The following is a 132,613-nucleotide window of genomic DNA, read 5'->3' as shown; positions in this document are numbered from 1 at the left end:
ATCGGGTCTCGAACCTGAAACCCTACGGCTCACAAGCCGAGACGTTACCACCAGGCCACCACGGCCCTAATCTATTACAGGAAGTCCGTCTGTCTGACTTTTCGAGTAAAAGTTAACATGATAATTACAAAAAAAAGAGAGCTAGATAAATAAAATACATTACACAGATTTAACATCTATAGTGTAGATACCAATCAAATTTGAGCTAAATGCAACAAGGAATTGACTGTCTGTTAGTGTGTACTTTCAGAAGCATGTAAACGCGATTGTTCAAAAAGGCAATGACTTGAATGTATCAAATTTGGTATTGGATTTTGTGACTTCAAGTGAAGTTTTGTCTCAAATTTTTGTTTGAATCGATTGAGAAAAACGTGTCTAAAACACAAAATCAATTTTTGAGTACCTACTATTAACGTATGCCAGAGATTGATAGCTAAATAACTCGTCAAGGATGACGAGAGATTCAGAAAATGTGCTTAATTGAAGCCAAAAGTTTATATATTTTTTTAAATATTGTACACGGATGTCATGTAAGGCGTTCTCTGGCACGAAAAATTTATTAGAGAGTATGCAAGAAAGTTTTGTGGAAACCCTTCCACCTGGTGATTATAGCGATGGAATGTACGGTACTGAGTACTAGATATTTTTAAGGAAATTTTTAGTTTGAATGATTGGCGGTATCCTAAAAGAATGTTGTATTCTACTAAATATAAATGCTTTCACTTTATTCTAAAGAAAACTTAAACATGATTTTTGTGGATAAAAGAAGAAGAGGCAGCCGGAATTGTCTCTCTAAAACTTTCTCGCGTGATTTTCTTTCATTGCTGAAGGTTAAAGAAAAAGAATTCTTTTTAATAGCTTTGCAGTTTACATAAGAAATAGGAGGGAAATATGTGATAGGATTAAGGGTTGTGACGTGTGTGTAGCTAAGTCGTTCTCTTGGCCCTAGATGGCGCTACTATAGAAACAAGAGGCGCTCCCCCTCAGGCTTAAACCGGCTGTCTTCGAATAGCGGACTTGTCAATGGCAAGTGCCATTAGAAACAACAACAACAACAGAAACAGGAAAATGATAGCTCAATACCGCGAAATTTAGAAGACAAACGAATTGCGCATTTACCTTTTTAATAGTGCCATGATATCATGGGATCCATCTTCGTTAGAAAGGTTCATATACGCTAGGTTCATATATGTAAGAAAAATGTAATAATATGGCTTTAAGGCCAGAGGATTTGGTGAAATCATGGACAAAATATTATGTCAAAACAAGCTATTTGAAATCAAATATAATCAATGCTCCTGGCAAACTAGCTAATTGCGGAGACGGTTATTATTAAATAAATTGAACTTGAAGTAAACAAAACATGCAGAAGAGAGGCGTTAAAATTTCTTTTACGTCATTAAAGTTGAAAAATCTGTTTTTAATTTGAAAATACTTTTTAAAAATTCTTCGTACTTAAAAATTGATTTGAAACTTGACTATTTTCTTATTCCAAAGTTTAAAAACACATTTAAGCCTTTAATGACAATGTTAAATGTATTATGTTTGATTCTTTAGAAACTATTAATGACTAACTACCTACGGCGATCAGCTAAATCATGGGAATATTAATTATGTTTGTATAATTCCGATAAAATCTATTGTAATAACAATTCCTTCAATAAAGTATTTATAAGCACAAAATAGTAAGATTGCAGAGACGTGCTGTTTTAATAGTTTTACACTTGTTCTCTTTATTGTGTGCATGAACCTTCCTAATGAAATCAAGTCCCATGACTTCATAGCGCAATTAAAAACTTAGGTATTTTGGTAATATATTTGAACTATCGTGTCGCCATTTGGGGTAGTGCAATTTCAATTTCTGATTCCTTATGAAAACTGACAGTTAATTAGCAAGGTTTCAGCAATGGTAGAACATTTTATAAAACAATAAAAAAATGTTTGATTTTTTTTGTCATAATGAAAAAATTGCAAAAAATTATAGTAAAAATATTTTTTTTCTTCTTAAAAATTCAGGAAATATTTGTTTGTTTAGCGAAACTGGTATTACAAAAAAGATTTTTTAAAAAAATTCAAAGTGATGTAAAAATAAATTTTGTACAAAAACTTTTCTGGAGATATCACGAAAAAATCATACAAAAATTCTATTTGAAATTTTCAAAAACAAAAAAGTGTATTTGTGTCCAATTTTTCCTGTTGCTGTATTTATTCTAACTCTTAGAACCTTATTAGCTGTAATCACAGACTGTTTGCATTCCATTGGATAGTAGGAATGCCTTTTGGTATTTTCCTTGTCATCTCAGAATTTATAGAAAAAATTATTCCTGTACAAATTTAATCTAATTTTCAGTTTTGATTATGTTGTATATTAAAAATATATTTTATCTTATAATTTTAAAAGGAGAAATTCTTGTACATATATAAAAGTTTATTTCGTGCATCTCGGAAATGGCTCTAACGATTTGGATAAAATTTTATATTTAGATTAAGTTTTGCTTTTTAAGTGGATTTATATAGGTATCTTGCCTGAAAAAAAGCGATTTTAGAACAATAACAACAGCAACAACATTTTTTTATAATTAACTATTGGAGCACTTTTTTATCTGCTCTGATGCTGACAATGTCATATAATGCCATCTTGGACTCAATTTCACCATGGTAAAATTGAATGTAAGTTTTAAAATATAAATAATGACCGAAAAACTGTAAAATGTAATATATATATAACTGTAATACTAAATATAATGTAATATATATAACTGTAATACTAAATATAATGTAATATATAAACTGTAATACTATAATGTAACAAATTGTTTTGAATAACATGTTAAGTTAAGTGCGTTTGTGTTTTTTATATTTAAATGACCAGTTCATATATAGGTTACGATTGAAAAATATTCATATGTAATCAGTATGTGATTCATATTTAAATATTTTCTCCGAAAAAACACAATTTTTATAATAAATAAATGAAATAAAAATAAATAAATAATCTTAAAAAATAAAAAATGAAATCTACGATCGCAAATTTCAAGTTATTATGTGAGAACATTATTATTTTTTAAGAAATTATTTGTCTTAATTAATTAAGTCATTAACCAGTTTAAACCGGTTTGAAACAATCACTAAAATTATCTATCGGTCTCTATCTCTCTCCCTCTCCCTCTCTCTCTCTCTATATATATATATATATATAGTAAAGTATATAATATATATATATATATATATATATATATATATATATATATATATATATATATATATATATATATATATATATATAATCCTGAAGTAAACTATATATATACTAAGTATATATATCTATAATATTTTTTGAACTTTCATTTTCAATTTTTCTTGTTGGAAAAGAAAGTTTTGGAGCTCGACCAATTTGGAGATGAAAAAAAAAAAAAAAAAAAAAAAAAAAACATTATTTTTCTAAATATTGACGCATGCGTAATCTGATAGTCTCGTGATTGTTTCAAACCGGTTTAAACTGGTGAATGACTTAAATTAGTTAAGACAATTCGTAAGAATTCAGAGATTGAATAATTTGGAAATCAAGTTGTAGCTTTTGTTGGCGATAAATCGCCAAATGCGACAATCTTCTGCATTATTTTCTAATAACCCTACAAGCGAAAAGTTGATGCCTTAAAAACGATAAATAGCCAATTTGTTGCCTACGCATTTTGAGGCTTCAAAAACTTCCAACCAAAACAACATCATGTTCTCACATGATAAAAAAAAAAAAAAAACAGCCGAGCGAAGCTTGGTTTTTCAGATATTCATATTTTATCTTTCCTTAAATATCAGCATATCCGAAAGGATATAAATTGCTCTTCTAATACCAATTACCTTTTTTACTTGTTTGAAAATGTTTTAATTAGAATTTGCAAAATATTATTAATAACTGTTAATTATAATAACTATTAATAACTGTTATTATTAATAACAAATAACTGTTTTATATGTATATCGAAAGCTATTGTAGTTAAAAAAAGCGTTTGTTTTGTCTCTCAGAATAACCCTATACCTAATCCGGAAGTGAGGTCTTATTACATGACGATTCATGAATCGAGCGACAAAAGAGAATTCCTGGGAATATCGGGGGATCTGGCTCTCAAAGTCTCATCCGGTCTTGTGGACGTAAGGGGTGCAGGAGAGTATTTGAGGGATACGTCGAATGCAGAAAAAAGTGTCGAAATTCTCATAAAGCTGACGTTCACCACAGTAAGTATTGGATTCTAGCAAAGTACTATCAGGGTTTTAGTGTAGCTAATATAATGTGCTCTAACGAGTTCGCAGCATATATATATGTGTTAATTTTCAGTTAAATATTTAGTAATTTTCTTGATAATGATTTTCAATGCAGCTTATTCTTTCATCATATTTTTTCAATGTCTGTACTGTTTTTTCAAGTACTAATAATGTTTGTAAAACCCTTTTTTAAAATTTTAATTACAATCTACTTTTCAGTCTTCAATTAGTTACGTTTCAAATCATGAATTTTACGGAATTTTCTCTTTTTTTATGATGTTTATTGTGGTTTAATTTTCTTATAATATTATTAATTATAGTAATATTTTTTGATTATTAATTGTTTTTTTATTCTTTAATATATTTCATGACAATTATTATGAAATCGGAAACCATTTTTCTCAAACTTGCTCACAGATGGCGCCTTTCGACTGAAATCAAAATTTAATTGAAATAAATCGATAAACTTATATTTTAATCAAACATTGAAAATAGAATATGTTGCTATTGAAAACTCAGAATTGTACATAACTTCAAAACTCTATTGCTGCAATGAGTGAAAAACCGGTTGTGCAATTTTATCTTCCGACTGATAACAGAAAAGTAAATTTTTTTAGCTATGTTATTGCTTTGGATTTAAGGAACACTGATTAAATTTGTCGTTTCATTTTTAAATCAACGAGCGTTCATTTTTCAAAATGGAAACAGGATACATTTTATCACTTTATTGCTACCGACTAATAATATGTTAGAAGAGAAGGAAAGAAATTAGTCTCTTCGTTGAAAATTTCATCTAAGGACCGGATTATTATGGCGATTTAAAAAGTCTAATTTATTTTATTATCTGGGTTGTCGTAATACTATTTCGCTCTCTCTGTTGCTCATAAAGTTTATAATTTCATAAAATTATATTAAAATAATATTTAACTCTAGATACTGTTCGTTTCAGTATCCCGAGACGACCACTTTTCGACGATTCTATCTCACTAAAGGGTGAGAAGAGGAAGGATGTGTGCATTTCTGGAATTTACTTTATGATTAAATGTAAACATCACTTCCTTTCATATTTCCTCTGACTCCTGTTTTATTGAATTAAACCCATCCTAATGAATGCGCAAAGGAGTGGTGGGATTTAGAATCCGTTGGCAAACAATATACGTTATCGTTTGTCAAATTAAAAAAAATATGAAAGCATGTCTTGAAAATTAAAAAGCATTATTTATTTAAGAAATCAATTTTATTATTTTTTAAAATTATATATTATATTTCAAACGGCAACTGGTCAGTTAAATAGAATATTGAGCATTTCAACAGCGAATAAAAGGGTAAAAATCTATCGGCACAATCGTGGTTTAATGAATTTTGAAATAAATCATTAGATTTGAAGAAAAAATGTGAAAAAATATTAGCATCATTAAAGAACTAATTTTTAAATTTTTGTTAAATAATGCAAATACGATTTTTGAGCAGTAATATAATATTAACTATTGAAGAGAGGCTTTAAGATTTTAATTAATTAATAATTAAAAATACAATTAATTTTTCAAAAATATTTCCTTTATATCTGTTGCTCAACTGAGTAGTAACTACAATCCAAATTTGATACTTCTATCTTCAATGACCAACTTTAGAAAGCTTTATGATTGATTTTTTTTCATCGATTTTTGTGGCAGATGCAACAAGAAAGGTAGTATTCTTTTCTTGAACATTCTCTTATTACAAGATCGCCAAACTATCAAGTTGCCATATCGACTCACTTAGAATCGTATAGATTTCAGATGATAGACAAAATTATTTAGCAACATTTCTCTCAATCGCCCATCATCTCTTTACTACTAAACATCGTTCTCTTTATCAGTACATTTTAGAACTAAGTCCTTATACAAAACATCTACCTTATTGGGAAGGCATCCTGACTCAGCAGGAATTTATGCACAAAGTTATTAAAAATTAAGAGAATTTTCAGATTTAGTCGATTATTTCTAGAACTATTGAACTATTTTTAATGAAATTTGGTTAGGACGTAGGTACACAAATTAAATAGCTATACTATACACGGAGGATCCTCTTTAAGACATCGAATTCTATAGGTATGAAACGACGGTTACAGATTCGAACAAAAAAAGGGTTGATAGGAAATATGATATCCTCTTTCAGATATATAGTCCTTACATTGAGATTTCATACTGAAAATTGGAAATTCCTGCAGCAATTGGTTCCACTCGCTCAGCAATGCTGTTTTCAGGCTCTGGATGTGTTTGAAAGGAGCTTGCAAGTTGCTATTTGTCTTTCCAGAACCTCCCTGACATGATTGTGATCTGGAGATTTGGCTGATAAATCCAACAGGGGAGTATCTCCACTTTCTAGAAAATGGTCAACCAGATGAACTTAATGCGGCCTCGTATTGTTGAAAGTTAGAATGAAATCAAGACCAACTCCACTTCTGAAGTGATGAATATAGGACCCTAATACTTCATCTCTGTACTTCATACCAGGCACACTGCCTCATTCAAAGACATCGATGGTTGTATGGCCATACAACATGATGCTTAACCAGAATGCCAAACTCCACTGTCCTCATTGTCAATTTCTCGGGTACTGGAGGACAAGAATGAAGGTAAAACACCGAAAAGATATCTGAGAGAACAAAGTGATGATTTTGTAACAGGCGCTTAAAAAGCCTATTCCTCTACTAGCTCCATCCCCACGCACGTACATGCATTGTATACGTATTTAACACAAAAGATTAGGTTGAATTGGAACTCATCAATGAAGAGAACGGCTGCCCATTAGTCTGTGCTGAAATTCTCCATGGTCACTGCTCTATGCTAAACGGGATTTCTTGTTTACAGAAGTGAATTAGGACTGAAACAGCAGGTCTTTTTGTAAATAGCTCTTTTTCATGAAGCCTTCTAGGAACAATAATTCTTGAAACTCGGTTTACTGTGACCACATAAAAGTTACGAGAGAGATAGAAGGCTGTACTACTGCTGTGAAGTAGTCGTGTTGTTATGGCTTTTGCAGGACTTCGCCCAGGTCCTTTTCCGATGAATCCAGTATCCTGAAACTGTTTCCATACAATGAATACAACATTGAGTGTTATGTTGAAGTCTCTTCAGATCTGGATTTGAAACCCACTTGCTTCTATCCCGTTCAAGATTCGTCACCTTATTCTAACATCTAACAGTACTCATTTTTACTATTTCAATTTAAATTCTGGCAATTTCTGTAAAATTAAAGAAAAATCGGCAAGTGTGCGAGCGAATGAAATGTGGATTTTGCCAGGCACGTTTGTAAAATCTGTTCATCTACTAGCTCAGCCCACACACACGTATACGCTTATATATTCGACACACAAGATTTTAATATTTTTTCTAAGCTGTACTTTTACATTTCGCTCTGATTTTTTAAAGAAATTCGATAAAATACGCAAAACTTTTAATTTCGGTTACTATTATAGTAACAGATATCAAGTATAGACGAGATATATTAAAGTTTGACAAGTATCGCTTTACCAGAAAAGCGGACTCGCTCAAAATTGTATAGATTTCATAGGAGAGACACACTTGTTCCATAACAAAATAATCTCCTACTATCTTTTTATTACTAAGCATAGTTCTTTCCTTCAGCAAATTCGAGAACTAAGTCCTGATGCAAAACCTCTGTCGTATTGGGAAACAAGACATCCTGACTTAGTGGGAACTCACGTAGTATCCGAAATCACGTACGGAGGAGAAGTATATGCATCTGTGAATTTTGTTGCTGCCAAGCAGTCATACCTACAAGAAATCAAAGCACAAGTAGACGCCAGTATTTCTAAATCTGGAGCCTTTGATATAGATGCCCAAGGTGAGTTTTGCGATTTTCAGTGTGACAGTGATTTTCAGAAATGTGTTGTTTTTTCTTATTAAATTGCAATGCGGGATCCAAAAAGTTTTGCAAATACATTTTTGACAAGAGAGAGTGATTACTCCGAAATTTTCTTGCATACTTTCCATTTAATTATTATCCCCCTATCCCCGAATAAAAGTATGGAACTTGGGTTAGTCTGAAAATGCCTTGTAATACAATTGCGAACGGTGCTATGAAATATTGATTCTTTGGCGCGAGTTTAAAATTTTTACTGAATATATTGTTAAAAACCTGTAATTTTGCTTCCCAGTACGACTAGTGTCATCGTAAGAAAGACAGGATGTACGATCTGTTCTGTGCGTGCTGAGCGTCAATGAACTCAGAGCTTGGCGACTAACTTGGCGGCCGTTTGACGACTTGGCGATGAATTTGGCGACTTTGGTGACAAAATGGATCATACTGGAAAGTACGAGAAGTTTCACGATCCATCCAGTAGGAACCAAGATACACCCAGAGACGCCCTGATTGGTCTGAAGATTCTAGCCCCGCCTCCCGGAACTATAAAAGACGGGCACTCTGAAGCTGCGAGGAGGAAATGCTTGCGCCATAAAGGAAAAAATTGAAACGCCAACTTGCATCAATTGTGGCAAACAAGGGCACATAGCATCTTACCGCGGCTGCGAGGCCTTCCCAAAAATTCAGTCTGCGAGAAAAAATAGGGACAACTATTTTCACAAAAACCAAGCTTTGATCAGGCCAAATGTCAGATTTGCAGGTCTTTTTAAAAACACAAGCCATCATGAGATGGCGCCTCCATTACACTCTTACCACACAAGCCCACCAGAGCTGGCGCCACAAACCTATGGTCACAAACAAGCCAACAACACCGTTTTAGAAGGCAATGATTTCGCTGACATTATAGAAGCAATGAAAGAACTGAAAAAGCTAACGACCGAGTACCCTTTACTCTTCTCACAAAAAACTAAAAACCGCAAACACTGTTATGGAAAAACTGGATATACTCATGAAGGCATTCGATAACCCAAGTCAACCTGTCATTAACTAGTTTTCTCCTGCAATAGCCTTCGCATGGTCTATTGGAACGCAAATGGCATTAACAATAAAATAATTGACCTTCGTAATTTTGTAAATAAGTATAACCCCGATGTAATCCTACTGCAAGAAACCCACCTTAGACCACAAAGAAAAATTTTCCTGGCAAACTATTTCTCATATTACAGTTACAGAGCTAACCAGGCTGGCGGCGGTACTGCAATTTTAATTAAAAATGGTTTACTTCACAGTGAGGTCCCCCCACCTTTACTACAACATGTAGAAGCTAGCGTGGTAAAATTACATTTTAAAAATCAAGATCCAATAACCTTAATCTCTATTTATATCCCCCCTAGTGCAGATTATTCCAATTTTTTTTCCAAAACCTGATGCAAACAGGACCTAATCAAATAATTTGCGGAGACTTTAACGCTCACCACGTTAGCTGGGATTGTAAGCGTAACTGCCCAAAAGGTAATTCCCTAAAATCATTCGCCCTTCAGGCCGGATAAGACATTATAGCACCGTCTACCCCCACTAGATTTGGGCCTCAGTCAGCCAATACAATAGACCTCACCTTAATTAAAGACTTCCTGTACCCATATGAAATTCACTCCTTACCTGAACTTAGCTCTGACCATAATCCCATCTTATTAAATTTTTTCTTTAAATATTCCCTGCCCAATAATCTTAATAAATATAAAACAAACTGGAATAATTTTAAATTAACCCTCAGTCAATCAGAAACCCCAAACATTGATGAATTTACAAACCCAGATAAACTTGACCATTTTGTAAACATCTTCGAATCGCAAATTATTAATGCAAAAAATCTAGCCTCCACCCCCATTATAAATATTCAAAATTTTGTTGACCCTAAAATTTGAGACCAAATCAGGGACCGGAACTTTGCCAGGAAAAGTTTTCAAAAAACCAGAGACCCAGTCTTCAAGAGACTAATGAACCAAATTAATAAGGAAATTGAAAAACTTAACAATAAAATCCAAAACAATGAATTTATACACAAATTAATTAGTGTTAACACAGAAGACAGATCAATCTGGAAACTTGTCAAAACTTTTAAAAGTAAAAAACAAAAAAACCTTAAAGGCCCTGCTAGTATTGCAATAACTGATAAAGAAAAAGCAAACTGTCTGGCGGCTAGCCTTGAGAAACAATTTCAACTTAATGAATTGAGCAATTTCACCACAGAACATAATGTAAATAATACAGTCAAAAGCTTTCTCGACTCATTGCCACAAAAATTTATTGATATTCCCCCTCCCTCAACTGATGAATTAAAGGATCATATTAAAAAACTTAATATCAAAAAAGCCCCGGGCCTTGACAGTATTAACAACAAAATGTTAAAAACACTTCCGGACAATTACCTAAAATTTTTAATTAATATAATTCACAGCATTCTCAAATTAAGATATTTTCCCATGTCATGGAAAACAGCTGCAGTTATCCCCATATTAAAACCAGGAAAAGACCCAACTGATCCCTGCAGTTATAGACCCATATCCCTACTCTCCTCTGTCAGCAAAATTGCTGAACAGATAATTCTCAATAGATTAAATAATTGCCTAGTAGGAAGGTTTTGAAAATAAACAAAAAACTGCAGCGGTTTTCCTTGACATTCAGAAAGCGTTTGATAGAGTTTGGCAAGATGGTCTTATATACAAGCTAATTAATTACAACATACCCCCACACCTTATCAAAACTATAATTTCTTACCTCAATTACAGATCCTTTAAAATCAAGATAAACAATGAATTTTCTGAAGTAAAACCTATTCTTGCAGGTGTACCTCAAGGATCTAAACTAGGTCCAATTTTATTTTCCTTGTTTATTAATGATATCCCCAAGCAATTTAACACTATGTTGTGCATGTACGCTGATGACACTGCAATACTAGTTAGAAACAAAAATCAAAATTTCATTACCGTAGCTTTAAACCGACATATTAAATCTCTTGAGGACTGGTTCGTCGAATGGAAAATTGAAATAAATGCTAGTAAAACTGAAGCTATAGTTTTTAATAAAAATAACTGTAAAAAGAATTTCTCCCCAGTTAAAATTAAAAATCAAACTGTCCCGTGGTCTAAGGAATGCAAATATTTAGGAGTTATTCTAGATAGTAAATTAACTTGGAAACCCCACTTTATTTACACAGCTAAAAAGTTTCGAGACCTTACTCGTAAATTTTATCCCTTAATTTCTCGAAACTCCAAAATGAGTAGACAAAATAAAATGCTTATTTACTCTGCCTACTTGCGTCCAGTACTAACTTATGCCTGCCCTGTGTGGGGATATGCTGCCAAGACTAATCTTAGACTTATTGAACGCCAGCAAAATAACTTAATTAGAAATTTCTGCAATATGAAATACTACATGCCCAATACAAATATGTACTTATGCCTAGACTATCCCCCTCTTAAAAAATTCATTAAAAATCTAGCCACTAACTTCTTTAAAAACATGGATAAGAATGAAAATGAAGCAATAGCTAAAATCCCTAAATATAAACCATCTACAAACTCTAGAAGACCCCGTAATATACTGCTTTAATTTATCTCAGCCCTTTAGTTTTTCTTCCTAACTTTTATTTTTTCAAACTCAAATTAAACAGTATCTCAATAGCCAATTCTAGCTCACAAGCAGTAAAAACTTACTAAGCCCAACGGCAGCGTACCCCCCCCCCCCCCTACCCTAATATCAGACAATCACAATGAGTCCTGACACTCGTCATCTCCAAATTTCGTCGAAGACGGCCACGGCAAAGTGTAGACAGCAAAGCACTGTGAAGTCTCTCCTTACCGGGGATAAGCCCCTGCCGGGGCTAGGCGCCCCGTCAACCCAACCATCAAGCTGCGAGGAGGAAAGTGGTGTAAGTGAAGTCGTGTGAGAAGTAGCGAGTCGGCAGCTAAAGCGAGAAGTGTCAGCCGTTGGAGAGACGGTAGATTTACACTGTTTTTGTGTAAATAAACGTCGCTGTTTTTTCTACTGAAAGCCTGCTGATTGAGCGTTCTCCTCACCAAATCACTTCCACTATCCAAACGAACCCGGAAATTTCGTAACAATATCATGCTAATATGTATTTCGAACACTATATGTCTAACTAATATGTCTATCGAATAAAACAAAATTTTGACACGAGATTGCCTACATGTGACTACAGTCATAGTCGCATGATGACATACTGGATTTCATTGATTTACACCATTCCATTTATTCGTTTATTACATGCATGAGAAAGTATAGATCTGCATACGATCTGCAAAGATGCAGTTTTCAAAGCATCTAGTAATAAAGCTGTTTGTCCACGTGCCATGAAATCCATCAGCAAAACGTCGTGTCGATCTCAAAACAATTCACATGCGCCATTGAAGTGATATACTCACTTACAGACCAGAAAATCAATCATTGTATTGGGTACGTAAGCTTCTCAAATTTACCTGTACATTTTACAAGGTTTGGTGTTTTCCGCATTGAGAAATCGAATGACCAATCGTATCTCGAGTACGGCAGGATGGTCGACTGTACATGATGGGTGGTGCACGCATAAATCTGTTGTAGCCACCAAGTCCTCCATGTCGAGAGTAATACCATTGGTGGTACTCGATCAGAGGTGATCGTTCTCTGATTCATGTCTGAATTACGATCTGTGGATGTGTGAATAAAATGCATGAATGAAGTCCGCCCAGTGAAAAGGGGTGTGACACATGAGTAGTTAAGGCGTACTCTTGGCCCTAGATGGCGCTACTGAATCAAGAGGCGCTTAAACGCGACTTAATCCTTGATTTCGTCAACGGGCTTGTCTGTGACAAGTGCCATAAACAACAACAGAACCAAATTACAAGCATTAAATACTTGAATATAGGTAGTTCAGAGGATAAACCACCATCTCTGAAAGAGTTAAATGAATAGATTGCTTATTCTATAGTTCAAAAACTATAAAAAAATATTGATAAATTTCTATATCATATTTCAATAAAAAATATGCAACATATTTTCATTTAAGAGTTTTTTTATTAAATATAATATACTAAGATTTTGAATTTAAGAAAATAGCTCTAAAACTTAAATTACGGAAACATAAAAGGATTGGAACTTCCTAAAGAATGAACGTAAAAATAATTTTCAAATGATTTTTTAAAGAAAACTATTTAGAAATTAATAATAATAAATAAAAAAAAATCTACTCCTTAACGTTGCTATTTATTCTAAATGAAGTTTTCCGTGTTTTGACCAGGAAAACTGGAGATGTTGGCACAGAACCTCAGCAGCAAGGCCAAGATGGAAATCGACTACTACGGAACAGTGCCACTTGAAGACGTACCAACCACCATTGAGGGCGTGCGAAATCTGGTCGAAAAATTTAGAGATCAAGTTCAGAAAGTGAACAATGGTGTCGGTGTGGCCGTTTGTGCTGGTTTGAGGCCACTGTCGGATTTCAACGACAAATTCGCCTTTGAAAAGAATAAGTAAGCGTTTGTCTTTTCTTACTTATTCTTTTGAAAAGAATAAGTAAGCATTTCGTATTTGGAAATGACTAAATATCATGATATATCTTTTAAGAAAATATGCATTAAATAATTACAAACATTGATTAACTGTTTATATTGGGTTCAGATCACTGTTAGATTTAGACTTTTGCAAAGAATAATTAAGTCTTTGTCTTTGGAAACAGCTAATTATCATGACAGCTCATTTATAATATACGCAAAAACTATTACAAAAATAAATTGCCCATTTGGGTAATCGTTATCGGATTTTAACGGCAAATTTGCCTTTGAAAAGAATTAGTAAGTATCTGCCTTTCGAATGGACAAATTATCAAGGAAGTTCTTTTTAAGAAAATTTTGATTAACTACTTACAAAAATTGATTGGCCATTTTTACAGAGTTAAAACTATTGTTGGATTTAGATGCCAAATACACATCTGAAAGGAATAAGTAAACTTCTGTCTTTCGAACAAGCATGGGAGTTCTTTTTAAACAATGTGTATTAACTGAAAATTAAAAGTCTGACAAATGCAAAGAGTTAATCAACAATATGTTTAAACAGAAATTCCAAAACAAGCTTCTAATAATTTGCTAAAAAATTTGAAAAAATACTTTAAAATTCTTTCTGCCCGATCTTTGGAGGTTTAAAATTTTAAATAACATCTAAAAAGGGGTTCTTTCTACGATAACTTATGTAAAAAAAGAATTTATTTACCCAAAATGGAAGGATCTTCGGGACGTATATGCCCATTAGTGCCTAAGGATCAGTGGAAAAGTCTGGAGGTCAAAACAAAATCATAAAAGATGATGAGATGCTGGTAGAAAGAATTTGAATATATTAAAATTTTAATCCCTTTAATTTAATGCCTTAATCTTTTATAAATGATAGGATATTTTTTATATGATGGTAATAATATATTTTATTTTATACAGGGTGGTTATATTTAAACTTCCCTTATAAACAGCATCCTCCAACGCAAACGGGTGAATGGATTGCAGCGAAATTTGATATATAGACTATACACGAGATGCGGTCACGGAATTCCGAAAATTTTTTTTTAGTTCCAAGTGTCTGCCAGATGGCGCCTTTTCGGGAAAAACATTAAATTTAACACAATAAACGAACAAAAAGTAATACAGAAACAAGATTAACATTTATTATCTAGTTTCTGATCACCTTGTCATCCAACCACGTTAAACAAAGGTAACGAAAAAAAATAAGAGTACGCTGTTTGAGGGAAAATAAAAACAGTCCAGTTTGCAGAAACAAGAACAGATTAGGACGGAATGGCACAAGAGAAGCAGTTGTTAATCGTGTCCAGGACGATGTAGGGAAAGATGCTTCATGTGATCACCCTCATTCAAATGCAAAATTTCAAGTCGGTGGACAGTGTGTCCAACAGGAGATTGTAACCGATCAGTTGTGATGCGTTGCACATAAAGCGTCATGGAGTTTCCAGCTTTTCCCGCGGTTTTTCATTTTATTACTCATAATTCTTGTTCTGGATTGTTAATCTTGTTTCTGTATTACATTTTCGTTGTTTATTATGTTAAATTTAATGTTTTTCCGGAAAAGGCGCCATCTAGTGGACACTTTGGAACTAAAACTTTTTTTTCCCCAAATTCCGTGAGCGCATCTCCTACATAGTCTATATACCGAATTTCGTTGCAATCCGTTCACCCGTTTGCGTTATAGGATGCTGTTTGTATGGGAAGTTTAATTATAACCACCCTGTATATGCTTGCTACGCTTTTATCATTTATGATTTTGTTTTGACTCTAGAATTTCGTTAAGCGAATATCTGCTCTTTAAGGTGTACGTACACACTTGAAGACTTTTTTTTTAAATTTTAACTTTAAAAATCCAGTTTTTTTCACAGTAGGTTATTAATATTTGTTTAAACTCATTTCAGTGAGAAAAAGCCATATTACACTAATTATTAATTAATTAAACAATATTTAATGAGCTAATGAGCCTATTTTTTGAAACATGATATCTTAAATTCTAATTTGTACAGACGCACAATTCTAGTTGGAAATGATACCTAATATGAGTCTTCATGTTGTCTACCTCAATCAAGTTATAAAAATATATAGTTTTTTTTTACAATTTTTTCATTAACGATGAATAGAAAAAGCGAGATCTTTTCTGTGATTTTTACTTTTAAGCAGCTATTAAAAATTTATTTCTATAAAAATATCTTTGATTGAGGCACCAAACATCCGCTATTTCCTACAGATTATTTTGATATATAAATAACTGTATTTGGTTCATTTCTTGTTGAGTTATGATTGTTTGAAGGAAGCAACATAGTGGAAAAATATCATTCTTCATAAAATGAGTTTTAAAAACACCGTAACTAGAGTTTTCAATGAAAGCACCTCAAGAAAAATAATTATAACTGGAGAAATATTTGGAATATTGGCAACATCTTGGTATCGTTTGAAAGCTAAAGAATCAGAAAACATTATTAAGCAATAAAAAAATATTCGATATTTTGAACGATTTTCGATGTTTCAAGTGTGTACATACACCTTAATACATAAAGGAAATCATGCTTATAAAATGTGTTATGGTGCTAGTTATTGAATTTTCGGTCTTTAATATCTAACTTGATTTTTCGTTAAATTTATTACTACTCGTTTTTTAGATAAATTGTACGTCATCGTATTAATACCATTAATTTAATAATGGCAATCCACTTTGCTGCACTACATTTTATTCAACAACAACAACAACAACAACAAAAAAAAGAAAAAAAAGAGAAAGAATTATTTTAAATCAATCGATGGACATAGAGCATTATTATTGGGGTGCCATGTAAACAAAGTGGAAAAATTACTCTAATTCTTAAGACCGGAGTCTTCTGTTATTTAAATAAAAATTTCTTGAGTACTATTTTGCGAATATTATTGATAACGGGGCGAGAGATAGTTATTATTTATCTAGGGAATGCAAGCTTCAATAAAAATGAGTGAAACTTCAGAAATGATTGTTTCTCTATTGTGAATTTTTTTTCCTATAGAGAATGTATCCTGCTGCACTTTTTCTGAAACTTCTCTTGAAAAACAAAGTTGAAGGAAGAAAAGCGATCCTTAATGAGGTTACAAACTTTCAAATGAAATAAAAATTGACGAAATAGGACCGGCGTTTAGGGTTGGATTCTGAACTCTATTCAAATGATGAGGATTTCGCTTGACATAGCAACTTCTTCATACTATTCTAGAACAAATTTAAAATTCTGAAACCATACTAACGAAATGAAGTATTTGAAAAAAAAATTTCATATATTTTTAGCCCCGATGAATTTGCGAGAATTCTTAAATTTCATGAAGCCAATCATCAAATGCTTACCAATCTTCAAAGTAGACTTGAGATTTTGTTCAAAACTCTCTCCAGCGAAATTCTGCTTAGTGAAGACATTGTATGTTCAAGTGATACGAGTTCAGTTTTGGGATCTATCGTGAATTATTGTTGGATAAATAAATGTAAAATGATAATAATCGTAAAAAAAAAAAACCAGGATGGCTCGTATCAGTGTAAGATTAAGCGCAATTAGGTGTAGATAGTTATTTTTCATATGTGTTATGCAATTATACAAATTATATCCATTGACTGAAAATATATACAGTAGACTCCCGATTATCCACGCCTGCCGCACTAAGTTTTTTTTTTTTTTTTTGCTTCCAAACAAAGAGAAAATGTTTCCAAAGCAAGAAGCAAACACAAATGACTGATTTCTTCAAAAAGGTGTAGTTTTACAGTTATGCTTTTGTAATTACATAATACATTACAGTATTAAAACAGTATATATGAATTAATTTTTCTGTGTATCCTTGACGCCTCTCGTAAGTACAAAGCACTTTTCTGTTTTCATTAACAAAATGCATTTTAGGTTAGTTTTGAGTGATATACTAAAATATTAAGCGTTAGTTAAATATTTCCTGCTGTTTATTTTACGTTTTATTATACATAAAACGATTTTTCAAAGTTGGAATGACTATTTTCTCTTTTGTTATACCCGGTTTTAGCTTTTTTCGGATTATCCGCGATTTTTGTTATCCGCGGCGGCCGCGCCACCCAATTCCGCGGATAATCGGGAGTGTACTGTATTAGCTATTGGACTGGATACTATTTATAAATGCTCAGAGATTTTTCAAATTAATTTTTTTGTGACATTAATATTTGCCTCGAATTTGCGGTCCTTCATAATACAGTATAAGCGAAAATATACAGTACTGAAACTCGCTCATCTCGAACACGTGGTTTCGTTTGTCGACGAGACGTAGCTACACGCGATCGCAGTAGTGAAAAGGAAGCTATGTTGTGCAGTTGTTGGAAATGGGTCGCTCGACGGAGGTAAAAGTTATTAAAGCATTGTTTCCGCTCACACGGAAGCGGCCGTGAAGATAAACCGTTTGAAAAAAATGGCAGAACAATTCCAAGAGAAATTTAATAAGACGACACCAAGTAACACAGTTATGCTGTGTATTGTTAAGAGATTTCGCCGTTCAGGTGTGTACTTGGTCAACGGAAGGGAAAGTCTGACCGACCAGTAACTGTTAAAGAAGAGTGTGTTTAATTGGGAGGATCCACCAAGAATTGTGCCTGCATTACGTGAGACAATCATCTCTTTTTGCAAGAGTCTGCAGCGACCTTTATTTCAGGATACGTTGGAGAATCTGCGTAACGATAATGACTATTGTCTACAGCAAGACGGTGCATACTTTTAACGCTTACATTACGCATATCGTGGTAAATCAACACGCTCATAGTGTGTATGTATGTATGTTAAAGAAAAATAATCTCACAGATGACAATAATGTAATTTTGTTCATCTTTTCATTTCTGTACTTTATACTTTGGCGCATACTGTAAATTCTAAATTTAGAGACTTTATTAGACCTGTTCTTACAAATCACTTACAGCAATTTTTTTTTCGTATTTTCAGAGAACTGATGGATGCCCTGGAAGATTTCAATTACAAGTTTGATAATCTGAGAGTAGCAAAATCGGTTCTGCGGTCGTTTATAAATGAGCTGCCCGAAGAGGTGCAGGATGATTATTTGAAAAAGGTAATCGATTTTTTTTGTTTTACTAGGAAAAAAAATCCCCTTTAAAAGTTTTTTAAACGGGACGTTTTCTTAAATTGTCTTTTTACTGTTTTGTATACGAATTAAAAGCTACAAGAAAAGTCTTAAGCTTTCTATCATATCCTTTAATCAAGCTGTTATCTCTTGTTCCCTCTTAACATTATGGATCTTGGATAATACCTCGATAACTGCAAGTACTCAGATATTTCTTTTCAGTGTCCGGTTCACAAGGATTTTATGACTCGCAATAAAGAAAGTCTAAAGGCATTTGGATGCTTTTTTTAAAGGATTAAAATGGAAATTCAACACAAAATTGGAAATTTAGTAACACGATTACATACTGAAATTTACTTTATTGAAGCTTTGGCATTTATGATAGCATTTACAGGTTTGCGAACGGATAGACTGACAGAAAATCAACGCTTTAAAAGATTTGATTCCAAATTTGATTAAGGTTTACATTTTCGATGCTTAATTTTAATTATCCAAGTGATTGTGTTTTTGGATTAATATGTTTGCCTGCATACTTTTACATGTAGATTTTGAGCATTGAAATCACCATTAATATTTGTTAAAATTTCTTCTTATGAAATGACGAGTAGCATTGGCTGCATCTAATTATGAAGAAACTCTAATATCACGCAGTGGTCTAAAAGTTAATCTAATCGCATACTAATACTACTTACGATGCAAAGGATTCAAAAGTTCATTGATTGGAGATCAACATCCTTTTAAAAACATCAATGGGATTTATTCATTAAGGTTCAACAGAAAATATAAAATCAAGAAGTTACTTTAACAAAATTTTAAAAGCACAGAAAGTATTATATTGTCTATTCTCAGACATTTCTGAAACTCGTAGCAAACAAACGTCGCTAGAGCGAAAAGCAAGCCAGAGAGCGGGAGAATGGATTCGGATATATCCCCTTACAAAAGCTGGCATCCGCTTTTATATGATCTCATGGCGATCAAGTGATTGATTTACATGTACATACAGATTTACATTTGCATATTGCACAGTAGTTACGACTCGAATCAGAAATACCGAAATCTTATGCTAATTAGTCAGATGATTGCATCTAAATAGTTTAATCTTAGACAATATTAAATTAGCACGAGATTATGATAATTTATTATTTACGAGATGAATATGTTTAAAGATTAAAAGAAACAATTTCTCAAGAAAGAACAGAAGCAAACTATGCTTTTGTTTATGTAGGCATTTTCGCGTACATTTCGAACTTTGGCTAGGAAAACTAACCGAAAAAGGTAATAATAATTACGATTAAATTATCTTTTTCTTAACAATATTTAATTAAATATTTATTTAAAATTTTAAAATCTCTTTCTGTGTAAGTATCCACTACTTAAGAAATAATTGCGTGCGAAATTTGACAACTCTTGGTCCAACGGTCTAACAGTGGAGAATTTCGGGCAATGTTTATACGATTCATGTCGTATCACATATTTTCTAAGAAAATGACAGCTTACAAACATTGCTATGTTCAAAGGGTTAAAATTATGTATAACTTTCTGTTAGGAAATATGCGTTATATAATAAACAACATAGCTTCGTGGAAAATTGTATTATCATTTTTTCTGCTTCTGAGTGTTGTGATGTTTTTAAATCAAATTATTCAACAACTTCTGAACAGTTGACAGCTATGATATAAGATAGGTATTATAAAATATAGACCATTTTTATCCAATTGAAAATTTATTTATTTTTTTATTCGTGAAATGTAAGGTAAAAAAAGAATGATCATAAAACACTCGATAATATAAATAATTTCTCTTCTTATATTTCTCTATTTTATTTTTTCACTAAGTGGAAATCATTTTTAAAAAAATTTCTGTGGGGCAAATTTTTGATTAATTATATGCAAAATCAATTTTTAAAAAAAGAATACCAGAGATATAAAAAATTTCAAAAAATATAATAAATGAACCATCACAGAAAGAGAAACGAGAATATAATTTCAAATATATTGGAAAAAATAAGTTTGTTATCATTATTCTAATGGGTTTCTAAACATTTCTTTCTTGTTTCACTAGTGAGTCGTGAAACCCGTGGACTAATCATAGGATTCATAGAATGTTAATGTCAAAGAAACACTTCAGTTGTAACTTTCGAAAATAACTGAAATATCAACTACTGCTAAGAAAAAAAATTATAGGCAAATAAAGATTTAACTACAAAATAGTTTTATGAAAAAGTAATCATAGAAATTCGTAATGTAATCGAACTTTTTTTCCACATAGATAATGGATTTTTCTGAGAGATTGAGCAAAACTCTCAGTGTGTTTTACGGAGTCATTGCCAACTTAAACTTGGAAGAAGGATCGGGACAACTCAGCCCAGCAGATACAGCGTTTGATGAAAATTCGAAGGTTTTTGGTGTTAACAGATATACGAAAGAAATCAAAAAGATCATTTCAGAATATGTAAGTAATATGTTTAAAACTCCCTTGAGAAAGCAGAAAAAATATTATTTTCAAAACAGAATATATATATATATATATATATATATATATATATATATATATATATATATATATATATATATATATATATATATATATAGTATTAACATTCATATTATAATTTTTTTAATATCTTTTTCAGCCAGGATCAGGTGAATACTTAAAATAGTTTTTGAAATTTCTTTCACATAAAAGGTAATATCTTATATATGTCTTAAGGAATAATATTTTTTATATAAAAGTAAGATTTTTCCAATATTATTGTTATATATAAATTACTTTCTTTTACCTAAATTAAAAGTTGCGATTTTGAATCTGAGAGCTTTATTCATGCAGTTTCTTTAACGAAAATATCAGCCATCATCCTTTAATTTTATTACGATCTATCATAGAAAAAATAGTTAAAATATCACCTTATCAATAATCATTGAAAACAAGCGAACGATCACTAATTTTGAGTTTAACACATATTTTTAATTTTTAATTATCAAAAAATATTTATGAAATCATGAAACAATAAAAAATGAAATAATAAAATTTGCCACGTAAAATTTCAAAAAAAAAAAAAAAAAAAAAACCCATACCAAACGATCTTTAAAAGACCGGAAAAATCTTGTTATTAAATACAGAATGAATAAAAATTGTTCATTTATGCTTAAAGGAAAATAAAATAATTAATTAAATTGAATTTCAATTTAAAATCTCATAAGAATAATGCTTTTTTTATTATTTAAAGTTATCTTATTTTAAAAATATATACTTTAAGTTATTGTTTGGTAAATATTTTTATTTTCAATATTATTTTAAGATTCGTACAGCAGGTATGCAACTCAATTGCCGAAAACGTGAGCAATGACGTCAGCAATCGAATCGAAGAGTTGTCAGAACAATTCTGCTTAATTGTTAAAATGCAAATATTCACGATTAACTTATAGAGGCAACTAAATTTTGAAAGAGCTGCTTAACAAAACACTAAAACATCATTGTGAAATAAAAGGGAATATGTTGATTCTTTTTTAATTTAAACTTAAGGGTGAATTTTAAATATAGAATACAGAAACAAAACAAGAAATGTCAAGAACGTCGAAGATTTTATTCCACTTTAGTTATAATTTGAATAAAAATCGGAAATACAACTGATTTTTCCCTTTAAATAGATAATTCTTTTTAATCCCTTTAAATAACTTTTTTTTAAATCTTTCCTGCAGAAAATATTATCAAGCCTCGTGCAGTTTATGTTCATTGGGGAAAGAGGACATGTGACAATCCAGCTTCCAACATAGTTTATATCGGATATACGGCTTCAGGCGTTGAATTTGGTATAGGAGCAGGTAGCAACTATCAATGCCTACCAGAAAATCCGGACCTGAAAATGGATTTCGACACTAAAGGACTTAATGCAAAGACTAGCAAACTTGCAGCAGTACGGTAAGATGTGTAATGTGATCTTATTGAATATGCTTATCTATACTTATATAAAGCTCAATGTGTGTGTTGGCGCTCTACAGGCCAGACCGTTTGACCTACAGCTACCAAATTTGGTACATGCATACCTTAGAGGTCGGGAATGTGCACATGGGGTCCCTTCTTTTGAATTTTTAATTAGAATTTTAATTATTAATTAAAAACTAACTTTCCCGCCAAAAAAATCTTCCATTTTCCCCACCGCCAAATGAGTAAGGCTTCAGTTTTTTCCCACACTAAAGAGGCTAGGCTTAACATTTTTTGGCCGATTATTTCAAACGATTCTATTTATTTCCTTAATGTTTGATGCATTTAAAATTAAACATTGTTGATGAATCGATCTTTCAGATTCATTCTGAAGTACTTTTGAATTAAAATAACACAGACTAAAGTAAATTAAAAATGTCTAATCTGCACAGCGGTACATTAACTGGCGTTGAAAATTCACGCATGCGTTGATAATATTGTCTGATTATTGACAATATTATCAACGGATGATTCTTGGTTTAAATTATTTTTAGGTTAGTTAGCTTTTGTAATTAAATTGTATTTATGTTAGTTATATATTTTTTGTATATGCTTATAGTTTTAAGTACATCGTTTTTTAAGTAGTTTTTTTTAAACCTGTTTTCGACCGATTATTTTAAACGATTCATTTTATTTTCTTAGTGTTTGATGCATTTAAAATGAAACATTGTTAATGAATCGATCTGTTCATGATGAATCTGAGAAAATTTTGTTGACAAATTCTTGAGATACAGTAGACTCCCGATTATCCGCGGGCGGATTATCCGCGGAGCGGATTATCCGCGCCTGTCGCACTAAGTATTTTTTGTTTGTTTGTTTGCTTCCAAGCAAAGAGAAAATGCTTCCAAAGCAAGAAGCAAACACAAATGACTGATTTCTTCAAAAAGGTGCAGTTTTACAGTTATGCTTTTGTAATTACATAATACATTATAGTATTAAAACAGTACATATGTATTAATTTTTCTGTGTATCCTTGACGTCTCTCGTAAGTACAAAGCACTTTTCTGTTTTCATCAACAAAATGAATTTTAGGTTAGTTTTGAGTGATATACTAAAATATTAAGCGTTAGTTAAACATTTCCTGCTGTTTATTTTACGTTTTAATGTACATAAAACGATTTTTCAAAGTTGGAATGACTGTTTTCTCTTTTGCTATACCCGTTTTTAGCTTTTTTCGGATTATCCGCGATTTTTGTTATCCGCGGCGACCGCGCCACCCAATTCCGCGGATAATCGGGAGTGTACTGTATTACATAAATTAAGAAAGATATTCTCTAGTGCCCATAAAGTTTAAACGCTCAGTGACTCTGTTATCAGTAATCATATTATAAAAAAATGCTTTGTTTCAGTATAAAATATTATTATATTAATTGCAGATTAATTCTTTCCACTTTAATTTAAAGCATAAATTCTTCGAGAGCTAACAGAAAATGAGAGAGATACATATTACGTTATGACTGAAGGCCTTCTCTTTTATAATAAAGCTGATATAGAAGAAATTAGGATCTGATACGTGTTTCTAAGTGTGCTCTTATTTTATATTTGAGAAGAAAATATTATGAACTGTTATTATATAGGTTTATTAGGTTTATAAATGTTGTCTGTCAATAAAAATGAAATGCACAGATCTACAAGACTCTCACTGGATCCATTTTAACAAATGTGTTCGGAACTTAAGGCAATAACTTCACAGGGAGAAATTTCTATATTTGAAAAGAAAATATTATGAACTTTTTTTTAATAAAATGCGTTTAAAATAACTGCGTTTTTTTATAAAATTCAGCGCCGCATAACGCACATTTGAATTCCATGTTTATTGCTTATCCTTGCAATACGGAACAATGCTTACCGCTTCGCAGATAAAAATGGGTTACTGTAAAATTGGCGGGAAACGAATTTGGCGGTTTTCAATTCACTGATCTGACAAACCAATCAGGTTTGACTTGTGCTCGGGTGGCTCCTGAGATTGAGGTGCCTGTCTGAATTTGGCATAGGAGCAGGTACAAATTTTCAGTTCCTACCAGAAAATCCAAATAGCCAAATAACTCGCCAAGGATTACAAGATAGATTCAGTAAAAATGCTAAATTCACGCCAAAGGTAAATATGACTATTGTATACCAACGCCATGCAAGATATTTTCTGGGAGAACAATTTTATTAGAATGCGAGAAAGTTTTGCGGAGACCGCTTCCGCTGGTTTAATTTGAATTGCTATTCCCCCGCCACAAACAGCTTCTAATTATGATTAATTCTTACAGGTACAGTGACATGTCAATGTTCAAGGGGAGCAAGCAGTTGCAGGACAAAGTCGTTCCATGCGTCGTTTGCGAAACGCCTATGAGACCTACAGTAAAGATGTTCCCTGGTATGTTTTGTCCTGGTGACTGGATCCTCGAGTACAGTGGATATCTTGCCAGCAATGCACACCGCAAGATGCGAGCCGAGCACGTGTGCGTCAACCGTGATCCAGACACATACAACACCGTCGATAAAATCCAAGGAGACCCCATCCTCACGCCTGTCAAGATAGGAGAAACACAAGACGATAATTTAAGAAAAGATGCTTCGATTCCGTGCTCTGTTTGTTCAAAATGAAGAAAAACTCTGAATTTAATGATGATTATTTTGTCTGTTGGTGTTATTTAATATTTATTTCAGTTGTATTTTAATTTTAATGACACTTATTGAAGTGTCAAGTGAGCATTACTTTTTTATAGTATATATATATATATATATATATATATACAAAAGTATTAGAATCAAGTTAATAGGAAAAAAAAAAAAAAACCAAATAAAAATTAAACCAAAAAAATTATTAAAAAATATTAAAAAAGAATCCGGCCTGAAGACTTTTTCAAGGGTCACCCTCAGGCAGGGATTCAAATAAAGGGATTTTTTCTGTGAGGACATACAGACATTAAGTCTAATAATGATTCCTCGTGACCCGAAAATCCCCCGAAATTATGCTCAAGAGATATACCATTTTAACAGAAAGGAAATACAAAATAACAAATTAGAAAAAAACCACAAAGTAAAAATACAATAAAAACAATAACAATAAAAACAAAAACAGCATTAAAATTAAAATTAAAATTAAAAACGAAAAGGCCAAGACATACCATCCAACAGTGAACGAAACTTTAAACAATCGATTGTGATTTCCTGTTTTTGAAAGTTAACGGTAAATTATGTAAACAGAGGTAGGCACCCAGCGCCATCTATTGAGTGATCCAATATGCAAGTAAATTTCTATTTTTATTTAAGCCAAAAGATTAATCCCAAACCATACCTTGTTTAATTAAAAAATTGACATTACAGTAATTTCTAGGAAAATCATTTTTAATTAAATTTTTAAGGAGGATATTTGATGCTTCAATATAAGAATTTTTATTATTGCAAACCCTTTTGATCCTGTTAACTTGTGAGAAAATAAGATTTTTGAAAATTTTAGAGTTTAGATTGGAATGGTAGTTACATAGTTTTGTTATTTTAAAGTTGAAATCATCCCTTTTATCGTATATACCAACTATTGTTTTATCATTAGCAATTTCGATTTTTAAATCTAGAAAGGTAGCCTCAAGTTGATTTATATTTGTATCTTTTAGAATTAAATCTTTTGGATAGCAATTAGTAATAATATTAGTATTGTCGAAGTTAATCAAAAGTAGGTCATCAATATATCTCCACCCGTTTATTAAATTATATTTAATTATTTTTTTCTCATAGTAATGCAGGAAAATATTAGCTAAAGCACTTGAGAAAGCTGTCCCCATTGGAATGCCCTTGACTTGTTTATAAAAATTAATACCATTAAATTAATGGTATTAATTTTTTAATGGTATTAATTTTTTAATGGTATTAATTTTTATAAACAAGTCAAGGGCATTCCAATGGGGACAGCTTTCTCAAGTGCTTTAGCTAATATTTTCCTGCATTACTATGAGAAAAAAATAATTAAATATAATTTAATAAACGGGTGGAGATATATTGATGACCTACTTTTGATTAACTTCGACAATACTAATATTATTACTAATTGCTATCCAAAAGATTTAATTCTAAAAGATACAAATATAAATCAACTTGAGGCTACCTTTCTAGATTTAAAAATCGAAATTGCTAATGATAAAACAATAGTTGGTATATACGATAAAAGGGATGATTTCAACTTTAAAATAACAAAACTATGTAACTACCATTCCAATCTAAACTCTAAAATTTTCAAAAATCTTATTTTCTCACAAGTTAACAGGATCAAAAGGGTTTGCAATAATAAAAATTCTTATATTGAAGCATCAAATATCCTCCTTAAAAATTTAATTAAAAATGATTTTCCTAGAAATTACTGTAATGTCAATTTTTTAATTAAACAAGGTATGGTTTGGGATTAATCTTTTGGCTTAAATAAAAATAGAAATTTACTTGCATATTGGATCACTCAATAGATGGCGCTGGGTGCCTACCTCTGTTTACATAATTTACCGTTAACTTTCAAAAACAGGAAATCACAATCGATTGTTTAAAGTTTCGTTCACTGTTGGATGGTATGTCTTGGCCTTTTCGTTTTTAATTTTAATTTTAATTTTAATGCTGTTTTTGTTTTTATTGTTATTGTTTTTATTGTATTTTTACTTTGTGGTTTTTTTCTAATTTGTTATTTTGTATTTCCTTTCTGTTAAAATGGTATATCTCTTGAGCATAATTTCGGGGGATTTTCGGGTCACGAGGAATCATTATTAGACTTAATGTCTGTATGTCCTCACAGAAAAAATCCCTTTATTTGAATCCCTGCCTGAGGGTGACCCTTGAAAAAGTCTTCAGGCCGGATTCTTTTTTAATATTTTTTAATAATTTTTTTGGTTTAATTTTTATTTGGTTTTTTTTTCCTATTAACTTGATTCTAATACTTTTGTATCAATTCATCTGTGTTTTAGAAGTAGCTGCAATTGCGCTCTCTAAATACTATGAAGTTCCGTTTTGGTTTTAGTTTAAATAGGTAATAAATTTTAGTTGCGATTTCGAAACTGTTTTGTTTCGTTTTCATTTTAGTTTCGTTTTCAAACTTTTTCTTACTTTAGATTGGTTACTTATATATATATATATATATATATATATATATATATATATATATATATATATATATATATATATATATATATATATATATATATATATATATATATATATATATATATATATATATATATATATATATATATATATATATATATATATATATATATATATATATATATATATATATATATATATATATATATATATATATATATATATATATATATTGTGGATGTAGCAATAAAAATGTTTATAAAAATTGCCGAAAAAGCCATTCATTTTATTTGCATAATGGCGAACAGAACCCCTCCCCCCTCTCCAGAAGTGAAACAAGCATTTATTTTACTAAAAGTATACTTAGTTAAAACGAATTATTACTCTAGTATACTTAACTAAAAATGTACTAAATGTATACTTTTAGTTAAAAGTTTCATTAAATAAATGACCATTGATAAAAAAAACATTTTGGCTTTTGTGAAGGTTGATAATAAAAGATTAATAACGAGGCCAGGATAGCGTGGTTGGTAGGGCATTGAATTCGCTTCCCTTGGGTTGCGAGTTCGAAACGCGCTAGCAGAAGGTCCTCCGTGTGTGTGATGATGACTGGCGCACGCATAATTCTATCGTGGGTACAAAGTCCTCTATGTCACGAGTAATACCACTGGGGGTACTGGATGTGGGGTGATCGTTTTCTGATTCAGGTCTAAATTACGATCTGTGAATGAAGTCCACCCCGTATAAAGGGTTGTGACGCGTATGTATCTAAGTCGTAATCTTGGTTCCAGCTGGCGCTACTGAAAAAAAAGGGACGCACCCTTGGCTTAAAATCGCTGACTTCTAAAGGCAGCGGGCTTGTCTATGACTAGTGCCATTAATTAGAAACAACAACAGGTTAATGAAAATTCATTTATCATTTGACCCCAAAGCATGAAAAAATCAATTAGTATAAATTTTTCTTACTTTCATTTATACATTTATACACATGCAAAGTTTCACTCTCTTATTTACAAAATTTACAGAAATATTAATAGGTAAATTTATTGACTTAGATTACACTCTCATAATTCAGACTAGTGTTGAACAAGTCCATTGCTGTATAATGCACATTAGCAGTTATTTATTAAAAGAGTAGAGTTATAAAATATTAATGCAATTATTAACCCTTATTAAATTTTAAAAAAGGGGTAAATAGTACATTAATTGATGTCTTGGTAGAACTTGTTCAAGGTAAACATCGCCGATACCAACACAAAATTGCCCTTTTCTAACAATACGTAAATATACATGCAGCGTAAATAATCAGCATTTCAGAGCATTCCGCGTTATTAAAAATCATCAATTTTTAGAAATGCTTAACATTAAGCACACAACTGCGAGCAAAGAATTTTATTTTTTTGCTCGATATTGCGCTATTTCTTTAAGATAACATAAATTTTCAACTCCTCATGTCCCTCTTCTTTTCGTTATTATATCGAAGTTGCAACTGTCAATCAGTCCAAGTGAACAACAATATGCGGGATTTGCAAATTTCTTTCAAGTCATGATCATTAAAGGATGTAAACTACAAAAAAAAAAAAAAAAAAAAAAAAAAAAAAAATTTGACAGTTTTTTGTATTGAATAAATTTATAAAATAAGTGTTACTCTTGAAAGTTATAACTTCTCTAATTTTAGAAATAAGCATATCTCTGCAAATTTTATTGTTAGTGTGGTGAAAGCTTATAAGCCAGATAACAGCCACTGGGCACGAGTAATTACTTTTGTCTTGTGGTCTTATTACTCGGCTGCGAACCATAAGGTTCCAGGTTCTATCCTCACTCATAAAAATCCGCTACATTGGTGACCTCGGCCGATGAGCAAAAACACAACCTTCGTAGAGCTGTTGTTGCTCCATCTACCCGCAACCAAAGTTGTCAGATTCACTTGTCGCAGCAACCCAAAGTCGTCAGACTCACTTGACGCAACAGCAAACACTCACCCACATACGCTAGCCATAACGCTTGGCGCTACTGAAATGTGGTGCAGGAGCATTAGACTCAACAGCCTTATCGTTCGTCTCATCTCCGACTCACTGGAGTGAGAGTTCTGTGGTGAAAGCTTATAAGCCTACGATACGGGGCACGAGTAATTACTTTTGTCTTGTGGTCTTGTTACTCGGCTGTGAACCATAAGGTTCCAGGTTCTATCCTCGCTCATAACAATCCGCTACAGTAGAAACGAAACTTTGAGTATGCGCAAATGAATGTAAGATAAGCATCCCACAGATTTAATCTATTACATTAGGGTCGTATAAAAACTTCATTTTTTAACTATCAATCTCTACAAAAGACAACGGGCTTTCATACAGTTACCTTAATTATTAAAAGAACTTTGATACAATATATATCTAAGCAGAATATTTAAATAAATAAACGCTTGATGGACTTTCTTGCGATACCATGTATATTTTACATATAATAATTACATTAGCATACTATCTCTGGAAAAAATGAGCTTCGTTTCTATTTTCTTGTATATTTCCCTAAAGAAATTCAGTTATAATATGAGATATGAAATTACTGTGCCTTTACATTATTAATCCAAATATATTTAACTTGAATATACTTAACTTAAATATACCACTGTTTTCTTGAAACAATCTTTTAGATAAACAAAAATTTCTCGCAATGAATATGCTATTACGAGAACGTTTTGCCTAACATTGACTTACAATAATTACGAAATATTAACCTTTGACTTGAATTTAATAAACGTTAGGCGATTTATTTGGCAATTAATATCTGACATGCGGTTGGTAGTATCTAAAAATCGAACTTGTGTTTTAGATTCGTTTTTCCCGCCTGATTGAAACAAAAACTGGATCCAAAACTACACTTGTAGTTACAAAATCCCAAACCAAATTGACATATTTCTAAAAGTACAAACCGACAGACAATCAACCCCTTGATGAATTTGGCACAAAAGTCGATAAATGTCTAGACTATAGATGTTAATTCATAGTATGGAATTTAATCATCTAGATTCTTTGTGTTATAATAAACGAATCATATTCGAAGAGCCGAATATGATTCGATCTTTCCACCGAAAGGATTTTCCACAAAATTTGTTTGAAATCTGCAAATTCGATATGAAGATCATATACTAAATTTCATCCGTTTAGTTAAAAGCAGTTTTGAATTATCTCTGTCACAGACAGACAGACATTTTCCAAAAATATATTTTTCGAATTTTGGGAGGTCTCAAACGTGGAAATTCGTCAAAATCTAGAGTTCAAATTTTTCATGATTACTATATTTTCTCTGCACTACATATGCGAGAAAATAGATAATTTTCCGTTTATACTTCATGCAATCAAATGAGTCAAACATAATTCAACAGAGCACTAGACAAAGCACCTCTGAGTTGATATTTCTATTATTTAGTTTGCTCTAGCCACTTGTGGACTTAGTTAAAAAAGAAAACAGAATTATTCTACATAATATACAGACGACGGGAAAAATTTATTCATTATATGAAAACAATGATAATGAATTACAAAAGCATTTTAAAGAAAATAAATAAGTTATGTTTGGAGCAAAGGATTACATGGATACTTTAGCAGTCATATATTTTAATTGATTTTCCAACTTTATCATTGTGGCATTCAATTGATTTTTTTAATTTCACTGAATTACCTTTACTCTTTGAAGAGTGCTAAATTTTCTTATATGAAATTTACAATTTATCTGTTCTGTCTTCAGTTTGAAAAAAAATTGTATAACTTCTTTATTTACTATCAGCGTTCAGAATTAACTCAAAGTTTTTATTCAATTAAAATTATCATATCAATATCTTTAACAATTTCTATTCAAACTTTATAACAGAGTTTTCTATTAGTTTTCATCTATAAAATATTTTTATCTACAGTGGCTCAAAAAATTGAGAGTACACCTTACTTTTACTTCATAAATCCGACTTTCAATATAAATAACACATTACCGGGAAGTGCAAACATGATTTTATTTTTACACATAATAAAGGGTTTAATTTAGAGTAAAAATAAAGAAAAATCAACGAAAAATTTCTAAATTGAAAATTTTCAGAAGCCTTTTAAATAAACCTACGCAGAATTTTGCCTCAAACAATTGAGAATACACCAATGAAATTTTACAATATCATGCATAGAAATAAAGTGTCACTATTAAATTGCATGTCTTTTGGCTCTTATAATGGCCTCTAAACGTTATGGTACCGATTTCAAAATTTTTTAGTGGTATTTGAAGATATTTTACCCCATTCTTCTTGCACCACTTGTTTTAAATAGGTTTTGTTTCTAATTTTGTGTTTTTGAACCCCTTTTTCGGGTATGACCCATGAATATTCAATGGCATTGATGTCGGGGTACTGTGGTGGTGTGTGTAACTGCTATTTACAATGAAAAAGACACCATATTTTGAAGTTACGTGTATTCTGTTTGGGTTCGTTGTCTTACTGGAAAATGAAATTTCCATCTAAACCCAAATTTTTAGCACTTTCCTTTAGATTGCTGCGAAGTATATCCAAGTAAACCGTATCATTTATAATGCCATCTATAAAAATTAAATTTCCTACCCGGATGAAGCCATGTAACCTCAAATCATCACGGAGTCACCATCATGTTTAACTGTAGAACGTAAATGTTTTGGATACAAAGCAGTTCTAGGCTTTCTCCATACAGTAAGATGGTTGTCACTGCCAAAAATGTTGAGGTTTCTTTCATTACTAAATATAGATTTCTTCCAAAAGTTATTGGTCTTCAATTGATGAGTTTTTGCAAACTTCAAATGCTTTTTCTGAATTTGCAAGCTGATGAACGGTTTCTCTCTAACAATGCGACTTTTATATCCAGCTTGTTTAATGGCATTTACCACAGTTTCAGCACTTACACTTCTGCCTATGATTTGAAAAGTTTCTGAAACAAGTTGGATGAACCATATGGTAGCAGCAATCTAAAGAAAAGTGCTAAAAATTAGGGTTTAGATGGAAATTTCATTCAACAGAATACACGAAACTTCAAAATATGGTTTCTTTTTCATTGTAAATAGCAGTTACACACACCACCACAGTACCCCAACATCAATGCTATTGAACATTTGGGGGCCATACTCGAAAAAGTGGTTCAAAAATACGAAATTAGAAACAAAATCCATTTAAAACAAGTGGTGCAAGAAGAATGGGGTAAAATATCTTCAGATACCACCAAAAATGGGTCGAATCGGTACCATGACGTTTAGAGGCCATTATAAGAGCCAAAAGACATGCAACTTAATAGTGACACTTTGTTTCTATGCGTGATATTGCAAGAATTTCATTGGTGTATTCTCAATTTTTTGAGGCAAAATTCTGCGTATGTTTATTTAAAATGCTTCTGAAACTTTTCAATTTAGAAATTTTTCGTTGATTTTGCTTTATTTTTACTCTGAATTAAACCATTTATTATGTGTAAAAATAAAAACAAGTTTGCGCTTGCCGTTAATGTGTTATTTATATTGAAAATCGCATTTATCAAGTAAACGTAAGGTGTACTCTCAATTTTTTGAGCCACTGTATATGCGTGTGCAGTGTGATCAAATCAGCCCAAAAATTTATCGCTCTATCAATACTCAATAATACAAGGAAAAAAAAAAGGAGATACGAGTATGTTATTGGAAACATCATAGTATGATCATATCGGGAAAATAATTAGTTTATTTTTATATTTCTTTGAGAAATTTAATTACAGAAACGATTGCGCACAAAAACTACTTTCAGTAAGCTGAAAGACAAAAGTATATTCTTTAACATCTAAGATTCCTTTCAAATATCTTTCAATTCCTTAGAAAAAATAATGAAATATTATTTTTGAAGCAACCACAAATAATGACCTAATTGATATCAGTAATTCATTATTTAATGCAAAATAAATATCATTTAGATAATGAATGTTATAAAAACATAATACAAAATATTTATTTCAATGTTTAAAATATATTATTGAAACGATTTAAAGTTCTTTTTTTTAATAAATGCTAAAAGATTGTAATTGCCAACAAGAATTTTAAAAAAATTATCGTCAGAACTTTAAATACATTTGAAGAAAATAGTTATCGTTTGCCATTCTTCTTCTTTCAATTAAATACAAAGGATTATGTTTTAAAATACAAATTATCGTTTGATTTTTTAAAAATTATAGTGGAGAATATATTGTATGTTTTGTACTGCATCTTAATTAATATTGGAGTAAATAATAACAATATATTGAAAGTTTTATAGAATTAAAACACAATATAAATATCATTGAATAATATATCGTCTTAATTAATATTGTTACTGTCTGAATTTGTAATAACCTCTCTAAATTTAGAAAATTATTTATATTATTATTAATATATTAATCTCATGTGTCTGAATTAATATTAGAATTAAAATTTTATCTATTACATTTTTAAATTATAACTATTATTCAAACAAAAGGAGTGTATCATCAAGATAGTCTTTTTAAAATTATAAAATACTTGCAGTAATGCGGCAGACAACAGAATAAGAACAGCTAAATTAGGAGAAGTTTCAGATCAACGAGGTTTATTTTAAAATGCAATAAAATAACGTTCCTAACCTCTAAGCAATTGCAGCTATCGAAAGATTTTCACACAGAAATTCTTCTTAATGAGACGCTAATTCGTCTAATATGATTTATTTTTCTCTTTTCAATCGCAAAGAAGTTATGGAAAAATTAAAATTTCCATTCTCACCATTTCTACCTCGTTTCATAGCCCATCTATGTAATAATCCAAGAGGCCTCACTTCAAAGGGCTTTAGAATTAATCCAAATGAGATAAAATTTACTTAACATTTATTGAATAAAAAAATTTTTAGCACAAATTCTGACGACAGATGGCGGTACAATACGCATAAAAATCTTTTGTATGCTTTATAAATGTCAAATAATATAAAAAAGAAACAATATAATTTCATAAAATCTTCCCCTTCATTTTCAGCAATGTGCTCTAATCTCAGAATTATATTTTCCACAAATGACCGGATTAAGACTGCCTGGATTTCGGTTACTTGTACTTGTATCCTTGTAAGTTTATATCACTTATCTATCATCTAAAAGCACATTGCCATCATCGTAGTCCTATCTGTTATTGCTATATAATATCGAAAATTTCCTCTATTTCAGTGAGAATTGATTCGTTCAGATCAGATTTATTTTAATAGTTTCGGTCTTTTTATGACAACTGAAATAGAACGAGCCATTTTTTTTGTTATGGTTATTTTCTATTTCATATTTTTGAATTTGTATTAAATTCCAAAACAGAAGATATTCGAAGAGCGTGGAAAAATTTTGAACTGTGTAAATTTCAGTTTGAGATAGTTAAGGTATGGCGCTTAGATCAATTCTTCCAAACTTCTTTAAAAATGTAATCACTTTAACATTCCTGAAATAAATACTTTATTATCTTAAAATCATATACATAAGCACGTGTCATTAATTATTATGCAAATAAATATGTTTTTTTTTATCGTAATAGATTAGATATACAGGGTGTCTCAAAAAACCTTGACCGTGGCTTTTATCCCTGAAATATTGATCGTAGACATATACTGTAAATTAAAAGTTGCGTTAAAAAAGGTGCAAATTTGCTATAAAATCAATTAAAGTTTTCAGAGGATAAAACTTAAAAAAATCAAACAAAATATAAGTTTTTATACAGGACCCCGAACAAAAATTTCCCAATGAGTAAAATGTGCCGCATCCTCCTAAAAGGTCATGTACGAAATTTCAGCAATTCATCACAAAATGTCTCAGACATATGAAACTACATAAATGCTGACTGAAACCACTTTTCGATGCCTGGATATGAGTTCGCAAAGAGGAAAAATCATGTTGGATCTTTGTGTTTTAGGGGTCGTACACAAATTAACAAAGAAAGTAATGATTGAATAAATAAATAAATATTAATTTTGCTATTTTTTGGTTCAAAAGTATTAAAAAGGTGTAGAAATAATAACTTAAAGGAAAAATTACATAAAGGAAAGATTACTTTAATGAAAAATTACATAAGATTTTTTACAAGTTCACTGACTGTGCTATTTTTATTTTAAGTTATATTCTGTAATTCACGATATAAAATTTTAAAGTATTTTTCAGGAAGCATAGATTTTTCAATTTGTATTTAAAACTAAAGATATGAAGCATATTTAATTTTCTTATGATGCATTTCTGCGTCGCATCATCTGCACTGAATCTGTAAACATTTGCATTTTAATTTGTGATTGACCCTTCACCCAACTTTGGTTTAACATATCTTTGAGAGTTTTCATGATAATATTCTGAAATTTTGTACATGACCTTATCAGAGGATGGGGCACATTTTACTCATTGGGAATTTTCTTATACGTGGTCCGTATAAAAATTTAAATTTGGTATTTTTTAAAGTTTTATCCCCTGAAAATTTTAATCGATTTCATAGCAGTTGCACTTTTTTTTCACATAACTTTGTAATTTACAGTATATGTCTATGATCAATATTTAAGGAATAAAAGCCGTAGTCAAGCTTTTTGAGACACCCTGTATATCTGTACTTTCAGAAAGATGAATCGTGACAATTCAAAAGCACAATGACTTAAAAACATTGAATTTGGCATAGGATTTTGTGACTACAAGTGCAGTTTTGTGTCAACTTTTGGTTTCAATCGGTTAAGAAAAACGTGTGTAAAACACAAATTCAATTTTTGGATATTATTAACGCATACCTGGGATTAATTGCCAAATAACTCGTCAAGGACGACGCGTTAGATCCAGAAAAAATGCACCAAAAGTTAATATTTCGTAACTATTGCAAGTCAATGCCATGTAAGGCATTGGCATAACAAACTTGGCAAGTTTATTAGAGAGTTTGAGAGAAAGTTTTGGGAAGAACAATTCTTATAGTTTTTGGAGCTTTAAGTGGATGTTTGGTCAAACATCTTATAAAGATGTGTTGTTACCTTAAGAACAAGGAATCTTGGCGACCCTTTAATGTAATATGAAAATTGCTAATTAAACCTGGGAATGTAAATATCTTGGCATTTTATGTTTAATGAAGTTTGGCGAAATCGTAAGGGAATCTTATCATCTTGTATACGACGAATTTAGAAATTTTGGCACAATCTGAAAACTGCCAAATGAACAAGAGAATGTAACTATCTTGGCATTTTATAGATAATGGAGCTTCGTCAAATCTTGGCATTTTATGTATAACTAGCCACCTTTGGCGACCAGGTGGTTCGCAGAGATAATAATTACTAAAAATTAAGCATTTTGTAAAACTATATCCTAATGATTTCCCCATAAAAATACTTTTACATTACTAATTACTGAAATTTGCAAATGCCAGTTTGAAGTCCATTTCTAAGTAACCGTGGTTTCTGCTATTTATTACTTTTAATTAATTATTTCTTAAAAAATTTAACTAAATAATCAAAATATACATCAAATTTCAGTGCTTTTGCTAGAATTTATCTTTACTTCATCCAGTTACTTCGAAAATAATTATTGTCAAAAGTATTCTGTATGCCACCTTAAAGTGCAAATACTTATTTCAGTGCTTTTGCTAGAATTTATCTTTACTTCATCCAGTTACTTCTAAAATAATTATTGTCAAAAGTATTCTGTATGCCACCTTAAAGTGCAAATACTTATTTCAGTGCTTTTGCTAGAATTTATCTTTACTTCATCCAGTTACTTCTAAAATAATTATTGTCAAAAGTATTCTGTATGGCACCTTAAAGTGCAAATACTTATTTTTTCGAAGACTTTGGTTTAAATATTATATGCCACATCATTTAATTTTCCTAGAGTTTTCATTCTTCTTATTAGTGTAAGGTTATGTGACATTACTGAGTCATTTACGTGCTAATGAGGGAGATGTAGTCACCTTCGGCGACTGATTGTTGTGTTAGAAATATTGATTATATTTAATTTTATTTAATTCGTATAAATGTAACTTCATGTTCAGGGTTCTGGCAAAATATCCGACATTAAATCCGTGTTATTTTAATTGTCTTACATATGCTCTGCTCAATGCGTAAATGAACCTTTCTAATGGAGATCGTCCCATGACATCATAGCAGCATTAAAAGTGTAAATGTACGGCCATCTAAGTTCTAAATTTCACGGTATTGTGCTTACAATTTTTTTAATTGTGCTTACAATAAAATCTGAATTCCAATATTAATTAAGAAAAGCAGACGATTTTTTCCTGATAAATGAAAAATCCAAAAGTAAATTCGTACTTTCTACTATAAAACGCTATTGTTTATATTTGATTGAAAGAACGATATTTGCAAATGATAGTTAATTCTTTAAAATAATTGTTTTGAATATATTTAAAATTCAGTTCTTGCCGACTAAAACAAACTTTTGGTATTTGTTAAAACTTCAGAGCTTTTCAATTATATAAATTTTGTAACAAACCTAAATTTGTGCATTATTTTTTAAAAATAATTTTTGTACTTTGATATTATTTATTTTTTAATAAACACTAAATTATTCTATATTAATATAAACATTTTTTATGTTTGCTTCAATATGTAACATTTCCTATGTATACTAAGTATAGAAAAGGTATTGTTATCGTCAAAAAATTCAAACTCGGGAATCGTTTCGGAAATTCATACTGTAACATATTTTTAGCATTAAGGCTGTCTGTGTATCAGTCAGTAAGTCTATCTGTCTGCAACAAAGATAACTCGAAAACAGTTTGAGGCAGACAAATGAAATTTAATGTATGGTCTTTTCACCAAATTTGTAGGTTTCTATAAAATGTTGAGCATAATTTGTTCTGAGGACGTCTGTCTGTGCGATTGTTTGAATACAAGTGGACTCAATAATAACAAAACCCAAACAGCTACTTCCGAATTTGATGAGCCGTATTTTCTCAAGCTTGTAAATGCGATAATACATAAACGCAATGACTGAAATCAATCAAATTCATTATGTTGTCTTGTGATTACAATTGTGTGAGATTTTTTCCGTAAAAATGTACATGAAAGTCTAGAAAACATACAATATATTGTAAATACAACTTTTTTGACTTTGATGGTGTTGAGATCAAATTCCATATATTAAGGCAAGAAAATTGGTATAAATAGTGTAACAGAAAAATACTTTTCAAAATAATTCAGGGGTTCTTTTCGATTCGACTATAAAAACAAATAATTCAATTTACTCAACACTATGCAATAAAAGTTTGTCGAGGAATAATTATATAACCATGCAGAAAAAAAAAATGAAAATTTAAACAATCTTTAATTGATTATTTTGCTCAAAGAAGCTTTTTAGTTTAGCAGCTAAGGAGTGCATATTGCAGCGTTATTATCTAATTAATGATGTAAAGAAGTGTAACCTATTCTCAAGTACATAGAAATATCGATTAATCTACTGATATTTTAAAAAAGAAATTCTCAAATAACGGATTTAGATGCAGAGACACCAGTTATTGCTTGTTACAATATAACACAAAAATAATGTATAAAATGAAAATAAAATTATATAAATAATCTGTAGTCTCAGCACACACACACATATTTACCTTTATTAGTATACATGGGATCATTACGAAGATTACAACGAATTAGAAAAATTACGCAAGCCCCTTGAATTAGTAGTATTTTTACCGAAATGCGATCGTTATTAAAAGCCGCAGCCGACTAGATGATTCGTCTGGGCCTCATCAGTCAGTAGTAATTTTAACGGAATGCGATCGTTATTAAAAGCCGCAGCCGACTAGATGATTCGTCTGGGCCTCATCAGTCAGTAGTAATTTTAACGGAATGCGATCGTTATTAAAAGCCGCAGCCGACTAGATGATTCGTCTGGGCCTCATCAGTCAGTAGTAATTTTAACGGAATGCGATCGTTATTAAAAGCCGCAGCCGACTAGATGATTCGTCTGGGCCTCATCAGTCAGTAGTAATTTTAACGGAATGCGATCGTTATTAAAAGCCGCAGCCGACTAGATGATTCGTCTGGGCCTCATCAGTCAGTAGTAATTTTAACGGAATGCGATCGTTATTAAAAGCCGCAGCCGACTAGATGATTCGTCTGGGCCTCATCAGTCAGTAGTAATTTTAACGGAATGCGATCGTTATTAAAAGCCGCAGCCGACTAGATGATTCGTCTGGGCCTCATCAGTCAGTAGTAATTTTAACGGAATGCGATCGTTATTAAAAGCCGCAGCCGACTAGATGATTCGTCTGGGCCTCATCAGTCAGTAGTAATTTTAACGGAATGCGATCGTTATTAAAAGCCGCAGCCGACTAGATGATTCGTCTGGGCCTCATCAGTCAGTAGTAATTTTAACGGAATGCGATCGTTATTAAAAGCCGCAGCCGACTAGATGATTCGTCTGGGCCTCATCAGTCAGTAGTAATTTTAACGGAATGCGATCGTTATTAAAAGCCGCAGCCGACTAGATGATTCGTCTGGGCCTCATCAGTCAGTAGTAATTTTAACGGAATGCGATCGTTATTAAAAGCCGCAGCCGACTAGATGATTCGTCTGGGCCTCATCAGTCAGTAGTAATTTTAACGGAATGCGATCGTTATTAAAAGCCGCAGCCGACTAGATGATTCGTCTGGGCCTCATCAGTCAGTAGTAATTTTAACGGAATGCGATCGTTATTAAAAGCCGCAGCCGACTAGATGATTCGTCTGGGCCTCATCAGTCAGTAGTAATTTTAACGGAATGCGATCGTTATTAAAAGCCGCAGCCGACTAGATGATTCGTCTGGGCCTCATCAGTCAGTAGTAATTTTAACGAAATGCGTTCATTATTAAAAGCCGCAGCCGACTAGATGATTAATTTAAGTCACATCATCTAGTTGTTATTTATTCGAAATTTTATCTTTGATAAATATCGCAGGCGATTAGATAAATGATGTAATCGAAATAAATTTATCTTTGTGCAGTAATATTTTAGGAAGTTATAGCGAAAAGAGACTAAAATAATTCGCATTTTGTAATAAAAAAATGACTAACAGAAAATTCGAAGGAATATAGAGTCTGAATAATAACTAAAGATGGAAAAAAATTTTGGAACTAAATTTTGTCAGTGCTTCGGTAAATAATTCAAGATTGAAGAATTCCTATTATCAAAACAATATTTTAATGTTATTACTATAAATGTTATTAAGATGATTTGTTCCTAATTTCAGCGGGAATGTTCTTTTCCCAAAAGATTTATATTGCATTCTCCAATATATGGATTGTTACGGATTTGTAATATTTTTCTCTTCATAATTAGTGTACTTGTAAGGAAGACATACTTATAGCAAATCTTAATGGATGTTGAAGGGATATCAGGTCAAATGATCTCCAACTGTGATGTTAAAAAAAATTAACGTTCCGGAAAGTACAAGAATCATGGTGATATATTTATTAGGAAGCGGGTTGTCGAGATCATTTTACAAATTCTGTATCTACTCAAGAAGATTACATAAGCGAAAATTCAAGTATATGTATTTTCTCTTTGGAGTTTCTAGTTATGCACTTTATGTGTTATTGTTGTTTTTTATTAAGTGATTCTTTGTATCTAGCATTGTGAATTTCTATAAAGATATTCTGTGTGTACACGTCAGCTATAGTTTCTCTATTGTGCTTTCTGTTTGCTTGTGGATTAAATTGCTGTTTTCTATTGTCTAACGTGTTTGGATCCTTATCCGGTATCACTCACTGGACGATTTCTTTAGCAATATGTACTCACATCTAAAATGACATTCCTTTATTTATAGTAAAGATAATTGAATATGCATCTTAGACGTTTTCCTGGCAATCAATTGAATCTAAAATTAAATATGGATTTTAACGTAAACAGCAGAAACTAAATATATCATATAAAACTATCTTTTTGTGAGTTATTAATTTTTGAAATATACAGGCAGACAAAATAGATGCTAAAAACAATTTTTAGTGTTTAGAAAGTTCTAAAAAAGTAGAGTATAATCAGAATACCGAAAGCTAATTATTAAAAATTTATAATATATATATATATATATATATATATATATATATATATATATATATTAATTCACATATAAAAGACTGTTTCTAAAAAGGAAGAAATATTTTCTTTGCGATTAGTGAGCAATAAATATTTTTTTTTAAAGAAATCATAGAATAGATATGATGACAAAAATTTCAGCAGACGATAGTCAGCATAAATAAAATTCTTACTCTTATTTCCAGACGGAAAGCATCAGGTGCGATGTTTCACCTGAACACGCTGAGCGCTGAGTTTGAAAAAAAAAGTAAACATCGTTTTTGCTTTCAAAGACAGATAAATTTCTCCTTGTCTATGTTATTTTGAAGAAATCATGGTATAAAAACATAAGAAAATTATTGTTCATTGTAATTTATAAAAATAACTTTTATATTTTCATGTGAAAAGTATTTTTTGAAAAATATTGATTAAAAAGTCATCATGGTTGGTAAGTCTTTTTAAAATATAGTTGTAGAGAATATATATATAATTATATGTATATTTTAAAATTAAATTATAGTATTTAAAGAATTTAGAATAAATTTATCATCATAGATTTTTTACATGATAGAGTTTAGAATTTTGTTTATATGTTAGCACTTTCAGATCTTTTGAGTCAATAAATCCATTAATGCGATAAAATTATTGCATACAACGTGGTTGCATATAAAAGAATGCATCGTAGAAGTTCAAGAAAAACTGATATGCGTCATGTTTATAATAATAAATTACAAATTATAGGCTTTAAAACAGAAAAGAATCAAAATAAAAATTATATTTTTCAGTACGCTGATAATGTGCTTTTTAAAAATATATTTAGTTAAATTTATTTAGGCCAGAATTTTCGAAAGTAGTTGATGTTAAAACATTAATACACTCCTAGAAAAAATATTTGTTCATTTCTTTGCAATTCTTTACTTTAAAAATTGTGAACGAAAAAAAAAATATTTATTTAATATAGATTTTTTTCATTTTTAAAACTAATAACATTTTTATGATTTTTAAATTATTTTGTGTACGAGCTATACATATTATGTTCATTATAAAACTCTATTTTGAGATTTTAATGGATTTTAACATATAAAATATTTTCTAAATTTTAAAAGAACACAAAAAAAATTAATTTTTTTGTATAATGGTCATATGCTTTCTTCTGTATTATATAAACTCGTAACTAATTATATGATGGAATTTCGCATGTAGTTTTAATATTATACTTATGAATAAATAAGAATAAGATTTTTCATCGAATTCGTCAAGAAAGAAATAGAAATTTCTTAAAAACATTTGTCTTCGTATATCAATTAAATTCCGCTCCAATTTTACTGAATATGAATTTTTTAAAAACTTAAATTTATTTAATAATGCTTTATTTCTTAAGATAAAAATAATTTTTATTTAAATAATATTTATTTTAATTTCAACTACGAACGTGCAGATTTCATCCGATTACTAGATCATATACCTGGCGCGGTCCTGGATTAAAACCGCTTCGTGTAATTTTTTTTCGTAAAAACTGCTTCACTGCTTTTGTTTAAATTTTCATACTCTTTTTATCATCTACAGTCCTTTCTTTTAGCAATAATATATCTGCCTATTCGCAGTACTAACATAATAAAATTGTTTATTGTCTGAAATGCCTTTTTGTTAATATGTCAATAGAAACAGACGATTTTAAAAACCTCGGATAGCTAATTTTCTCCATAAATTCGAAATATTTTTTTTTTCAGTCTATCATAAAATTAGGTCATATATTGACTTTGTTATAAAATATTTATCAATTATATTGTTTTGGAATGAATTTTTTAAACGAAAAGTTTTCCGTTATTTGCTTAATTCTTCTATATTGAATTCGATTAAATTAAATTTCCTAATTTTCATATTAAATTCAAAAATTCGGAATTTATATGTTGAAACTGGAGAAACATTTTCATATGATGACAATTTTCTATTACGTTTTTATAAACTAACTAATTTTATACTAAAACGTTTCCTAAAAAGGTAGAAAATTATTATAATAATATAATATATTACGTTATATGAATGTATGTTCTAAATATATTAACAATTTCTGCTACATTAATATTAATATATTCTCAGCATGAAGTTATCAGATGAAAAGTTGAATCACAGTTTTTCACATGGTGTAACATCCGTGTGCAGTTATTGTCACGTCAATAGGATATACAGTTACCAAATTTGGCACACGTATACCTTGGGGGTCGGGAACGCATACCTCGGGGCGATTTTTTAAATTTTTCATTAGAATTTTAATTAATTAAAAATGAAATGAAATTTTAGCTTTTCTTCGCGATAACTTCCGAAAATATAACAGCACAAAATTTATTTTTACATCATATTGAAAATAAATTTTTTTTTTTTTTTAATAATATGAATGTTTTTACGTACAAATTAAGTTTTTATTTTTGATGAACTTTTAAATGAATATTTTAACCATATTTTTCAACAATTTATTTTGCGCAAAATAAAAGTTAAATTTGACCTACTCGAACACGTTAGGGGTGCAGGAGGAAAAAATTATATTTTAAAATTTGTCGATGTGTGTTGCCATCACATCGACAAAAGCTCAAATTAAAAAAAAATAAATTAAATATTACTGCAAAAATAGAAAAGTGTAATATTCAGCACATGTTGGTATGAAATAAATGAATAATATAAATAAGTTCAATGTGGCAAACGATTTTTTAATTAGATAAATTTAGAATGATATAAAAATGAAATGCTTGAAATCTTTTAAATACTAAATCTTTGAAAAATAATATTTAAATGAAGTTAACAGATTCATTTTCGTAAATGAAGATATATCTTTCAGTGTGGCAACTGAAGGATTGATAAATTGTGAATTATTTATTTCTAAAACTAGAAAAAAAAACTTTAACACATCTCAGTTATGAAATAAAAGTACTAGTTAGTGAATTTAGTCTGATATTTAAATTCGAACATGAACGAATCGTCCTATATAAGCATCTTTTATTGATTTCCTATTTTGCTTGTGAAAAGACAGAACTGTGGTATTCAAATGTTAAAACAATTCAACTTAATTTTCATTTTAAATAATTCATCCTGTTGTTGCGTTCGTGCGTCAACAAAAATAAAATGAAGACAAACTTACTATAAAACTAAATCTTATTACATTATAGATAATATTATCAAATTTACATCAACTTATTTTCATTCAACATTCTAGCATCGTTTTTAAACAAGTTCCAAAAGCCTGTTGCCAATCTGAATTTTACAGCTATTTACAAAATAAAATTTATAATTATTAAAATAATCTTTAGCTACTTTTAAATAAAATATTTACGATTTATGTCGCAACACTGTTATTATTACATATTCCAGCACTATTATGATGATAACTGTGTGATAGTATAAACAGTTTATTATTTTATACTGTAAATAAATTCACTAAAAATTATAATTGTTTCAATATAAATAAAATTAATATTTTTATAATCAAGTTAAATATATACAACACCAACTTCATATGCTAGATCTTTGCTTATATTAGTGATACACTTTGAGTAGCAAGCAATTTGGTTAAATTTTCTCAAAAGGTGCTAGTGCTATTTAATATTGGAAACTTTAGATGATTTATGCAGTTTCGTTCACAACGTTGTGATTTTTTTTGTGACAACAATCATTGTGACTTTTAAAGTATGTGACTATGTTCAGGATGAATGTTTTGAAAAAGTTCGAAACTAATTACATTTTTGAATATTTGCATAAAAAAGATTGAAAAAATGGCAAATATTTTTCAAAATTTGGAAAAAAAAGTTTTTTTTTTTGGCTCAAAATAGATATAATGCCGGGTTTACACTCGGCCAGTTATTAGTAGTTACATTAGGCAGAGCATGCGCAGAAAGACTGAAAAATGCTGTTCGGTGAATGGCAAATAATTATCCCGATGAACAGCAACACGCCACTGTATTGTATTTTTTTCTTACTGCGCATGCGTATGTAGAATTTTGGCTGGTGTTTTTTTTTTTTTTTTTTTTTGGTGTGAAAATGTTGATCGTTTATCATATATTAATTCAGACATTTTTTGCTCTTTGTTCTTTCTGATGCGAGATTGAGTGTGTTTTCATTTTATTTGCAATTTCTTTTCTATAGTTTTCTAAATTTAGGTACGTTGGCCTTTTTTTTATTTTGCCATGTTTTTTTGAGTAAATATCTATCATTTTAATACGATACGAAAGGGAAAAAGAAAAATTCGGGGACGCCAAAACAGCAGTTTATAGCCAAACATGGAATGCCTGAATCTATCTTATGAAATTATGACAAACATAAACGCGTCTCTTTCTGCGCATGCGCTGCCTACTGTTCGTCTTATAACTGACCGAGTGTAAACCCATCATGAAGCAAAAATCTGGTTTAGAGGTTTATCACATGATTTGCCTAAAATCTTGTAGATAGCTTAAGAAATATATTGTCAAGTTCCTGAACTAAAAAAATAACCCTTTGTCTTCATAAATCTATCCATTCTTCAAATGTTGGGTTTCGACTGATAAATAACACAAAATTTTCATTTATTTCACGTTGAGAAGTATTAAAACAACTATAAAATATTTCTAAATGAATAGATTTTTTTTACTCTCTCGTTAAGGAACTGCAGAACATATTGAGAAATTATTATATCGAGTTTGAACAAAAAATATGAGTTAGAATATAATTTATGAGATTTGATGTCCAAAAAATCTATCAAAGATTAGAATTTGGGAAAATTGGATCTAAAGATGCAAAACGTATGCAAAGGCAAATATAAAAATCAATGTAACTTCACGAAAAATAGACTTAGAAACAAAATTCTAACAGCTGTATAAAAAGCCTGTCCAAACATTAAGAATATTAAGTAAAATGTTTTTTTAATAATTTCGAAAAAAATCGTCTGTTTATTTATTTGTTGCTGTTAATCGACTTACCATGAATATCCTTTAAAATAACGGTCACATTTCAGACAAGTTCTAATCATTAATAGTCTTTTATTTATTTTCCTTTTCAGCAACATGTGGTGTGGGTGCTATGTTATATATTGTCCCAATGTTGCTAGGGCGAACTTACGACTTCCGCCAAGACACTGTAGGAATCGACATTTTCAGCAAAAAAGACGTAGAAGATGCAATGGTGAGAAAAAAGGGAATTTTTAAAAAATTCTTTATTTTTTGTGTATGAGAAATAATTAATGATGAAAATAACGTAATTTCTCAGGCTACGCACATGTTAGAGAAAAACGAAAATTTTCATCATTTTCTTGTGAATACGATTACTTAAAAACCCAAAGAATAAATAAAAATAGGGTTACGTTTTTTTTAAACCAAAATTGTGTATCAATAGGAATTCGGCTTTTAATATGTTCGTTAATGTGCATGTACACATGATTGTTCAAAATTACAACTAGCAAAGAATGTTGTTTACCTCTAGTATTGCAGACGTTAGATTTTTGACAAAATCCCTCTACAGATTGATTGTATGTTTCATATAATCTGTCTCTTCATATATGCGGGATTCTTCTAAACGTGATAATTCAAAAGCAAGCCAAGCTGGATAAATGAAATTTGTTACTGAATTTTTACATAAAAATTGTATTCCAATAGCAAATTTTGGATCTAATTCCTCTTTTAATCATACCCTAAAATTAGGCATAAAGTGTATTACATTGTGTTTATGAAAAAGAGTTTTAAGAAGAGAGTACTCGTTCATTTTTGTGTTTGTAAGTTATCAAGTAGCTTTTTAAAAAAACTTTATATACTTACGTATTCTAGATGACAATACACTATTTTAATATTTACTGAACTATGAGTTAATGTGTGTAATTTGATAATATTTTAGTTTCCTATGAGAGACATCTCTTGACAAGGAATTTGGGAAGAATATCATTATTATTATTATTTAATATTAATATTTATAAATCAGAGAGATTAATATGTGGAAAAACAGTTAAAAATTCTACTTTCTTGCATACTTATAAATGTTTATTTTTTAAATTATTTTTATTATATATATATTTCAATTTCAATCCAATTTCATGCAAAAAATAATTGCTACTCATATATAATTTGCAAGATTTAAATTTGTATTAAATTTCAGAACCTCTTTATAGAGTTATCTAATGATACCTGCCTCACTGTTTTAATGTTTAATCAACTTCTTCTTTATGCTATGATAAATAATAATTTGTTTTCATTTTATTATTTTCCATTTTATACTGCAGAGTTTATCGATATCCAAAAGTCTTTATGAGCTCTCATATGGATTGCGCTGAGTGTTCGCGCACATTATGCGATCTCAAGTGGATTTACATTTTTTTTATGCTGGATTGTAGCAAAGATTAATAAGCGGAGATCTTCTGATACATATTATTTTAACTTCAGTTAAATGTTTTTACCTGTATTCTTTCAGCATTATTATTATTTGGTATTTGACACTGCATTTACTCGGAAAAGGGGATCTCTATTCTTTAGGAATCAAATTTTATTATTATTTTTTAAATAGATTAATTTTTATTTATGTAATGATTCTACAATATTTTTAATATCTCAAGTACTTATTGTACAAGTACTCAAATATTTATTGGGTCAAGTATCAAGTACTTTATTTATTTTACTGTTCATTTAATCATACTTATTTTTCTTCTCAGTTTTTATATTTGCCAAAATTCATCTTTTTAAAGAAAATTATCATTTTTTGTGTTCCAAGTCTGTGTAATGTCAAATTTTTTTTCTGTTAGTGGATAACTGTATGTTCGAAATCGATTTTAATTATGAGTTTTGATTTGAGTGTTCCTGTACATAATGAATAGAAAAGATTTCATTATAAGAAAAGCTTTTAGGGTTATTGATTTGCTGCATCCAAAGTGTACAACTAATAATTTATATATTTTTACCGTCTGAAGCACTCATCCAATGAGCTTAAATTTTCTACTATAATTTTCTTTTATTAATTTCTGACAATCATATCAAGGATATTGTTAACAGGACAACAGCTAGCCTAGACGGGCACTTATAATAACAAATAAATATTTAACTAATGGCATTTCACCTTAATACTGTTTATATTCCGAAAAAATGCTCCTCCCCCTCGATAATCTACTATATCATCATTCCTTTTTTTTTTCTTTTTTTCAGAAAAATCCAATTAATAATCCGGAAGTAAACTCCCAATACATGACAATCGAACGCAAGAGCGAGAAACGGGAATTTCTAGGAATATCAGGCGAACTTGCAATCAAAATTTCATCCGGTATGGTGGACATCAAAGGTGCCGGTGAATATTTAAAGGAAGTTTTAAACACAGAGGACAGCATTGAAATTTTGATCAAGTTAACTTTCACTACGGTAAGTGCAATGTATTCCAACTTCATTCCATTGTTCATAAGGAATATTCTTTTACCTAATTAGTAAATTCAAAAGGTGATTATAAAGAGGAAATTTCAATTGTAGAAGTAAGAAAAAGTCGCATGGTGCCATATCAGGTGAATACGGAGTTTGGGGAATTCTATTTAATGATTTTTTTGTCAAAAATTCATGAATAATAATGGCATTGGGAAAATATGGATTATCGTTCTCAAAGTTTAAGAGTTATTCATCCACAGTTTTTGTCATCGGTTTTCATATAGAAGCTTATTCAATGTTGACTCAATTATTCAACAACGATTACAGTGTTCTCTGAACTTATCAAAATGTTGATGATGAGACGAACTGGAAGGCCTTCCAGGTCATGATTCATCTCTAATAGACTTTTTAAAACTTCCTTTATACATTTTATTCCCCCAAAAAGTCTTGATTTTGATAAGCAGTATCTTTTAAAGGCATTTCACAAAATTTAAAATATTTTGTAGAAAGAATTGCTTTGCGCAAACGAATTTTTGTATGTATTCTTTACCCATTTACCTTTGCCATTTTCGGAAATCGATGTCATTAAAATTAATTTATTTTCAGACGATGTAATTAAATAAATTCTTGACTGTTGCCAGATGTTTATCGAAGTCGTAAAATATTTGATAAAAGTTTGAAGACCATATCTTCTGTATATATTTTAAACTTATCTTGTGCTCATCCAACTGGTTAGATAACTTAGTGTTATAGGTACCGGGGGCACAGGATGGCGTTATATATTTTAAATGAAGCATTTAGGGTTCTTTATTATCACGGTATTTATACTTCCAATAAGAGAAATGCTTTAAATATTGGAAAAATTCATATTTTTACTATTTTAAATCAAAATAAGGTTTTTTTCTAATGAATAATGAATACATTTGTGTGCAGGCCTTTGCGCCTATTGATCATTTTTAATTAAATGTTCTTGAAACGCTTACATTTTAAACGAAAAAGTGTTATTCTTCTGCTACTAAAATTGATTGGGTTATGAAGATTTGATTTACCTTAGGCTAGTAAATGCATGCCTCGAAGAAAGGCTTTCCATTGATTGGTGGATCGTTGGAGAGACGACTAGAAAATGGAGTAAAATCACCAAAAATATTAATATTTAAAGCTTCATAACTCGGTCAATTTTTGTCGCAGAAAGAGTGATTTAAAACATGTTAATGTTTTAATTGTAATTATATTGATTCGAGCAGTACAAAAATTTTACATAAAGTATTTTTCAAATAAAGATTTTTTCCTTTTTATTACGACATTGAAATTATTAACTGGATCTTTATTAGAATGGATACCGTATATAATTTATTAGTTCTTTATTTTTGGGGAATATACAAAATCCTGGATATATTATAATATCGCAAATGTAGAGAGTTTGGACATGTATTGCAACTATATATTCACAAAAGAATAAAAATTACTTTTATGAAGGATGATATATTGAAATATTGGAACAATATTTAAAGGAGAAAGAGTTTGAATTAAAAATTTCAACATAGATTAAGAAAAATTTGATTAGATTAGACATAGATTAAGAAAATGGAAAAATTTCAACCTATATTTACAAGATGAAAAGATTTCAAAAATTTCCTTTGCGTAATGTAAATTATCTTCTTTTTTTTTCTTTTTAAATTTCAGGAACTTTGGCAATTGAGTCCAGATGCAAGACCTTTACAATTTTGGGAGTTTCTTGATCCCAAAACTGTAGGAACTCACGTTGTGACACAGCTGTCATTTGGCGGGGAAATTTACGCCTCTGTCAAATTCATTTCCCTCAAGTCAGAATATACTGAAGACATAAAGGCTCAAGTGAAGGTTTCCCTCGCCAAATCTGGCGCTTTTGACGTTGATGCCCAAGGTGAGTGGTATATTTTTGGTAAATTTAGAGCAGTTGTGGTGGGAGGCATCAAATGAAATCTAAAAGGATAATTTTTAAGATTTCCATTATTTACAGTACTGTGCAAATTAATTGGGACAAACAGATTTTTTAAGAAAATTGTTCCTTTCTCGGGGATTTACTGCCTCAAACCGTTTTCAACTGCATCTTCTTAGAACACGTGACTGCCCTTGACTAGTCTAAACCGGTTTGACCACATGATCATGCCATGTCGAAAATTTTTCCCTTCAGTTGCTGTAAAAAGTGGTCGCTTGTGTGAATTCCCTCCTTCTGACGTGTATTAAAAAAATGGATATCACTCCCAGGAAAAGGACTAGAATTGTTACCCTTAGTCAGCATACTTCTATGACTGTGAGGGATATTACTGCAGTAATTTTAGTTGTAAAATCCAGTGTTTCTAGGATTATTAATCAGCAAAAGAATTTTGGGACATTGTCTCCAAAATGAAAGAGTAAATGTGGACGCAAACGCAAGACCACACTTCGAACAGGCAAATTTCTTGTTCGAAATAGTACAATGCATCCTTACAAAACAAGTAGAGATCTTCAGAGAGAATTATTAGCTACTGGTTTGAGCATGAACTCATCAACAGTTCGAGGATGGCTTAGTGAAGCTGGGAGATTTGCAAGAAAACCAATAGAAAAACAGTTATTGACACCTGCAATGAAAACAACAACAACAAACATTTGGATTGGGATAGAAAATATCAATTCTGGACTGCACAAGATTGGAAGAAGGTAATATTCAGCGACAGAACGCATTTTCTTGTGCAATGGTTTCGATCAAGATTTGTAAGGCGAAGTAGTGGAGAACCCACCAGGGAACAACATCTTATTCAAACAGTTAAGCACCCTCAGAAACAGATGTTTTGCGGTTATTTTACTTCTGAAGGACCTTGCAGCTTAGTACCAGTTGAAGGGATGATGAACTCTAAATAATACATTTCTATAATAGAAAGTAAAATTGTGCCTACGATGCAAACTTTCGCTTGTAGTGTTGGTGTCTTTCGACAAGATCTTGCCCCATGCCATACTTCTAAGCTAACAAGGAATTTTTTTTCAAAAACAGAAAATAACGGTTTTGGATTGGCCTGGTAATTCTCCTGATGTAAATCCCATTGAAAATTTGTAGAGCATTGTAAAGACACGTCTGAGTAAAATGGGCTGCTCAACAAAGAAAACAATGATTGAGAATGCTATAAAAGTTTGGTTTCGTGATGACGAGATCAAAAATTTAGGTTCTAATTTAGTGGAATCCATGCCAAACCGTGTACAGGATCTCATTGAAGCTAGAGGAGGACATATTTTGTATTAGATTGCTATACCGTGCATGTAAGTTAACCTATACTAATTAAACAACATTTGTGAAAAATTTTGTGTTTGTCTCAATTAATTTGCACAGTACTGTATATGCTATGCATATTTATTACGTCATTAAATTTCAGAATAACTGAAAATTCATGCACCTTCTAAAGGGTGTTCCAAAATTAACGCAATATTTTTAGTTGCCACCATTCGTGCAGTAGAGTGTTGGCAACATTATTTAAAAAAAAAACATTTGACAGATGTTAGTTTAGTGTTAGTATAAAGGGAGTTTACAGGATAGAATAACGTGTTTACGCAAGATTTGAATTAAACAATAAAAAAAGGTTCTTTTTTAAATTGTTATATTTTGTTGAATCGCAAAGTGCACTGAATAGGGTTGTGTATGGAATAACACATAGGGAAAAGGGCCTCCACAGCGCTTCTGGCACATATGCACTCTTTTGTCGACATTTTCCTTGACCATTTTGCATAAATGGGGCTGAATTTCGTTAATACAGCTTTGAATTTCCTACTTTAATGCAAGCATGCTTGTGAGCTTGTTGGTATAAACCTTTGACTTTAAATAACCCCCTTAAAAAGAAATCCCATGGTGTTAAATCACACGATCGAGGGAGCCAATTCTCAAATTTTCGAATTGTGACCGTCAGAATTTAATTATTTTTGAAATATTGTTCGACAATGAAAAACGTTGTTCTATCGTGTAACGATTCATTTTTACTAATCCTAAACTATCAACTGTCAAATGGTTTTTTTTTAATAGAGTTGTCTACGCTTTATTGCACTAATGGGGGCAAATTCAAATCTTGCGTTGATTTTGGGACAATCATTATAAAAACGCTTTAGAAATGCAATAAAAAATAACTTTTCTTTTCTTGTTTTTGTATTATGTATAAAAATACAGTTTCGGTTCATTGTTTTCTGATTCTTGACAAAATATACCGCTTTTGTTCGTTCTTCTAACTTTTCACACTTTTTTTTTAAATTGAAGAATTCAAAATAGTTTATCTAAAAAAAGCTAACGCAGTTTGTTAAAGAAATTCCATTGAAAATATCATAAACACAGCTAACAAAAAGAAAATAACTAAATGGACATTGATAATGATTATCGCTTTAAAAAATGAAACGCCATTAATGTAATTATTTAAAATTGAATAACGAAACTGATATGGATAAAAGCTAGCAACTCTAATAGAAAACATAGAAATAATTTCTTTAAGGGTTATTACGTAATACGAAATTTGGTGACCATTTTATCCGCACTTGCTTAATATTAGAAATTACTTACTATTCAAAAGGGACGTAATATTACTACTCTAAACAATATTGAGGATTTTTTAACTGGTGGTAATTATATGCGTCATATCTTCTCCAATATTGTGAAATTGTTCGTTATTTATTTAATGAATTAAATTTACTCGGTATTATGAAAATAGAGAATTTATTCTCTTTAGAACGTTGCCATTAATCAATGATGTGTTTATTTGTAACCTTCAATGTAAATATATTCTTAAGATCATGCAAGTTATTACATTTTGTATTTACTTTGCATAAGTTATGTGATTTCGGATTCATTACTTTACTCTCATCTTGTACTCCATGTTTTAAAACATAAATATTTTATTGAAATTTAAGTATAAAAAACAGAAAAAATTTATCCTCTGAATGCTGCAAATTAGATTTACACATGATTTTAGTGCAGTTTGTCTCATGTCAGGTAACTCCTTTAATTAAAATAATAATATGACTAAAATTTATTTTGATTACGTACAGTGGCTCAAAAAATTGAGAGTAGACTTTACGTTTACTTGATAAATGCGACTTTCAATATAAATAACACATTACCGGGAAGTGCAAACATGTTTTTATTTTTACCCATAACAAATGGTTTCATTTAGAGTAAAAATAAAGAAAAAATAAACAAAAAACTTCTAAATTGAAATGTTTCAGAAGCATTTTAAATAAACATACGCAGAAATTTGCCTCAAAAAATTGAGAATACACCAATGAAATTTTTGCAATATCTCGCATAGAAAAAAGTCTCACTATTAAGTTGCATGCCTTTTGGCTCTTATAATGGCCTCTAAACCCCATGGTACCGATTCGTCCCATTTTTGGTGGTATTTGAAGATATTTTCCCCTTCTTCTTGCAACATTTGTTTTAAATGGGTTTTGTTTCTATTTTTCTGTGTTTGAACCACTTTTTCAAGTATGGTGCACGAATATTCAATGGCATTGATGTCGGGTACTGTGGTGGTGTGTGTAACTGCTCTTTATAATGAAAAAGACACCATATTTTGACGTTATGTGCATTCTGTTCTGTTATTCCAAATTAAACCATTTGTAATGTGTAAAAATAAAAACATGTTTGCACTTCCCGGTAATAAGTTATTTACATTGAAAGTCGGATTTATCAAGTAAAATTAAGGTGTAATCTCAATTTTTTGAGCCACTGTATATATTTTGAAGGAACAGAATGTGCATATCTGATTTTTTTGAAATTTAAATTAGAATTTTAAGCACATTTTTGGAGCTTTTCCGCAATAACTTCCAAAAATATTACAGAACAAAACGTTTATATATATATATATATATATATATATATATAATCTTAAAATTCAAAGAATTATCCAACCAAGAATACCAGTTTTTTTACCGCATAAAATTTTCTTTCTGCATTTATTCATTTTTGAAAAAAGTCTTTTAAGCAGGTTTTCTAACAAGAAGGTATAGACAGGTTAGAATTCTGAACCAATACTAACCGCATGAAGAAAACAATAATGCAAAAACACATAAGAATTCTAGAAGAACACCATTCATAAAAATCACTATTAAAATTGCAAATATCTTTCTCGTTTTGGTTTTATAATCCGAACTGCTACCCATATTAATACAAAAAAATAATAAAAAGCACAAAACTGAGTAAGTCAATTTTTATCCTCAACACAAAACATTACTGACAAAGCAGATTTCAAGAAAGCAAACGATATATTTATTTAATTCTGAAACGAATTTGTAAAAGATTAAAATTTATATTTAAAATATGCTTGAAGTTGAAGAAAAGTGCAAAATTTTACATTGATTTATTTAGGTTAGTAATTAGGTCATATGGTTAAAAGTCTAGAATCAATAGAATATATTAACTTTTTTAAAATTTTAGGGAATCTAAATTAAAATTAAAGAAATCTATATCTATACTTATAATAAAGCTCAATGTGTGTGTGTGTGTGTGTGTGTGTGTTGGCGCTCTACAGGCCAGACCGTTTGACATACAGCTACCAAATTTGGTACATGTATACCTTGGAGGTTGGGAATGTGCACCTGGGGTTTCTTTTTTCGAATTTTTAATTAGAATTTTAATTATTAATTAAAAACTAACTTTCCCGCCAAAAAAATCTTCCATTTTCCCCACCGCCAACTTTTTCGCCAAAAAAATCTTCCATTATCTCCAGCACCAAGCGAGAAAGGCTTCCGTTTTTTTTTTTCTCCCAACAGTAATAAGGCTAGGGTTAAAATTTTTCGGCGGATTATTTCAATCGGTTCGGTTTATTTTCTTAATGTTTGATGCATTTAAAATTAAACATTGTTAATAAATCAATCTTTCAGATTCATTCTGAAGTACTTTTGAATTAAAATAAAACAGAATAAAGGAAATTAAAAATTTCTAATCCGCATAGCGTTACCCCAACTGGCGTAGAAAAAATCACGTATTTGCGTTACGTAACCGGCGAAGAAAATTCACGCATGCGCATTCTGTTCTGATTGTTGCCATGACAACATTATCAATGGATGATTTAAATTATTTTTGGGTTAGTTGCATGCTTTTGTAAGTAAATTTTATTTATGTTAGTTATATATTTTTTGTATATGCTTATAGTTTTAAGTACAACGTTTTTTAAGTAGTTTTTTTAAAACCTGTTTTCAACCGTTTATTTTAAACGATTCGTTTTATTTTCTTAGTGTTTGATGCATTTAAATTTAAACATTGTTAATAAATCGATATCTCATAATGAATCTAAGAAAATTTTGTTGACCAACTCTTGAGATATTACATAAATTAAAAAAGATATTCTTTAGTGCCCATAAAGTTTAAACGCTGAGTGACTCTATTTTCAGTAATCAGATTATAAAAAAATGCTTTGTTTCAGTAAAAAATATTATTATATTAATTGAAGATAAATTCTTTCCACTTTAATTTAAAGCATAAATTCTACGGGTGCTAACAGAAAATGAGGGAGATACATATTACGTTATGACTGAAGGCCTTTATAATATTATGAATGAATTATATGATAATCAAAATTTGAAGTTTTAAAATATTTTGATGAAGAAGCTATTAAAGTAGAAATTGCATAAAATATTTAATTATTAAAATTTTAACGAACATTAAGATTGGCGAACCGGCTGGTCGCCAAAGGCGGCTAGTATATAATAAAATGAATATAAGGCCATAAATCTTAAATAGCATGAATTATATGCCTATCAAAATTTAAAGCTTAAATATAGTTTGTTGAAGAAATTTATTAGACGAAATCCTATGAATTATTTTATTGAAAATTTTAGCGATTATTAATTTCAAACAAAAAGTCAGTCATTAATGATGTCTGATAATAAAAATCAAGAACTTTTAAAGAAAACTTATTATTAAGATTTCTAAAAATCGTTTAGTTCAATTGATATTCTCATTTGAATTCTTTTAGATGATAAAAGAAATTTATATATTGTATGATATTTTATACAATTTTTTTAATATCAGAAATATTAAACGTGAAAGTATTTTTATCCCTAGCAATGAAAGTCATGTCAACTAGTTTGGAGTCGAGAACAGGTATCATATTATCTCTTAAAGTGGAAAAGAAAACTTTATTACAATTGTTTCCTTAAATATCTAACCGCTAATTTTTGTTCATTATTTAAAGCCAAAGAAGAAATATCCTGTTTATTGTTCGCACCCCTTTACACGGAGAGTAATAAAAAATAATTACAATAACCCCAGAGCCAACGGACAATTAAATGAATAGAAAACCTAGATATTTAAGTTTTTAATGTTAATATCATGTCGTATGACAAAAAGAGGAAGGTTCATGGGAAATAGTTAGAACAGTTATAAGCCCACTTGTGCTATTTCACCCTGAAGGTATATTGTTAAACTGAATGATCAGGACGCTGCGACAACATCAGGAGTAGGGTTTAGTACTGAGGACCATAAACGATCACGGTACCATCTCTCACGCAGGAGGCACATCCTATCGCTCCATCCCACATCATTGTTATCTATACCCACCATAATGACGAGAACCAACCACCATATCGGGAACTTCTCATAACCATTTTTGAGGCGTTTCTCCCCTTTGGGACGCATAACAGATATAACCACAAGCTGACTACTCCGACTCGCCAGAAGCCACACAGAGAAATCTAAATAACTGAACACTGGCTGGAATGTGGTTGGGTCTTAAGGGTCATCACCGATCACGGTACAACCCATCCCTTGGGAAGTATTTCCCGTCATCGATTGAAGGAGTCATATTCCCACCTTTCTCTGTATTCATAAGGGTAGCGAGAACCAATCACCATGCCGGAAGCTTCTTATTCTCAATTACGAGATACCTCTTCGTGGGGCACAGAACAGGTATATGAAGCTTTGGCTAATGGATTTCAATCCATTTTATATGGTGACATACGACATTTTACGTTTTAAATGATTGCATCATTTATTTTTGTTAACAGGGAAGCTGGAAAAATTGGCTAAGAACATGACGAACAGGGCAAAGACGGAGATCGATTATTACGGGACAGTTCCCCTTGACGGCGTCCCCACGACCATCGAAGGACTGCGAGAGCTTGTCAGCAAATTCAAAGAACAGGTGGGAAAAGTCAACAATGGCATCGGGGTGGCGCTCTGTGCTGAATTTAGAGCCCTGGAGGAGTTTAATGATAAATTCAGGTTCCTGAAAAATAAGTGAGTAGAATCAAAGATTTGATACTATTGATTATCTTTGATACTATTTGTTTCTATACTATCTTTTGATACTATTTTTTTAAACAGAGACTTGAAGCGGGAGTGAAAAAGCATATTTCATTACGGGAGATGTAACGAAGATATGTTTTTAAAGCCTATATATAAACCTTCCAAATTTTACGATTTTTTTTTTTTGCCGAGAATTTTCTCGGATTTTTTTTCTACATTTCGCAGTTAATTCCCAAATGATTCTATTTTTCTTCTAAATGGAACAACCCTATGATTGTCAGGATCCAGGAACTGCCCTAGAACTGTGTAGTAACAACAAGTACTTTGTTCTTAATTATTGTAGATTAACTTTTTGTTGTTTATGTTTTTATTAAGGGATTATTTAATAGTCGTGTAGTGATCGTAGCGCCATCTTTAATCATGTCATTCTAAAGCGCTACCTATCTACTTTCCCTAATACAATCTATGTATATACTTCTCCCGGGGAATCCCCGTTCTGTGTATACGTGCGCTAAGCAGCGATGTTCCGATAGTTGTTAGTGTAATAAAGAGTTTATTTTTCTAATAGCGATGAAATGCTTTACACTACACTCTACATGAACATCACCACAAATGGTGACCCGGATAAGAAATCACGCATCTCTTTTGATTCAATTTGATTAATATTATCTTACTAAGTTTCGTTTTGAAACGAAAGCGCACTTCATGATGGAGGAAATCTCAGCTGTGAGGATGCCTAACTTCATTCCGTCCGACCCTTCACTATGGTTTACGATGGTGGAGTCAACATTTGAATTGGCTATTCCAAAGCCAATTACAGCTTCTCGCACTAAATTCAACTACTGCGTGAGCACTTTGCCACCTGAAATCGCGATAACTGTGCGCGATATCATTCTTTCGCCAGATGCAACTGACCCTTACAGCCAACTTAAATCTGAGATAATTTCCCGATGCGGAGAATCAAAATCTCAGGAAATTCGTAAGTTATTGGCTGGAGAGCAGTTGCATGATAGAAAGCCGTCCGAGCTGTTAAGAATTATGCAAAGACGTGCCGAAAGTCACAATATTGCCGATTCTCTCTTACTGGAATTATTTCTTCAGCAACTACCATCTAATGTGCAATCGATTCTTGCCTCAATACAACCTTTGACACCTCAAAAAGCCTCTGAAATAGCCGACAAAATACTGGATATAACACCAAACCAGGTAAGTGCTGTTTCAAATGCAACTGCTACAGCTGATTCTGAACTGTTATCAGAAATTAAAATGTTGCGTAAAGAAATTGCACAGATGCGTCGCCATTCCAGAAGTCATTCACGGAATCGCCAACCTCGTTTTCGACGGAAAAGCCCTGCCAGTAATGATGATATCTGTTGGTATCATCGGAAGTACGACTCCAAAGCACAAAAATGCATTCCGCCTTGCAATTATCAGCCAAATCACAACGGCAAGGAGTAGCGGCGACATACGCCTCGCCCAGTAGTTCTCGTCGCCTTTTTGTTCGCGATAGAAAATCAAATGTAAATTTTCTTGTTGACACTGGCAGTGATTGTAGTTTGATTCCTGCGACTAGAAATGATAAACTGTGTACTCCGATTCAAAAATTCTTTGCAGCAAATGGTTCCATCATAAATGTTTATAAACAAAAGTTATTATCTTTAGATTTAGGTTTAAGAAAACAATTTGTTTATCCTTTTTATGTTTGTGATATTAAAACTGCAATTATTGGTGCAGATTTTTTACATCATTTTAATTTGCAACCTAATTTAAGAAATCGTTGTTTAAATGATATGTATACACATATAAATGCTCATGCTATTCTTAATAATACTGATGTTCATTCTGTAAAATCTGTATTTTGTAATGATGATTTTTCAAAGTTATTGAATGATTTTCCTAATATTGTTAAAGCTCCATGTGCAAACCAAACTGTAAAACATTCTGTTATGCATCATATTGAAACTTTTGGTTCTCCTGTTTATGCAAAACCTCGTAGGCTAGCACCCGATCGCTTAAAAATCGCTAAAATGGAATTTCAGCATATGTTGGATTTAGGCCATATGCGGCCATCCAACAGCAATTATGCCTCTCCTCTACATATGGTTCCGAAAAAGGGAAGTGACGATTGGCGTCCTGTTGGTGATTTTAGAGCTCTTAATGCTCAGACCAAAAAGGACAAATATCCGATTCCCAGTGTTTTGGATTTTACTAGCGAACTACATGGAACCACAATTTTTTCTCATATTGATTTAGTAAAAGCTTTTCATCAAATTCCGATTGCTCCCGAGGACGTTCATAAAACAGCTATTTGTACTCCGTTCGGACTCTTCGAGAGCACTCGGATGCAATTTGGTTTGTGCAATGCATCAAGTACCTTTCAGAGATTTATTGATGAAGTTACTAGAGATTTAGATGGTGTGTATGCTTTTATTGACGATTTATTAATTGCTTCAAAATCAATCGAAGAGCATAGACAACATCTCAGAGCTCTCTTTTCAAAATTAGACCATTATGGACTTACAATTAAATCTTCTAAGTGTACATTTGGTGTTCCTACCCTAGATTTTTTAGGATTTAAAGTTTCCAAAGAAGGTATTTCTCCAATTCCTGATCGAGTTAGTGCAATTCAAGAATTCCCACGACCCACTACCCTTACTCAACTTCGTAGATTTTTGGGTATGTTTAATTTTTACCGCAGATTTCTTCCCAAGGCAGCTCACATATTATCACCTTTGATTAAGTTTCTTGAAGGCCATACTAACAAAAAGAAATCACCACGGCCAGCAAAAAAATCTGAAACTACTCTGCAATGGTCTGAGGAAGCTGATAAGGCATTTTCTAATGCTAAGAAAGCTCTTGCCGAAGCTACCCTACTCAAACATCCGATTCCTGGAGCTCCTTTAAGTCTGTGGACTGATGCATCCTTATTTGCTATCGGAAGCTCTTTAAATCAACTTTCAAATGGAATTTGGGAACCTATTGCATTCTTCTCAATGAAACTTTCTAAAAGTCAAACTAATTGGTCAACATACGACAGAGAACTTCTTGCTATTTATGCTTCCATAAAAAAATTTCGACACATGCTTGAAGGTAGGGAATTTTCAATCTATACTGATCAAAGACCCCTTACTGAAGCCTTTAAGCAAAAGCCGGATAAATGCTCACCTCGTCAACTGAGACATTTAGACTTCATATCCCAGTTTTCTACCGACATTCGTTATGTCAAGGGTACAGAAAACATTGTTGCAGATGCATTGTCTCGCATTGAAATCAATTCAATTTCAAAGAAAAATTTAAATTTTAATGACATTTCACTTGCACAGTTAAATGATTCTGAACTTAAAGAATATCTGAAGTCTTCAAATTGTAAAATAGAAAAGCAATATTTTCCCTTAGAGGATGTAACCTTGTATTGTGACTTATCTACTAATTCACCTCGTCCGTACATTCCAAATTCTTTTCGTTCAATAGTTTTTGAAAATATTCACAATCTTTCTCATCCTGGCATTCGAGTAACAAGAAAGCTGATTACTAAACGTTATTTTTGGCCAAACATGAATTCATTTATTAAAAATTCTGTTCAATCTTGTCATAATTGCCAACGTTCTAAAATTCAAAAACATACAAAATCTCCTATAGGCACTTTCGCTTTGCCAGATGCTCGATTTGCCCATATAAACATTGATTTCATAGGACCACTCCCACTATCTGATGGTTATAAATATTGTATGACAATAGTTGACCGATTTACCAGATGGCCGGAAGCTATTCCTACTTCAGATATAACTGCTGAAACAACATGTAAAGCCCTAATTCATAATTGGATATCTCGTTTCGGTTGTCCAGTAACTATAACTACAGATCAAGGTAAAAATTTTGATTCACATCTATTTAGACATTTGAATAATATTTTGGGCACAAATCGAATCCGCACAACGTCCTACCATCCCCAATCCAATGGACTTGTAGAACGTTTCCACAGGGATCTTAAGAGTTCTATTATAGCCCATTGTCAACCAAACTGGACTGAAACTATTCCCATAGTTTTACTCGGAATTCGATCTGCAATTAAACCGGACATTAATGCCACATGTGCTGAATTAGTCTTTGGTACAACCCTCAGATTGCCTTCTGACATTTTAACCTCAAAAGTAGATCTATCAGTACCAACAGATACTTATGTATCAAAATTCAAAGCACTAATGCAATCTATAAATCCTATCTCTACGTCTAGACACTCGGTTAAACCTATTTATATTCATCCATCCTTAAGTACTTGCTCTCATGTATTTTTGAGAGTGGACAGTGTTAAACCTCCTCTTTCACCTCCTTACACTGGTCCACACCTTGTAATCAGCAGGAAAGATAAAACTTTTGTATTAAAAGTTAATAATAAAAATGTCACAGTTTCCATAGACCGTGTCAAACCTGCATATGTGTTGACAGGATCTAATGACTCGTTACCTTCTATACCTGCAACTATTCATAAAACTCAAGGTGAACTTTCTTCTAAAAATGAACAATTACCGACAAAACCAACTACCACTCGTAGTGGACGTCATGTCCATTTTCCAACGAGATTAATTACTGAGATATAAATTGTTATGTATATATATATATATATATTGTAACTGTAATTTTATGTATTTCATATATTATTGCATCTATTTACTTCAATTTCTATTTACCATTGAAACCATTATCCTATATTATACTTATTGTATTATGTGATGTTTTATTTTTATGCGCGTATAATTATCTTGTATTATTACATTTGTCGTTCTCCTTGTTCACTAGGGGGATACTCATGTAGTGATCGTAGCGCCATCTTTAATCATGTCATTCTAAAGCGCTACCTATCTACTTTCCCTAATACAATCTATGTATATACTTCTCCCGGGGAATCCCCGTTCTGTGTATACGTGCGCTAAGCAGCGATGTTCCGATAGTTGTTAGTGTAATAAAGAGTTTATTTTTCTAATAGCGATGAAATGCTTTACACTACACTCTACATAAACATCACCACAGTCGTTATTACACATCCTCACCTCGTTCATGTTTTTTTTTTATGAAAGGAGTTATTTAATAGAACTGTTCGTTATTACTCATCCTTGCCTCGTTGATGTTTTTATTAAAGGAGTTATTAAATAGAACTGTTCGTTATTACACATCCTTGCCTTGTTGATGTTTTTATTAAAGAAGTTATTTAATAGAACTGTTCGTTATTACACATCTTTTCCTCGTTGATGTTTTTATTAAAGGAGTTATTTAATAGAACTGTTCGTTATTACACATCTTTTCCTCGTTGATGTTTTTATTAAAGAAGTTATTTAATAGAACTGTTCGTTATTACACATCCTTGCCTTGTTGATGTTTTTATTAAAGAAGTTATTTAATAGAACTGTACGTTATTACACATCTTTTCCTCGTTGATGTTTTTATTAAAGAAGTTATTTAATAGAACTGTTCGTTATTACACATCCTTGCCTTGTTGATGTTTTTATTAAAGGAGTTATTTAATAGAACTGTTCGTTATTACACATCTTTTCCTCGTTGATGTTTTTATTAAAGAAGTTATTTAATAGAACTTTTCGTTATTACACATCCTTGCCTTGTTGATGTTTTTATTAAAGGAGTTATTTAATAGAACTGTTCGTTATTACACATCTTTTCCTCGTTGATGTTTTTATTAAAGAAGTTATTTAATAGAACTGTTCGTTATTACACATCCTTACCTTGTTGATGTTTTTATTAAAGGAGTTATTTAATAGAACTGTTCGTTATTACACATCTTTTCCTCGTTGATGTTTTTATTAAAGAAGTTATTTAATAGAACTTTTCGTTATTACACATCCTTGCCTTGTTGATGTTTTTATTAAAGGAGTTATTTAATAGAACTGTTCGTTATTACACATCTTTTTCTCGTTGGTGTTTTTATTAAAGAAGTTATTTAATAGAACTGTTCGTTATTACACATCCTTACCTTGTTGATGTTTTTATTAAAGGAGTTATTTAATAGAACTGTTCGTTATTACACATCTTTTCCTCGTTGATGTTTTTATTAAAGAAGTTATTTAATAGAACTGTTCGTTATTACACATCCTTACCTTGTTGATGTTTTTATTAAAGGAGTTATTTAATAGAACTGTTCGTTATTACACATCTTTTCCTCGTTGATGTTTTTATTAAAGGAGTTATTTAATAGAACTGTTCGTTATTACACATCTTTTCCTCGTTGATGTTTTTATTAAAGAAGTTATTTAATAGAACTTTTCGTTATTACACATCCTTGCCTTGTTGATGTTTTTATTAAAGAAGTTATTTAATAGAACTGTTCGTTATTACACATCCTTACCTTGTTGATGTTTTTATTAAAGGAGTTATTTAATAGAACTGTTCGTTATTACACATCTTTTTCTCGTTGGTGTTTTTATTAAAAAAGTTATTTAATAGAACTGTTCGTTATTACACATCTTTGCCTCGTTGATGTTTTTATTAAAGGAGTTATTAAATAGAACTGTTCGTTATTATACATGTGTTCATTATTACACATCATAGCCTAGTAATTCGTAACGGAGGAACATGTTATTAAGTGGGTATTGGGTTCTGGTGTCAGATATAAACGTTAAATAAAGCGAAATCCTGATAATTGGTGACTCGGACTTGATTTGAATGTGAAACCTTCTGATCTGGAGTTTCAAAAATGTTATCAATGGTGCATATAGTCTTTTGTGACGCCATGCAGTGACCCGACTGAGAGAAAAGAGTGTAGTTCAACTCATCCCTTAATGATTGAACTAACTGCAACATAAAGAATGAGGGAACCTTATGGCGGAATCGTTATTTCGAAACCTATTAAAGCAAGAAATTATCCATAAGAATATTTTCCCCTCGACTTCCTGATATACCAAAACATACATTCTGTTCTGGGCTTCATACTATAGTGAAGAAGGCGGAATATGGATTTTGGTGATCTTGACTTCCACCAATAGCTCCAAAATTTGATGAAGACCAACAATGTTAATGACAAAATCGCATGTTAGATTTAATTTGTCTAAATAGTTGTGTTTTTGTGTTATCATATTCTCATGGACATGGAATCACAAACAGCTCTTTACTACATAAACGGATGTGTTTCAAATTTTTTTAGAAAACTGAAATTTGACGAAAAAGAGAGACAAAATTTAACCCAATTCAATACATTTTTGAACTTGGTTATAGGCAGATGGATAGACACAACTGATTTAGTTTTAGTTTAGTTTAGTTATATGAACGTCCCGTTGTAAAGCAATACTAGGGCTATTCTGGGACGGACCTCGTAATTTTGTACCGCGGTCAGATGACGAGGACGACACCTGAGCTGGGATCCCTCTCTCCACACTACACCACACCAGCAGGAGGACGTTTGGTCCTGGCGGATTTAACGTGCAACAGATCCCCTTACACGACGGTTCTTCGGTGGAATCGGGTCTCGAACTGAAACCCTACGGTTCACGAGCCGAGACCTTATTACCAGGCCACCGCGGTTCAGACACAACTGGATACCAACGGGAGAGATTTCATCAAAAACGCCTTGCGTTGTCCCTAATAAAGGTGCAATTCTCTAACATTAATTTTTTACCATGATCAAAGTCTTGAATATCGCCAGTTCTCAGATATTTATTTACAGAGTCCCTCACATAAGCGTTCTGTGCTCTTCTTCGCAGTATAGCAAAGAAAACCGGGAATGCATTTTGAAAGCCTTTTTTTCCCAACCGAATGAGACTAGAATTTTATATGTAACTATAACTTTTGTAAAAAGATCACAAATTAAATTTCATTTATCTAAATCATCATGCTTTTGTGTTAAGGCGTTTACATGAATAATGTTGGACAAATGGTGAACCTTTTCAAAATTTAATAAGATCAACACTTTAGATACTAAAAAAAATTTCAATCATCCTTGTTGCTTTTTTTTGTTATAGCCTTTATTTGTAATGTGCACTAAACAAACATAAAAAGAATCAATGTAACTTTCAAAAGAATGAACTTAGAAGCGAAATTTAAATAGTTTTATGACGAAAACTAAACAGAAATTAAGAATATTAAATTTAAAAAAAAAATTAATATTTTCTTAAAAACAACTTGATTGTTTAACTCAGTCATCTACCTGAAATGGAAGTCTGTCTATCTTTGTGCATGCAAAAATAATATGTTATAAACGCCATGGGTAAGATGGAAGAAAATTACCATATATTTTTATTATCAGTATAAAAATTTTACATAAATAAATTCTTCAAATGGTAGATTTTCTACTATTTTGTCTATTGTTGTGGATGAGCAAACAACACGAAAAAATATTAACTGAATTTAAGATGAATATTCTTGGAATGTGATCTGATTGAAATTGACTTTGTCTTGTTGCTTTGATACAACATTGTACACTTATGCTAAATTATTAGTAACATATGATACTGTGGAAAGTATGAGAAATTTGGAAAGAGAACAGTACCGAAAATTTATATTATTATAGTTATTCACTAATAAGCATTTATTTCCAGAGCTCTGATCGACTCAATGGAAAACTTCAACTCCCTGTTCGATAATTTAAGAGAAGCAAAAGGACTGTTAAAAGGCCTTGTGAAATCATTACCAGAAACGGTGTCAAAGGAATATTTAGAAAAGGTATGAAACACTTAATCAAGCATTTATATTTATTTAACTAGAAGTCCTCGGTGACCATCTGCTCACTCATTATATCAATAGCATTAACTTAATCATATCAATCAAATTTTATAAACTACTTCTTAAAATTCCAAGTGAAAACACTATTTTAAATTACACTAACCGCCTTTGGCGAATAGTTTGTTAGTCCAGAGTTTTGATTTTTTAGTGTGTTAAATTTTATGTATTTAAGTAAAGCATTTTACTATTGTTTGATGAAAAACATAAATTGAATTGAATACGTTTGCTGCAAATTAAATAGGATGCATATTACAAAATAAAAACGGAAAGGAAAAACCTAATACTGAGTTAATGAATTGTGAAAACACATGTTTGAATGTTTTGATGGATGAGTTTGAATTCCAACATACAAGGGGTGTTCAAATGAAAAGGTTCGAAACGGCACTATGGGTATAAATGAAGACTTTATTCAAAGTATACACTATAGGCCTGAGCACAACGATCCCATTGATAAACGAGCCGAGGGATTCCTTGTTCCGAGAATTCCTGTGGCCATGACTAAACACAGCCTTTTGCAGCATTCATGAGTTCGCTGTCCTAGTTGAAACGCTTCCCTTTCAGATGTTTTTTCAGGGGACCAAACACATGAAATTCACAGGGTGACATGTGCGGGCTGTACGGTGGATGTTCAAGCTCCTCCCACCTCAATTTGGTCAGTTCCCCGTGTGTGACCCGGGAGGTGTGTCATGGAGCAGAATCACACCCTTCGTGAGTAGCCCAGGTTCTTTTGTTCTTGATGGACCTGCATAATCTTCGGAGTGCCTCACAGTACACATCGGAGTTAACGGTGTTTCTGTGTTCGAGGAATTTATCAAGTAGTGAACCTTAGACTGCGAACTCAAGGACGCTGGGAAGGACTGGGTCTCGTCACGGCTACAGGAATTCTGGGAACAAGGAATCCCTCGGCTCGTGAATCAATAGGATCGTTGTGCTCAGGCCTATGATGTATACTTTGAATAAAGTCTTCATTTATACCCACAGTGTCGTTTCGTACCTTTTTCATTTGAACATCCATTGTAGCATTTATAAACACTGTTACAGATAGTGTTTCAAACTGAAAGAAAAATGTTATTAAAATTAAAAGAATAGATTATACGGTAAATATCATTTTAAAGGAATTTATTAAGTCTTGATACAAATACTATCTTTATAAGATAATTTATTTGGAAGATATGGACATCCATTTCCGTAGGTAAGACATAAAGATTACATCTCTCCTGAAGTTTATTCTATTTTTGCACTCGATTAACTTTCTATTTGAAACCTCCTTACCTTCGATGAGATCTCCATTTCCAGAACAATTCCAATAATATTTTGTAGCCGCAATGAAGTTGTAAAAACGTTCAATGGATAAGTCTGAAATTAGTATGATTATTTGCTTATATTTGACTGTTGCCATTCACTAATAAGTAAGAAGCGTGATTTCTGTGCCACATGCATTAGTGCATGTGATACATGCAGATTTGTACAAAAATTAAAATCCCTCTGGCTACAGAGGTTGGGGACTTTGCCAAGATTTCATTTTGAGATATCGAGTTGTTTCGTCAATTATTTAAGAAATATATTTTGTTAAAAAGAAATTGAATGAAAGAAAATATCATTAGAGATGGTATTTTTTAAAAAGCAAATGCATAAACCTATACAAAAAATTTAGCGATGTTCCCCATTAATAGCATTATAAACACGAATTCTTTATTGGGTTAATACATAACATAGAAAAAGAACATAAGGAGAGGGAATTGGGTTATTAACAATTTCTTTTAGAAGTGGTTTCAACTAGAACATTCAAAAATTGATAGACAGATGAATGTTTAGCAATAATTTGATTGCTGTGATCATTATGGCAGTTGAAAGTTTTCCTATAGACTTATTTCTGAGTTTATGACTTTAAATTATATTGGTCGGTGGGGGTTTCCAAGAAGGTTTTCTTCCAAATTAAAGACAATAGTTCACTAGGTTTTCCATTAGAATTACCTAGGAAGCCAAAATGTTGGTTTAAAAAATACATCTGGTTGAAATCAGTACCTCTTGACATAATCAGTGCCTCTTCCTGCCGCCAATGTCAAAAAGCAAGATATGTATTAAGGTAAACAACGGAATAAAGTGCATTGAATTAATATGCATTGGCGATTGTCGAGTGAGTTCTCTATAAAAATATTACTCAGGAAAGTGAAATACAGCCATTTTGTCATTCAAATTATAAAAGTTCGTATGTCAGAAACTCCATCTGGGTGAAATCTATTTGTTGGTACTTCTTCCTAAAGCCAATGAATGCCAAGTCGTCAATGTCGAAAAGTAAAGTAGCTGCTAAGAAAAGCAATACAATGAGGGATTTTGAATAATTAATATACTGTTGAAGTCTTTGACATATTTTTCATAAAAATTAATCTAGGAAACCAACAAGGTAAAGATTAATAAATACATTTGGATGAAATCTATTAATCGGTGCATTTTCATATTGTCAATGGATGACAAGTCAGCAATGCCAAAAAGCAAAAAAGTTGCTAAGGTAAACAATGCAATAAATCGCACTGAGTTATGTTGTTGTTGCTATCCCCCTTGGATTGAACACTAATTCAAACCAAACCAAAGAGACAGAATTGCATGATAATATTGTAAACTGACTCCCCCTCATTCACCAGCTGTCACATAGAGTCATCCAATACAGTCAATGATATGAGGGGGAGAAGTATCGGCCGAGCAATGGCAAGGGGTATACATCTTTTTGGCCTCTGATGAAGCAAAGACTTTTTATATGGTCAGACCTTAGCCTAGAAAAGAGCATTTGAACACTCCTTGGACTGGTGCCGCCAGAGACAAGCCTGGACACCCACCGACATACCAGTCATGTTCTGGGGAAATCCTCCATTTCGTTTTAGTTCTTAGTTTAAACAAGGCATGGATTTCTGCGGCCTGTATTCTAGAAGAGGGGGGAGGGATTGGGACTTAGGCTTCTTTCCTTGACCAGAGTATCTGCAATTTCATTTCCGTGGATGCCCACATGAGAAGGGACCCATTGTATGCTCACTGACCCGGTCCTTGCGAATGTAGTTAATTTGGAGATAATGTCTTGGCTCAACTTATCAAGAATATGTGACCAGTCCTTTAAGTATTGTATTGAGCTCTTGCTATCTGTGAGAATCCAAATTTGAGAATTATTAGCCTCCAAGGCGACGTCCAAAGCTCTGTTAATAGCAAGAAGTTCAGATCGAAAAACTCAGCTATGGTCTAAGTTTCTAAAACAATGCCTCTATTTCCGGATAATTATGTTTTTAATAGCTCCATAAGTTAGGGGACTGATGCCTATTTAGAAGGTTTATGTACAAACTAAATATAACAATTAAAATAATATGATTTTAATGTCAAACAGTTTGGCGGAATTATAAATTATTCATCTAAACAATTTATGGTCTGAACTGTATGGTCTGAAATTATTCATCTAAACAACTGTTGGTCTTCTGAGGTGACTAGCATTACATATAAGAGAAGCATTAAAGTAATCTAGAAGTAAAAAATAGTAACATAAGTTGCAAAATGGGATATCTGTAGTTCTTATGGTGTTTTCTTGCTCACATGAACGACTCTCCACATATTGAAAATGTTCAAATGACAGATATTTATAACATAACACAGGATGTCATTTGAATTGTATAAATATAAATAAGTTGAACAGTTCTATTTACTGATTTATCAGAAAAATAGTCGTCTTTGGCGACTAGCTTGTTCGTCTAGATTATTGACTTTTAGGCAATGGAACGATTAATATTGAATACATTAAAAAATTCAATGAGTTACTTGATAAGATTGGAAGGCATGGATTTAATTGGATCCACCTACAACTAATTTCTGAGTCACAAATTTAAAAAAAATCTATATACTACGAAATAAAGTGGAAGTGGAAATCCTACTTTAAAGGGAAAGTTCAAAGAAAGCAATTTTTTAATATTGCATTTAACATTGGCAAAAGACGTGATTGAGTAAGTTGATGGATGAGTTTGAATCTCGTGGCAACATTTTTTCAGACTGAAACCAAGTAAATAAAAAAAAAAATTGTTCAAAAACGAAATTAATATTATTTAAAAGGGTAATTTTTTAATTTTAATATAATGCAATAACCACTTTTGAAAAATATGAATATCGGTTTTCATATGCAAGGCATAACGATTATACATCCTTGATTATTAAGCCTATTTTGGAACTCAATAAGACTTAGTTTAATATTTGTTTCTCACAGCCTGACATCTTTTACACATTATTTCCTCTGCATGAATTGAGTTTTTACTGACATGGCAAGTCCATAACCGAGAAATTCTAATGATATTTTGCAGCCCTATTAATCATTTAGGCTAAGTATTGAATTAAGTGAAGCTGTAAAAACGTCCAATGAAGCCGTCTGAAACATTTGTATGGTACTTTGTTTACATTTGGCGGTTTCCATTCAACGATAAGTAATAAAAGCGATTTTTGTACCACGTATGTTAGTGTTTTAAACATATGCATTAATTGTTTTAAAAGCAAAGCAAAGCAAAAGCTATAGCAAATGTAACTGTAATTGCTTACAGAATCAGAATCGTGAAATATATCTGTATTTCTTCGATATACATAATTCTATTTGTTATAACCTTGATGTTAAAATTAGAATTTTAAGTCATTTTTTTCCCGAATAGGTGATTGATTTTTCCGGAAGATTGACCAAAACCATACGAGTGTTCTACGACGTAATTGGTAATTTGGATTTAGAAGCAGGCTCAGAACAACTCAGCCCAGCCTTGAATGCCTTTGACGAGAACTCTGCTGTCACTGGAGATCAAAGGTACACCAGGGAAATCAAGCAAATCATCGAAGACAACGTAAGTTGATTATCAATCTGATTCATATCAAGTTATTCATCTAGACCCTGTCTACGTTCAAAAATCTCTAGGATTTATTTTATTCCAAAAGAATGATAATAGATATCTAAATCCAAATTTGTGTTACACTTTGAAATAGCTACCCTTTGCAAAAAGTCCATGTTTGCTATTGTCTATGGAAAGATGTAAATGAGGATGGCATTTTCTTTTGTCTATTCTTCAGCACCTTCACAGTTGTACTTTTTCAGAACTTGAGAACCGTTGCCTATTTTGATATTTTTCGTTTGAGGACAAAATCATATAAGGTGAGATAAGGACAGTATTGTATGAATAGTGAAATTTGAGCTTTTTACAGACAATTTAAAAACAGGAAAAGCTTGTGAGCTTTACCTTCCACGAAAGAGACGTTTTGAATATATCCCAATTTTCAGCTATGCATATACACTGTACGGATGTAACCTATTCTAACTATTCAACCTCATGATACATATTGCATGCATATTTGCATACAAATTGTATATTTTTTTACATTAGGGAAACAATATATTTTTTTTTTTTGAAAAATGTCATATAAATAAAATTTTGAGCTATGAGAGTATAGCTTTTTATGACAGTACATCACATATTTGTACATGTATCTGAATTTGAATTTTAAATTTTACAGCATTTATGCGAGAGAAAGGAAAATAACATCTTTATTAGGAAATATTCTCTCCAGAAAATTTCAGCAGAGCACTTTTCTAAGATATTTTTATAAATAATTGTTCACAATATTAGAAGTAACATTAAGTTTGGAGTACACATATTGGTAACTTATATTCTTCATTGAAAGTTTAACTAACTTTCAGTTTGCTTGTTAACTTTCACTATCAAATATTTCAGCTGTTTGTTATAACGACCCCACTTAAATGACCAATAAAATGAACCTTGAAAAATTTAATTAAATCCCTTCCAAAATGACAGAATGAATAGAAATATTTAAAAAAAATCAGAGTATAAAAACTTATAAAAATTTTGAATAAGCAATTGATGGATAAATTCTTTCAATTCGTTATTAATAGTAAATATCATTATTTATACATTTGAAACAATCAGGAAAACCAAAAAATCTGATGCCGGGCTTCAATCACTGCCTCAATCTCCAAAATTTTCATTTCTAGAAATCTCATGATCTTCAAATATTTCATCAATAGTCGCCTGCTTTCGTTTGCCCTCCGTTTTTGTTAAAAGTTCGAAAGACACTTTTTTACTATACGTTTTCTAAGAAATAAGTATTTATAATCATTGTCCTGATTTTGAAAGATATTATTTCTCATGATTCTAAAACAAGTCATGCCGCCATTCTCCTTAAATTTCGATAGAACAAAATGAACCCATTATAGAATCTTAAGTCTTGGCACCTTTAGCTACTTCTGTTTAGTTATTTTTTTATATAAAGGAAGCGCCATAGTCGAAAAATTCGAACTCGGAAATTTTGACAAATTTTCGTTCTTCAGGCTTCTCTGGAACCATGAAACATATTTTTGGTATTATGTCTATCTGTCTATCAATCAGTCTATGAATAACTCATAACTCAAAAAATTTTTAAGCTGTAGCAGTATGACCAAACTTGTAGATTTCTGATAAATTTTGAATGAAATTCATTTAAAAGAAGTTTGAGTTTTTGGATATTTGAATTAAAGTGATCTCGGCAGTTACAAAAAGAAGAAATCTTGGTAAATTATATTTGGTGCAAATGTTTAGCATCTAAATTATAGTTAGTACTTAACAAATATCGAACCAAATCCGCTAAAGGTTGACCATCTGTCCGTTTATTTACACGAAGACACACAGGACAGTACAAAGACGACAACTATATACAACACAGAAGACGATTATCTTCAGCCGAGACGTGCAGCATACAACAGTATACACAGCATCTCTACTCCGTCGCTGCTCCGCTAGTCCCTGGAAGACGAGTTCTTTACCGTCGCTTCCGACTACTTTTCGACTCCACTGGTCCACAACTCAATTCACCGTCGACTCCCCGGCTGCTACGGGTGCTTCCTTTTATAGGTCTCAGGAGGCTGGGTTAGAAGCCTCTCAACCAATCAGGAACGTTCGAGGCGTAACTCCGTTCCTACTTGACGGATCGGGAAAATTCTCGATGTTACGGGTATAATCTATTTTGGCGCCAAAGTCGCCAGATTCGTTGCCAAGTCGCCAAATGGTCCCCAAGTTTGTCGCCAAGCTCTGGGACCTCCTATGGAACCAACTATGCTGGGAAGCCGCATCACAGATTCGTAACAATATTATCGTCACAGATTAAAACAAATGCTCGAATCATACTAAAGATCGATATTTCGTAACTATCGTCCATTAATGCTATTCAAAATATTGACGACCTTATCCAAGATTCACAATTTTATGTGGATGAAGATCTTTATTGGAAAGTATAAGAGCAAATTTCAGGAGACTACCCCCTTACAGGTTATTTGGCAATATAACTAACTAATTAAAATGTTCAAAGTTTATTACTCATGTTCAGTTAACCCACCGGGGGCACTTCGTAATGAGGATGAGATGATCCCGGTATGGTGGTTGGATCTTGCCATCCTGGAAGGTACACAAATAGGTGGGGGATCTGACTCCTCTCATCGATGACTTACTTCCTTCGGTAAGGGTTGTACCGTGGCCGGTGATGGCCCTTAGGACTCAACCACAATCCCATCCAGTGTTGCTGTTGTGGCGGTCTGGTCATTCAGTATTATTTATCCGTGTGCCTTCAAGGGGGTCGGAGAGTCAGTGATATGACTTACTCATGTTCAGTTAGGAATAGTTAATTTTTATTATCATAATATGCATTCATTAATATAAACAACCAATATAAATTCAATATAAACAAACAGATCATTATTAAATTCAGGTCGTTTAACAGTTACTACTTTAATAACATTACTGGGTCATGAATCATTTTACAACTGAAAAAGGATTTTAGGAAATAATATTTTGATATTATTTTTTTTTTCTTCTTTTTAGGTACCAAAAGGTGAACTATGTTTTTGAAGTTTGTTTCTTACTAATTTAATATTTTCCTGCATAATTATAGGACCAAAGATTATGTTAAAACATACAGGTAATATAATCCCATGTTTTAGAATCATTTGTAAGTTGCCCAAAAGAAATATTTTAAATATAGAATGTATTTCACCTTTCAATTAAAAGATTAAAGATTTTAATTTGTATATGTTATGTAAACCTTGGAAATATGAAGAAAATGTCCAGAAAAAAAAAATTTAAATGCAAGAATTTTTCCATGAAAAGTAAAATGCATGAATTCGCCTTTTGCTTTCTGGTATACTTGTAAATAAAAAAATATTGTAATTGTTAAAAAAAAAAAAAAAAAAAAATCGAATTCTAAATTTTGTTGGATTTTCACGCTTCAGACTTCTTTGAATTTAAAAACATATTTTTCGGTGTTATGTATATGTGATATCTTACAGCCGGTTTGAGTAAGACGAATGAAATTTAGAAAATGATCACTACACCAAATTTGAAGTCCAAACTATCTATCTTCCTGTACGAATATGAGTAAACACGATACCTACAAAACGAAAAGACCTAAATAGATAAAATTTGGTGCATAGATACAAATACTTATCTAATACAAAACCAAATCCGTCAAGGGAGGGATTATCTCACTGTATTTTCACAAGTATGTAAACGCAGTAACTCAAAAAGGCAGTGACTTAAATATATGAAATTTGGTAGGTGGTTTTGTGATTACGATGTGGCTCTTATACAATTTTTGATTAGAAATAATGCATCTAAAACATAACCTAGTATTATTAATCGATATGCTAGTAAGTAATTGCAAAAAGATAAATCGCCAACGATCACACGATAGGTTCAGTGAAATTGCCTATTCAGGTAAAAATTAAAATTTCGTAATTATTTTTCCCCAATGCCATGCAGGGCATTTGTAGTCTTATCCAAAGTTCATAATGTTTTGCAAGGAGTGGAAGATAGTCCCTTTGTTAGAAAGTATGCAAAAGAAGTTTTTTTTTTGGGGGGGGACTACTTCCGGTGATTTACTCAGATGAAATGAAAGAAAAATGAAAGTCAAATAGACAAACGAAAGAAATCATCGGATTTAAGCCATCGACAAACCCATTTGGCAACTATTCTAATGCCATCTCGTTTGCTATTTTAACATAAAGCACCGAATACCCCTCTTCCATATCTTATTATCATTTACGCATTTTGACAACTTTTACTTATTAATTAAAAACTGAATGCCTTTCGGTTGCATAAGAATAAAATTAAAAAAAAGCTGTATTCAGTACTTTCTTGGTGAATATATTGCAAGGAGACTGATAACAGAACAATTGGAGCCATTTTGCAAAAAAGACACTCAAATTTAAAATAAACAACCACAGCAACGTTACATTTAGTACTTGAATTTTCAAAATGCTTTCAAACCATAATACCTCCTCCCCTCAAAAAAAATTTAATGCACGTTAACGACTTTAAAGAAGAGCTGGAAATTCGAAATTCACTTTTGACTGAGTATTATACCGTGAACTGAATTAATTTGTGGAAGGTTTAAATGTTCTAAAATGAACAACAAAAAAAATATTCCAATGATTATCAATACTATTATCCAACGGCAAAAATTAAAGCATCAATTTCAAAAAAATTTAAATGCATTTTCCATCAATGAGCATTTAACATTGGAACTTAGGTACGGTGTCCCATAATGAAACTAAACTGTATTAATACTTAGATTTCCAAATAACTGGGAACAATGCGCATAACAGAATTGGAACTTAAGCACAGCGTACAGTATCAAACCTAACAGCACTGGAATTTAGGAACAATTTCCTAAAGCAAATATAAAAGCATCGAAATTTCAGCACATCATCGAACAGTGAACTAAAACTAATACTGTATCATAAATGCAGCTTCCAAGAACGAAAATTCTAGAAAGAAAGAATTCAGGTTATGCTTATTTGCTTTATCTTTCCATCAGCGGAAACGAAACAAATAAATTGTGATTGTTTCCGGGTTTTATAATTGCTTCCAATTTGTACGCCATTATTCGTATTGTTTCATGATAGTTTGCCTTTTTCCTGTGCTAAAAGATTTTGCTTTTAAAATATATAATTTTTTTCAACTAGACGATCCTAAAAAACCTCGTTCCGTGTACGTTCACTGGGGCAAGAAGGAATGTGGAAACAAGGCTTCTAATCCACTCTATGTCGGTTATATGACTTCATTCCTCGAAGATGGTATTGGAGCGGGCACCAACTATGTTTGCCTACCTGAAAAACCTAATTTAAGTGTGGATTCTGATGCCGTCGGGCTGAACGAAAGAACTAGCAAGCTTGCAGCGGTCAGGTACGGTTCTAAGCCTAAATTATAGTTTTATTTTGGAAAAAAAATTCTGACACTGCATTATTCTAAAATTAATGATTATGACATACTCTTTTTAAGGGGGATGGTGGACTTTGAAAAAAGCAAAAATGTACGAAAACATGAAATTTATTTTCATCGTTTCATTACCAAAATATATATTTATGCTTTGTAATACTATTTTAGTTGAATAAAATGTTTCATAAAATAAATATTTGAAAGACCTGGAAGCAGCAAAGTACATCCTAATGACTTTTCTCAAAGTGATATTGAAATTAAATTTAAGTGCCTTTGAAATGCTCCAGGCGTCTTAATTTTGAAGAAATTAAATGAAATTGATAATAAAAACTTCTATTAAAATAAAATAGGGTATGAATTTTATATTTCAAGTATTTTTAGATAGTTAAAAGTCAATTTTAATTCGGAAAAACCATAAAATTCCAATGAAAATTCAGTACGCGTTGCATAAAAATATTTCTAAAAAATCAGCATTTTATTTGGATTGCAAAATCATGCACAGTTTTGTTCCAGATAAATCTATATTGGGTAGTAAAAATAAAATAATAGAAAAAAAAATTGAAAATTAAATAACCTAGAATATTTTAAAATTTTTAAAAATTATATATCTTTTAATTTTTTAAAAATAATATATTCATTTGTGGAATTATTTTTTAAGAAATTTGACTTATTTATATTTTAATATATATATGCATAAAAAATTTTCATAACCCTAAGTTAATAATTCACAAAAGTACCTATTAGAGCCCACTGTCCCATTAAGGTATCAGTTTAGAAGGAAAAATAATAAGTTTGATTGTAAATTTTTGTATTAAAAAAATGCAATAACTAACATAAAATTTGCAACACTAAGCCTAAAATTTAAAAGAAAATGACTGAAAATTAAACCTTTCTAAAATTGTAATGATTCTAAAATTAATGATTCTATGTTATATAATGACTACATAATATAGAGTAAATGATGAATTTCTTTTCCATAAAACAGAGAAATTTACATACATTTTGCAATCATGAATCAAAATTTATCAAATGGCTGTTATTTAAACCTTAGGGGTGTATTATTTTAGAATTAATAATGGCATTATAGGTTTCCAGTTACACAAGGAAAGTAGTAAACTTTATTGTTTCTTTTTTTCTTGTTGATCTTAGGTAGAATTTGCAATCTTGAATCTAAAATTTTTAAAGTGATTGCAAATAAAACTTTTCTAAAATTGTGATAATGCATTATTGTAAAGTTAATGATTTCATTATAAATTATCAATTATATAATGTAAAGCACAATACAATATGAAATTTTCAGTTATAAAACGAAAAGTAGGTGGCTTCATTGTCGATTTTTTGCCTTTTTTTGTTGACTTTATGTAGAATTTGTAATCTTGAACGAAAATTTATAAAGTGATTTCTAATTAGTCTAATTAATCAATGATGATTCATTATTCTAAAATTAATGATGGCATTATAAGTTTTCAATAATAAAACGAAAAATAGCAAATTTTATTGTAGATTTTTGCTACCTAAAATACAGAAACTGACATAGAATTTGCAATTTTGAGCCCAAAATTCATAAAATGGTTCCTAATTAAGTCTTTCTAAAATTGTAATGATACAATGTTTTTAAATTAATGGTTATGAATTACACAGGGAGAAATAGTAAACTTTATTTTATATTTTTGCACCATAAAATATGGAAATTTATGTAGTATTTACGATTCAGAAGACAAAATCTGTAAAAAGATTGCAAATTAAATCTATTTAAAATTTTAACATTAATTCATATTTTTGATTCTAAAATGAATGACTACATTCTAAATAAGCAATTATATGATGGAAAAGTAACTTTTAAACTTTTACTTTATAAAATACAATTTTTTTAATAAAATTTGCAATTTTGACCCAAAATTAAACAATAATATTACTACAAATTGGGTTTTATTCTTAAATTAATGTTTCTGAGTTATCGGTTATACAGCGGACAGTAATTGACCATAAAATAAGAAAATTATATATAGTTTGCAATTCTGAGAAAAAAAAGTGGTTATTTCTCAATAGAATTAAGCGCTCGATTTCTTGAAATCATTATAAAGTCATCAATATTGATTTTCTTTTAGGTACATGAACATGTCTATGTTCAGTGGACGTGGGAAACGGATAGAAGGCCTAGTCACCCCTTGTGTTGTTTGCGAAACACCTAACAGGCCCACAGTGAAAATGTTTCCATCCATGGGCTTCTGTCCTGGAGATTGGGTTACTGAATATACTGGCTACATAATCGGTAACTTCCAGGGAAAACTCAGATCTGAATTCACATGCATTGATCAGAACCCGGATGTTTATAACAACACTTCTAAAGCCAGAGCAGAACCCTTTATTTTACCAGTAAAGCTGGAAACGAATAAAAATTCCATTCCTTGCACTGTTTGTTCTAAATGAGTTGCGATGTGAGTACAGCGCAAGATTTGGGTTTATTAGAATATGTTTGAGAAAAGAAAGTTTGTGTGCTAAGAGTTAACGCTAATGTTTATATTTATTATTTAATATGCTATGTTGTCTATGTTTATAGGTTTGTACATTTAAAATAAAGATTTTAATCTGTAATAAAGTCTACTTAATTTCAGTTATCTGTATCATATTTATTTGAAATACAAGATTATAAAAAGTCTTGAACATGTTACAAAATTATATTAAAAAACAACAACTAGTGGAGGTTTTCCTGTGTCGTATATACTAATATGGCTTTTAAAGTTTTGCTTGAAAGCATTTTTTAAATTCATATAATCCGATAGATGGCGCCACATTTGGTTTGATGAGAATTGTATGAGAAAAATTCAGTCTGTCTTCTTGTCCTAATATTTCCAGATTAAGCTTCCTTATATGCTTTCATGTGGGAATATGTGAAAAAAATTGTGTATGTACCATTCTTCTTGCACTGATTTACAAAATTGAAAGCAGTTGATTCTTGTAAATACATGAAGTAAAATTAAGTATAACTTGAGTATACCACACGCACTTGAGAGATCTCAAATTGAGAATTATTAATAGTTTTATTGAAAGTATCATTAAAACCAAGACTTTTGTTTCTATAACTTCTAGTTTTTATTTCATAAAATTTTGTAGCATGCCGAAAACGTCTCCGATATTCATTGAAAATTATGGTTATTTAATTGTGCTAACTAATCAACAATATCTCTGATATTTAAATTGATATATAAAATAAATTGTATATGTGAATTAGAAAGATAATATCAATAGCTAGGGGACAATCCATCTATTATCCTTTCAGATAATTTCTTTAAAAGAAAACCTATTTTCAAAATGAAATTTTATAAAATTCTTCTAATTTTATTGACTAAAGACAAATTGTATATAATCATGTAATTCTTTAAATCATTTCGTATCGTTTTAATCGGAAGTTAGATAAAATCTCCAATTAAAAAAAAAAATATGCTACTCAAAGTTCGATATTGTAACTGCAAAAATATTTTGCAATTTGTAACTGCAATAATATTTTGTAATTTGTAAACGCAATAACATTATACAGTATTGAAAGTATTTAAGTTTCTTGGCGAGGGTTGTTTTTTTTTTGCATCAAGTTTGGTGACTTGGTGATAAAATTAGGTGACAGACGATTTGGCGAGAGGCTTGGCGAAATTTTGGAGATTTGGAGTTCTAAAATTTCTACTTTTTTATAGAAAGATCGGCAGTTTTTCGAAATTATATAAAAGCTTTGGTGCATTCACTGATTAATGAGTTGCTTTTCATTTTTATGGTGTAATCGTCAATGTTTTTGACTGCAGCAAAACTACTGAACTTGGCCTGCTGATTTGCCATGCACCATCTTGGGTTTTTCTCATGCTGTGGGAATGAAATATTTGATCTGTTATAATATATTGAAGACTTGTGTTTTTTGTTTTGTTAATTGTAATTTATTTTTTTAATTAAAATCCATTCAATGCAGAAATCCGTCCCAAGTGTAATAATATTTCACGGTCTGTAGAAAAGTAATATAAAATTCTATATTTTGTATTAAAAAAAGTAGCATAATGAAAAGGCACTTTAAACTCCTTTTTCAGCAAAATTGTTTTTAACTTAAATATTTTTTAAATAACTTAATTTTCCATTAGCAAATATTTTTTTTTTACCAACTCTCTATAAATATATAGAAAAAACTTTAAAAAATCTACCTTAGAGTCATTTTCAAATATTATTTTTTACCATTTAAAAAATCCCAGATATTTTAAAAATTCTGAAGAAAAAGTTTTTCTGTGTGCTTTTATTTAATTATAAGTTTTCAAAGTTTCTAAATTTTAGGTTTGTAATAATCAAATTTTGATTCAATTTTTCACGACCACTTAATACCATAGAAAATTTGAAAATTGCATAGTTTAAATACCTTAATGTCCTAAATTATATCTCAATTTTGAAATTTAGCCCGTTTTTGATAAGAATAAATTTTTTATGAAAATTCCGGAAGTTAATTTTCATTTAGTCAACTAAAGTTAATTACATTTTTGTTTCATGTGGAAAGCTTCATCAAATTTCGAATTTTTAAAGAAATTATTGCAAGATTCTATAATTTTACTTAATGAAACATGTATTAATTAAACTGAATATTAGACAAAAGCATTCTTAAAAAAATTTATTTGGACGATAAAAGAAAATCGCTGCTATAATTAAAAGAAAAAAGTGTGATAATTATTAAAAAAAAATTATTTTCTAATATTCTTAAAGTTAAAAGAAAACGAAAATATTCTATATTACAAGGAATTACTCGATAATGATTCATAAGAAAAAATTCCTAACTATTTATTAAAAAAATTAAAATGTATTATAATTCTATAATTAAGATTCCAAAACATTTCGAACATCTTTATTAAAAATACACATCTTTATGAGTTTGTTTTGATTGTCATATTTTCAAAAAAAAATAGTTTCTACTTTTTTGCATTTTAATAATGAACGTGTTTGAACAAAAATTACTATTATTAATGTGTGAATTTCTTTGCTTAGTATAGAGCGAATAAAACATATACAATTACTAAATCAGAAAAATATATTTACTGAATAAACTAAAATCCAATCCCAGTTAAAGAATCTAAAGGCTATGATAAAAAAATCAACAGATGGTCTTCTCATGTCATTTTCTGCTCTGATAATAGTGATAAGATACGTCAGCTGCTGTAGGAAAACACGAATTCTTTCACCAAATATATCTGAAGTTAAGCTATGATTTTATGAAGATGATTTCAGAATAACAATTGGAAAGTGAAATATTTATACAAAATTAAAAACTGCCAGGTGAGCGCATTATTATGACTAACTTTTAAAAGTCGTTTGCCATATTTTCTTTCAAATTTCACGTAAAAACTTTTATTTTAAGTATATTATAATAACTAACTTTTAAAAATCGTTTGCAATATATTCTTGCAAGTTACATGTGAAAACTTTATTATATTATTTATTATAAGTATCATATAACAGCTAACTTTAGTGAATGTTTGGCTATATTTTTGAGCAAATTGCATGTGAAACCTTTTTTTATAGCTAACTGTATTTTTGTAGCTAATTTTTATGAATCACTTGCAATATTTTTCTGAAAATAACGTGTGACAGTTTTTGTTATAGTTTATTAATAACAAATCATATATAAAAAAATTTTAAAGTCAATTCCTACTTATTTTCTTACATTATTTATATATATCTTATATTATTTGTGATTGAATGTCGTGTCAATAATCTCAGAGCTTGGTGACCATTTTGCAATATCGTGATAGATTTGGCGACCAAATAGAAATTATTGGATAAATTTAATTAATTAATTAATATTTGAATAAAACTATTAACATTAAGTGTCATCCACTGCAAGTTTAAAAAAATGTATTTGAACTTGAGTGGATGAATAAAAACTATTTTATTAACGATTGAAAATTTAAACGAGATATATAAATATCGATTATTTAATCTTATCGATAAATTCGATTATCATATATATATAGAGAAACTGTGAACTAATAGTAGGAATTGAAAAAAAGATGAATGCGTTTTATTTAAATTGTAGGAATTAGGACAAAACAGCTGGTTTATTGAAAGACATACTTTTAAATGAATTTCAAATTACGCTTAAAAATTAAGATGACAGTGCATCATTTAGCCATTTGGATACACATATTATAGGCTTCACATGACTGTTCCAAAGAGAAAAAATGAGTGTTTGAAAATCTTTCCTAAAATGCTTTTTGATAAACATTTATAGAAAATACCGATATATGGCAATAGTAGTGTTAGGATTAGATTGAAACAGGTGACGTGGGAAAATACCAAGATGTATGAATAACTCTGTCATTAAAAATACTATCAAAAAATAATTTTTGCCCCATAAAAAGATATTTATAAAAAGGGACTTTAATTTTTATTGCAGAATTGTTATAATGTGATGTCTATTGGTGGAATATTGTTTAATTGATTTTGTAGCCATTTGGAACATTTTAATTTTTTTAAAGTTTCACAAAAAAAAATAATTAACATTTTAAAAAAATAATTTTTCTAAATTATATACAGCTATTAAAAACATATGTTTTTCTAAAAAAAAAAGGCATTTAAGGATTAAAAGAAAATAGATGAAATCTAAAGCATTATATTTGCATGATTACGTTTTTAGGCTTGCTAAGGTTGCTTGTTACTTTCATTTAACAATTAAGAATGTATTCTTAATTTTTATAAAAATAACTTGCATACGAAAAGTATGTTTAATATCGTCCCAAAACATTTGTCATACACACACTTAAACACTTGTACACAACACTTATCACACAGTACAAAAAAAAAAAAAAAAAAAAATATCTTAAATTTTTTTTTTTAACTGCCAAAAAAAAATCGTTATTATTTTTATCAGAAATAAATTTCATGTAATTGAAAACCTGAGGTTTTAAATTTTGAAATGATGTAATTTTTTTATTTACATTTTGATTATTTTTAATTTAAAATCCAATTAAATTTTTGTCGACCATTTTTTTGTGAGCGCCTTCTACTCAAGAATAACTGCACTAAATTTAGACATGCACATCTAATGGTCTGCAGAAAATAAATCCCCCAATATTTTTTATAGTTTTTTTATGAGACATTTTTTTTAAAGTTTGCTTAAAATATTTTCATATTTTGTCCAGAAATATTTTATTATGAGTGACGTAATGCGTCGTAATATACGAGTGTCAAAGATGCTACATATTTTTTTACTTCACTTTTTGATAATTCGAACTAACTTTAACCGTCAAAAGAGACAAATGAAGAATCGAATTAATACGACGCATTTTTACTTCTTCGTTTTCGAAACACACAAAAGAAAATTATAGTAAAAAAAAATAATCACATTCTAGATTCTGACAAATGTTCTCATTTCATACTTCCATGAGTCCAAAAAATACATTTTTTAGAAATATGTCTGTCTGTCTATGAACAAAATAGTCAAAAACACATTGAGCTATTTAAGAGAAATTTAATGCTTGATATTTAAAACCAAATTTGGAGATTTATATCAGATTTTGAATGAAAGTCATTCAAAAGAAATTTGGCTGTTTACCTATTCATATACTTCAACAATGAAAAGTTTTAAGTAATATTACACAGGAAATATTTTTTTAAAAAATTCAAAATTCAGGAAAAGCATATGCAGTTAGCTAAGTATTATTAAGAAGACAATTAGAAGAATTCATTAAGAATTAAATTAGAAGAATTTTAAAATGATGCAGAAAATATTTTAATGCAATAATAGTTTCGGGAATTATCATGGTGAAACCTAAAACATTAATTCATTAAAAACCTGTTTAGAATTTTAAAAAATCGCGAGACGAACGCAGTCCTTCTCTTTAAAGTATATTTATGCCAAAAATTTCAATATCAAAACGTCTGGTCTGTAGAGCATCAACAGATCGGCAGATATTCTCTTCATTACTGTTATTATAGATATTTCTAGCCGGCATCCTGGCATAGGGGTAGCGCGTCTCCCCCTCGATGAGAGCGTCCTGGGTTCGAGTCCCGTTTCGGGCATGGTTGTTCTTCATCTGTTCTATCTATGAGATGTGTGAATGTCCCCCCCCTCCTGTAAAAGGGGGTTGTGCAAGCGAATGTGATGTGAGTAGCTAAGACGTACTCTTGGCCCTAGTTGGCGCTGCTAAAACAAGAGACGCTCCCTTGGCTTAAAATCGCTGACTTCATCAACGAGCTTGTCCATGGCAAGTTTCATTAGAAACAACAATAGATAATTCTTGTATTACAAGCACACTCAGAATATACTTCCTCCTATGCAAAGTTCATTTATCTAGCATATATAACCAGTCCTGAAATTTTGCCTAAGTTCTTTTGAATTTTTCTGTGCAATTACAAAATATTACGTATGTATCAAATTCTTGTTTTAATACAACAATTTGTAGATCTAACTGTATTGGTCTCTCCGAAACTTTTTGGTCTACTCTCTAATAAATGTATAATCTCTCCTGTATAAAATTGCGAATCATGGCTAAGGCCATGGACGCCATGAGGGCACAGATTATTATTTTCACTCCAGAAAATTATGCGTTTTGTAGAAGAGTAAAGAAAGTTTCACTTGCATATTAAATGCAGGCCACAGGGTGAAAATAAACAAGAACGATCCATCTTTGAAATGAATCTAGTATTTTTACTATAGTTAACATCTATCTTTGATGATATATTGCTGAGACAGCTACCAGAAAATCGAATATGCATTTATGACTTTTTATTTTACGATCGATTGAAAGCAGAATTTGACAAAAAAAATTTTAAATGTGGTTGCAGGATTAACTATAAAATTTCATTTTTTTAAGTCATTGAGTTTTTGAATTATCGGGTTTACATGGATAATATTATACAGTTTTTTTTAGTTCAGTTATATTAACGCTCCATTTTAAAGCAACACTAGGGTGATTTTGGGACGGACATCGCAATTTTGAACCGCGGTCAGATAACGAGGACGACACTTGAACTGGTATCATCCTCACTCGCCAGCAACGGGAGGACGTTTGGCTCGGACTGATTGAACGTGCGCCAACCCCGCTTACACGACGGTTCTTCGGTGGATTTCGGGTCAGGAACCTGAAACCCTCCGGTTCCGAAGACGAGACCTTACCGCCAGACCACCGCTGTCCCTTGAAAAAGAACAAACTGGCAGATGAAATGTCCCTTTGCAGATTCGGTTCTAAATTGAATGCAAATCTTCACATTCAACAATAAATCTATTTATCAGATTTTATCCAACTAGCGTTTCCCGTTTTGTACTCATCGTGTTCATTTGTGCTCGGACAGGCGTACAGACATACTTCTTCTAAATGGATTTCGCTTAATATTTGTCAGAAATCCACAAATTTGTGTAAAGGCTACATATCCAATTTCACTGCTTTGTTTCAAACCGTTTTTGGGTTATAATGTTCACAGACAAATATAATTCCAAAAATATATTTTTAGGACTCAGAGAGGTTTGAAGAGTAATGATTCAGCAAACTCTCGAATTTGAATTTTTTGGTATAAAACTTTGTATATAAACTAGCAGTACCCGCACTGCTTTGTCCGTGGCATAACATCCAAGAGGAAAAATTAGCTTTAGACTTAAGTCTAACCTTCACCCGATATGACGTGGACATACCACGCAACATCAAACAAACATAAAAAATCTATTTAGAAATCATCAAAAATAACTACAAAACAATTTTTATGGCACACATTCAGAAATATTTAGACTATTAAAAAGATAAAAATATGATATGTTCATAGACAAAACAATTCACCAAAAATATACAACAGAAAAGCTGTTTTAAAATTTAAAACATACAAATAAGACATTGTACCCACGGTTCCACACATGTTTATCAACTCTGTATAATCTAATATGAAAATAAAATTCAGCTTGTTTCATAATATTTCTTTGTAAACTATATTGGATGTTTCTCTTCCTGGTGCGAAAACAAAACGATTTTGTTTGGATGTAACTCTAGAAAGTGTCACATAAAGTTGACCACTAGAAAACCAACATTCTTCGTAGGAAAATAATTAAAATCGCAACTATAAAACTTTTTTTTATTTTGATATAACTTCACTACATTAAAGCCTTCCCCAATAAATGCCCTGCAAAATGGTACAATTATCTCCAATATCAGTTAAATTTTTTGGGGCATAATGAATTTTGAATCTTTGTTTAAAATCAGACGTAAACAAAGAAATGTATTGCATATGCATACCACAGTTCTTGCTATTGACGCATGTGCCATTTGAGGTTTTCGCACATGCGCGGATAAGGGCAAAACACAGATACTGCTGTTTTATGCATGCGCAAATTGTGGTAGGAAAATATTTAAAGTCGCAATTATAAAACTCCTTTTTTTATTTTGATATGTCATGAATGTACTCCTTTCCCCAATCAATGCCCTACAAAATGGTACAAACATTTCCAATATCAGTTAAGTATTGCTCCAGTTTATCTCTTTCAAACATGCAGACGCTTTCAGGAGACTTCATTTGATATTATGTACAGAAGTACATTAAGCTTCTGATAATACAAATCTAACTATTTTTTATTGTTTAAAGTAACTACGAGTGGGCTGATTTTTTTTTTTTTGAAAAATGCTGCACAAAGTGTACTATATAAATATGAAACTTAAAAAAAAATAGAAAAAATATGGTATTTTTGGTTTAGAAGAAGTGATAAAACAAAAATCTTTACAAGTTCATCATATGATTTGGTCATATGAAGAGCAAATAGCTTAACAAATATATTTCCTAGTTGCTGAACTTAAAAAGAAGACCTTCATTTATGCAATACTTATATATAAGTGTTCGACTAAAAATAACACAAAATTTTCAATTTTTTTTCTAATTATGAAGCATTAAAATAACTATAATATATTTTTTAAATGAAAGGACTGCTTTTATTTAGTTATGGAATTACAGATCATATTGAAAAATTATTATGCCAACTCTGAACAAAAATATGCATTAAATTTTAATTTGCGAATGTTTTTCATAAGAAAATTCTACCGCACTTTAGAATTTCAAAAAGGGAAAAAAAAGCATTCGAAGATGCAAGGAAGCATTGGAACATTTATTTCGCTAATATAAAAATCCATGTAATTTTCCAAAGAATAAATTTAGAAGTAAAATGCAAAAGATTTTATGAAGATGATAGTTCAGAAATTAAGAACATAGAATAAAAAATATTTGATATTTTTGCAAAAATTCTTTTTTTTAAAATAGTTATCCTAAACAGCATAATAATGACATAGGGTTTGTTTTATATTTTTTTTATTTTGCAGATTCAAATAGTTTCTAGATTTATTTTCCAAATTTAAAGACCATCATGATCATTCGAATGATGTACGTCCTCCCCATGATTCTCGGGAGGACATATGACATGAGGACACATACTGTGGGAGTAGACTTATTTCCTCGAGAAGATATTGCGCAGCCAAGGGTAAGTAAGTATTGCTTTAGTTGGAAATAGGATACACTTTATTAGGTTCAATATCAATAAATATTTTAATGGGCTACTAATATACCATTCTATTTCTATATCGCGCAATTACCTCTTTTTGACGATTCTACCACGCTGAGGGGTGAGACATTGAAGGATGAGAGCATTTCCAGAATTCTTTGTCTATCTTTGATCTTGGTTAGATTACTTTTTCCATCAGATACTTTTAATACTTTTTCGTTCAGTTTTTTCCCCTTCAAGTGTTTGAGATAGTCATGTCGTTTCTAACCGTACTCTTTTAACTCGAAAAAAAAAATGCATATTAATTGTTTATATGGCTAGTTCAAATGATAAAAAAATTTCAGAAGACTAATTTTTTTTTAAATATAATATCATTGAATGTGAACAAGGTTATCTACCTTTGTAAATATCAAAATTTTATGTAAAAAATTCAGTAACAAATAAAAAAGGTTTTAACTTAAAAAAATTAATATCATTTTGTAAAAAAGTGAATTACTAAATTTTAAGAACTGAAAACTTAAATCTTCCATTTATTTACCATAATTCAATATTTAGGCCCCCCACAGTAAATAAGAATTGCTCTAGAGTATTTTATTGTGAATTAATATCGTTTTCCGTCAATAGTAAAAGTTCATCTTTTTAATGTCGACTATGTCCGCTTAAAATGCGTCATCTTACTGTTAAATGTTTACATCTCCTCCTTTCATCTTTTCTCTCACCCGTATTTTAACTAAATAAACGCATCCTGGCGCATGTTCAAAAGCGTGGAGGATTTTAGAATCCGATAATGAATAGCAGATGAATGAATTATTTTTACATTGAGCTAGGTTCATGTTATTTGCACCAAAATGAAAATGAATGCTATAACACACAGCTCCATAAAAGAGTTAACAGAATTTTTTGAACTTATTTCATTACAGAAAAAGAGTTAAATAAATAACATATCCATGAACCTGGAATTGTAGTTATTTATTTTATTATAAAATATTTAGCATATTTGTCCAGATATTTATCTTAATTAGCTACCTAACCGACAACTTTAAAATTGCTGACAATTTTCTACAAATAATTTCAAAATGACCTTTCTTTTGACAGCATTCAACTAGAGTTGATTTTTTCCTAAGCTTTTTTCATGTTACTAAACTTTGTAGAATCACAAGGTTAGAGATCTGGACTTTGCGAGGCTAATCAATCACATTCCGTTTGAATTGGTCGTAAATTGATAAACTTTATCAAGAAGGAAAGCAATGTCAGTAAAAAGTTTTTGGGTCATTTCGACTTGATTGTTGTTGCAATATGATAAATGTTCTCTTCTTTTCAGCTTCCTGTTTACATTATCACTCATTTTTCTAAGCTAAGTAAAATAATAATTTGGAAACTGCGCCAAGTTTAGATATTTTTCTGATGTCATCAAATGAGTCTAGTACATGCCACAAACATTCCACGAAATGCCAATGTCTTCTCATTCACGCAATTTCAACAAGAAATGAATAAGAAATTCCACTTTGTACTTCTTTTAGGTCATTCAGGAATCCTTCTACAACTCCAACTTTAGGACGATAGAAACATCTGCAGATGTGAAAGAAGTTTTAGATATCTATGGAGACCTGTCACTTAATATCAAGGCTGGGACTTTTACCATTGGCGGAGTTGGCGCTTATGTCAAAAGCAGTGTGCAAACTCAGAATTCAGTCGATATCTTGGTGAAAGTCAGATTCAGAACGGTGAGCGAAATTTCTATTTAGTGAACTTCTTGGCTCAGTTTGCACGTAAGATAAGTAAATTTTCCAAATTAGGTTTTTGTTGACTCAATAAAACGTCGATGTAGTGAAAGCTATTTCAAAATAATAAAGATGAATATGTGTGTGTGTGTATTGGCATTCTATACATCGGACTTTTTTATCTAAAACTGCCGTTACAAGTATATGTTTTGAAATGTGAATATATTGTTACAAAATTTTTTCCACAAATACCGCCAATCAATCATAATAATGCAGCACATTTAATCGCTAGTTCTGCAGCTTGCTTGCTGTCTAATCCTCTCAAATCTTTTACTTGTCGGCGACTCTCACACACGACTTCTGACGATACACACCACTTCTTCAGCTTCAGAGTGCCCGTCTTTTATAGTTCCGGGAGGCGGGGCTAGAATCTTCAGACCAATCAGGGCGTATCTGAGTATATCTTGGTTACTACTGGATGGATCGTGAAACTTCTCGAACTTTCCAGTATGATCCATTTAGTCGCCAAACTCGCCAAGTAGCCAAATGGTCGCCAAGCTCTGATGTCATTGACGCGGCGCACGCTCAGCACAGATCTTACAACGGTCCTTCTTACGATGACACGAGTCGTGCCGGATAGCAAAATTACAGATTTGTAACAATATGCATCTTGAAGCAATTTTTTAAATTTTTTAAAAATCTTAGGTAGTATTTTACTTAATTAAAAATTAAGAGAATTTTCTCTCTTTTCTGCAATGACTTTCAAAAATGCTACAGCACATAAATGTTTTTACATCATTTTAAAATTTAAAGTATCGTTCTTTTAACGATGTCACTAGTTTTTCTTTATAAAATTAGGATTTTAAATTAATTCTAAAATATATTTTAAATGCATATAACAACAATGAATTTTATAATTGAAATGAAACTCAAATCGTGTTCCTTATTGTTACTAATATTTCATTCTTGCCTTTTCTCAATTACGGATGATCAAGATAGCAATATTCGTCTTATTTTTTCCTGTTTAGTAGGTTTCAGCATAAGGTATGCTTCCAATAAAATTTTGTAAATTCAGTAGTATTTACAAAAAATGTTTAACTTTGGAAAAAAGAAATGATGAAAAATATTTTCCATTTTGAAACACTTCTTCTCTTCCCTGCTTTATAATTGGATGCACAAAGATATAGACAGGAAAGTAAGAAAATGCATAGCACAATGAATGGAACAGATGCATTATTTCTAAAATAGTAGGGTATCTATCAAAATTTGAAGATTTAAAATATTTTGTTGAGTAATCTATAATCTCTCCGAGGAGTAATTTATATGGAGATATGAAGTGTCCGGTAAGATGGGTGGTTTTCGCCGCTGTAGTGGATACAGAAAGTGTGAGGTATCAGTTATCTCCTATAGATGACGTGACGTACCTCCTACTGGAAGGGTTGTATCGTGGCTGGAGATGACTCTTAGGATCCAACATAATTCCCACCTAAGCTGTTACGCGTTCCGATCTTTTAATTATTCCGCTGGATCGGAGTCGCTATTTATGGTTGAGGAAGCCTTGGAGACAAAGGTACAAACCTATTTATGTAAAAACCATTAATCCATTAGAGTCAAATAGAAGCAAAACGAAGGCTAGTTCCATAGTAATAATATTAGCAGCAATTTTAGATAATGCCAATTACCTCCAGTTTAATATAAAGAAATTTTGTTTGCAATTTGAATTCCACAATTATTTTTCATTGAAATAATTTACAAGCGAAAGGTTTAGGAAAGTAGTAATTATTTTATATCATCCTGCGAAATGAATTAAAATCTTTTTTTGTGCTATAAATCAGAAGCATAGTGACTGATGAAATCAAGTGTGTAAGTAAGTATGTTTTTTTTTGTGGGGGGGGGGGAATATAGGTGAATATAGGGAGTATATAGATATATAAAGGAAGGATACAAATATATAAATAATAAATAAAAATTATTGCAACATTTACATCTGCTAGACTAATGACGATAAAGAAAGAATTGATGCCATATCCTAAGCCGAATTTATTCTGATTATGCCACTGCTGTTAATTTAGTTGTATTTACATACAATGGCAGGGTGCATACTTTAATTCTCGTCCAATAGCTGATATTTAATTTGCTAGAAATAGCCATATAAACTTTAATTAAAAAAACGTTTAAAATCACGAAAAGAATTATATTTTATGTCGTTTTATTCAGTAAACGTACTTCAGAAAAACAAATTATTTATTACTAACTAATATTTGAAGCCATGGATGGCCAGATGAATGGTTGCTAAAAATTATAATTAAGGTTTTTTTTTTTTTTTTTTTTTTTTTTTGCAATTTTGTTTTTATAAATTTTTGGGCAAAATATTACTAAACTTCATATTTTGTCAGACGTTTGTCAGACGTTACATTATTTTAGAAGACTCACGTTATTTTCGAAACTTTATATCTTTATGTATACAGTATTATGCATTTAACTAATTTTCAGCCCATATTATTATGCATCCAGTTATATAATGCAAAAATAAGGCGCACTTTTTCACCATTGCTTTACTTTGAAATTGAATGCTAATTATATAAATAATTCTTAAAAGCATATTTTATACTAAAATGGTTTCAACATTTCCAAATAAGTCGAATATTCATATCTGAATCATCAACAATAGAAAAAAAAGTTAAGATGATATATGTGTGGAAACAACAAAAAACGATTTGAATTCCACTTCAATAAAGAAATATATTATTTTAAAAAGGTTTTACTTTCTAAAAATAATTAAAAAAGCAAAGCATCTGGCAAAATAATAAATTGCCAGACGCATTGATTGAATTGCAAATACGCATTGATTGTTTTGATATTTCTCGGCAAAAGACGGTAAAAAAATAGTGATATTCAATAACTCGATCAGTTTCACTTGCAGAAAAAGAGCAATTTTTAAAAAAAATTGTTAAAGTATGAAGAAAATTCTTTCAATTGTGTTTAACAGTTCTTGACAACTGTATAAAAATTTATTCTTCTTTGAGGAATTCAGTAATTGATTTAAATAATACAAAATATTATTCTTTACTTCATTGAAGCATTTTCCAATTCAAAGAATATACTTATCTCTATTGATTAAAAATTAGCTATTGCATCACGATTAGAGTTACACATTCTACGACATTAAAAATTCTTTGCAACAAATGATCTCGATAAAAATTTGATTTATTTTTTCGTTTCAGTATATTTCCTATTTAACACTAATTCACAGTACTCTTAAAATTTATTTTGTAATGTTTCAAATGGCCTTATTAAAAAAAAATTAACAAATTTCCCCAAGAAATATTATTTTAAAAATAATTTTTTTCCTTTCTTCATTGAAAAAAAAATTGACGTTCCATTTTATCATTTTGTTTCCTTCACCAAAAACTCGCCAGAGCTGATTCACCAAATCTACTTTTCTAATTCTCATCATTTTTTCGTCCATTTTTTAATATTTGTTGTCCCTATTTCTCTTCGTTTGAAGGCGAACTTCATTTTTCTATTATTGGAGCTTCATATCTATCCAAGCTGTTTATTTGCAAAAGAGATATTTGTAATTATTGCATAAATGCGTTTTAAACTAATTACGTAATGTAAGTAAATATAAATGGTAACTATAATTTTTTTTATCCTAAGTACAATTTGCGCCCTTGCTTTTTTCGTAGATATCGGAAAGTCTGCCATTTAATATAAAACCTGTGAAAATGTGGAAAACTGTAGGGAAGTCAAATCTGGGGACTCACTACGTTCAGAGCATTCTTTATGGAGGAGATCTCATTGCCTGCATTCGCTTTAAGGCTCTGAACTCGGAAGATCTCCAAGAGATTCGAGCCACCATCACGTCTTCGATATCAGCTGGAAACGTCCTTGATCTAGTTGGTGAAGGTAAGGAAATATTTATTTTCATATAAACAAATAAAAAAGGTACAAAGAATTCGAAGATTTCAACATTCATATGTATATATATATATAGCACATTCAGAAGTTTCTCGCATCGTCACATTTTCCATATCTCAAAAGATGAAAGATATCAGACACAGTAAATAAATGCACCAAAATTTTTAGAATTTAATAAAATTTAGAATTTTAGAAAATAAATTTAAATATGTAAAATAACGATACAACTTGTATAATCAAATATAAAATCAGTGTTATTTCCTAAATAATGGGTTTAAAAACAATACTTAAACGTTTTTGTAGAAAAAAAATAAATAAATAAAAAACTGTTCAGACATTAAGAATATTTAATAAAAATATATTTAATATTGTGGCAAAAAATCGAGTTTTGAAGGCATTTGATACGATTATGCAATAAAAGTAAGGCATCTCTTTGTTGGAGTTTATAACGTTCTAAGCGTATGGAGTTGCGTATTTACCATAAGACTGATAACCAATACTATGACATACATGATCTACAATTATATACACAGTGGCTCAAAAAAATTGAGAGTACACCTTACTTTTATTTGAAAAGTCTGAATTTCAATATAAATAACACATTACCAAGAAGAGCAAACATGTTTTTATTTTTACACATGACAAATGGTTTAATTTAGAGTAAAAATAAAGAAAAAAAAATCAATGAAAAACTTCTAAATTGAAAAATTTCAGAAGCATTTTAAATAAACATACTCAGATTTTTGCTTCAAAAAATTGAGAGTACACCAATGAAATGTTTGCAATATCTCGCATAGAAACAAAGTGTCACTGTTAAGTTGCATGTCTTTTGGCTCCTATAACGGCCTCTAAATGTCATGGTACCGATTCGACCCATTTTTGGCGGTATCTGAAGATATTTTATCCCATTCTTCTTGCAACACTTGTTTTAAACGGTTTTTTTTAAATTTTGTGTTTTTGAACCACTTTTTCGAGTGTGGCCCATAGATATTCAATGGTATTGAAGTCGAGGTACTGTGGTAGTTTGTGTAACTGCTGTTTGTAACGAAAAAGACACCACATTTTGACGTTAAGAGCATTCTGTTTGGGGTCGTTGTCCTGCTGGGAAATGAACTTTCGATCTAAATCCAAATTTTTAGCACTTTCCTTTCGATTGCCGCCCATTTATATCCAAGTAAACCATATGGTTTATAATGCCATCTATAAGAATTAAATTTCCTATCCCTGATGAAGCCATGCAACCTGAAATTATGACTTTGTCACCACCATGCTTACCTGTAGGATGTAAATTTTTTGTATCCAAAGCAATATTAGGCTTTCTCCATACGGTACAATAATGTCACTGCCAGAAATGTTGAGTTTTCTTTCATCACTAAATACAACTTTATTTCGAAAGTTATTGGTTTTCAATTGAAGAGTATTTGCAAACTTTAAATGCTTTATCTGAATTTGCAAGCTGATGAACGGTTTTTCTCTAACAATGTGACTTTTATATCCAGCTTGTCTAACGGCATTTCGCACAGTTTCAAGCACTTACACTTTTGCCTAAGATTTGTGAAATTTTTGCAGCAAGGTGGAAGAACGATATGGTCGCAGCAATCTAAAGGAAAGTGTTAAAAATTTGGGTTTAGATGGAAATTCCTTTTTCCAACAGGACAACGACCCTAAACAGAATGCACGTAACGTCAAAATATGGTGTCTTTTTCATTGTAAACAACAGTTACACACACCACCACAACACCCCGATATTAATACCATTGAATATTCGTGGGTCATACTCGGAAAGGTGGTTCAAAAACACAAAATTAGAAATAAAACCCATTTAAAACAAATGTTGCAAGAAAATTGGGATAAAATATCTTCAGATACCTACAAAATTGGTCGAATCAGTACCATGACGCTTAGAGGCCATTATAGGAGACAAAAGACATGCAACTTCACAGTGACACTTTGTTTCTATGCGAGATATTGCAAAAATTTCATGGGTGTATTCTCAATTTTTCCGAGGCAAAAATCTGAGTTGTTTATTTAAAATGCTTCTGAAACTTTTCGATTTAGAAGTTTTTCTTTGAGTTTTCTTTATTTTTACTCTAAATTAAACCATTTGTTATGGATAAAAATAAAAATATGTTTTCACTTCTCTGTAATGTGTTATTTATATATTAGAAGTCGGATTTATCGAGTAAAAGTAAGGTGTACTCTCAATTGTTTGAGCCACTGTACATCAACAATTCTAAAGTTAAAGAGATTTAGATAAGTTAGAATTCAAATTAGATTTGATTAGATTAGTTAGATTTCAAATTTTATTTTTTGATCTGCTGCATTTTTTAATAATTGCATTTTCTGATGGATAAACAGACAATAAATTCAGTTCTAAAAATGATGTTTTTTGAGATTCAGGAAATTTTAAAATGTAGTGAATTATTGAATTTCCTGGTGGAATTTTTTTTTGATAACAGTAAAATTCTCTCAGCTTATTTCATATATCAGAAAGTAACATAAACTACAGGCAGCAAAAATTTTAATTACTTAATGACATTCAGAAAATATTAATAAAATAATATGAATTAATAAATTTTCCGTGTACTATCATTGCAGTCAATTCATATTCACGAGAAATTACTCAAATATACTCTTTAATTAAAACTTTATAATACTTTTAAATACATAAATAAATTCCAGAAAACATTTTTTATTTAAGTAATAATAATAGCAATTTATTTGAAGAAAAAATATGAAAGGAAGAAAGAAGTTGAAATGGCGTATGAATAATTTTGACGAAAAAAATAGAGTTTCAAACGATTTATTTTTGATACGTATGCGAGCTGAATTGAGAACTAAAACGTTGCCAACCAAGAAATAGAAATTCGTCTTCAGATTATAAATAGAAAAAAAAGTTAAAGCGCGACATTAAGTAAATGATACAGTTACTTGGATCCAAACAAGTATGCTATTTCTTAAAATTACTGATAAAAAAGTTAAAGGGTTATTCGAATTTCTAGTCCTTAACATCATAATATTTTAATAAAAAATAATTTAGAATTACAACTCTGCAAGTGAATTTATACCCACTAATTGAAGCAAAGAAATGTACTGTTGTAAAAAATTTAATAAAAACAACATTTCTTAAACGTTTTTAACAATAATGAAAAGAATTGGACATTAATAAAATTGGTACTCAAGAAAAATTAATTTTTCGAATTTTAACGTGGTTCTTTGTGCAATTGCATGCTGCTCTGATGCAAAACAGTAAATTTTGATTAAATCTTAATTAAAAACCTAATTAAATTTTAAAAATATCTTTTTGCAATGAGTACTTATTACCCAAGTTGCAACTATTTTCAAAGTACAACAACTATAACAACAAAAACTTTTCAACTATACTTAACGGCGTACTACTATATGGCGTGCTTTCAAATATTTTTTCAACATCATATCACAATTTTCGTATAGCAGGCCAGTCTATGGACATTAGCAAGTTAATATAAATAAATTATTGTACGAATGATTACTTTGATTTTTTCTATTATTATGGAGTTTTATTTCGTTATAATATTAGAATTTTGACATCGCTTAATGTTTTCAAGTTAACATTTTTTTAATGTTTTATTTAGGAAAATTGGAGTCACTAGATCGACAGCTGAAGAGAAAAGCAACAATGGAAATAAATTATTTCGCTACAGTGCCACTAGAGGGCGTTCCTAACACTATTCAAGGACTTCGAGATCTAGTGAAGAATTTTAAGGATCACGTGGCAAAAGTGAATAATGGTAGCGGAGTTCCTGTCGAGGTTGAACTTGTGGAACTATCTAACTTCGACAGAGAATTCGAATACATAAAGAATTTGTAAGTATAATGTTTCCATCGTTTGCTAAAACGGTCACAGACAAATCTTCTTGATTCTGTTGCTGTGGGCACACATTTTTTTTTTTTTCTATTTTTCATTCAAATAGATTGGAATAATTTTATAAAAACATTTCTATATAAATAACTGTTATTCAAATTAATGCAATGTCACTTTTATACCAAAAACAGTTCGATACTCGTTTTATCGTATCAACTCTATAACTGACAATTCATTATTAAACTCTAAAAATAGTTCAATAGCTAATTATTAAATATTTAGAGAAGGCATGGTTTTCAGTTAGGAAAATGCTTTAAATGAAATATAAAATTGCATTTTATGTGATGTGAATTAATAAATGAACTATTGAAAAAAAATTCGAAATTTGTATTATTACAATCCGTTTAGTCAGATTTAGTAAAAAGTTTTGACAAACTAATATTTAAAAAAATATTTTTTCCCTCTTTTCTGTGATCGAGTTGTGAAATTTTGAATGTTATTATTTTATAGAAAATAAAGTCTTCTTCAACAAAGAACTGCTTTCATTGGAAGATTATCTGTTAGATGTTCGTTAAAATGGTTTAAAGTATTCTTATTACCACTTTTGAATGATTTTACACCTCAGAGAGGTGATTTGCAGTGAGCAAGAAGAGTGCATTTTTAAATATGTGCATATATAAAAAAATAATTTCGTAATTCTTTTTTGTAATAAATCTGTAAAGGAAAATAAAGTGTTGCCACACAATTTTGGAGTAAAAGTAGACATTTGCTTTTTCAAAGTTTATCTTACTTTTATTTCGATATTATTGACCAATAGGCAAAAGCGCGGGGTATTTCCGTTTCTAAATACGGACAGTACTTGAAACATGTCTTAAGCATTTACATTTGACTTTTGATTGTCTCCTTTGAAATATGTCACATGATTTTAATTCAATTTTATCCAAATTAATTATCCAAAAATGAATAAAATCATTATGGCTATGTCAATGTGAATAGTTTGGTATATTCTACTTCTTTTAAATAACTAGGTAGAATGCAACTGAATTTCCCAAACTTATTTTTAAAGACAAGAACACTATCAGTTTTCCAAATTGCAATGAAATACTGAAATAATTGGAAATTAACCGCTTTTTTTGTTTCCCTGTAGCAACATAGGAGTACAAGAAATAGTTTTACTGCATCTTGAAGTTCAAAGTTTTACTTTTCCAATGATACGAATTTCATTTCAGCGTAATTTGTAATTAGATTTTCATTAATTTTTCAAAATTTAATATTTGAATGGATGCAGACGATTTTAAAATAAAAGAATTTGCGGATACTCTGTTACTAGGCAACGGCGAAACATTGGATTGCAGTACTTTTTTTATATTTCTATTTTATTTATTTGTGTTTTATAAAAGCAGTTTGTCCAGTTTTTTTTTTTTTTTTTTTTTTTTTTTTCATTTAAAAGTTGGACAGCCTTTTCAGCTGATTATACAAGAATTCAAAAATTTCTTTTCTTGGATTTAAAATGGGTTTGTAGTCGGGCAGTTATAAGATGTCCAGTAAGCAGCGCATGCGAAGAAAAGCTGAAAAATACTGTTCGGTCGATGTCAAGTAATTATCCCGACGAGACAACAACATGTCGTTGTACTGCATTTTTTTCTTACTGCGCATGCGTTTATAGAATTTGGCGATTTTGGCGTGAAAAAATTGATCACTTATAATAGTTTGATTCCGACATTTTTTTTGCTCTTAGTTCTTTCTAATGCGAGTTGTATCTTTTTTAAATTTTATTTGCCATTTTTTTCTGTAGTTTTCCTAATTTAAGTCAATTTACTTTTTATTTTTATTTTACCATGTTTCTATGTATAAATATCCAACATTTTAATACGAGCAGCTGTGGAAAAAATTTTCAGGGACGCCAAAATGGCAAATTATAGTTAAGAATGGAATGCCTGAATCTATCTTATGAAATTGTGGCACACATAAATCAGTCCCTTTCTAGGCATGAGCTGCTTACTGAGAGTCTTATAAATGGCCGAGTGCAAACGCAACCTTTAAAAAATGCTGTCATTAAAAATTTTTGTCATCTTTATGAATTATAATAAAGTTTTCAATGAATTAGAATAAACAACAATTTTGTAATTGATAACAGAGCTGAAGAAAGTTTTAACAGCAACCAATTATTTAATAATTAGCAACAATTATTGATGTGATTAATTTTCATTATTTTTATTAATGATTAAATTAATTATTTATATAATACCCTCAAATTATGTATAAAAAGCATTTTTATACTTCTATAATTTTTAGCATAACTTGAAGGATTTAATCAACGAATATTAATACTTTACTGAAAAAATTAACTGTCGAATGTTTTTTAAAATCGTCTGATTCAATGAATATTGTCATTTTAATTAAAAATTTTTGAGACGATAAAAGAGTTTTCTCTATTGCAATATTCTATTCAAAATAACTTTTTATTGTAGAAATGAAAGTATTTTAATTCCAGTCAGTTAGATATATCAGCTAACTGTTTATTTTCCCCTCTCCCGGAAACAGCAATAATTTGAATTTCTCATTTAAGCTTTAGATCTTCCTATTTTGTGTTTATTACTTATACTTTCATATTTTTTTTATACATTCATATTTCGTGTTTTTTAATTAATTATTATTTTTCAGGGAATTAGAAACAGAATTAGAGTTATTCGAAATTTATTTGGACGATCTATTAGGTACTAAGAACCGCATACAGACAATGCTTTTTGAATACAGAGATATTTTAACCAATGAAGAAGTGAGAGAGGTATGCATTTTTTTGTACTCCGTTCTTCCATATTAATTTGTAAAAAAAATGGTTTGAATCTTAGTTTAGTGTGCCTGTTCCCGCAATTTGATCGCCAATATGCCAACTCAAAAAATAAATAAAGACAAACGATTCACAAAATTGAGCAGATGTTGTTAGTTTTTTTTATTTTCTGTTCTGACAAAATTCGTAAGGAGACGATTTTAATTAAAAAAATATAATTCGGCAAGAATTGCAGAAATATAAATATTATTTGTTCATAGGTCACTTAAAAAATAACACTGAATGTTTTATTAGCAGTAATAATGCTTTCAATTAAAATAATATTATTTAATAAATATAATATAAAATGTAATATTATTAAATGTTTTAATTATGTGTCGATTATTTTTAATTTTCATTTCTTACAAAATTGCTGTAGTAGAAGGACAACTCAAGAAGCGTACAACTATAAATCAATATTAACTGATTTATCTACATTTTTATAATATTATAATATTGTCTCATCAGACAATATTTATATTTTTACAATTCTTACAGAAATACGTTATTTTAATTAAAATCGTCTGTTTATGAATTCTGTCAGAACTGAAATTAAAAAAACTATAAACATCTGCTCAGCTTTTTGAATCGTTTGTCTTTATTTTACAATTTTTCATTTTAATGTTATTTTATGAATATAACAGAATTCCTTGCGACTTGTTGATCTTTTCATGAATTTTCCGTGATAATTCGATAAATCTGTGAGTGTTCAATAATGCGTTGTCTGATGATTGGGATAATCAGAAATATTATGATCACAAATAGTAAGAGGGATGCTGCATTTGTGAATTCGATGTCTACATTTTGAAATATATATGGAGCCTACAGAATGACATTTGCATGTCTGAAAATATTACAATATTGAAACAATTTTTAAATCAACTTAAAATTCAAAAATTTATCTTTTAAATTTACCAATTTTTTAATTTTTAACATACAATTTGTTTCTATTTTTAATCAATTTTCAAAAAACACCTTCTTGTTATTTATTTCACAATAAATAAATAAATAAAATTTAACCTGTAAGAGCACGTTAGACATGCATGAGAAAAATGAGTTTTTATTAACATGTTGCCATCACGTTGACATAAGCTCCAATTAGAAGATTAATTTAACTATTAAAATGGTCTAAGTGAAGTAAAAAATAAAATTTTATGCAGTTTAAGTCAATAAATGATCTGATTAATGACAAATCTTATATTTTTTCATAGACATTTAGTTGTATTATTCATATTTAGAAAAACATTTTTGTTATTAAAATAGTAAATAAAAAATAAAAAAGAAACGCCCACTCTTGCGATTAAAACAGAGTGAGTTATGAGAATTTGAAAATGACTATCTCATAGAAAAGCGTGATTTTAGACTGCTACATTCACTGTCTCAAGAAAAATACGCCAATCAGGCTTCAGAATTTCCTCAAAGCTGACTTTTTTAAAATTCTGAAATTGTTGATTGCCTTAAAATAGGGATAATCAATATTTTATAACTTGATGAGTTTTCATCGCAGAAAATAGAAGCATTTAAAAATTTCTTTTTAAATTTAAAACTAGAGTGACAAGAATATTTCTCTGAATATTTTTCCTTAGTATCAAAAGACTAGATAGAATTTAGACTTTATAATTTTTTAAAAGTTCTTTTATTAACTGAAACAAAATAATATATTATTATTTACATCATTTAAACTTCCTTGAAAATAAAATTCAAAACTGAATTTTATGATGAATCAGAAAACTTTTTATTAAATAATTTTCCTATATATTGGGCAAATTACAAAAATATTCTGTAGTATAAGACTTCAAATCAAATTATTCTATTTTATGTATTAATATATTTAAAATGCATGTTTGAATTCCAAGAAAACTTTTATATTATTAATCATTTCGGTTTTCACATTTAAAGTTCAAATCTTACAGAAGCTGTCATAAAATTAGTAATATAACTTCGATTTGAAATTTCCTCCTGCAATGGAGCTGTTGATATATGATCAGCATCTCCGCAACATTAGGGGATAACTCGAGAAAATTAAAGTTTCTTATATCATTTTGCTTGACTTAGTCACTCTTTTTTTTATCTTGCAAAATCATTAAAAACATTTAACTTTCAAAAATTGTGGGAAAAAGATCCTTCATTAGATTTTAGAAAAGAAATTCTAAAAAAATATATCCTTAATTTCATAATTTGAGTGGAAAGAGAGGAAATGATTTTTTCTGAAAACATAGAATTAACCATGGAGTTGCCTGTTCTTATAATTCTAATTAACAGTCTGTAAACTTATCATAATTCTCATTATTCACAAGTATAAGGAAGTAAAAACTATCTGTTGAGTGATGAGAATTTACCACAGATTCACCCCATGGGGGAAATAAATACTAATAGCGATTGAACAATATCTGAATCGCTTATAAGAAAAAGATGAATCTGAAATAAAGCTGTTAATAATCCTACCAAACATTCAAGAGAACTTGACATCCATGGAACATTTATGATCGGTAAATACAACACGATTTTTATTAATATCTTCAATAACAGAAACTTTTATCTATTTAACCTAAAAACTGTTTTTGAACAGTAGAAACCTTAATTACCCAATATATGAAGAATAGAAAAAATACAGGTTGGTTAAAATCAAAGTTCCACCTTGAAATGGTCATAAAAGGAAAACTACTGGACCAAATCTTATCAAACTTGGCAATAGTTTAAAGGGGGTCATGAGAATTTCTTTTCTGCAAAAACGAGTTCCAAAACTCACCACTAGGGGAAAAATAGCACTGTATGCAATATATTTAAGCAAAATACGACATGAAGACACCGGTTTAAAATGTGTTTAACCGTTTCTGAAACGTGTTACAAAGCATGTTCAATGTGTTTTATCTCAAAAGCTCTATTTATGATGATGATCTAAACAATTTGGCGGAAAGATGCATCTGAAAGATGCGGTACACAGACATTTGCATAACATTCCTCCTGAATACTAAGAGCTACTGTTGAGAATGCTGTAATGTGATTAACTTGCTTTCAAAAATAATGGACGCCACATTGAACATGCTTTGTAACACGTTTCAGAAATGATTAAACGCACTTTGTCCTATTTTGCTTAACAATATTGAATACAGCGCCATTTCCCCCCTGGTGGTGATTTTCTTTTCGTGGAAAAGAAATTTCTATGACGTTTTTTAAACTATTGCCAAGTTTGATACATTTGGTCCAGTAGTTTTCCTTTTATGATCATTTCAAAGTGGAACTTTAATTATAACCACCCTGCAGATTCATTCCTTGAGAAAAAGAATAGCTGTCAATACATTGATCATAACTGACAGTAATTATAAGAAAAAATTCTGATGGCACAACTTTTGCATTGGTCGCAAGGACGGGGTATGGAATATGAGGATGGATGGATGGATATTGGAGTTTATTGGCGCAAGAGCCATATCTGACTAAACTGCGCCAGACATATGGTTAAAATATAGTCTTAGACTTTACATCCTACAGTTGATTAAATAAACACTGATAAAATTGCAAAGCAGTAACTCTTAAAAATTTTAACAAGGTAAAAACAACAAAGTTAAATGTTAAATAAAATGGTAAAATCCAATTGCTTTTAAAAATTGAAAAAGGTTTTTGTGGGGATGTTTCCCCAGATGGAATATGAGGTACAGTTGCTAAAGATGGTTTTAAAGTAATGACTGAAACACTTTAATTTACTTCATGTTTATGAAGAGGACACCATAGCTCAGAAAACAACCGAGAGTTGTAAGTAACATTCCTTTTTGAAATTCAAACATCCCCAATCCAGTTACTACAAAATTGGGAGTTAATCTTTCTACGGCATCCAATAATATATTGGCATTCGTGGAATACTTATAGTCTGTAAATACAATACGACTTTTGCAAATCTCTTCAACAACATTAGTTTTTAACAAAAGAAACTGTTTTTGAACATTAGAAGCCATGATCACCAAGATTGTGAAAACAAATGTGCTGATGAAACCACAAATTATCGAATATCCTAAAAAACTTGCTTGGACCTGCTTTCGAAATTGGACGTCGTCCATTGCCTCCAAAACAGTAGCCATAAGAACTCCGACTGAGCATATACAAACGTGACTTAGATTCTGATTGGCGAGTTTTATGATTTCTGCCATTTTGATGAGAGCAGAAAGTGATTGATGAATACTTGATGGACGATCGATTTGACTTATTGATTGCTTAATCATCTTGCTACAGTGTTTAATTAGTAATATTTCTTTCTTGTAAACAAAGCAACACAGAACAAGAATTGCATAGGCGAAGTTTTTATATACACAAGCGTTTAAAACCGCAAGAAATTTAATAACGATTCTCGAAGTATAACTTATCGAAGTATTTGAGGTTTTTTCAAATATGTAAGTATTTCCAGTCATTATAGCTGGAAAAAGAATTGCTGAAGCAAACAAGCTGATGGTAATTGATAAACAAAAAGCTTTTAGCCATAGTTTTAGTGATCTATTTTGGCATCGTAGCTGCTTAAACAATGAAGAAAGATTGGTAATACTATTAGCTATGTCAAGCCTTTTCTTCCAAATAAAGCATTTAGTGATAAAAGCAGAAACTGCATTCATAAAATAAGTTAGAGATTTCCTTTTATATTCGTAATCAAAATATCTATAAAAGGTGCATATTAATAAGTAAAAGCTTAGTAAAAATAGTATGAGCCATTCTATCTGTAATAAAAGAAATATAACTCGTTGTATAAAACCTTTGGGTTTCTTCTTTTTCAAACGTAATCCAAACACTAAAAATAAAAGGCATAAAATATTCCACTCACTTTCGAATCCATATTCCTTTTTCTGACGATTTTTGTTATTTTTGTGCCTGATTATAGACTCATTTGCAATTTTTTTATGCATGAAGAGTTTTGTATATGTTTCTAAATCCATCCTTGTTCTAACTGCAAATCCAGAATTCTAACTGCAGTTTGTGCAGCAATAGATACTCATATCGAAAATAAAGAATTTTGTTGAAAAATATTGCATGAAGAAAAAGTAATTATTTGAAAGTTTCGTTTATTTACTTTAAATAATTGTCTTTTATAGAATAATGGATTTTTGGAACAGGTACAACAACGAAAAGTAAACATTTATAGGACAGTAATTGAAGGTTAGCAATGACATAAAAGTGGATAAAGCACTTTTGCTTATTTCTAAATTCAATTGCACCAATTTATGGGAATCGGACATTATGGAACCTTAAATAAAATTTACATTTTCTGATATTGCTTTTTTTACAGAATGCTCTAGAAAAAAAATATTGATCTGCGTTTTCTTCCAAAATTAATAATTTATTATTTATTGTATAATTTACCAAAAAAATTATAATTGATTCAAACAATTTAGAATGGTAAACTACTATTTAGTTTCCAATTTTATCTCAAAATTTATTGAATGACAGCTAATTGTTTCTACTGCATTCAACACATTATTTTTTTTAATTAAAGGAATGGAATGAATGAGAGCAACAAATATTTTGCAAAATGCCTCTTGCTTTTGTTAGAAAGTTGCGAAGACATTGTGTTATCTTTCCAATCAATACTTAGCAAATCTTTTGAAAGAGAAGAAAAGTCGTAAACAAAATTTGATCAGGAAAAAGCTGAAAATTACAAGTTTTCTTTCTTGTGCAGAAAAGAGGTTTTACGAAGAAACTCCCTGAAATAGATTGTTAGATTCACTTTATTCTGCATTATAGTTACAAATCAAATTGGAAACACTTTGTATGTTTTCAATGAAGTCTGATTAGGTGTTTTATATTTTGAGTGTTAAAAATGTTTGCTTGAAATTGAATGCATTCAAAACGTTAGACTTTGTCAATGTATGGTAGAAAGATTTATATTAAACTATAATCCAAATAAAAACCCACGCATAATATACCGAAGTCATATTTGGTTAAGAAATTTTGGTTTGCTGAAGACATATTTGGTTAAGAAAGCATTTTGGTGAACTATTCTGTTTCTCAACATGGGCTCAGCTGCATTATATTATCGAATTAAATACAAAATTTGAGCACACACAAACGCTAAATTCTGAAGTTGTGTGAAATTTATTTTTGAACGATAATATTTCCGGAAATTATATCGAAAAAACTCCAAAATTCAGCTTATTTTTAGATTAATTAAAATTCAAAATAAAAATCTAAAAAAATTACTCCGAGGTGCGCATTTCCTCCCTCCAGTGTGCTTGCTATATGTCAAATTTGATAGTTGTAGGTCAAACGGCTTGGCCTGTGAAAGCCAACATACTCGCGCACACGCACGTGCACACACAAACTGCGCCTGCATATGCTTAATATATTGTTACAATTCTGTAATGTTGCTTCCCAACACGGTTAGTTCAATCACTGGAAAGACCGTTTTATGATTAGCACTGTTGGATGCTGATCGGGTGCCGAATCAGTGATCCCAGAGATTGGCAATCATTTGGAAACTTTGGATTTGGAAACGGATTTGACAACAAAGATAATACTAGAAACTCCTAGAATTTTAGCGATTGAGCCAATAGAAACCGAGATATGTCTGATAGTTCCAGAACTTTCTCTGCCCCATTTCCGGGAACCATAAAAGGTTGGCAATCTCAAGCTGAAGTCAGTGTTGTGAAGCGAGTCGTAAGCGTGGAGAGAGTCAATGGTGAATAGTTGGATCAGTCCGGGGAAGCGCCAGCTTGTGTGGAGCTGAAGCATTTGCTGAAGTGAGCTGAGAACCTAATCCTAGTATTTATTGGGGAAGCAGCATCGAGTCGTCTATGGAGTAGCGAGTCGTGTAGTAGAGTGTTGGCAACTGGATACAGCTAAAGCGAGGAGACAGTGGAGAATTGCAGACGTTTGGTGAGACCGTAGAGTGAAGCTGCGAAGATTCCCTCCTTCTGCTGATTTCTGACTGGCCTCTTTGTGTGCTGTGGTTTTTTTTACTACCGATTACTACTTGTGGACTACTATTTGTTGTAGCATGCTACTGTGTATTACGTCTTTTCGTCTCGGTTGTATATTTGTCGTCTTTGTATTAGTGTCTTCGCATTCAATAAACGTTGTCGTCCGCTACTAAAGGACTGTTTATTTCATTGACCAACAAATCAGAAAAGAACCCCCGAAATATACATAGATAGATGAATTTGCCACCCTGGTGGAACTATTATCCTTTCCTTTTTCTTATATAAAATGTAAAATTTCAATAATATCCATTTCGCATATTAATACTTTTTCATTGCATTTTGAAGTATCGATCTTTTAAGTTGTGTCTTTGGTTATTTCCATAAGTAGTTTGTGATAGCTAATATTGCTTTTGTAAGATCTTGATTATCGTGACGGTATTCGTTAACTAGATAGCCGACATCAGCGGGAGGGTAAGCAAAATCCTTCGTTCGTTTGTGGCCACCATCGCAAATTTGGACACCGAGAAGAATTCGCAGCAGCTGAATCCAGCCAAGGAAGCCTACACGGAAGGAACTGGTAGGCAGATGCCTGGAAAATTCAAGCGGCTGCTCAACAAGATAGTGAAAAAGGTATGGGTACTATAACATAACGAAAGCATAAATGTATGTAAATTATAGAAATGGATTTGTAAATTTGATTATAAATAATAGCAATGAATTTGCAAGTATAAATGATGGAAACGAATCTGTAAATCCAAATAAAGTAAATGGCTCAGAGAATGCCTATAATGGAATTAGATCTGTAAATGTAAATGATGGAAATGAATTTGTAAATGTAAAGGAAGAAAAGGGACCTGTAAATCCAAGTATTAGAAATGGTTCAGAAAATGCATATAATGGAATTGGATCTGTAAATGTAAATAATGGAAATGATTTTGTAAATGTAAAGGAAGAAAAGGGACCTGTAAATCCAAGTAATGGAAATGGTTCAGAAAATGCATATAATGGAATTGGATCTGTAAATGTAAATAATGGAAATGAATTTGTAAATGTAAAGGAAGAAAAGGGACCTGTAAATCCAAGTAAAGGAAATGGTTCAGAGAATGCATATAATGGAATTGGATCTGTAAATGTAAATGATGGAAATGAATTTGTAAATGTAAAAGAAGAAAAGGGACCTGTAAATCCAAGTAATGGAAATGGTTCAATAAAAGCACATAATGGGAATGATTTGAAACGGCAAATCCCTTAAATAATCCAAATAGCAGAAATGGTGCTATAAATGCGCATAATTGAAATAGATTCGTAATTGTACAAATAATTTTAATGGATCTGTGATATAATGCGACATCGAGTTTTCATAAACAATCCCGTATAAGATAAAATTCATATAATTTTTAACTTCTTAAGGAAAAACAAGCTCATACATATACGTTTTGTTTATATTTGAATAGTGAATATGACGGTACCAAATAAGTGATTCCCCCCCCCCCTAAAAAATGCACGAAGACATTTAAAAATATAAGAGAAAAGCTTGTTCATCTTTTAATATTTTTATAAAAGGGGATCGCTTATATAAAATAATAATTATAAAATAATTAGTTTATATAAACTCTTATTTAAAATAAATTGCAAAACTAAAGAGCCAGTCCGAACCTATTGATCCATTTTCGCCAATTGCTCTTTCATAAGAAAGCTCATGAAATCCCTAAATATATTATCAGTAGTAACTAACTTCTGCGCATTTTCGAAAGAAATTCCAAAATTACTATTTCACGCATATTCTCCAAGTGAAAAAATGTTGGGCGAGTGCCTCAATACCAATCATAGTGTAGATAGCATCAATTTTAATTGTATTTGAAATTTCATGACTGTTAGGGTGATGGTTGATTGCTTGGTTATTTTCTGCAGATTTTGCAGAATAAAACTTTCACACTTCCCCCAGTTTCAATAATTGGACCGATTTTGCCACATTAAGTGCATATCTGACGAATCATAGTGCCTTATGTTTATTGTGCAATTATTACTTAAGATAATACTCTCGTTTGATCGGATAAGACGTTGTAATGTCTTGAGCTAGACTGATCAAATAACGAAGCAGAATTTCCAGACAATTCTTTATTTTACAGCCCCATATATACAAAGAACAACTTGTTTTAATCTTGGTTAAATAAATAAATATTTACACCTGTAATAGGAGATACAACAGTCAAAATCGAAGACTTTCTTGAAACTCCGTTGGATCTCGGACTCCGAACTCGTGGGCTTACTCCAACAGTCCGCCTGCAGTTCGTTTCTTCTCTCCTCTAAAAAAAATCTCCGCACTTTATTTCGGCGACAATTTTCTCCTCTTAATTTACATGGGTCATTTGAGCTCTCTTTCGGCCAATCGGGGTTCAGAAATATGCTCTCTCAGCGGCGCCAGGGAGTCGTGGAAAGGTCCTTTCACAAAGAGAAGTACCTAGCATCCAGATGTTTGGACATCCCTTTCTCTTTGAAGGTACTATCAATACCTCTTGGGCGAGGAATTCCACACGGGGTCTTTCACTGTAGTCTATAATGAACAGATGCGAGACCACCCAGGTGAAAAGATCCACCATCTGGCTATCTCGAGGAGTTTAGTAAGTAACAGCGACGGCACAGCAGGCTGTAAATGTCTTATCAGTACTCGGAAACGGGGAATGTTATAACGTAGTTGATCAAAGACATAATAAAAATCATTGTTGTTAATAAGTTGAGCGGACAGCTGATCGACGAAGGCTGCTAATTAAAAATAATTTTATATATATTTGAAACAAGTAAATCAGCATTACCATTCTATTTACAATGAAACAATACATCTCATCTAACATCTCAATAAAAAAAGCGCTGTTGCTATTTAGAGATGTTATTGAACTTGCATAATTTTGTCCGATAATGCGTATCTCGTGTAGCATTTTTTCAGTGCTGTCTTATTTATCTTCAATTATGCTGATTTAATCATTTTATATAAAATTTCTATGTATTTATGTTATTATTAAAATTAATTAATGTGTTTGCGGTTTTTGATTCATTTCCTTACTTAAATTAAGCATTTGTATCATCCATTCACTTTCATTGTAAAGAGAATAACTTAACGCCATAATGTCTATTTTTACTAATTACTGCTCGATGTGTAAAATCTATTTTGGCTTTATCATCTGAACAAAATATTTAGAAAAATTGGAAGATAATGCATAAAAGTTTAATTTTTTGGAAGATGATAATTTATTTCAAAAGAATAAATCCATTTTTTTTAATATTTTAAGAATTTAATATTGCTGATTCCTCTTATATGTCCGTTTTCTCTATTATCTAATTATATAACAGCTTCTACTTAAAAAAAATTATTGTAATATTGAATTGTAATATTGAATATAAGTGAGAATACTTGAAATATTTATCTATTTATCCCGAATAATTTTTGTATTAAATTATTATTTATTGTTATAAATTGTATTGTATTATTACATATTATTATATTTTGTTGTATTGTATTATTATAAGCTATGCATTAGCATGTATGTAGTATTTGTATCAAATCATTATAAAGAACTCAATTCTTGTATAAAAATGTAGAAATACGATAAATCAACGTACACATAGCATACGTCCAAACTGGTTAAGGGGTTAATAAAAGTTTAAGGTATTTATATAATGTTGTATTTTATTTTGAGCTACTAAAGTAATTTATTTCTTATTTTGCAGATTGCTGCAAGTACGTTGCCCCTCTAAGTCACCTAAGTTCCAAGATTCTTGTAGTAAACGCTACATTTTTACTTAAATTATTGTTTAATTTATTGATATTTCGAAGAATAATGACTTTTAAATTTTTTTTACAGAAAAAAGTGATGAGCAAAAGCAGTTTTCTATATACACCCAGTACGGTTCAAGCAAATGTTCAGAAAATAAAAATACTAACCCGATATATTCTGGATATGTAGCTTCAAGCCCTAAGAACCATATCGGATCTGGTGTAAATATGCTTTGTTTACCGAAAACTCCTGTGGATGTATCTTCTGAACCAACTTTGCCAAAAAATAATAGTATTATCGCAGGAGTTAAATACGGAGAATTAAAGACAAGGCCTTTCAATTTCTTCGATAGTAAGATCGTTTTCAATGGTGTGGTCTGTTCTGTATGCCTTGTGAATGCTCAGACTGTGTATACATTTTATGGTAAGCACTAGCCGCTTTTGATGACTAGTTTCTTTGTCAGGAATATTAAATTTCCTAGTTGTTACATTACATCTGGTTGTTAATATGGAAAGTATTTGTTTAAAATTACACACTGTTATTTTATAATACTGAAAAATATGAATGTATATAATGGAATCAATCTAATATTATCAATTAAGTGTGCAAATTAAAAAAAAATATATAATATTATGAAAAGCGAATGGCAAATTTATCCATAATGAGTCCATCCGATTGTTAGACATTAAAACTGTGTTATTTTAATAGTCTTGCATATTGTTACGAAATTTCCGGGTTCGTTTGGATAGTGGGAGTTATATCGTGTGCAAAACGCTCAATCACCAGGCGGCAGTATAAAATAAAACAACGACGTTTATTTACACGAAGACACACAGGACAGCACAAAGACGAAAACTATATACAGCACAGAAGACGATTATCTTCAGCCGAGACGTGCAGCATACAACAGCATACACAGCAGCGAAGAGCACGAACCCCACCTAGCACGAAGGAGCAAACGACACTTGATGATATTGGACACTTGCAAACAACAAAGAGCCCTCTAGATAGAATGTACATTGGTTCTGAAACATTTTTACATTATGTATTAAATTGTGTAATATTCAGAATGCATTATATACATTATATGTAGGCTAATTTTTTATATTAGGAGAGAACTAAAGGCAAGGGCTTTGACAAAATGGGTTTAATACAAGATTTAATGACTGGAATTTTTATGAGTTCTTCGATGTCAAGGTACATCCACTTTCTCGGCTATCTGAATCTGTGTTCTCTCCATAGTTCATAGGCTTTGATCACGTGTTTTGTAGAGCCTTCATCGGTGCCATAAAAATGTCTGGCATGTAGAACGCCAATACACACACCCATAGACCCCCTACACACGTGCATATGCACATATACACTAACATGCACATACACACGCATATGCACACACACACACACACACACACACATACACACACACACATACACACACACACACACACACACACATACACACACACACATACACACACATCTTTATTATTAGAATAGTAAATGCGTTTTCTGAGTTATGGGTGCTAAATATTACGAATATATACTTTGCTTTTAGGTTTACAAGATTGTCCTGAGTCAGGCGGATGGGAGCTGCAATATGCTGGTTACGCCATGATATCAGAAACGATGAAGTCTGAGACGATATGCATCGATTCGAAGCTGGAAGCTCATCAGGACAGCTATGTAGGTCTCCATGATCAGAGCCTAAAATTCGTTGTAGCAAAACACCCCGAAAAGAATGTAAACGTATTTATGCCTTGCGCTGTGTGTTCGAAATAAAGAAATTACTGTTATTTTCTTGAAGAATTATTTTCACACATTATTATTGCATCACTTTTACCTACCCTTCATACTAGTCCATAAATCATTTTTTAAATGTTACAGATAAGAGAAACAAGGGAGACTTTATTCTTAATGGGATTTTACCAAAGGCGATTTTCCCAAATGTCGTAGCAACTAGTAATTTGTTTGTGCCATTCATTTTTTAACTTTAATCATATTGTTACGAAATTTCCGGGGTTCGTTTGGATAATGGATGTTATATGGTGTGAAGAACGCTCCATCACCAGGCTGCAGTAGAAAATAAAACAACGACGTTTATTTACACGAAGACACACAGGACAGCACAAAGACAACAACTATGTACAGCACAGAAGACGATTATCTTCAGCCGAGACATGCAGCATACAACAGCATACACAGCAGCATACAACAAGACAGACAGACAGTAGCGCACAGCTTAGTTCAGGACTAGCTTCACTCCGTCGCTGCTCCGCTTATCTCTGGAAGGCCAGTTTTTTTACTGTCGATTCCGACTACTCTCCTTGCACTCCACTGGTTCACGACGACTCTTCTCTGTCGCTTCCGACTACTCAATTTACCACTCGACTCACCACTGCCCGGCAGCTGCGGCCGTTTCCTTTTATAGGTCTCAGGAGGCGGGGCTAGACGCCTCTCAACCAATCTGGAACGTTCGAGGCGTATCTCTGTTCCTACTCGACGGATCGGAAAAATTCTCGATGTTTCGTGTATAATCTTTTTTGGCGCCAAAGTCACCAATTTCGTCGCGAAGTCGCAAAATGGTCGCCAAGTTTGTCGCCAATCTCCGGGACCCTCCGACGAGGCACCGTACTCTGCCCAATACCGATGACTGTAAAACATTCTTTCCGATGGTGGAACCAACTATGCTGGAAAGCAGCATTACATATTCGTAACAATATGTTTTTCATTTCAATCTGAAAATTACTGCAATAAGTGAATATATTTTGGAGTTTCTGAAAAAAACCTTTTTAGCATTTTTTACTACCCTGTTTTTTTATTCTTTTAGGCTTTTCGGAAATTTTGCTTTCTAGATGTTTTACAAACTTATGTATTTTCTATAATATAATAAATAGGTAACAGTATAATTGAGTTGGGCATAGAGTTTTGAGTAGCAATACAGCCGGCATCCACAGGGCTAGCACGTCTTCCCCTTGAACTGGTCGTCCCGATTCCGGCATTGTTGTTCTTCTTATGTGTTCCATCTATGAGTGTGTGAATGTGACCACCTGTAAAAAGGGGTTGTGCAAGCAAATGTGACGAATGAAGTAACTAAGAATGTGCTCTTAGCCCTAATTGGCGCTACTGAAAAAACAAGAGACTCTCACTCGGCTTAAATCGTTGAAGAATAACTACCAGTGGACTTATAAAGTGCCGTAAATTACAACACAACGGCAGTAGTAAAAGACATTTGGATTTTCAGAGTTTAAAAGAAAGCATTAATACTGCTGTTCGTTTCAGAACTCCGATCTTCTAATTTTCAACCATTATATCTCGTTAAGGAGTGAGATTCGAAAAGGTAAGCGTATTTCTGAAATTCTTCGTCATTTTTTGACCTTGATTTCCTCCCATGGGATACTTTTTTTACAGTTTTCTCCATCCCCCACATGTATCTGAGTATTGTGTCGTTTTTGACCGTACCATTTTATTTTAATTCAAACTTGCGTATTGCTTTGCTTATATGGTTAGTTTAAGCGGCAAAAAAAAAAAAAACAAAACAAAAAAAAAAAAACGTTTAATAGTGGCACGAAAAATATTTTACATAATATCATTGAATGCGAACGAGATTATACACCGTTGTTAATCTCAAAATGTTATCAAAAAAATTCAATAACAAATAAAAAGGAAGTGTTTTAACTTTAAAACAATTGTTATTATTTTGTAAAAAAAAGTTGATTGGAAAATTTTAAGAATATAAATCTTTTATTTATTTAATATGTAACCCACTTATAGGAAATAAAAATTGTTCTAAAGTATTTAATTGGGAATTACAATCTTTTTCAGACAATATTACGAATTATCCGTAGTTTATACACCCCTCCCCCCAGCCAACTCGCGATGTTAAATGTGGTGGTTGGATCTCGCCACCCTGGAGGGTACACACATAGGCGGGGGATCTGATTCCTTCCTTCGGAGAGAGTTGTACCGTGGCCAGTGATGGCCCTTAGGACTCAACCACAGTTCCCGCCAGTGTTGCTGTTGCGGCGGTTCGGTCATTCAGTTTTATGGTTTAAATCCGTGTGCCTTCGTGGCGGGTCGGAGAGTCAGATGGTTGACTTATTGTTCAATGTAAACATCTTCTCTTTTCATCCTCACTATTTTGACTAAATAGACTCATTCTGAAGCATGAGCAAGATCGCGCAGGATTTTCGAATCTGAGAATGTGCAGTATGTTCACATTCGATGGAAAATCAAAGCTTTTTTTTTTTTTTTTTTTTTTTTTTTTTTTTTTTTTTTAAACAATGCAACTATTTATTTCTACTTCTAGATGAAAGCTACTTTTGTATAGTTCTAATGGACCTCAAAAAAGAGCAAGTGAAGAGAATAAAAGGAATTTATGAATCAAAATTTATGTACAAACATAATACATAGTTTTTTTCCGACATAATCACGATGAAGATACAAGCTTTTAGCGTAACAATCGATCAAATTTCCTAATCCATCCTTTTTTTTTTTCGTTTTTTAAAAAAAAAAAAAAGAACCCTTATTGTCAACGATGGGTGATAGGTCTTAAGATTCCTTTGAAGTTCAGAATTCTTTGAAGAAAAAATATGATGCCGCATTCCAAAATACACTTTGGTAGGTGCCTAAATATTCACCTTCCAAATTTGCTATTTTAGCATGTTAGTCAACCAGTTTTGAACGAAATCTATTCTGAGAAAATCTGCTTGTTTGACTAATCGAATATTAGAAAGCAAGATAAAAAAACTGAATCTTTACACTCAAATTTAGTATCTGAAATGTCAATATTTGAGAAATTTTGAGTTAAATCCGTCTGAGGGTTGATTTAATTTCGTATTCATATAAACACGATAACTCAAAAACGCAGAGACTTGGTACACATCTTTAGCATCTAATGCCATTTTTTAAAATCTAATTCTGAATCAAGTCCATCAACGGGTTGACTGTCCATTCTTCTGTGTATTCGTATGCATGTAAACTATCGATTTAGATAAAAGAAATTTCAATAATATAATTCATTTAATTGTGTGTCAAATTTTCATTTTAAATTGTAGGGAAAAGACAGTTTAAAATGCATACTCAGCTTTCTTCACAATATTAAGTAGCACAAAACGCTCAATTTTTTGAAGATAATTTGAAGATAAAAATGTGAGCTCTCATAACGTTTATGATCTTGTGCAAGTTTTTTACAATTTTATGCAGGAAAGGGAGAAGTAATACATTCATTAGGTATTATTTCTGAAATTTTCAGAGAAAAAAAGTTCCAATATTTTTGTTTATGGTATTCACAAACTGACCAAAGAAATCATTCGATTAATATATTCGAACTAATGAAATCAATGCGTTGATATAAACATTGAAATTGGTACTATGTTTTTTATGTTATTACTATACCTATACTATGTTACTATATTACTATACCTATACTATGTACTATGTTATTACTATACCTATGATGAATTTTGAAACGCAATATTTTTATTAAGTTTTATTGTTGAGCTCCAAACAATTATTTCTCAGTATTTAAAATACTTTATTTAGTTTTGTTAAATATAAAATAAAGATAGTACTAACAAAACTTCAATTGTGAATATAAAATCGTATTTGTATCGTATAAAATACTACTTTATTAAATTTCGAAAATGACCTGCAAGATTTGAAAGAAAGTGGGTCAAACCTTTGATCCAAACGATCAAGGAAAACAGCTACAAGCAGAGGTGCAAGAGGGCCGATTTTTCCCCCAGCTCCGAATGACTATAAAAAGTGGCAAGAATACCGAAATTCATTTACTATTAAAATTTATGCGAAACTGCAATAACTTTTCTTTATAACTGCTATGAAATTTCATATTTCGTTTGTCATAACAATCGACCACTTTTCCTTTCCCCTCTTTGAAAATTGTCGCCACAAGTCATGTGAAATGGGCTTTTCATTGATCTGAGACGATTACGATTATTACGATTTTGTTTTCTTAGCCATATCTTCAATTCAGGGAAGAGACGAGAATCACTCGGCTCTAAATCACATTCTCCATGAAATAAAACGATTTGCAGGACTGTCGTAATAAATGATCTTGTTCAACAAATTGGTGTCAAATTGTTCTAAAGAAACGAAAGATACTGAATATTCAGACAGCGAGCTGGCCAGTCAGCATTCGGAAATTATGACTTCTGAAGGTGAATATTCAGACATACCTCCTCTGTATTCTTTGTTAGAAAGAAAAGAAAGACATCTAGCGAGGTTCCTGAAAAGAATATTAAACACACTGGTGGCAACATTCCTTGAAGAGGGGGATCATATTTCTAGTCTAATGTCTGAATCCTCAACATGGTTATGTCGGAAAGTAATCATGTAAAAGCGACTATATTACTTTTTATAATAAAATTAATTTTTTATCTTTTTTTTATGATCGATAGGAGCATGAATAAAGAAAGAAATGGACTCTCACACAAACTTATATAAGTCGTCGACTAAGGAAGTACTAAAGAAATGAGTCGTTGAAAAAAAAAATAGTGATGAAAATTACTTCTGCTGGCTGATTTTATTTATGTTTTTTTACTTCCTGGTATACGTAGTATAAGGAAATTAATCGTCAAAAAATTCGAAATTGTGATGAATCAGACTTTCCTGAGTTTAAAAAACCCATTTTCGGACGATGTCCTTCTGTCTGTTCTGTTTGACAAAAGTTAATATTCCGTAACTGTTGTAAGCTATAGTCATGTAAGGCGTTTTTTGTTATGACAAGTTTATTAGAGTTATACGATAAAGTTTGGGGCGAACCATTCCTGCTGTTTTAATTAAACAACTTTCCATTTCTGTGCATGCGATGTAATAGAAATTTAAGAAGGTATTTAAGCATTTCCAATGCCACATCTAGGTAACATTATATTTTGTTGGGTTCCCACTCATGTAGGCATGTCAGATAATGAAAAAGCAGACATGGTTGCAAAATCTTTTATGAGGACTGGACTTATATTTTGTGACCTTAAGATGGCATTCCCCGGTCACATAAATTCCTATTGGCAAGTGGCATGGGGTCTGCAGATCCATAATAAAATATACTCAGTGAAACCTATCTTTGGTTCTTGGCCTGTTCTTCCTGTACGCGAGATCGATGTCAAACTGACTCGTTTCCGTATAGGACAAGCTAGATACACTCACAGGCATCTCCTTTTTGGTGAGAGGACACCAGTGTGCCCTATATGCCATGTTGATTTTAGTACCAAACACATTTTAATTGAATGCCCTGTATTTAACCCGCAACGTATATATTATTTTCATACATCATCAACAACTTTACAGGACTTGGTGGGTGAAAAATTCCTCCCAAATATTTTTAACTTTTTCAAAGCCATTCGTTTTTATACTTGCATTTAGCACTTTTTACCTTTTGTTTTTTGCATTGTCTCATTGTTTTACATTTTCATATGTTAACACCTGTGTTAATTTTGTAATATCACTCATTTAATTTTTGCAATATTATATTTTATACAGTTTTATGTTAATATCATAGATTATATATTTAATTGTCTTTAATCTGCTTTAATTTTTTCCGTTTGCTTGCCGTAGTATAAACAAATATAGTTATTGCGCCCTAAAACCACAAACAAACAAACAAACAAATGCTACATCTACAGTCTGGATCTCAACAAAAATTTTACGCATATACTCCCGAGTAAACTCCAAGATTCCAAGTGGAAAAAAATAATTCATAGTTTGCCAGAAGGATAAAAGGCGATGCTCTGCTAGTAATTTGCATAGAGTTACGAAAACCGAGATTTTATAGCCTATACAAGATATTCAATGAAAATAATAATAGTTGGAGGCACGTACGGATATGGATCATTGAATAAAGTATGGTTTTTTTTGTGGCATTTAAATTATCTTGGCAAAGTGACGCTGTTGTTTGTCTCGCTAAAACAGGCAATGCTTTGGGAAAAATCGTTTTGTCCGGTAGAGGCCTGAACAATAGCGAAAGATCGAAAATTGCATTTCATTGAAGAATCATGTCATCATAAACAGATTTACAAGTGTTACAAAGTATTTCTAAAAAATGATTGTATTAGCAAAAGGAAAAACACTGGTAATTATCGCACTTCAGATTCTTATTATTTTCGAATATAATGCAGAGATCCATAAGTGTGGCAGTCAAAAACATGGACTCATCGTGCATGCATAAAACCTATTCATATTTCGGTTTCTAAAAAACAATTCAACTTGCATTTAACAAAGTTGCCGGATTTTGAATTATTGCTTTCATATATTCACGAATAAATATTCATATATGTACGAATAAATACCAAATCCGGACACCTCTTTGAAGGATTTAGTCTATTGATGAAATTAGATACCAAATTTCACTTATCTGCATCTTTGTGTTTTGAGTTATCATGTTCATCAAGCTGATAAACAGATAAACTTTTCTTCTCATCCAAAACTTGGTATTAAGATTTGTATCATATGTTATTAAAACTCCATTTAGCGCACCATTCCTTAAATTCCTTTCTATCCTTTTGGCTTCACATTTTTACGATTTTGCTTTTGACTTCCAAAATTTGGAAACTTTTAATGCGAGGTTTAATGCACTCTGTTTTTAGAAAATAAAAATAAAACCTTTTTTAAAAGCATGTTTTATTAGTAGTTTAAAAAAGTAATAAAAGGACAAATTGGGAATGGGCGCATCTTTATCCATATCAAATTCAGACTTTCGTAATTGTAATAAGTGGAAATTTTTTTGTTTGATAATTTAACCTTTTAACAGGAGTGGTCTCTATACCAAAATGAAAGAAAGCGCGTATTACTCAGATATTATTATAAAATATACATTTTTAAGAGGTTAATAATTAAATTTAGATTAATTAGATAAAGATTTATAAGCACAATTATTTAAACAATTTTTTTTAAAAGATGAATGTTGACAATGATTCATAAAACAATATTGTTGTTGTTTCTAATAGCTCTTGTCTAGACAAGCCCACTGACTTTCAGAAATCTTTTGTGGTTTAAGCCAAGGTGACGTCTCTTGTAGCGCCATCTAGGGCTAAGAGAACGGCTTAGCACACACACGTCACAACCCTTTTTACGGGGCGGACTTCATTCACGCATTTCATTCACTCATCCACAGATCGTAGTTTAGACCTGAATCAGAGAACAATTACCCCCTGATCCAGTACTCCCAGTGGTATTGCTGTCGACATGGAGGACTTTGTGATCACGACAGACTTAGACGTGCGTCAGCCACCACGCACACGGGGAGTCTTCGGCCGGCGAGGTTCGAACTCGCAATTTAAGGGACCCGAATCCAACGACCTACCAACCAGGCTATCCCGGCCCTGCGCAAACAATATAAAATAACCAAGGAATTAGTTGAATAAGCTGAAAATAAAAATGAAATTACCACTTTCCAATGAATGTTGAAAAATTTACATTTATGATACAAAACTGTAGAAACAATATGGAAATAAAATAATTGAAATTTAGGTATAAAAAGATAGAATTTAGTTTTCAATTTCACTTTATTGAGTCTGTGCAATCCGAACAAATGTATTTTTGCTAAATTTCATAGTTAAAACTTGCTATTCTAGGATGATTGTCATTTTGGCAGCTTTAAATCTTTCCCCCCTGATGACACTTAACTCGTTTCTACAAAACCTAGCTTAGCGTTTCTTTTTCAATACTTTTAGTTTTAATTCGCTTTATCAAAAAACTTGGCTCTTGTAGCATATCATATCTTTTCATAGGAGAGTTTGTCAGAAGTCTTAAATATATCCTTCTATGTGGCATTTTTTATTGTTTTTCAAATAAATAATGAAGTTGTTGATTGGAGTTACATTATGTTTTAAAACAACAAAGCAACAAAAAAGGTATAGCAAAATCTTACGACAACCTTACTATTTATAGGACATTCGAAAAACACGTGTCAAATGCTTGTAATATTTATTTTTTTCATGGATATTTTTATTCTTTTGAACAACCCTGATGATATACTAAAACATTGTATCTGCTAATTTAAGAATAAAAATCAATTTATTATTATTTAATGGGTTAAAACTACAATATTTTTTTAAAGTAAGTTTAAAAGCAATTTTCTAAGTTGATTTTTTTTCTAGTTCCATTTTTTTTCACAGTAATTTATTAAATTTTATTTACTCATAATAATTTAAGACAGGTTTTATGTGGATTTTGATTTCTTCTATTTTTTATTCACATTTAATTCAGTTGTCTTATAAATAAGACGGCGGTCCAATATTGGTTAGACTCAAATTACAGATTTGCAGAGTTGTATAAATGCCTCGAATTTCAAACATGGATTAAAAGTTTATCAAAAGGAACAGAAAAAACATAGCCAAAAGCATGATTTTGAGCGTTCGGTGGTAAAAATATATAAAAACGAAATACTTCTCAACATTATCATTCGTATGATGCCCACTGGATTGTTTAAGAATATTTTACTAAATAAGATTAATGGGCCAATGCATTTATTATTTTCACCAGTGCATTTATTATTTATACAATATAATATACTAATTTTATATCATTTATAACATTTTTAATTGGATGTCTGTATTTATCTCTAAGGATTTAAAAATTAATTATTGGCCTCGGTTAGATTAGACACCCAGTATCGTGCAGAAGTAATGAAACGTAAAAAAATAATATATTAGTAAATAAGTTTATTATTATAACAATTTCTATATCAAAGTTAATGTCGTTTAGTTGCATATCTGTTCTCTACAGACTATTAGTTTGTAGTCATGCAGTTTAGTATTGAGCATATTTTTGTTCTAAGCTATACCTGGTGTTTCATTTTGTAAAAAAAAAAAAAATATCACAGGCAGGGAAAAAAAAAAAAGAAATTTCAGACTTTAGACAATTATACTCATCAAAATGCTTGCTGAAATACGATTAATGGATCAATGCATTTATTATTTTCAACAGTGCATTTATTATTTATACAATATAATATACTATTTTTATATCATTTATAACATTTTTAATTGGATTTCTGTATTTATCTCTAAGGATTTAAAAATTAATTATTGACCTCGGTTAGATTAGACACCCAGTAAGTATCGTGCAGAAGTAATTAAACGTAAAAAATAGTATCTTAGTAAATAAGTTTATTATTATAACAATTTCTATATCAAAGTTAATGTCCTTTAGTTGCATATCTGTTCTCTACAGACTATTAGTTTGTAGTTATGCAGTTTAGTATTGAGCATATTTTTGTTCTAAGCTACACCTGGTGTTTCATTTTGTAAAAAAAAAAAAAAAATATCACAGGCAGGGGAAAAAAAAAGAAATTTCAGACCTCAGACAATTATACTCATCAAAATGCTTGCTGAAATACGATTAATGGGCCAATGCATTTATTATTTTCAACAGTGCATTTATTATTTATACAATATAATATACTATTTTTATATCATTTATAACATTTTTAATTGGATTTCTGTATTTATCTCTAAGGATTTAAAAATTAATTATTGGCCTCGGTTAGATTAGACACCCAGTATCGTGCAGAAGTAATGAAACGTAAAAAAATAGTATATTAGTAAATAAGTTTATTATTATAACAATTTCTATATCAAAGTTAATGTCCTTTAGTTGCATATCTGTTCTCTACAGACTATTAGTTTGTAGTTATGCAGTTTAGTATTGAGCATATTTTTGTTCTAAGCTACACCTGGTGTTTCATTTTGTAAAAAAAAAAAAAAAATATCACAGGCAGGGGAAAAAAAAAGAAATTTCAGACCTCAGACAATTATACTCATTATAATGCTTGCTGAAATACGATTAATGGGCCAATGCATTTATTATTTTCACCAGTGCATTTATTATTTATATAATATAATATACTATTTTTATATCATTTATAACATTTTTAATTGGATGTCTGTATTTATCTCTAAGGATTTAAAAATTAATTATTGGCCTCGGTTAGATTAGACACCCAGTATCGTGCAGAAGTAATGAAACGTAAAAAAATAGTATATTAGTAAATAAGTTTATTATTATAACAATTTCTATATCAAAGTTAATGTCCTTTAGTTGCATATCTGTTCTCTACAGACTATTAGTTTGTAGTTATGCAGTTTAGTATTGAGCATATTTTTGTTCTAAGCTACACCTGGTGTTTCATTTTGTAAAAAAAAAAAAAAAAAAAAAAAAAAAAAAAAATTATCACAGGCAGGGAAAAAAAAATTCAGACCTCAGACAATTATACTCATCAAAATGCTTGCTGAAATCAGAATAAATAATTTCTGATAAAAACGAAATGCAGACTGATAATATGTGAGACCTGCACGACATATAACTTTTGCGTTTGAACAAGTGGAAAGAAACACCTGTTGTCATTTGTTGATAAATTTCTACATTGATGTAGTAAAAAAGGATTTCTGTTCTCTAAATCAGCATTTAACATACAAATATCAGCATTTTTAAAGAAAAACTGCTCAATCAAGTTTTAGAATCTGATAAATATGGGCGGAATGGATATTTTCCTCCAACAATATTTTGAATTAAAGAATATAGAATCGTTTAGGAAAAGTAGAATTAAAAGGTATGTGTTAACTTTTGATATCGATAAGAGTAAGTGAAAAAAAATTCCTGAGCATAAATATAGTCTTATATTTATTATAATTTGCTTTTTCTTTTCAATTTTTGACGTTACATATTATAGTAAATTTTAATTTATTAAGTTTATTATAAAATAAGCTTATTAAAAATACTCCATGTTTCTAAAAATAATAAAAAAATTTATCACTCTTAGCACATTTTTGTTTAATAAAAGTTTTCCCGTATTTATATTGTAATTCATTTTCCTCTTAATGTGCTAAAAACCTGAACACTTTTACAGTGGTGTATTTTTTTTCCTATCCCAATGTACAAATGTAATGTTTTCAAAGCTAATTTTTAGTTAATTGATTGGAATTAATCAAATTTTGATTCCATCTTGCAGAGAATTTGAAAAATATAATTGCAAGGCTCCTTTATATTTATAATAATACCTTATAAATTACAGACTAAAAAACAGAAAAAAATTAAAAGGCTTTGCAAAAAGTTTCTTCTTCGGGAATTTAATTAAATGGAAAAAATAGGATTACTTTTGTCGTTTCTCATCAATAGCATCTGAAATATTTTTTGCAAAAAAGTTATTTTTAGCAACCTTAAGAGCTATAAAATATTTTTTAATGATATTAATTTAATGCAGTAAGATTTCCCTCTAATTTTAAGAAAATTCTTTAAAATTTATTTTAAGCAAAATTTGTAACAATCCAATTGAAATCAAATCATTATTTCATTCAATGAGAAAAATATAGTTATCCCGTTGCTAGGCGACAATGATTGCTGAACAACATTTACTCTACCTTTACTTTTTGATATTTTTTCTTATATTGTTTTTGAATAATTTCAGGAAATATTTTTGGATGAATTCTACAGTTTATTTAATTAGATTAAAACATACACCTGTCATCTCGAAATTTTGGTTAATTAAATATAAAACATGATATCCTACAAAAACTATCTTCAGACGATAGTAAAAAAAAAAAAAAAAAATTGCATTTCATGACATAAGTTTTATTTCCGTATAATTTGTGTCTTTCATTTTTACAAATTTTTCAGAATTAATTTTAGCAATAATTTTTACAATTTTTATTAATAATTCTTATTGTTGGAGAATTAGAATACATAAGAATTGTTTCCAGAACGTATTAGCAGAATTCTTGAAGAACAACAAAAGAACAGTTTAAAAGCAGACGATATATATTTATTTTCAACGATATCAACTTTATATCTACAAATTTATTCTCTGACTTTTATTAATTCAAATTTTAAAAAATAAAAAAATTATTATTTTTTATATTTCTCCTTTATTAGGAAGTTTATAATGCTCTTTTACAAGGCAGTGTTGAGATATAAAATTTGATAGCTTTCTCTATTTTTTTTTTGTTATTTCTGTTTTATTCTCCTTATTATTTTCGGCAACATTGGTCTTAAAAATAGTTGCTTTAAGTTTATTTATTAAAAATGGAAATACAGAGAAAAGATTTTGTGCATTATATATATATTTTTTATATATACAAAATAAATTTTTGCATTAAAAGTTACATTAGAAAGATTTGTTTATGGACGCACTGGTATTTCATCGAATGCTAGCATTAATAAGATTCTAAATTATTTGCATACGAGGCATATTTAGATGTTTGTTCACTCTCATTGAAGTAAAAGCTAGATTTTAATGCAGCTTTTGGAGCAATTAAATAAACTATAAGCTTTTCTAAATAAAAAAAAATATGAAAATTTTATTTTGAATAACGCTAATATTTTGAGTTATTATATAATTAGATGTGAGAATTAAGTAGTAAGTAGTAGTTTCTGAGTAGTAATAGTTTCATAAGTAGTTTCTAAGCTATAGAAATCCACATATGGAATATTCGAATTTTTTTAGAAATATTATGAAACATGTAGAAAGTTTCATGATAATTATTTAAAAAGTCAATTTTTTGTTCACTAAAAACTTTTTTTGCATATATATAGAAAATTTCTTATTGAGTGAAGATATAATAGATTTTAAATTAATTCGTGTTTCCTCGGGATTATCACTCTCTGTGCTTGATAAATTTTGCAACATTTATTTAAAAGTATTTCCTAACTAACAGAAAAAAAATGAGATTTCATTGATTTCAAAGAAATTGTATGTTTCAATTTCAGACTATTTGATGCTGTTGAAAATATCATTTTGATTAAAAATGCAGTTGCAGACGATACGATAATAAACATTATAATATTTTAATTAAAATCATATTTTAGAAAATAACATTATCTATGTATTAAAAATATCTTGATATGTTTATATTTGTAACTTTTGTTATATTTATAAATACATCATATTTTGCTCATAAATATGAAAGCATAAAAAGGGGTTTTACAGAAATTTCGCTAAGTGTTAATAGAAAATATTTATTTTATATTAATAATAAACGGATGCATCAACTAGAACAAACTTTAGAAAAAAGTACATTGGGACATTTATCACGGATTATAAACTTTAAAAATAAAACGGTAAGTGACGAAAATAGTTAGCTCTCAGAATGTTTTTTAAAAAGGCAACTGGAAAATGTTTATGATGAAGAGAGATCAAGAGTTGAAATAATCTAATTAGAATTCCAAATTTTCTTCACAGAATTCACTTTGTTCCATTACGCGCTTTATATTTATGAAAATATTGGTAAAAAAATTGTCATTTTCTTGTTTTATGTTCTTGTGATATACAAACAAACATGTATAAATGACAAGAGCCTTATGAGTATCAAAAAGTACTGATAAGGCTTTTCTTTTATTATTTAGATTTCTTTTTTTGTCAGAAAAGAAAATAGTAATAGGTCATAAAATGTTGAATTGTTAATAAATTAGTAGTATCATTTTTTATAAATATGATAAATTTAAAAATAATGTGTTGGTGTGTAGCTGTGAGTGCAATAATTTCAAGTATAAAACGATGTAACTGGTATTAATATAACAGTTGTGATTTTTTAATCATAACGAGATTTAAAACATCGTTTGGTAAAGTTTATACTCTTTTTTGTTTTTGAATTAAGTTTGCTTTTATACGTTTTGGATTGCTAATTTACAATAAGATGTGTTGACTAAAAAGATATTTAAGATATATTTTATTAATATTCAAGATATTTCAAAATAATTTTGTTTTTTAATAAAGCGTTTAAATTAATCTAAATATAACATTTCTTAAAAAAATGAAAACATGTCAAAACGAATTCCAAAAACTTTAAAGCACGTAAAATGAATACATTTGGTAACGAGGAAAATTAATATCGAACTTCTGCAGCCTGTTGACAAAAGCAACGAAAGTAACTGACAAAATTAACCGAAAAGCGGTTTTTGATCTAAAGGAATAACAGGTGAGGCTTTAATACAGACGTCAGTTTAATCTTGTTTTTGTTAGTCCATTTTTTTAATTTTACATACATTTCTTGCAGGTACAATCCTATTAGAATTAGATATGTTGACTCAAAGGATATTTAAATTATCTTTTAATAATATATAAGGTATTTCAAACTAATTTTATTTATTTTGTTCTTTAGTAAATTATTTAAAATAATCTCAAGATTATATTTTTTTTAAATGAAAAACATATCAAACCGAATTCCAAATACTTTGACGCTTGTGAAATGAGGACATTTGATAAGAAAAAAGGAACTTCATCGTGGTGACAAACCAATGCAACTTAACTGACAAGATTAGCCGAAAAGGTGCTTTTGGCTCTAATCAAATCAAACTATCAGGATTTAATAGAAGATTCAGTTTAATTTTGTTTGTTAGTACATTTTTTCCCTATTTACAAACATTTCTTGCAGGTATAATATCGAAATACTTACCTTCCCAGAAAAATGGGGTCGACCGTGATGATGTATGTCCTTCCGATGATGCTGGGGCAAACTTATAATTTGGGTAAAGACAAACCGGGCCTCCAGATTTTCCCGACAAATGTCAACGAAAGTGCAACGGTGAGTTTGAAATCCACTGTGGTGAAAGCTTATAAGCCAGATAACAGCTACGGGACACGAGTAATTACTTTTGCCTTGTGGTTGGCAGCCGAGTAACAAGATCATAAGTCAAAAGTAATTACTTTTGTACTGTAGCTGTTATCTGGCTTATAAGCTTTCACGACACCACTTTTATTTATAAATAACAATTCTCATTTCGTTTGGACAATTTAGTATGTGTTGAGTATATATATATCAGTATCAAAAATATATCTTTTAATCACAGAATTTGGGTATTTCCTATTTTTTTAGGTAATTGAGCAATATTTCACTGATACCCAGTATCGATTAGTAGATGATATATCCCAGGTGAAGGATTTTCTCGACGTTAGTGGTAAACTCTCGCTCAAAATCAAATCGGGCTTGGTAGATGTGAATGGAGAAGGCAGTTACGCCAAGAAAATATCTTCATATGATAATACACTGCAAATTTTAATCAAAGTGCATTTTGAAACGGTGAGTATATTTTTTGTGATAACAAATAATCGTTTTAGAATGGAACACATTCTGAATGTAGGAATTTTATAGAATGCACCCAAAATGACCGGGAGACAAAATTTCCTTGAAAAGTGTATTGTATCATTGTCTAGAAAACTGTAAAAAGTTGAAACTGATATCTTATTGTCATAATGGTCCCTCATAGTTGGTGGGACACCATAGTATTCTATTTGTATTATCTTTGTTTAGAGAGTTAAAAATGATAGTAATTTTCAACTAATGTTTGATGATGTTCTAATATTGGAGTAAGCCAATGTAGAGAGCCAGGATCCAAAGAAATGAAAAAGACCGTAACAAATTTGACTAGTTGTTTGATGGTCATTAACCGTTGATGGGGCATTTTAGTAAGCCATTTGTGTTTGAACTTTGTTGGAAGATTCGAAAATTTCATAAAATTCTTCATTTGAGTCTGATGATGTCCTCGCATTAGAATAAACTAGTGTTCTGTGCCATAGTCCAAAGAGCCGAAAATGATCAAAACAATTTGATGGCCATTTACCATTGGACGGACATTTTAGTAAGTCATTTTATTTTAACTTTGTCCAGCAAGGCAAAATTAATCATGACAATCTTCACTTGATGTCTGATGATTTGTCCTGTTGGAGTAAGCCAGAGAACTGTGTCATTTCTCGAAGAATCAAAACAAAATACAGTAGTTTTGACTTGATAGCTTTTATTTTCCTGGCGTTGGATGGACGTTAAAGTAAGTCGGTGTAATGTACTATGATTTAGGAAGTCTTAAAAGACCATTGCAATATTGATTTAAAGTATGAAGATGACCTGACATTTGAGAAAGATGAAAATTAGAAAAATTGTACTTTAAGACGAGCTCAGTCAATTGGACATTTTAATAATGAAAACGAAAAGCAAACTTAGACTTGATCAGAAATAAATAAATTGATATGAAATTTCTAAGCACCTCAAGAATGCAGAAAAAACTTCTTGAACATAAATTAAAGATAAAAATTTATTAATAAAAAACACATTAAAGACAAAACATTTTTTTTATCTTTAAATATTTTTGCCTTACTTAGTCTGATATGTTTTATATGAATGCACATTTTCGTTGTTTCTGACAAATGGTAGCAACTATTTTCTCTAGTCTATATACTGGCAAGATTGAATATTTTTGACTTGGAAAAGCGATACTTTAATTTTTTTAAATGATGGTTGAAACTTTAGATAATCTATCATATTCAATCAAATTCATGACATAAGAACTCATGATAAAGGCTAAATGTGAAATTTTATATATTAAGATGTCATTTTGGAGCACCTACATATAACACCTGAATCTGAAATGTGTCCTTTATATTAAGATAGATTGCCTTCCTGGGGGACTTATAGAGAAAGTAGGCTCGTATTTGGGTTTTTAAAGGGGACAATTTAGGGGAATCTCCAGCAATCTGACCATCTCTGCTGCATGTAATTCGCTATTAAAACTTACATACTTTGATTAGTATATATTTAATAATGCCATTAAAGAGTACAGTTAGAGGATAGAATCTTTAAACACTAATTTTATGTTCCAAAGTCATATTGTTGTTTCTTATGGCATTTGCCATGGACAAGCCCGCTGATACGAAGACAGCGATTTTAAGTCGGTGGGGGAACGTCTCTTGTTTTTTTATAGCGCCAACTAGAGTCTAAAGTGCGACTTTGCTACTCACGCATCAATCATTCGCTTGCACAACCCCTTTTTATAGGAGGGCACATTCACACATAGAACAACGGAAGAACAACCATGCCCAAACCACGACTCGAACCCAGAACGCCCAGATCACGGGTAAGACGCGCTATCCCTATGCCAGGACGCCGGCTCCAAAGTCATGCCATTCTTTTCATTACATTATTCCTTGTCTTGGTTCTTGGTTTCAATAAGGAGTTATTATGTAATTTCCCTCAAATTTATTTCCCTTTCCTTATTCCTGCAATTTATTTTTCGAACTCCCTATTTAATAAGATTGTAAAATATAAAGTGTTACAAATCGTGTAAGAAATGAAGTCTTAAAAATTTATCAAAAAAATTGTATAAAAATGAAGTTTGCATCACTAAAAGGAATTTTTTCTTAAGATTTAAGATAATGTAGAAATTATTTTTGTGAGATGCTATTTTCGGAACATACATTAAAAGAAATTGCATAATTTTTAATTAATTTATATTTTAATTGTCTTTAATTTCTAATTAATTTATGTTTTAAATTATCAAATATTTGACGGACACTCTCATTTTGTCTGCAAGGTTACGTAGGCCAAATTTCGTCAAGATCAAACAAGAGCTATAGTTTTGTTTAACAAACATACAAACTAGCATTTAATTATATCTGTTTTGATTATTATTCCTTCCGTTTGCAAATCTAAATGTATTATAAAATCAAGTTAAATTCAATCAATCAATTCAACCATTCGCATCGTTCCACTTTCAACAAATCCACTTAGATTGATTACTGTCACGCCAAATGAGTAAAAACATCTCACGCTATTCTACTTTTATATGTTCATCTAAGCTGATCTTTCATGAATACTCCACTACTGCTTTATTATAATCCCCTCAGCGACTGACTTTCTAGATTACACCACAAATCTCTCTCTACCACTTCCCACTCCAAGATTTTTCGTTTCCATCCATATTCTCTGAGCATCTATTTCAAGCTACGCGGAGTGATGGGAGTTGTGACCTGCTGGATTCTAAATTTACGTTTGACACCACGCCATCTTTAAACGGTTTCTCACATTGATGATCGATTTTGACTTCCAGCAGTCGGATTTGTGTGGCGTTAAATGATCATGATTGACCAAATTTACATTCTGTGCGTCATGTCATACTATGTCTTTTCCATTTGACCATTGAGGTATTTAACATCGATTAAACATCTGTCATAAAGCGGATGGTTAACTGTTTATTATTTATTTCCAGGTGACACTGACGATCCCATCTCATATCAAACCACTTGACGACTGGCCTCAGTTCAACGAAGAATTTCTCGGGACCCATTATGTTAGAAGTATAACAATGGGTGGAGATTTAATAGCCTCAATTGACGTCAAAGCTCAAAATAAGTTCGATATGGAACGAATCAAAGGTGCCCTCAATGCTGGCATCACTACCAAAGGCGGAGCATTCGAGGGTTCAATACAAGGTAAAGTATCAATTTGAAAGGACACTTTTGGGCGTGATTTTCCGAAAACTTTCCCTCAAACTTTCTAACAATGGTGTTATCTCCCATTCATTTTGGCATGCGGGTTTATGCAAAAGTACCAAAATATCAAATATATATTTTAGACCTTTTTTTTCCCCAACTGATCAAAACCAAAATATGGCACAGAACTACAATTGTAGTCACAACAGGACCAACTCTTTGCCAAATTTGGTTCAAGATTTAATATGAATTCACACTGAAACATAAAAGTATTAAAATTGTTTCAGAACTTAAAATTTACTAAAACTGAGCCAAATTTCATTTACCTAAATTATTCCGTTATTGAACTATTGCATATGTCTACATATTAAGTACAGACCAACAGACTTTCAATACTTGGCAAGTTTGGTTTGAAATTTTATACGAATTTGTGTTTAGTGCTTAACCTGATTTATTTTTAAAGTTTTTTAATTATTCTGTTCACTTGCATTTGGATCACTATACAAAAAGACTTCGT

The 132,613-nt window shown here is 30.7% G+C and overlaps 3 protein-coding genes across 3 annotated transcripts in view; all 3 read left to right on the top strand.

Annotated features, from left to right (window-relative positions):
* Positions 1-42,190: 42,190 nt before the first annotated feature.
* LOC129956706 (uncharacterized) lies at positions 42,191-79,844 on the top strand. Its single transcript, XM_056068639.1, has 10 exons — positions 42,191-42,289; positions 46,865-46,986; positions 48,987-49,196; positions 50,877-51,096; positions 58,188-58,419; positions 66,969-67,092; positions 71,820-72,002; positions 75,021-75,030; positions 77,162-77,381; positions 79,523-79,844. The coding sequence occupies exons 1-10, from the start codon at positions 42,283-42,285 to the stop codon at positions 79,842-79,844; spliced, it is 1,650 nt and encodes a 549-aa protein (XP_055924614.1). The 5' UTR covers positions 42,191-42,282.
* Positions 79,845-82,578: 2,734 nt separating this feature from the next.
* On the top strand, positions 82,579-113,683 carry LOC129957577 (uncharacterized). The gene is made up of 10 exons (XM_056069941.1): positions 82,579-82,709; positions 88,727-88,884; positions 90,426-90,629; positions 94,316-94,535; positions 98,162-98,393; positions 101,056-101,179; positions 108,568-108,747; positions 111,844-111,896; positions 111,978-112,313; positions 113,446-113,683. Exons 2-8 carry the CDS (start codon positions 88,771-88,773, stop codon positions 111,868-111,870), a joined length of 1,101 nt encoding a protein of 366 aa, XP_055925916.1. The 5' UTR covers positions 82,579-82,709; positions 88,727-88,770; the 3' UTR covers positions 111,871-111,896; positions 111,978-112,313; positions 113,446-113,683.
* Positions 113,684-128,302: 14,619 nt separating this feature from the next.
* The window catches only part of LOC129956705 (uncharacterized), a 16,956-nt gene continuing 12,645 nt past the window's right edge, over positions 128,303-132,613 (top strand). Inside the window, exons 1-3 of the mRNA XM_056068637.1 lie at positions 128,303-128,419; positions 128,711-128,914; positions 131,874-132,096. Coding sequence (XP_055924612.1) covers positions 128,303-128,419; positions 128,711-128,914; positions 131,874-132,096 — 544 coding nt within the window. The remainder of the gene's footprint in view (positions 128,420-128,710; positions 128,915-131,873; positions 132,097-132,613) is intronic.

Source organism: Argiope bruennichi, chromosome 11 (genome assembly GCF_947563725.1).
Source record: "Argiope bruennichi chromosome 11, qqArgBrue1.1, whole genome shotgun sequence".
Lineage (NCBI taxonomy): Eukaryota > Metazoa > Arthropoda > Arachnida > Araneae > Araneidae > Argiope > Argiope bruennichi.
Note: the sequence above shows the minus strand (reverse complement) of the source record. Positions and strands in the feature narration are given on the sequence as shown.

Bases quoted from the DNA above. Each gene is read 5' to 3' on its own strand.
- LOC129956706 (XM_056068639.1), top strand. The intron at 51,097-58,187 runs GTGAGTGGTATA...TTTTGTTAACAG, and splicing joins TTTTGACGTTGATGCCCAAG to GGAAGCTGGAAAAATTGGCT. The intron at 67,093-71,819 runs GTATGAAACACT...TTTCCCGAATAG, and splicing joins CAAAGGAATATTTAGAAAAG to GTGATTGATTTTTCCGGAAG.
- LOC129957577 (XM_056069941.1), top strand. From the start codon at position 88,771: ATGATCATTCGAATGATGTACGTCCTCCCCATGATTCTCGGGAGGACA. The intron at 94,536-98,161 runs GTAAGGAAATAT...TGTTTTATTTAG, and splicing joins CCTTGATCTAGTTGGTGAAG to GAAAATTGGAGTCACTAGAT. The intron at 98,394-101,055 runs GTAAGTATAATG...ATTATTTTTCAG, and splicing joins TTCGAATACATAAAGAATTT to GGAATTAGAAACAGAATTAG.